The 120,476-nt window shown below is 54.6% G+C and overlaps 3 protein-coding genes and 1 long non-coding RNA gene across 6 annotated transcripts; 3 read left to right on the forward strand and 1 right to left on the reverse strand.

Annotated features, from left to right (window-relative positions):
- The first annotated feature begins 28,186 nt into the window (after positions 1-28,186).
- ATP2A3 (ATPase sarcoplasmic/endoplasmic reticulum Ca2+ transporting 3) lies at positions 28,187-62,602 on the forward strand. 3 transcript variants are annotated; one of them, XM_043477711.1, is made up of 22 exons: positions 28,187-28,469; positions 38,388-38,405; positions 38,650-38,732; positions 40,504-40,608; positions 40,792-40,930; positions 41,188-41,268; positions 41,523-41,608; positions 43,359-43,823; positions 44,655-44,743; positions 44,916-45,018; positions 46,085-46,216; positions 46,593-46,718; positions 48,147-48,365; positions 48,532-48,867; positions 50,475-50,695; positions 51,663-51,865; positions 52,461-52,546; positions 56,957-57,090; positions 57,523-57,640; positions 58,165-58,282; positions 58,535-58,625; positions 61,185-62,602. In XM_043477711.1, exons 1-22 carry the CDS (start codon positions 28,352-28,354, stop codon positions 61,246-61,248), a joined length of 3,135 nt encoding a protein of 1,044 aa, XP_043333646.1. In that variant the 5' UTR covers positions 28,187-28,351; the 3' UTR covers positions 61,249-62,602. The 3 variants fall into 3 exon arrangements, with proteins under 3 accessions (XP_043333646.1, XP_043333631.1, XP_043333638.1); XM_043477696.1 differs by lacking the exon at positions 58,535-58,625; XM_043477703.1 differs by lacking the exon at positions 58,535-58,625 and having other exon boundaries at positions 61,188-61,397.
- Positions 62,603-65,579: 2,977 nt separating this feature from the next.
- LOC122447312 lies at positions 65,580-70,100 on the reverse strand. Its single transcript, XR_006271179.1, has 3 exons — positions 69,995-70,100; positions 66,527-66,952; positions 65,580-66,098 (listed from the first exon to the last, which is right to left on the reverse strand). It is a non-coding gene; the product is annotated as an uncharacterized LOC122447312 (long non-coding RNA).
- Positions 66,991-88,075, forward strand: P2RX1 (purinergic receptor P2X 1). Its single transcript, XM_043477784.1, has 13 exons — positions 66,991-67,219; positions 67,948-68,321; positions 78,781-78,928; positions 79,211-79,282; positions 79,766-79,835; positions 80,063-80,159; positions 80,472-80,552; positions 80,838-80,979; positions 83,418-83,545; positions 83,974-84,064; positions 84,475-84,540; positions 84,852-84,953; positions 85,066-88,075. Exons 2-13 carry the CDS (start codon positions 68,185-68,187, stop codon positions 85,129-85,131), a joined length of 1,200 nt encoding a protein of 399 aa, XP_043333719.1. The 5' UTR covers positions 66,991-67,219; positions 67,948-68,184; the 3' UTR covers positions 85,132-88,075.
- A 2,926-nt stretch (positions 88,076-91,001) lies between these two features.
- On the forward strand, positions 91,002-119,777 carry CAMKK1 (calcium/calmodulin dependent protein kinase kinase 1). The gene is made up of 16 exons (XM_043477794.1): positions 91,002-91,144; positions 98,878-99,279; positions 100,154-100,201; positions 100,962-101,015; positions 101,417-101,468; positions 101,717-101,850; positions 102,274-102,310; positions 103,142-103,163; positions 104,420-104,508; positions 108,244-108,443; positions 110,298-110,351; positions 111,075-111,148; positions 112,987-113,074; positions 113,271-113,399; positions 115,355-115,458; positions 117,742-119,777. The coding sequence occupies exons 2-16, from the start codon at positions 98,920-98,922 to the stop codon at positions 117,812-117,814; spliced, it is 1,518 nt and encodes a 505-aa protein (XP_043333729.1). The 5' UTR covers positions 91,002-91,144; positions 98,878-98,919; the 3' UTR covers positions 117,815-119,777.
- The last annotated feature ends 699 nt before the right edge of the window (positions 119,778-120,476 follow it).

Genomic DNA, 120,476 nt, shown 5'->3' on the forward strand with positions numbered 1-120,476 from the left:
TTAACAGCACAGGGTGTGCGTGCTGCCAGCCGAGGGGAGGACGGCAGAGGTGGCCTGATCACAGGGCTGCTACCTTTCCAGGGCCTGGCTTCCTCCTTGCCTGCTTCTGGACCTGCTTCTGACTCAACACCAGGCCAACGTCTGCCCATCCCGGGGCCTCGAGCTTCTTCCTCCTTCAGGTCACTGGTCTGCCGCTTACTGCTCTGCCCCCTCCTCAGCCACTTTCCTGGTGTTGAGGGCTGTCTCGTGAATTAGAGAAGAGAAACTGGTGGGGGCCGGACTTAACCAACCTTCAAGGCCCATCTGTTTTGGTCTGAAAGCACCTGACACGTCCCCCAAAAGCCCCCACCCTGCCTTCTGAGGAATCCAGGGACAGGACCCAAGACCCAACCTCGACCCTCATCATCCCTGAGGCCAGAGAGAACTGGGTCAGCATGAGGCTCAGCAGAACTGGTGCTCCCAAGGTGTTTGCAGCCCCCGAGTTCCCCCTCTAGGGCCTGCTGGTGACACGTTGGCCCTTTCACATCCTGCAGTGTTGCCTCAGTTCAGTCGCTCAGTCGTGTCCCACTCTTTGTGACCCCGTGAACTGCAGCACCCAGGCCTCCGTCCATCACCAACTCCCAGAGCTTGCTCAAACTCATGTCCATTGAGCTGGTGATGCCACCCAGCCATCTCATCCTCTGTCGTTCCTTTCTCCTCCTGCCTTCAGTCTTTCGCAGCATCAGAGTCTTTTCCAAGGAGTCAGTTCTTCGCGCCAGGTGGCCCTGGAAACACCAGTACTGGAGTTTCATCTTCAGCATCAGTCCTTCCAATGAATATTCAGGCCTGATACTCAGGCAGTGTTGCCTGAGCAACATTTATTCACTGAGTCTTTAAAGTTGGCCCAGAGAGCCTGTGTTGTGCTCTATCTGTCTGAGCCCTAGCTAGGCTAGAAAGGCTGCAGAGATTAACCTATGAGTAAACAACAGGGCTTCCTGGGGAGCTCAACTGGTAAAGAATCTGCCTGCAATGCATGAGACCCTGGTTCAATTCCTGGGTCCGGAAGATCCCCTGGAGAAGGGATAGGCTACCCACTCCAGTATCCTTGGGCTTCCCTGGTGGCTCAGATGGTAAAGAATCCGCCTGCGATGAGGGAGACCTGGGTTCAATCCCTGGGTTGGAAAGATCCCGTGGAGGAGGGCATGGCAACCCACTCCAGTGTTCTTGCCTAGAGAATCCCATGGACAGAGGAGCCTGGCGGGCTACAGTCCATGGGGTTGTAAAGAGTCAGACACGACTGAGTGACCAAGCACACACAATAGAAGGTCACAGAGGTCAAAAGCAATTTGAACTCAAGCCTTTCAGAACGGAAGAGAAACAGTTCAACCAGCCGAGCCTCTTCATTTGAGAAAGAACGAGAAGCTGTGAGAGGTCATCCTGAAATTGCACAGAAGTAGTGGCAGAGCCAGGCCCACCTAGTTCTCCTCAGGTCCAGCTGTCACCACGGCAGGCGCTCGCTCATTCATTCAATAAATAAGTTCACTCAACCAGTCAGAAGCATGCGCGGTATAAGTGCTGTAAATAAACCACTGGTTAAAAACCCAAGTTCCTGCTTTAAATTCTGTTATTTTCAAGAATTTTAAGCCCCCAGTGTTTATTCATATACTAGATTCTCCAGACTACATTTTATTTAAAGTGGTAAATTTCTATTAAAAAATAAATAAATGACCCAGCCTCCAGATTGAGGCCATACGTAAACATGGCCCTGTGCACCCCTTATGGTGATGCCCTGTCACTCACGACCTTGTCTCGCCCACTTCCCTTCCCTGCTAACAGAATCCAGTTTTGTTGCAGGTGATGACTGCTGATGCTTTACTCTCAAGAAAGGTAGGACCTTCCACTCGCTCCTGAGGAAAGTCATGACTGGTTTGCATCCCTCTCGGTAATCTCATTTGAATCTGCTGAATGTTCACTTTCCCAGCCCCTCCTGCAGCCAGGGTAGCTGTGTGACCCAGTCAGGCTGAAGAGAATTCAGCTGAAGCCTGCAGGGAGGGGAGGGGATTTTGCCCCGGCCCCTACTTGTTCCCTTTGTGGAGAGGGGGCACCATGCTTGGCACTCAGGCAGCAGTCTTGCTGCCATGGGCAAAAACAAGCGGCAGAAGGAGAAGCCTGACCCCTTAGTTACACTGAGCATGAGCCCTAGAATCACTAGCCTCCAGACTAGTGTGTATGTGTGAGAGAGAGAATGAGAGAGAGAAAATGTTTGTTTTGGAGTTGAAAAATTCTGACCCAAATTTAGGCAACAATTTGGCTCCAGTAGTTGGAAAAAATGTTGTCGTTCTGTCTCATCACATACCATGTGAACGATATATGGAAAAGCAAATACGTAAAAATTCCTGACATAAAATCAGAGAGACTCCTGACAGCAGCCAGTCAAGCCACAGATGGCATCAAGCTGCAAACACTGACAGGTTATTCTCCTTGCTAGGGATTCTTGGTGCTGAACGGAGCCTTGCTCCTTCTCAGTGAGGTTCCGAACTCAGTTTGGAGGCACTGCCCTGGACTTACTGGGATTTCTTCAGTTGCAAGTTAAACCCACTCCAAACTAACTTAATTTTAAAAAGAGAATTTATTGACTTAACAAATCTGAAAAAGTCCAAGAGTTGCACCTGGCTCCGGGCAAAGCTAGATCCCAGGTCGGTCTGTCTGTCTGTCTCTCCCTCCCCTCCCCCGTTCTGCTTCCCTCTTGGGCTCTCACGAAGGTGAAGATAACGAACCAAGTGATGGTTCTCGTCTCCTTTCCAACCTGACCGCTGCCTGCCCCTGACTGCCCAGTGCTGAGAGCCTGTCACTGTCTCTTCCTGGGACTCTCCCCTGTGTTGTTAACTGATGTTTTCTAGCCGTGATCTAACTTCATGTTTACAAAGCTACCTGGGAGACCCTGAATTCGCAGGCTGTGGGCCCAGCACAGTGTCCATGACACCTGGGCAGGCGATGTGCTGGGAGAAGCCCACACAGGCGCCCTGGGGATCGCACCAGCAACCTGCTCGGGCACTCAGCTACCCGGTCAGGCAACGTGCCCCTCATCCATTTTTGAGTGTAGACATCTCCCACGCAGAAGTGAAGAGAAACGTCCCCAAACAACTGATCTGAAAACAAAAAGGCTACATGGAAAAGAATGAGGACAAGTATATCAAACAGATGCAAACAGAAAATCAGGGTCACTTAGTATCAGGCAATGCAACTCAAGACAAAAAAAGAAAAATTAAACTGGACCAAATGTCACTTTATGGATCAATATTTTCTGTGTATAAAGTGTGTAATTTGCAATTAAAACAGGTTTCTGTACCAAATCCCACCAGAAATTACATAAGGCAAACATGGATAGAAAGGTATGGAAAGCTGAGCAAACTCAGTTGTAATGGGAGGTGGGTGACATCTTTCTAATTTACCAGCAAGTTATTTGAAAAAATGAGTTGTAAGGAAGTTTCATGACAAAGTTCTCCCTCGCCGAGACTGGCCTTGGAGAGAGAGCCTCCTGAGAGAGTGGCCCGTTGACCTTCCCAAGCCTGCCTCCTGACCCTGAGAGCCCCCTTCCGGGTGGACCCTGTCGTGCTGGCCTGGGGGCCTTGTGCTGGCTGTGGACATAGGCCTTCCCCTGCCTCCCCATGTCAGCCAAGGCCGGGCTGGCCGGCTCATCAAGGCTTGTCAGCTGGACGCGGCAGAACAGGCAGAAGCCGGAGCACAGCCAAGTCTCCCACAGGTGACTGATCAGCTCTTGTCACCAGTCAGAGGGGCTCCCCGCTGGGAGGAAGTGCCCTTTGGGATTCAGAAGGGACAGGAACTACCTTTCCCCCGTCTAAAAAACCTCACACCAGGATGGATGGCGGTTTGGAGTTAGCAGATGCAAACGATTACACGTAGAATGGATCAACAGCAAGGTCCTGCTGCATAGCCTGGGGGACTATATTCAATATACTGTTCATCGATAAACCATGATGGAAAAATATGAAAAAGAATGTATATGTGTGTGTATATGTGTGTCTGCGTGCTCAATCACATCTGACTCTGTGACCCCATGGATGGTAGACCACCAGACTCCTCTGTTCATAAGATTTTCCAGGCAAGAATACTGGAGTGGGTTGCCCTTTTCTTCTCCAGGGGATCTTCCCAACCCAGAGATTGAACCCAAGTCTCCTGCGTCCTCTGTATTGGCAGGTGGATTCTTTACCACTGAGCTGCCTGGGAAGCCTATATATATATGTGTGTGTATATATATGTATATATATATGTATATATATATACACACACACATATAGGCTTATAATATATATCTGCCATATAGTAGAAATAAACACAATATTTTAAATCAACTATACTTCAGTACAGTAAGTTTTAAAATAAAAAAAGCACCTTGCCCCAGCCCCTGCTCCAAGTCCTCACTGTCTCTCCCAGGTCCAGTTCTTCCCACACTGATAGGCAGTGGTGATGTCCAGTTCCGACAGGGACACTGCCACCCAACCTCACTACATGGCGCTTACAGGCTGGCTAGACCACAACGCAGTCACCCACCATCTCTCCACTCAGGAGGGTCTTACAGCAGTTAATAGCGCAGGTCTGTTCTTCAGTAAGTGCAGGTGTGCTCCCGTGTTCATATGCAGATCATGCCCATAGAGCTCATGGATGATTCCTAAAAAATGGGCCCTCTTTCCGGCCACTGTATTAGATAGGCCGGACTTTGCATCTCTCACCCTAGAATCTTTCTGTGTCAGTGGTCCCTTTTCTCACGCCGCAGGATCGTAGTTCCTCTTGCTTCTGGTGTCTGCCCCCTGGTTGGATTAATTTGATCCAGGGGCTTGTGTAGGCTTCCTGGTGGGAGGGACTGGTGTCTGGTGGATGGAGCTGAGTCTTCTGGGCCGCGGTTCCGGCACAGATGGTGGATCTGAAAAGCCTGTTTTTGTTTTTGTTTTTTTTAATTTTTTGGCCATACCACATGGCCTCTGGGATCCCAGTTCTCCGACCAGTGATCGAACCCATGCCACCTGCATAGTAAAGTTTGATTCCTACTTCACATCAACATAAATTCCAGAGAAAGAAATATAATTGACCAAAAAACACTTGAAAAAATGTGCAGGCTCATTTATAATTGAAATGTAATTCAAAACAATTGTTTTATCCAGGAGGTCCACGAAAGCTAGAAAATTCTACCTTATACAGATCTCTCACACATTGCTGGTGGGTGTGCAAACTGATGCAACATTTCTGCAAGATCTAAGCAAATGCTGAATACATTTACCCTTAGCCCAGCACTTTCACACCCAGGAATGTATCCTTAGAACATGTACACAAATTTCTCTCTCTTTTTTTTTCGGCACCAAGTGGGACGCAGGATTTTAGTTCCCGGACCAAGGATCAAACCTGCACCCTTTGCAGTAGAATCACGAGTCTTAACCATTGGACCATCAAGGAAATCCCACAAATGTGTCTCTTGGTTATTCTGTTGAAAGAAATTTGGGAAACTCATAAATATATGAAAATACTCCTAAATAATCAATGGGTCAAAGAAGAAATCAAAAGGAAAATTAGAAAATGAATTGAATAAAAATGAAGGTAATGAAACACCAAAGAGCATACTTACAAGAAATTTTAAGCCTGTATTTTTAAAAGAAGAATGATTTCAAATCCATAACCTAACTTCTCCCTTAAGACAATGGTAAAATAAGAGCAAACTAAGCCTAAAGAAAGCAGAATGAAGACTGGAGTGGAAATAAATGAAATAGAGAAAAAAATCAAGGAAATCAAACCCTAGGTCTTTGAAAAGATCAACAAAATTGACAAACTCTAGCTGAACTGACCATGAAAATAAAAAAAAACCCTCAAATTACTAGAATCAGAAATGAAAGAAGGAGCATTATTACCAACTTTACAGAAATAAAATGGATTATAAAGGAAGACTGAACAATTGTACACCAATCAATTAGATAACTTGGAAGAAACAAATAAATTCCTATAAAGATATAGACTACCTTTAGGAAGAAATAGAAAAACAATTTTTTCGGTACCGCTGTGGCTTACATGACCCTAGTTCCCCAAACAAGGATTGAACCTGGGCCCATGGCAATGAGAGTGCCAAGTCTTAACCACTGGAATGCCAGGGTATTTCCAGAAATAGAAAGTATTTAACAAAACATTGAATTAGTAATCAAAACACTACTTACAAAGAAAAGCCCAGGGCCAGATGGCTTCACTGCGGAATTTTACCAAAATTTAAAGAAGAATTAAAACCAAAGAATTCTTCATAAACTATTCCAAAAATGGAAGAGGAAGGAATACTTCCCAACTCACTCTATGAGGCCAGTACCACCAGCACCCAAATTGTGATGATAGCACCGGAGAAGGAAAATATAGGCTAACAAAAGAGAAAACTATAGGCTAATATTGCTTATGAATATAGATTCAGAAGCCCTCAACAAAATACTAGCAGACCAAATCCATAGCATATAAAAGAATTATACACTATGAGCAAGTGGAGTCCATCCCAGGAACACATGGTTGTTTTAACATCTGAAAATCAGTTAATGCTATACATCATATCAATAGAATGGGGCTTCCCAGGTGGTGAGAGTGGTAAAGACCCTACCTGCCAAGGTGGGAGACATAAGAGATGTGGATTTGATCCCTCAGTTGGGAAGATCCGTTGGAGGAGGGCATGGCAATCCACTCCATTATTCTTGCCTGGAGAGTCCCATGGACAGAGGAGCCTGCTGGGCTTCAGTCCATGGGGTCACAGAGTCGGACACGACTGAAGGGACTTAGCGTGGCACATATCAATAGAATAAAAACGAAAACCACAGGATCATCAAAAGACACAGAAAAAGTATTTGACAAAATCCAACACTCTTTCTTTTGAACTGTGGTGTTGGAAAAAACTCTTGAGAGTCCATTGGACTGCAAGGAGATCAAACCAGTCCATCCTAAAGGAAATCAGTCCTGAATATTCATTGGAAGGACTGATGCTGAAGCTGAAACTCCAATACTTTGGCCACCTGATGCGAAGAACTGACTCCTTGGAAAAGACCTGATGCTGGGAAAGATTGAAGGCAGGAGGAGAAGGGGACGACAGAGGATGAGATGGTTGGATGGCATCACCCGACTCGATGGACATGAGTTTGAGTAGGCTCTGGGAGTTGGTGATGGACAGGGAGGCCTGGCGTGCTGCAGTCCATGGGGTCGCAAAGAGTTGGAAACAATCGAGTGACTCAACTGAACTGAACACTCTTTCATTAAAACACTCAACATAGGAATAGAAGAAATCTTCTAAGGGCATCTATGAAAAACCTACTAACATCATACTTACTGGTGGAAGACTGGATGGGTTCATCTCGGTATCAGGAAGAACACAAGGATGTCCACTCTTACCACTTCTACTCAACACTGGACTGGAGGTTCTAGAAAAGGCAATTAAGCCAAGAAAAAAAACACTGCAGATTGAAAAGGAAGAAGTAAAACTATCTCTATTTGCAGATGACATGATCTTATATATGGAAAATCCTAAACAATTCACTAAAAAATTGCTAACACTAACAAATGACTTCAGGAAGGTTGCAGAATATAAGATCAGTATAGATATAAATTAAATAATACTTATATGAAAATGAATCAGTTTGGGGACTATTGCCATCTTAATAGCAATATCTTCTGATCTATGAATATGCAATGTTTTAAAGTCTGTTTAGATCTTTAATTTCCTTCAACATTTCATGGTTTTCACATGATAAGTTTTGCACTCCTTTTGTTAGATTTACTATTATGTTATTCTTGATTCTGTGGACTTTTTTTTATTGGTTTCTTAATTTCATTTTCAGATTTTTCTTGACAAATATGTAGTAATATAATTGATTATATTGATTATATATATTGAATATTATCAAGTACATATATATTAATCACACTCTCAATTTCAAAATTTACTGCAAAGCAACAGAATTTCAAGATAATGGGATACTGGCATAAAGACAGACATATTACTGAATGAAAAAAATGACTTATAAATAATGTCAACAATCCCATTTATATAAGAAAAATATGTTTTACCCTTAAGGAAAAGTCTCACAACATTAACACTGTGTGAGTAGCAGATCATGCAGATAAGGGTAAAATCAAATATAGAATCTTGAGGCCTGGCGGTTGGGATTCAGCATCCAGCGTGGCATGGTGACCCAGGTGTAGGCACTGCTCAGAGTCACAGCTCCATGAGAAATGGGCAACTCCTGTTTATTCCAAACTCCCAGTGCCTCTCAGGCAACCTGGAAAAACACAATTCCCCAAGCAGGAAACCCGCTGCATATTCCAGCTTGGAGCCCAGAAAGCCAAACCCTGTGACAAATTTAAAAACAAAACTTGAAAAAGCAAGCTCTCACAATAGACAGGGTTTTTTTTATGTTTGTTTAAAAAAAAAAAAAAAAAACTTTATTTTCCTTTCTTATTAATAAGTGCTACACATTTATTGTAAAAAAATTTTTTCAAAATACAGATAAGCAAAAAGATAAAATTTCCCATAATCTCACCACCAAAGATGACCAATGTTTTTTACTGCAAATGTGAGATTTTCCCTATAGGCAAAAACATTGTTGACACTCTAATTTGTTTTCTCATTAATACGTTGTGAACGTTTTCACATCAGTAGGTATACATGTATCGATATAATACTATGTAAAACACCTGTTCTTGCTATTTTTCCTCCTCTTGCAGTTTTTCTAAGCATTCTTTTTTTTAAAAAAATTATTTATTTAAGGCTGTGCCGGGTCTTTGCTGCTGTGCGCGGGCTTCTCATCGCGGCGGCTTCTCTTGCAGAGCACAGGCTCTAGGCACGCAGGCTCAGTAGTGGTTGCACACCGGCCTAGTTGCCCTGTGGCATGTGGGATCTTTCCAGACCAGGGATCGAACCTGTGTCCCCTGCATTGGCAGGTGGATTCTTTACCTCTGAACCACCAGGGAAGTCCTCACAGAAGTTTTTCTCTCCCTGTGACTCAGCCAGCAGGATGCCTGCTCCTGGCCTGGACCCAGACCCGGCCAATCAGAGCCATGTAGTCCAAAAGTCTGTTCTATACATCTGTGTCTCTTTTTCTGTTTTGCATGTAGGGTTATCGTCACCATCTTTCTAAATTCCATATATATGCGTTAGTATACTGTATTGGTGTTTATCTTTCTGGCTTACTTTGCTCTGTATAATGGGCTCCAGTTTTATCCATCTCATTAGAACTGATTCAAATGCATTCTTTTTAATGGCTGAGTAACATTCCATTGTGTGTATGTACCACAGCTTCCTTATTCATTCATCTGCTGATGGGCATCTAGGTTGCTTCCATGTCCTGGCTATTATAAACAGTGCTGCGATGAACACTGGGGTGCATGTGTCTCTTTCAGATCTGGTTTCCTCGGTGTGTATGCCCAGGAGTTGCCACATCTTCTTTGTCCATTCATCTGCTGATGGACACTTAGGTTGTTTCTATATCTTGGCTATTAAAAATGTGCTTCTGTGAACATTGTGGTACATCTATCTTTTTGAATTAGACTTTTCATCTTTTCTGGAGGTGGGATTGCTGGATCATATGATAACTCTATTTTTAGTTCTTTTAAGGACACTCCATACTATTTTCCATAGTGATTGCACCAACTGACATTGCCACCAACAGTGTGTAAGTGTTCCCTCTCTCCACATGCTCTCCAGCATTTGTTATTTGTAGATTTTTTTTAGCCTCGTCACACAGCTTGCATTATCTTAGTTTCCCAACCAAGGACTGACCTCAGGACCTCAGCAGTGAAAGCATCAAGTCCTAACCACTGGACGACCAGGTAATTCCCATTTATAGACTTTTTGATGATGTCCATTCTGACTTGTATGAGATAATACCTCATTGTAATTTTGATTTTCATTTCTCTAATAGTGATGTTGAGCATTTTTTCGTGTGTCTGCTGGTCATCTGTATGTCTTTGGAGAAATGTCTATTTAGGTCTTCTGCCTTTTTTTTTGTTTGGGTTGTTTTGTTGTTTTTTACATTGGGTTGTATGAACTTTTGAATATTTTGGAAATTAAGCCTTTGTCAGTCACGTCATTTGCAAATATTTTCTCCCATTCCATAGGTTGTCTTTTTGTTTTGTTTATGGTTTCCTTTGCTGTGCAAAAGCTGATAGGTTTGATTAGGTCCCATTTGCTTACTTGTGCTTTTATTTCTTTTGCCTGGGAGCCTGACCTGGGACCATAGCAAACATTGCTATGATTTATGTCAGAGGATATTTTGCCTATGTTCTCTCCTAGGAGTTCTAGGTGTCAAGTCTCAAAGTCTTTAAGCCATTTTGAGTTTCCTTTTGGGCGAGGTGTGAGGGTGTGTTCTGATTTCGTTGTTTCACACGCAGCTGCCTGCTTTCCCAGCACCACTTGCTGAAGACACCGTCTTTTCTCCACTACATATTCTTGTCTCCCGTGTAAAAGCTTTTAATGTTGATGAAATAAAATTTATCTATTTGACTTTTGTTGCTTGTGCTTTTAGTGTCACATCTAAGAAATCATTACAAACTTCAAGGTTATGAAGATTTACTCCTGCGTTTGCATTTGATCCTGGCATTGGGAAGGTCCCCTGGAGTAGGATACGGCAACCCACTCCAACATACTTGCTGGGAAAATCCCATGGATAGAGGAGCCTGGCGGGCTATAGTCCATGGGGTCGTAAAGATTCGGACACGACTGAGCACGAACGCATAGTTTCTTTTAGGAATTTATACTTTTAGCTGTTTGATTCATTTTGAGTTAACTTTTGTATATGGGGTGACATAAGGGTCCAATTTCAGTCTATTGCATGTGAATATCCAGTTGTCCCAACCACACAGACCCCTGGGCTGGGTGTCTCCCAGGCCCTCTGAGAACCTTGAAAAAAAGGGCACAGTCACACCATTTCGGAAGGGACAATTCTGCTAAATGCCAGACCCTGTTCAGGCCAAGATAGTCTGAGTCTGAGAAGATGAAGAAAGACAGACTAAGAGAAACGACTATGATGAGTAAAGGCAGGACAAGAAGACAAAGCAGGCGAGGAAATGAGCTGGGGGAGGTGGGAGGGCATTGAAATGGGGGGACCAGAGGCAGGCTGGCTGGAGGGATGGGGAGCCCAACAATGACCAAGAGTCTGGGGTTGGGGTGAGACTGAGGCTGAAGACAGGAGGAGACATGGAGCCAAGGGTCCCTCACCCACCCAGCCTGGCAGGCCCTGAGGATAAGGACCCTTAGATGATGCTAGGCTAAGAGTGCCTGGCAGACTCTTCTCAGCTCCTGGGAAAATAACTGGTCCCTCCCCCACACCTCAAAACAATAGATGTCATCATTTCCAGGCAACCACACCGGTTGGGCTCCTGAACCATCATCAGGGTTCAACTCCTGAGCCTACCATAAACAAGTATGTGCCCTTGGGCAAGTCACTTAGCCTCTGTGAGCCCAGATAAACAGTCGAAGGGGGAAAACCTCAGTGGAGATAAAGGGAGTCAAGTCAGGCAAAAAGTGCTCAGATTATACCAGCACAGGCTGCCTGCCAAGTGTCACTCACTCTCTTATGCCAGGAACTCAAGATGTTTAAGGATACTTGTTTTCTGATTATTTCCATATTTAGGTTTTTTACAGTGATGGTATTTACACTTATGAGCACCAAACCCAGTGATGCTTAGGATCTGTGTCTTGGCATTTTAACCTGGGTCTGCTCCCGGCCGGGGATAGGAGGCCGAGGGCGAGGGTCAGCCTATTGCTTTGACCCGAGCGAGCGCAGCCAGGCTGCACTTGGCTGGGAGCCAGCTGCAGCAGGAAGCGTTTGCTGCCAGGAATCCCCGACCCTTCATGCCTGGGGACGCCGGCAAGGGCTGCCCGCTGGGAGGAGCTGAGGCAGACCCTCCGCGGAGGGGTGTGAGGGGTGGGCTCATGGGGCCTCACAGAGGCCACCAGGCTGGCACGTGACCCACACTACAGCTTGGGAGTCATCTCAGAGGGTGGGCGACCTGCTGCGGATTTCATGCAGGCTTCTGGGGATGGAGCCCCAGTCTAACCGGACTCTCTGCACCCCTCTCAGAAAGCTGAGGTCCAGGCCTGGGGGCCGTGGGAGTCTGAGAGCATCTCCCCAGTGGGGACTCACATCCGCTGCCTGGCTGCGGGCGTGGGCTCTCAGCACCTCCTTGGGGGGAAGCTGGCATTGTGTTCTCAACGCCGGTTGTGGAAAAATCGCACACGCAGAGCAGAGTAAACAGAACGCTGGAGCTGCCGCCATGGGAACCGCCAGGCGGAGGCGGCAGCTGGAGGCCAGAGGAGGGAGGCTGCGGCTTGGCCCAGGCTCACCTTGGAGCCAGGAATCTGCCAGCACAGATCCAGAGGGCCTGAAGGTGGCTTGAGGGGGTCTGACTCAAGGAGTTCCCCAAGGTCACCCGTGAGCCAGGGCAAGAGCAGCACCCAGGCTCTGGCCCTTCTGCTCCCTGCTCTCCCAGCCAGAAAGGCTGGCAGAGGGATAGCAGGAATTTCTTTCCGAGCTCTCAAGTTGAGGAGACTTTGGGGACAGCCCTCATCCTTGGTCTTCTAGACTCTGACCTTGACGGCTGCAGAGAAGCAGGGAGTCATCAATACTGAGTGTCGTTCCAAGTGTTGCTTTGTGTACTTTCATCAAAGCCTTTTGCAAACCCCAGAAAGATGCTACTACCTGGAAGACATTGGCACACAGAACGTGTGAGCCCATGGAAATATTAGCACATGGTGGTGTTAGCATAAGGAGGTAATTAGCACATGGCAGTATTAGCCCTTGGGAAACAGTCCCACTTGGATGGTATTAGAAACAGAAGTATTCAGTGGGATGGGTCAAACTCATAACACACCACCTGTGCTCCCTTAATAAGGACCTGATCAGGGATCCCTTTATTTAAGTGGATGATGAATCAGTTGGAGGCTTAGAAGCAGCTCTATTAATTAGGCTTCCTTGTGTGACTTGCAACACATGCCTTTGGAAGTGGCTGGACCCCTGAGCCATCTTGGGACCTCGGGATAAGGTTGGTTTGCTCCTAGGAAGCTATCACTTCCTGTTTCTAAAAATAAGGGTGAAACAGCATGTCCCTCAAGAGTCTCACAGGAGAGAGACTTGTCCGCCGAGGCCACCAGCCCTCCTCAACCCTCTGTCATCCATGAGGCTTCGTCTCTGGACTGCTCTGAGCTCAGCACTCACTCGGTGTCTTTATGCTTCCTCCCCAAGGAGTGTGCAGCTGCTGAGGCTCTGCAGAGCCTGGGGCCGGCCAGGAGCCCCCTCCTCTTCTCTCTGAGACCATCACAGTGGCTGCCCCAGAGCCGGCCCCTCTAGTGTCCATGGAGGACGTCCCTGACCTGGCCTGCTCCCACAGCTGTGGTGGCCTTGCATGTTCCTGTCTGCTCAGCATCTCTTCCTCCAGCTTCAGTATCTCAACTGTCCTTTGGGGACCCCCCTTCAGCCCTTGTGTTGACCTTGTTGCCCTTCCCACTCCCCCCATCTCCCTGATTCGTAGCATATGACTCCGTATAGCCAACTGGAGCATGACAAGGATTGATTCAGGAGTGGATACAGGATCCATGACCCGTGGGAGCACAGGATATGAGGCTCAAATCAGGGCTTTTGGTGAAACTGTTGGCAGAGAGAATCTCCTTCCTCTGGCGTGGCCACACAAGAGAGATGTGTAGAGCTCCTGGCAGCCACTTTACCACCAAGAGGAGAGAACCCCCTTGAAAATGGAGCCACCACAGAGAAAACAGCCCAGAGGCAGAGACAGACAAATTCTCTGATTCATAATTTGAGAACCCTCAATGCAGCCATTTCTGAAGCCATCTCATCCCCTAAACTTTTCAGAGAAACAAGCCAAAAAATTTCCTATTTGTGCTTTGGCCCATTGAAATCGGGCTGGTGTCCCTTGAAATTGAAAGGGACAGGACTTGTCCACCACATCCAATCCAGACTGCTGGACTTGTGGGGAGCTTCCCGATGCCCCTTCCTTTCCTCTGGAAGATCCCAGGCATGTGACTGGCTTCCTGGTGGCCTACTTCACTCACTCTTCACTTAGACTAAGAGGGCTGGGGCGACCCAGAAGGCCGGGCCAGAGGGGTAAGAGGTGAACCAGGAGACACCCTGCTGGGCGATAGTTGGTGCAGGTGTCGGGGGGCAAGGGCAGGGCAGGTGCCTGGTCCCAAGGCATGAGTAGGTCCAAGGTGCAGCTGGAGAGGTTTCTCCAGGCCATGAAGTGAGTGGTTGGTGAAGGACTGGTGAGGGACTTCCCTGGAGAGCCAGTGGTTAAGAATCCACCTTCCAATGCTGGTTTGATCTCTGGTCAGGAAACTGATTCCATATGTCACATGGCACCGCCAAAAATAAATGAATAAGTAACCAAAATTTTTTTTAAAAATTAGAAAAAAACAAAAGACTGGGGAAACCATCCTGTCCAGGTCCCATTGTGCCAGCAAGGTGACTGCAGCCAGAGGGGCAGGGACTGCCCAGGACCCAGCCTCTGGGCAGGGCTCTGTCCACTCCGGGACTGTAGGGGAGCAAGTGAGGCTCCACGGCCACCCGGCCCCATCCCCACCCCCACCCCTATTCCTCCTACTGACTCTCTGTGCAAGGTCTCCTTTGAGCACATGTGTCTGCCCCAGACAGTGTAAAACATCACAGCCTGGAACTGAAGGGGGACAGCCTTAGAGACCACCCGATGCCTCCTATACATCCCCACCCCCCAGCCACTGTGCAAGGGGGAGAACTGGGGTCCAGGGAGGGGCTGGGATCTGCCAGAATTTGCATGGCAAGTGCGGAGTGGAATGAGGATCTCCCGGCTCCCAGGCCAGGTGCATCCAGGCACATCCACTCTCTAAGTCTCAGGAGGGAGCAGGCAATGGGGGAAGTGAAGAGGGCAGGCCAGGGCCGCTGTCTGATCATGTGTCTGCGTTTCTGTCCCTGAGGCCGGGTGGAGGTATGAACATGCTGTAGCCAGTGTCCCCAGTTCCCTTGGAGAAGGGAAGGCCTCAAAATAGTCCAAAAGGCTGAAGACAGGCAAGATTTGCCAAAGGTCCCCCAACAAATGGGAAGCTGGCTGAGACCTGAGCCTGATGGCCTGCAGCTGTGTTCAGGGAGCCCCGGCTTCCGCTTCCGCTTCCACCCCCCTCCTTCCCCCACATCTCCTCCTCTCATCTGGTCTCTGAAGGGGGCGGGAGGGACCTTGTTTAACCTCTCCTCCCATGGGGTGCACTCTTAGAGAGGAAGCCCCAGTGGTGGATTCACGGTCATTGGCAGGCTCCACACTTTCAGCTTGGGGCAAGGTCACCACTGCTCCTGTTCACAGCCACAGTAGAATTTGCTCCTGAGAAGGCCCGGTTTCTTCTCCTGCAGCTGGCAGAAGCTTCTGCAACCACTTACCTGCTGGTCCAAGCCCTGCCGAGTTCTGGAGAAGCCACATAGCTTCCCTGCAGCCTGCAGGGGGCTCCCTTCCAGAGGGCAGAGCAGCCCTTCTCTCCCAGGAGGGGTGGGCAGTGCAAGTTCCCAGGTAGGGATGCTCTGTGATGGTCTAGTTCACCAAAGAGGCAGCTGAAGCACCTGGTGGTATCCCAGGCACCTGGGGTCCTCCCATTCCCCAGGAACCCTGTGTCCAGGCTGGTTGGGGGATGACTGGACGTGTAGTTCCTCAGGCTGGGCCCATGGGTTGAGCTGGCTGGCAGGGTCCATGGTGTCGGGTCGGCATCTTACTGGTCAACCCTGGGGCTGACATCAGGACATCACAATGAGAATCTCCTGAGACCTGGGCTGAGCCCTGGGTCAGAGGGAAAGATCCAGAGCCAACTCAGCTCAGGAAGACAAAGGAGGGCACATAAAGCACACATGCACATGCACACACACACACACACACACACACACACACACAGCCTGGCACTGGGGCTGGGAAACCGTTTCAATGTCCTCCTGGGCAGTGGACAGGGGACTGGTGGGCAGGGGGAGAGGCAGGGAGAGTTTACATTCTCAGGTTAGAAAGACAAGATCAAAGACTACCGACCAGTCTGCATGGGACTAGCTTGCCTTCCATAAAGACAAGATCATGTTGTTGTTATTTTTTTTAGTTAATTTATTTATTTTACTTTTGGCAGCACTGGGTCTTTGTTGCTGCATGTGAGCTTTCTCTAGTTGCGGTGAGCAGGGGTTACTCTCTGTTGTGATGCATGGGCTTCTCATTGCAGTGGCTTCTCTTATGGAGCGTGGGTTCTAGGGTGCCCAGGCTTCAGTAGCTGCAGTATTCAGGCTTAGCTGCCAGGCAGCACGTGGAATCTTCCCGGACCAGGGATCGAACCCGTGTCCCCTGCACTGGCAGGTGGATTCTTAACCACTTGACCATCAGGGAAGTCCAAGACCCTGTTTTAAGGAGCACATCCTAGAACCTATCAGAGCCCCTGTTTTCTCTGGTCCCTGACAGCACTGGGCTTTAGTCTTCTAATTTATGTTAGTTTAATAGGCATGTGAATTACTTTGGGCTGCATAATTTACATTTCTTTCATTGGAAGGGAGAGTCTATGCCTTCCCCAGCCACAGCCGGTCGTGTGTGCATCTGGGGGGACGGGTTTTCCCTCCATTGTGGGCACAGGTCCAGCTGGTGCCAGCTCTCAGCATTGCCATCCGTTGAGTAAGAATGTGCGGTCACTGCCACCAGCATCGCCATCCCACGGAGTTCCCGTTCTGTGGCTGTTCTGTGGTTCCCATTCTGTGGCTGTTCTCTTGACATTTATAGTAGCAAATGTCATCACACAAACGTGTACTGTTTTCATCGGCCACCATGAATCTTCTTGCTGACAACAGGCCCTGTTTCTTCAGGACTCTGACCCCTTTTCCCCCTATGTGGCCTTGCTGTTTCTCCCTGGGACAGTCCCTGGCCTCTCTGGGCTTCAAGTCTCACCTGTATGAGGAGAGAAGATGTGAGAAGAGGACTCAGAGGCCTTTCCAAGTCAGATGTCCCGGGTTCTACTATTTTGTCATTTTCCAGGTGAGGGACGGAGCCACAGCCTCCCTGCCCACAGCTCCCCGAGGCTGAGCACTGGGTCCATTAACCCCTTAGTCTGCGCTCTGAACACCGTCCTCTGCCTGCTGGTGCAGCCGCACTGCAGACTGCTTCAGGGCAGGCCCCACACTCAGTGCTGCCGCCTCCCCGATGAGGTGGGTTCTAGCAATTCTCATTTCTCAGACAGTGACACAGAGAGCAGGTCTGCGCTCTTAACCTCCACGCCACACTGCTTCCTGTTTAAAAAAAAAAATGCAGCCCCCAAAACCCAATTCAGAATATTTACAACCCAGGAAGCTAAACGCTTGAAAGCCTTGGTGACTGAGACATGGGATTCACCTTGGTTGGGTGTCCCTTGTATCGCAAGTTCCAGACCCTTTCTGTCTTCGCTGATACAATGTAAAATGGGGTCAGCTTTTGAGATGTCAAGTTGTTCACCCCAGAGCCTGGGCTAAGTCCAGGCTAGGACCTGCATGAGGTCACAGGCAGATTGTGGTAAGGAACAGCCTTGGTTCATGAATTCAGACTGTATTCAATCCCTTAGGTTCTAAATGAACTGTATTTCTCCCATTTCCTCTCTTTGTTCTCCCTGGGAAACCTCTAGCAGAGGGTCAGCCCCTCGTTTGCTGGTTCCACCTCAGCTGTTCCATCCAGGTGGGTACTAGGCTCCTCCAGCAGTTCTGATTCAAATGCACAGAGGGCAGAGGTGCATAAGGCAAAAACTGAGGCTGAGTGAAATTACCCTTGAAACCCTCCAGGAAGGGGTGGGGAGCCAGATCCCAGTGCTTGTCGGTGGCTTTAGCCAGCTGGCTTTCCTGCCAGTGAAGCCCAAACACAAAGCTATCTTTGCACCCTGAGGTCCTAAGAGCTGCTCGACCGAGAAGATTCACAGCTCTCTCCCACCGACCCACTGAGTGGAAAAGCAATTGGAGTGACCTACACCATTTAACATTTACATAACTCATCTCCTACTTGCTCTGAATAAAGGCTTTTAAAATCACCTCTCAGAACAAGAAATCTGGCTGTGGGCAATCTCAGGCTGTTGTGAAGCTCAGCAATGCCTCCCTATCCCAACCTCCTTTCACATGGCCAGGCTCAAAGTGGGTTTCTCATCCTTAAGCGGGATGCCTCACGGCCACAAAATAGCTGCTGCAGCTCCAGGCATCCAAACTCTTCAAAGGGAGGAAGCAGGGAAAGCAATGGTTTCATCATCTGCATTTTATTCAGGAAGCCCTCAGCAGGCTTCTGCTTAGATTTCTCTGGCCATAAAAGGATCATATGGCTGTCCTCAGCAGTCAGGAAACTGAGAAAGCGGTTACCTGGCAAAGATGATTTAAGCTTGCAATTGGCTTAAATCATTAATGATTCATGCACCAGGTTGGGGCAAAATCTGTGCTACTGGGAGTGAATTATCCAGGACTCTGTTTGCAAAAAGGGAGTACCTTCGTTGGGTTAGCTAACAACGCCATATATTTTATCAGTTAAACTCACAACAGTTCACTGAAGTGGGTCTTATTATCATTCACATTCTACAAATGATGAAATTGAGACTCATTTAGTAACTTGACTGGTAATTAGCAGCAGTTTCATCCCAGGTCCATCTCTTGTGAGCGTACTCTTAAACTACCACATAGGCTTCAGTACCTGCTACTTGAGAATGTAACAGCCAGGCAGTGACCCTCTTAAAGGAAGGGACCACATCTTTCCCATCTTTGTATTTTAGCAGTGTCTGAAAATTGACAGAAACCCAATTGAATTGATTTAAACACAAAATCATTTGGTTTTGATACTTGCTGCTTTGTAATATGCTTTATAACCAAGAATGCAAACTTGGCAACACTACATTAAAAAAACAAAAACCACCTCTCTCTCTCTCTTTTTTTTTATTGTTTTCCTCTTGCCTATGCTGGGTTCCTGAAGTCCTGGGAGGCATTCCAATGTAAATATCACCAACGATGGAAATCCGAGGGAAGGAGAGGAGGATGAAAGACTAATTGAGGCCCCAAAGAGTGTCAGTTCCTCATTAACTGCGGAGCCATGGAAAATTCTTTGTTCCCGCCTATTGGCATCTTGCCTCCAGGATCTGGGTGGGTATTGCCCTTGGCCAGCTTCCTGGTCAGGTCACAGACAGTTTGATCAGAGGTGCGGACTGTCCTGGGGAACAGAGGGTAGAACCAGGCTGGGTCCTTGCAAGTGGACATGAGAAAAAGATGGGCCCTGAGCATCTACAGCCTGGAAGACCCATGCTGGCCACTGTACATACACCAGCTCGCGCCTCACCCAGAAAGCCTGTGGGATGAGAACTGCAATGTTACCCATTCAATAGCTGAGAAAACTGGGGCTCAGAGAGGTGAAGTCACTTGTCCCAGGTCACGCAGCAGAGCTAAGATTAAAAACTAAAGCCTATGGGCTTCTTGGGTGGGGTTCTTTCCCCAGTCAAGGGTGACTGCCATCGCAAGGACCTTGAAGAGGATGCTGACAGCATGTTGGGGGCACTGGCCCCTTCCCAGAGCTATCACCAGGCTGTATAACTCAGCGGTCATGAGCAGGGGCTTTGAGTCAGAACCAGGTTAGGAAACTATCCCTGCACTGCCCAGGGAGCCAGCACAAGCAGAATAGCACAGTGGTTAGAAGCCTGGGCTCTGAGACCAGAGGGCCTGGGTTCAAAGCTCTGCTCTCCTAGGTACCAAGTATGTGGCCCTTACCTCATTGTGCAGCTCTATGAAGGTAAGAACCTGCTGTAAAGTGTAAGGAAGGGGTAGAAGAAGCTGATGCTAAAGATTAAATAAGACACTCAGCCCTGTGGCTGGCTTTGTTACTTTATACCCTCAGAGCAGATAGTGCTGTGAGGTGCCCAGGGAAGCTCCCACACCCCGGTCCCATCCTTGCCTCCACCCCAGCAGCTGATTGTGAATGACCCACCCAGGAGGGCCAGGGCTGATTTGAGTATGCAAATAAGGTGGGTGTGACTCCAGGGAATTAAAGGCAAATGGAAGCCAGCTTGCAAATTGGGCATTTTCCATGGAGTGTGGTTGTTGGAGGTGGGGGCCTGGGCTGGCTCCTCTGTAAGTCATGGCCTCAGGGAGGGAGTCCGGAGAAGTAGAGGACGTGCCAAGGTCACCCAAAGGGCCGGCGGTGGGGCAGGGAGCCCCGCCTGTGTGTCTGTCCGGAGGCTGGCCACGGCCCAGGCGTCAGGTGTCTTGGGCAGAGTTCCCGGTCTGCCGCACTGAGGATCTGGGTGTCTTTGCCAACTTCCCTGAACTCTCTGGGCTCCTGGGCCCCACCTGGGGACCTGGAAGGGACCCAGACTGCGGGGGCTGACCTGGCAAGAGGCAGTGCTTGGGCTCTGGGCCACGGTGACAGGATATCCCCAGGGAGCTGGGCTGGCCGCCACGCAGGGAACACCGGGGTGGAGACCTGGCACCGCCAAGAAGAGGCCCGAGAGAGCACTGGGGAGGGCACGTCAGGACATCTGGGCCCCGCGAGGGTGGAGGGCAGGCCGGGGTGACCTGGGGCCTGTGGCTATAGGCTGAGGGACCCAGAGAGTGAGACAGGGTTTTCCTCTGCCTGCAGCCTGGGAGCCAAGCGCAGACCTGGGGCTCCTGCCACTTTGTCCTGATTTTGCTCCTGGCTGGGCCACATGAGCAAGTTCCCATCACAGAGCCTATGAGCTCCAGACACTGTTCTGTCCTACCCCCATTGCACAGAAACTCTGGGTCCAGAGGGGAGGGTGCTTTTTCAGACCACCATGGCCTGGGTTGAGCCTGGAAGGACCCAGCCTTGCTTGAGGACTTGACCAGCCCCACTAGCCCAGCCTCAGGCCTATGGGCACCCTCTGGGCCAGGCTGAACCAGTAGCCCCTGCTCTCAGCACACAGGAGGCAGGGAGGGTGGTTCTCCAGGTTGAGGGGCTGACCAAGACAAGCCTTGCCCTCAGGTACCCCCAGGCCAAAGGCCCTTCTCCATACCAGGAAGCAAGTCCCAGGTCTCAAATTCCTTTCTGAGCTGTACCTCCATCTTAGAAGCCTAGTCAGGTGTAACCATTTACAAGGCAAATAGGAGTTTTCTGTTTTATTGTCTTACAACCAGCTGATGCTTCATAGGCAGACTGGTCAGGCATGGCCTGGAAACTGGAATGAACCTCCTCCCTGCCATGCAGGACTTCTCACCTCACCGGCTAAGGTGATGATAGGCATAGCCCAAGACTAGTTGAGACAATATATGCTTGTCCCAGACATTGTAGCAGAAAAAGTAACAGAGCTAGGAGGGAACCCAAGAGGCTGTGTGACCGCCAGCAAATTCCAGCCTCTCTCTGGGCCTTAAACCCCTTTCCGTACAATGGGAGTGCTGACTCAGATGTACCCACAGTGAGAATGTCACAGCGCCTGGATGTGATTATACTCACTCAGTCTTTCACTTTCCAGTATTTGTGCCCCATTTTCTTCTCTTACTCCACTGGCTAAAAACTTGTTCATTCAACCAGTATCTTTGAGAGTCTAGTAAGTGCCAGACCAGGTTCCAGGCACTGAGATACAACGATGAGTATCTCGATGATGAGTAACAACAAACAGTATAAACACAGTTTCAGCCTCAGGAGATTCCCAGCCTGGAGGTCAATTTTATAATGACCTTCAAGCACTGCACCTCCTTGCAGGGACCTTGTGATGATTCAGATGCAGCTCCTTCCTGTTCTGGAGGGATGCACCACCTGGATGCTGCAGATGAAAATTCAGGCAAATAGGGAGGAGCACACAGATGCCGGACCACTCGGGAAGCAGAAGGTCACTGGCTCCTGGGAGGGGTCAAAGAGGACTTCTTGGAGAAGGCAGCATTTGAGCCTGGCTTTAAAGAGTGAGGAGGATTTAGACAGGTAAAGATAAGAAGAACTAGTTTCCTACAGTAGGTAGCAGCATGAGCAGAGGCAGGCAGGGGGAAGACAGGTCAAGGTGACTGAGGTCTACGGTGCTGAGGAGTCGATGTTAACTGGGGAGACCATGGGGAGCCATGGAAGGTACTTGAGCAGGAGAGTCGCTGCATGGCCGTGCAGGAAGAGGAATCTAGTAGCAGCAGCAAGAGGAGACAGGCTGGGAAGAAGCAGGCACACCCTCACGTGATAAGGTCCCCTCCCCCTCCTGAGGTCCAGAGGGTGTCTCTGTCCACCATCTGGAGGGAGATGACAACTTCCTCTCCCCAGCCTGGCCGAGGAGATAAGGGGGCAAAGACAGGAAGTTGCCTCAAGAAGCTGAGGGGTGAGCAGCCCAAGCCAAGGCCCCAGCCCCTACGCTGTGCAGGGCAGGCCCACAGAGGAGAATGCAGGAAGAGGAGGCCAGGCTCCTCAGGCCAAAACACAGTGGCCTGGGGGTCCAGTGTGGCAGACAAAGCCCCTCGCCCCAGGTACCTGAAGCCCAGCTGTGGCCCCTTCCCAGGAAGAGGCTTCAGAGTTTTCCTGCCTTAACTTAGTCATTCAAACACCCTCTCTGACCCCTGTGGGAACTGAGGTGAGTCTGTGCTCAAGGGGGCGCAGCATGGACAGTGAATGCCCAGGTGCTGGGAGCCTGATGGGATCATGCAGGGCTGAGAGTCTTACTGACCTCAGGGATGCTCCGTGGCTTCCTGGCCTTAAGGTCTAATAGGAATGAGCCCCAGAGGACTGCAGGGTGTTCCCAGCAGAGGGAACAGAGTGAGCAAAAGATCCAGAGACAAGGCACTTCTTACTGGGTACAGAGAACTAGATGTGGCCCCAGGGGGACAACATGGGCGGCTAGAAGTGATGATGAGTTGGGGCTGAGGAAGCTGGACACCCCTGAGGGGCAGGGCCGAGGGGAGGGGAGAGGGTGGGTTGCCTGTCCCAGGGCACAGGAGAGGCCGGAGGTGCAGGGTGGGAGGGCGTTCCTGGTCAGGTGGAGCCCTGGGCCCAGGAGGACTCAGGGCATGGAGGGGAAGGGGTACATCCAGAAGTTGCACAGGGGTCCCCTAGCCCCAAAGACCAAAATAACAGAACTTGGGGTTAGGGAAGGGAGCCGACAAGAGAATCTCCCACTCTGTATAGCTGGGGCTCAGTCTTCCTGGCCCACCTGTAAGGGGTCTGTCCAAGTGGGTGGGATGGGGCTGAGACCGTGGACTTGAAATCCGTGCTCAGCAGCAGCATCTTAGGGAGCCTGGGACACCTGCCTGCTGGACCCCGGTGACCCCGGAAGAAGAAGTGAGGTTCCCAGGTCTCTAGGGCTATTTGCATTCAAGTCAAACACATTTACAAATCAAAGTGGGGCAGCTACAGGGCAACCCCAGTCCCTCTGTCTTCACTGCCCCTGCCCTAGCCGCTCCACTGCTGGCGATAATGGGACAGACTAGAGGACTCAGGCCCTGAGACGGGCAGGCACCTCCAAGGCCTCATGGCCAAGTCAGCTTTGCATGGCATTTCCTAGGACTTCTCTGGTGGTTCAGATGGTAAAGAACCTGCTTGCGATGCAGGAGACCTGAGTGTGATCCCTGGTCAGGAAGATCCCCTGCAGGAGGAAATGGCAGCCCATTCCACTATTCTTGCCTGGAGAGTTCCACGGACAGAGGAGCCTGGTGGGCTACAGTCCCAGAGCTAGACACTTTCACTTTTTCCTTTGGCTTGGAACACCTTTCCCTCCTCTGTTCCTTCAGATTTCAGCAGAAGCATCCCGTCCTCCCGGGAGACCTCCTCTGATCTCCCTGTCCTCCCCACCATATCCTCAAGGCATCCCTGGAACCCACGGCCTGTCTCTGTGTGTGGTTATTTGGGATGAATGACTTGTTCCCTTCTCCAGGTGAACTTAGGGGAACAGGGACCCTCTCCCCAGGGTCTGGCACTGTTCCTGGTGCATGCTGGGTCCTTGATAAATATTTGGGAAGGAAGGAAGGGAAGAAGGAAAAAAACAGAAGGGAAGAAGGGAGGGAGGGAGAGAATGAGAGCGAGGAGGGGAAGCTGGGACAACAACAGGGTGGGAATCCAGTCCTCCTGCCTCCAACCCTCCCAAACTCTGGCCTAGCACCTGTCCCCTGAACTAGGGCTCGAGACCCTCCCCCAGCTTCAGCGTGGAGCCCCCATTGGCCAGGCTGTCTCATGCTCACTCCTGGGGCCTCGGAGGAGCTCTTCCCAGCTTAGCAGCTGAACGCAGCTGACGAAAGCCATCCACACAGGAGGAACAGGACTCATGGCCTGGGAGTTTCAGCCAAAGCTCCGCCTTGGCCTCCCTGGCTCATGTGCCTGTTTGTGTCCCATCCTCTGCCTGGGCCTCAGTTTCCCCTTGTGCACAATGGGGAGATAAACCTTGATCTACGGGGCCTCCTTCAGAGTCAGAGCATGCAGGGAAAAGCATACATGCACAGGGGTGGGGCAGCCAAGGAACTGAGTTTCCAAAGCGGGGAAACACTTGAGGGAGCGGAGCTGGAGAGCACGTGAGGCCGGAGAACAGCCTGGACAAAGGGCTAAAGCTAGAATGTGAAAGGCCGGTTTGCAGAGTTGTGGGGAGACCGGTCTGCTGGGATATGTGTGGGACCCAGATGGGAAAGAAAGGGCTGTGACGCCTGGGTTGAAGGGTCTGGGTTTTATCCTGCTGGTCATGGGTCATGGGGAGCGAAGGAAGGTTCTTGAGCAGAGGGATGAAGTCAGGAAATCACCAGCTCAGGCAGGTAATCCTGATAAACAGAGATAAGTGCGAAGGCAGGGAGGCCAGGAAGGAGGCTGTTGCAAAGCCTGAGAGAGAAGGTGGGGCCTGAGCAGGGGCAGAGTCGCAGGGACGGGGAAGCTGCTGGAGAAAGCCTACTCCACTTTCACCTGCAGGCCCGCAGGAACCTCATACTCCTGTGGCCCCAGATGCACTCCTAGCCTCGTCTCCCCACCCCCTCCTCCCCGACTTCAGGGCTAAACCTCTCACCCACCCGGAGTTAGCTGTCATTCCTAACTTTCTCTCATCCCGGAATCTAATCCACAACCAGGTCCTTTCCATCGCAGCCCACTCTGACGTTTGGTCTGACTTTTGACTTTGGAGGTGGAACGGTCAGTCGCTCAGTCTTGTCTGACTCTTTTTGACCCCATGGACTGTAGCCCGCCAGGCTCCTCTGTCCGGGCAAGAATCCTGGAGTGGGTTGCCATTTCCTTCTCCAGGAGATCTTCCCGACCCAGGGATCGAACCCATGTCTCCTGCATGGCAGGCAGATTCTTTACCACTGAGCCACCTGGGAATTCCATACCTCCTCCTTTTTCTTCAGAATATGTGTGGGGTCCTTTCAGCCTCTGTGCTCCCCTTTAGTCCTGCCATCTTAGCAGCTTCTGGGAGGGAAGCTATTCTTAAAGGCAAATGTGACCTGGGATCCTCACTGCTTAAAAAGTCAGGCCATTAAATGATCCATCAAGGTTCTCGGTGTCCTAGCCCTCCCTCTCTGATCTACTCTCCTGATCCTCCTGCTCGTGTTCCTTATGATCCCTCCAGGCAGAGGGACTGTCTCCAGCACACGACTGAGGTGTCCTATCTTCTACACAGGTTGTTTTTTCTGTCTGCAACAGCCTCTTCTTCCTGTGTCCAGATCCGGCGGCAAAGACTTATCTTTCCCCCATGCTCCACCTTCCCCTGCTTCAGGTGAGCTTGGCAGGCACACCTCCTACCACAGAGGTGGTAAGCTCTGCCATCGTCTGTCCTGTGGGGGATTTAGACAGCGCTGGGATGGGGTGCCAGGCTGGGAGCTCTCAGTATCTGGCAGCTGGGAGGTGGGGAGGACAGACCAGCCCTTTGGACAGTGTACCTGTGCCCACGTCCCCCCTGGCCACCAGCTGGTGGTCTAGGTGAAGACAGAGGGTATAATGGGGCACACAGCAACTGGGCAAGGAGCTGGGGTGTGAGATGACGGTGTGTGAGTCTGTGGCGGATTCTGCGGAGGGGTGCCCAGAAGTTGTCATGGGGGCAGCAGAGCAGGTGGGCATGCTGACAGGTGTGTGAACCTGCCAGGTGGGGGGCCAGAGTTGCTGGCAGCTGCCGGCCCTGCCTGGGGTGGCTTCAGAGGCAGGGCGGGGTGGGCTGGGCTGGAGAAAGGGAACATGGGCCAGGCTGCCAGAGCAAACAGGCAAGCCTTCTGGCGCTTTCTTCCAGCAAACACCAGCTGAGAGCTGAGGGTGGGGTGGAGTGGGAGAGGCTCCGTGTTAAGGTCCCTGCAGTTGACAAAGGGGAGTCAGACCCTAGGATGTGTAAGTGTGGGAGGGGAGGGACTGCCAGCTGCTTTTGTGACCAGGGCTTCAAGTCCCTGGGAGTGGTCTCTAGTGAAGAGCTGTAGGGCTCTGTCCCCACGGAGTCCTGGCTAACATTTTCCCTGACAACTTAGAGATACAGGTAGGGCTGTCTCTATGGACTGCAGAGGTGGAGGAAGAAAGGGAGAAACACAGGGAATACTAGACTTGGGATGTAAACTGTCAAGCTGTGGGACTTTCCTGGCAGTCCAGTGGCTAAGATTCTGCACTCCCGATGTAGAGGAGTTCGACCCCTGGTTGGGGAACTAGATCCCATATGCTGAAGCTAAGAATTCAAATGTTGCAAATAAAGATTCCATGAGCAACAAATAAGACGCAGCGCAGCCAAAAAAGTAAATAAAAATATCACAAATAAATAAATAAAATGCTGCAAGGAGCCACGGCCAGAAAACTAGCATTGCCCTACCTTAATGGCAGCAGGCTGAGCCCCAGCGGATGCCCCTGGAGACAGTCTGGGTGACCCGTCAAAAGCAGCCAAGGGCTGGACCTTGCTGCCAGCTAGTCCTTACTGATTGTCTCTATATTTGAGGAGGCGAGGCAAAGGGGAGACAGAGGAGGAGCACCGTGGCCCCATTCTGGGAGAAAGAGATCAGGAACAGGGGGGACACTGAGTAGGGGGCAGCAACGCAGGGGTTGGGCAGGCTGGACACTGGGGATTGTATGTTCGGGAAAGCGTGGACAGCTGCAGCAGCCCGGAAGGGTTTCTGGCTGCAGAGACATGAGGGGTCTGGAGTCTGAACAACCGGCCAAGTGGGCTCAGTCCGGAAATCTCTGACCTTGTACGGCCAAGGTGGATCCCAGAAATCTGGGCAGCACAGGCCAGCGTGGTGGGGGTATGTGGTTAGGGGGGGGGCGCTGTGGTGGTGGTCGGGGCTGGGTCTCTCAAGCGGATGGTGGGAGCAGATTGCTCTCTTCTCCTCCTCCTTTTGGCGCTGTGAGGGATTTCTGCCTTCCTGCATTTGCTTCCCTGACCTGTAGCCCCTCCTCCTGGTCCCCTGGACAGACTGGAGCTCAGAGAGCACTGGAATGGGGGTCCCCCAAACCCTCCCCTGCCCTGGGCCACAGTCACTCTCCCTTGGGGTCTTGGTCAGAGGCCTACACCCCACACACCGTCAGACTTTTGGAGGGAGACCTCGGGCAGTTACGTTTCCTACTGGGGTGAGGGTGTGAGTCAAAGGTAACAAGATTGGTTTACTTTATCTATCCTGGTTGTCTGAGGGATAACCTCATCGCTGGACTTTAGAACAACAATAAAGCAAGCACAAACATCAAAAGTCTGAATAAGCTCTGGGAGTTGGTGATGGGCAGCGAAGCCGGGCGTGCAGCAGTCCATGGGGTCGCAAAGTCAGACACGACTGAGAGACTGAACTGAACTGAACTGCAACATCAAAAGAAGGAAACATCGTCAGCTCCGGAGGAGACTTGCTTATTCACAGGCTTTTAGGTTCCCTCTGGACCCACGGTCACACTTGGCAGAGTTCGAGAAAGGGGGTAGGAAACTCCTCTATGGACGTCTCCCATCTTGCAACCCCCCAGGACCCAAGAAGGCTCAAGAGAAGGCAGCTCAGAGACAGCTCAGCTCAGCAGCCCTCCCCAGTTCCCTGCCCCGTTCCCCACCCCCACCCCGGAGCTCTGTGGCCAGTGGCCGAGGCCTTTCCGGACCTCGAGCCCTCGGCTCCCCCAAGTTCTGCGCGTTCCGCGTGGGCGGCCTCAGTTCCCCCTTCTGCAGAATGGGCGGGTGGCCCAGCCTCCGCGCCCCGGGGCGCTGCGGGGGCGGGGCGGAGGGCTCCGAGGGCGGCCGGAAGGGGTGTGAGTGCGGGGGCGGGCCCCGCGCCGCCCCGCCCCGGGGAGTGAGCCCGGCGCGCAGCATCCTGGCGGGGGCCCCGGCCGCCGCCGCCACTGCCGTCGGGGAAGGTCCCAGCGCGGTCATGGCCTGGCGCGGCGCCCGTCGGGGACCGAGCCCCCCGCGCCCCGCGCAGTAGCCCCTCGGAGAGGCGGCCCCCACTGTGCCGACGGCGCAGACGGCCGGGCGGGCGGCATGGAGGAGGCGCACCTGCTCCCGGCCGCCGACGTGCTGCGCCGCTTCTCGGTGACGGCCGAGGGCGGCCTGAGCGCGGAGCAGGTGACCTGCGCGCGGGAGCGCTACGGCCCTAACGGTGAGAGCGCGGACCAGGCGGGGACAGCGGGGGCCTCGCGCGCTGCGGTCTCGGCCCTCCCCCAGAACCCACCCCGGCACGGTGGCCGAGGAGCGGTCCTCGCCCCTCCCAGCCATCGGCCCCCGCGGGCGGGCGGGCAGGAAGCGAGGGCTCCGGAAACCTCTGCAGACGCTTTTGGGGCTCCCGGCGGGGCCGCGCTGCACCTTCGCCGGGGAAGGAGGTGCGGGTTCCGGGTTCGGAGACCGGACGCCTGGCTCCCCCACCCCGATCTCCTCCCTCGGGGCCCAGGGACCTGTGCGGCCCTTCGGGGCTTCCCACCTCCATCCCGGTCGCGGTCCACTCCCGCAGGTCCTCGCCCACCTCCGTCGCCGCTCCGCGCTGCATCCCCGCGCCGCCGCAGCCCGCCGGAGTCCGGCAGGTGCGCACACCGAGGTCAGCTGGAGGGGGACCAGCCGGAGACCCTGAGGTCCCGCCTCCCAGCTGACCCCGAGGGTCTCCCTCGAGGGCTCAATAAAACGCCCGGAAGGTGCAGCTTGTCAGCTGGCAGCTTGGGTGCCCCCACCCCCATCCCCAGGTCTTCCTCTTTCTGCCACCGGGCGGATGTGGCTGGCGGGAGTCGGTGGTGGGGGCTTTGAACTGCTGAGGCGGGAGACCCACCTCCCTGCAGGGTGGCAGGTTCGAGGCCACGCAGTGGGAGTTGCTTGGGGAGGCCTTTCCTTCCTGGGTGACCTGGAGCCACGCCTGCCCTGTCTCTGATCTGGAGGGAGCCTTGGGCGCTGTTGCTGTTTGGGAGAGCAAGGTGTCATCCTTTCTCGTGTTCAATGGCATGTGGAATTCTCCCCCGGCCCGAAGGCGCTGGCCAGTGCCTGTACTGTCCAGACGTGGCCCTGGGAAGGTGGAATATGCAGAGGTCCCTCCCCAAGTCACTTCCAGGCAGGATTTTACCCCCTTCGTCCACCCCTAGGGCTCGGGGTCCCTAGGGGTCCAGAGAGAAATGTCATCTCCATCCCCAGCGTGCAGATCTTTCAGATCTTGGGGACTCACCCTGGCAGGGCTCCCCTCCAGCCAGAGGGGAGGTTCTCTGGCCGGTGTGTCTCACTGCCCAGGGCTGGCTTGAAAATTGCAAAGAGCTGTCAGAAAGGGAGCTTTGGGTTTTGTATTGGTTTATGACAACCACCTCTTATATAAATATTATCTTTCTGGAGCAGAAATCCTTTTTCAAAAAAATTAGCTGCTATATTTAGTTGAGCTGTGGGAGGAACTAGGGAGATAAATATTATTTAATATCCCCCATTAGTGACTTGGCAGGCAGGGTGTCCTTGCCGGAGGAGTGCAGGGCAAGCTGAGCTGGTCCCCCAGCTCATGGGTTGAGGGGGGCGGTCAGGGCAGCAGAGCTGGGGTTCCACCGCCTCCTCTGTGTGGCCTCCCGCTCGGGGAGTCCTGATTCCCAAAGGAAACTGGAGGCCCAGCCCTTCTCCAGAACCGTACAGAGGTTGCCCTGCCTTACCCTGGCCAACACCCTTCTCCTTTCTGGCCCTTTCTGGCCCCCATGTCTCCCTGAAGAGGGGAAGCTGACTGAGATGAGGGAGCCTTAGTTCTCACCCATGTTGTCTGGTTTAGGTGAGAGGATTTTAGGGTGCCCTGGCCGGTGATGGATAAGGATGTCGGGGCAGTGTGTAGGTCCAGAGAGGTGGATGTGCGTTTTGGGGAGGGCGGTAGGAAAAGTTGGGGAGCGGCTATTCCTGGGCTCCTCCAGTTCCACTGTGCTTTGATGGTAGTAAAAATAAAAGCTAATGTTCACTGAGTATTTACTCTGTGCCAGGCACTGGTCTTAGCACTTTTCATCTCTTGTCTTCTTTCCTTTCTAAAAACAACTGCTGTCATCCCCATTTTACAGAGGGGGTAACTGAGGCACCAGGAGGTTAGACAGGTTACCTAAGGTCACCTAGTAAATGGAGCTAATCCTGGGTGCCTGCCCCTCTCTGGGTCTCGCTTTCCCTGTCAGTTCAAGGGGGTCACAGTTTCTGCAGACTCTGGGACCCTGGGGGCCTGTGCTCGGAGCTGGGGTCAGCTAGACAGGAGCTAGTGGAACCTTCTGCTCACCTTTTCCCTGCACCAACCCCCCCCCCCACCCCCTGCTCCTCCAAGGGCTTTTTCCTCAGGAAGCATTCCAGGGCTCTGGAAGTCCTCAGATGAGGAGAAGGGAGCTCTTCCTGCCTCAGGGTCTCCTCCCCTCCCAGCCCTGGCCTGAGGAGGAGGCCTGGGCGCCCCACACGGCCTATGGAGTGAGGCTGACAGGGTTTCAGGCCCTAGCTCTGCCCCTTCATAGCTGTGCAATCCTGGACCAACTGCTTTGCCTCTCTGTGCCTCTATTTGCTCATTGTCAGTGAGGCTACGATAGGACCTGTGCCACAGAGTTATTTGTGAGTGTTTGCGTACACCGAGCCCTCCCTTATTGTGGCAGGGGAGGAGCCTGGCGTGGCTCTGGGCCAGAAGCCCGGGGCGGGGGGGGTGCGGGGCGGGGCAGGACCTGCCGGTGGAGGGGACACCCCAGGGACTAGTGTCCCCCCCACCCCAGGAGTCTATGCACCTGCAAAGTCGTTAGTGCTAGAAACCACAAGGAAGTCATTTGCTTAAGTCCTAAAGTTCGCAAGTTCTGCCGGCAGAGGAGGGTGTGGGGTCCTTCTCCCCGTCCTCTGAGTGGGGAGGGGGCGTCCGTCAGTGAGTGTGCCTGGAGTTGTTCCCCCACACCCTCACTGTCCCCCCATCTGTCTGCACCCCGGCATGTAGCCATGCCCTCTGAGGCCTCGACCAGGCAGTAAGTGGGAGGCTCCTGGCCTCTTGCGAGCCCATCTTTCTCGGCAGGTCCCAGAGGTACCCAGGGTGGGGTGTGCAGGGGGGATTTCTACAAGCTTTCAACTGATTTTTTTGTTTTGTTTGTTTTTGACCATGGCTTGTGGGATCTTAATTCCCTGACCAAGGATTGAACCCAGGCCTTGGGCAGTGAGAGTGTGGAGTCCTAACCACTGGACCGTCAGGGAATTCCCTCAACTTATTTTTTGAATAAAAATGGGCACACAGTGCCACATGCAAAAAGTCCCCAAGGTGTAGGGTAAATGCTCCCCAGCCCTGTCCCCACAAACCCCTCCCGGCAGCCCTAGTGTCTCCTTCCCAAGATATCCTTTGCGCACACACCTCTGGGTCTGTGATCGATGGTCTTTTTTTACGTGAAAGGGAGTGGATTTTGAGGGCCTTTTGCCCCTCTTCTCCTTGTGACAGTCACTCTTGTGGATGGTTCCATGTGGAGCATCCTTGGGCTTTCTAGTGGCTTCGCAGAGTTTCTTCACATGGCCGTTCCAGCATTTCTTCCCTTTGGCTTCTCATGGGTTTAGGGTTTGTGTGAAGCCTCTGTTATCACACACATAAGGCGTATCCTTGTCCTCATGTCATTTCACACTCTGAAAATCACCAAAGGACAGATTCCTAGAAGTGGAATTGCTGGGTCCAAGGAAGTGTGTATTTTCCATGTTGACAGCTGTTGCCACACTGTTCTTCATAAAGTTGCACTGGTTGGCCTACCTGTTTCCCCACCACCCCACCAACACACTACCTTATCAGATGCCAATCTGAGAGAAGGTGGCCTCTCACAGTCTTCCTTTGCATTTTTCTTCTTGCAAATCCTATTGGGCATTTTACTGTATATATTTAGGAGCCCTTGACCCTCTTTGTGTCCATGGATGGGCTGCCTATCATTCCTGCTGGACGTGAGCCTCGGCAGGAGGCAGGACTGGGTTGGGCCATCACCCCCCAAAGCGCCCTTATCCCAGAGCCCAGAGATGTAGGGGTCAGGTGAGGTCCCTGGAGGTCTCTGCCGGGAAGGGGCAGTGTTTTGGTTTAAGGGGGCTGGTGGAGGGGCTGTGACGGGGGCAGGTGCCTGCCTTCCTGGGCCTCAGCCTGCCCATCTGTGCAGTGGGTCCTGGAGCTCCAGGGCCGCCACGTGGGAGGGATGGTCTTGATTTAGATTCCTGCGGGTGGTGACTTGGCTGTGACCTTATCTCCTGCCCTCAGCTGAGGCACCCACTTCCTTGGCCCCACTGTTGTCTGTAGGGCAGAGACACGACCCTGAGATCCCCTATAGGGGCTTCACAGGTGTGAAGAGCCTTCAGGCTTCACCCTAGTTCTCACACCTTTGTTGGGCAGCCTTGGCACACACCCCCCCCCCCGCCCCTCTGCACCAGCCCTGCCCCTGTAGAACCCCAAGCCCGTGTACCAGCAGCTCTCTGAGGCATGGCCAGGTGTGCCCACAGTACCGTGGGTACACAGTTGCCTTGCCAACACTTCGCCTCTGGGGCCTGGTCAGCCAGGTAGGACTGACCACTCCAGGTGGGGCCTGGAGACCAGGGACAGGCCAGGCGGGTGGGGTGGGGTCTGCCCAGGCAAGGCCTCTCCCTGACTTTGCAAATGAGAGTTTAATTGCTCTGCAAATTTACCTTTAAGGAAGACCTTGGTGAGCACTCACCTCACCCGGCTGGAACCTGGCTAGAACCAACATTTAGAAGCCGAAATACCAGTTTCCAATGGAGTAAGGAGTAGAGGGGGGAATTAAGGGAGCAGGTGGTGAGTGGAGCTTGGGGGCAGTCTTGGCCTTGCACCTCCCTTCTCCTGGACTCTGGGCTGTGCCCCAAGGGCTGAACCGTGGGGCAAGTGAATAAACAATTCTGTGAGGCTCTGGGTGGACTTAGGGATGACTCAGCCTCTGCCTGAGTACCTAGAGGTATGCCGGTGCTGGAGCAGGAGGCAACATTGATGACCAGCGAGAGAAGGACTCTTCCAGGAAGCCCTCCTGGAAGTTCCGATGAGGAAATGGGGAGGTACCCTGCACAGAAGGGACTCTGAAAGCAAAATCTTGGAGCGGGGCAAAACCAGGGGCAGCCCTGAGGCATCTTGCTTGGCGGGTGGAGGGAGGGCTGGCCATCTAAGATACGAGAGTGATTCTGGACAGGTGAGTCCAGGAAGGTCTTGAAGGTTGGTCTTTATCTTATAGGCCCAGGAGAGCCATGGAAGATCAGTGAGCAGGGTAGGGTCATTCATTCATTCTATTTTATTGAGTGCCCACTGTGTGCCAAGTGCTGTCCCAGGTGCTAGGGATACAGGAACTTCTGTTCACTTGTCATGGCTAAGGTTTGCTGAGCATTCACCATGCGCTGTGCTTCATACATGTTATGCAACCTCATGAGGTGGTTGCTGTTATTATCCTCATTTTCCAGACAGGGAAACTGAGGCACAGTCAGGCTTAAAGTGACTTGCCCATGGTCACAGAACTACCGAGATAATAGGATTTGAACTCCAGTCCTTGGACCGGATTCTCTGCTCTAAGCCGCCAAGTTTCTCTGATCACATTCCAGGACCCTACAGGCCAGCCCCGCATCGGGTATCTGTGGACAGGGAATGATTCAGTCTGGCAAGAGTTCCGCAGAGTAGGGTTTGGTCAGGAGAGGTCACCATATGAACGATTCAGGCAATACTGGGGGGAGTCATATACCCCCGGATTGGCCCAGCGGGAGTCTGGGAGGGGTGGCACCTCTTGTTATGGTCCTGGCCCATGAGGCTTGGTGGATGGCATCAAGAGATGGGGCATTCTCCTTGGAAGGGCCAGCTGATGATGGCTTCCAGCCCAACAGTCAGGACATGGGAGATTATGATCCTTCCGGTGATCTTGACCGGGGGAGGCTCAGGGACCACTGGGGTGGGAAGTCAGGACAGTCTAGGAGTGAGTGCAAGAGGTCCAGAGCACGGGTTCGAGAGCCAGACTGCCCGAGCTCAAAACCCTTCCCTGACACTCCCAGCTGTGTGACCGTGAGGTAGGCACTCAGCCTCTCTGCGCTTCTGCTCTGTAAAATGGGAGTAATAATCACATCCTCTTTCCTGGCTTGTTTGAGAATCGCACCAGAGCAGTGCACACGAGGAGGCGATCATCCTGTCTGTGGAGCACCTCCTCACGTGTTAGGTGCACACCGCGCTGCCGTTCCTCTCTGGAGATGAAGTAGGCATGGGGCACACTGCTTGGCATAGGAGTGCTCAGTCGCTCGGCGGTGTCTGATTCTTTGTGGCCCCGTGGACTGTAGGCCGCCAGACTCCTCTGTCCATGGAATTTCCCAGGCAGGAATACTGGAGTGGGGTGCCATTGCCTTCTTTAGGGGATCTTCCCGACCCAGAGATCGAACCCACCTCTCTTGCCTCTCAGGCATTAGCAAGTGGATTCTTTATCACTAGTGCCATCTCGGAAGTTCTTTGGTATATATAGTAGGTGCTTAATAACTGTGACTCAGTAATGATAATAATGCTTATTCACACAGCAGCCTGCAGGGAGGGGGTGGTACTCCATCTTCCAAATGAGGCCCAGGGGCCCCCGGGGAGCCAGCTGCTCAGACAGGACTGGAAGCCCGTGCATTTCAGGAGCAGGGACGGGCCCTCCTGCACGGATGGGTGGGGCATCTGCAGTGACCTCATGGCTTACTGAGCCTGCCGATGCCTTGCTCTACCCCTGTAGAGGCCAGATCTGGGGAGAAGAGGGTATCGGTCAGGATCGGCCAGGTTATCCTGCATTACAACCCCCAGATTTCAGTGGCTTGAAACAATCCAGGTCATCTCTTGCTCACAGTGTGCACACACACCTCCGTGCAGCCGAGTGTCTCCTGACTCTGACTCAGGTTCACAGAGCAGATACCGTCACACAGGTGCTGGTTGCTAGAGCAGAGGGTCAGAGAGCTCCAGACTGTGCTGTCCAGTGGGGCAGCCACTAGCCTTGTGTGGCTGTTTGAGTTTCAATGAATGAAAATTAATTTAAAATATACCTACTGGGACTTTCCTGGCTGTCCAATGGCTTAAGACTCGGCTGCCAACGCAGGGGGCCCAAGTTTGATCCCTTGTCAAGGAACTAGATTCCACATGCCACAGTGAAGATGGAAGATCCCACACGCTGCCACCAAGGCCTGGCACAGCGAAATGATTAAATATTTTAAAATAATAATAAAGGAAAAAAATGTCGCTACTTAGTCACAGGAGCTACATTCCCAGTGCTCAATAGCCCCATGTGGCTGGTGGCTACCGTATCAGACAGCATGGCTGTAGGACTCTTCCATCACCGCAGGAAGTTCCACTGGATGGTGCCATTCGCCAACAGTTCTACATTCCAGCCCAAACTAACACACATCCTTCTTTTTGCAACTCGAATGGGAAGATGGGACGTGCAGTCCTACTGTGTGTCCACACGGTGGGGAGAATGAGAAGCCCCGGGGGGATAGCGTGATAACGACCACCAAGTGTGGACTTTGGATCGGGCTGCGGGTCAGCAGAAGGGGACAGTCAGGTGGCAGGGGAGAGGGAGGAGACCCGGTGAGACCAGCAGGTGGAGGGCAGTTTGCAGTGGGGAGCAGAGCTGGTGGCTGCTTCCCAGGTGTTCAGATGGTAAACTGTCTGCCTGCAATGTGGGAGACCCAGGTTCGATCCCTGGGTTGGGAAGATCCCCTGGAGAAGGAAATGGCAACCCACTCCAATTTTCCACTCTTGCCTGGAAAATTCCATGGATGGAGGAGCCTGGTAAGCTATAGTCCATGGGGTCGCCAAGAGTCGGACACGACTGAGCAACTTCACTCGCTAGAGCTGTTATGTTCCTGAACAGGTCTCCCAACCCTAGGCCTCACCCCTATCCAGAAAAAATGCCCTGAGGTGGCCTCGAGGCTACACGCCAGCAGAGGGAGGGGCTATGTAGACGGAGGGAGGGGTTCAGGTGAGACTTGCAGATAAACTCTTCCTTAAGTCAGGAATCCTAAAGACACCTGCAGAGGTTGAGGGGTTGAGGAACTCCAAGCAGACATGTGCTCTGAGGCTGGGGCATGGCTGAGATGACCTCTAAAGGACCCTGCTCCATTGGAGAATTGGCCCAGAAGCCAGGGCTGGCCCTCCTCCTGCCTTTCCTGTTCGCTTTAGCTAAATAGATCAGAAGGAAAAAGTCTGTTTGATTTTAATCTCAACGCAGGACACTGGAGATTACATTTTCCACGGAAAATGTCAGCTGTTGCCTAAAATAGGACTTTGGAGAAAATGCTAGAAAGTGTATTTTTAGGTTATATGTTTTCCTCCTGGATTCCTGCGGCCCAGTGGGCTGCTCAGTACTCCCCATGGTTCAGCTGCCAGGTGCAGACCCCAGACCTTCCAAACAGGTGGTCAGGGTAGGGGCCGCCCGTGGGAAGAAGTGCTAGCTGGTGCTTAAGCTAGAAGCAGGTGGGCAGAGGCAAGGACCCATGTCAGTGAGGAGGAGGAAGAGCCAGCCTGGGGTGGGGCCTCAGGGTCTGCGTTGCTAACAAGCTCCCGGGTGACCCTGAAGCTGCTGGCCTAGGGACTGTCCTGGGAATAGCACAGGACAAAAGGAGACAGGGTCAGTTAGGCTCGATCTGAGAGAGCCCTCTGACAGCCCTGGGCAGGTCCTGAGATCAGCAGAAGGAGGGAGAAACCCGTCCAGGGCCCCTTCCCACAGACCCACTGTTCTGCCTGTAGTCCGAGTCCCCGGTCGGGAAAGAAGACTCCTCGAAACAATGCAACTTGCAATAGGGGAATTTATTACTGACTCGAGCCAGGGCCTCCCGCCCTCACCAAGTGTGTGAGGACGAAAAGGCCCCGAGCCCCAGTTCTCTCGGGTATTTATTAGGTCAAAAAAGCAGCAGGTAGTTGGCGCAAGTGGATTGGTTACACAGTTGCAAGGTAATTTTTGTTGGCCCAACGTGGGGCTTTCAGCTTTCCCCTGATAGGTTCCCTTTTTCTTGCTAGGCATATGTTGATTGGCTCCAGGAGGCCTGATAATTATGTTACCCCGGGAAACCAGGCCTACTCCTAATCTAGGCTGCCTGTCATGGCGTTAGCCGTGACAGCCTCACACCACAAACACCCTTGCTTGCTGTGGACCTTGTTCAAGCCACGCATCCACTCTGGACCTCAGTTCTTGCACCTGCAAGACAGGATCGGCATCCCCACCCACCTCCCCTTTAGGCTGTTGGGAAGATTCCCAGACTCAGCTACTGGGGCAGCCAGCTCTACCTGTAACATGGCTTCAGGTGGAGGACCTGGAGGTCCAGGAGGACCTGGACCATGACTCCAGGCTTCAGGACCTGGAGGAGATGAAAGTGGAGCCTGTAAGGGGACAGTAGGTCCTTGTGGTGTTTGGAGACATGGTTCTTCAAAATATCCTGTGGGTCTGGGCCTCGGCAGGCTGGCTGGGTCCTCTCTGAGCCTGCTGGAGCGGAGGGCCTGGGAGGGGACAAGCTGACAGTCAGCCTCCCGGAACTGAATCCCGGGGCGCTGGCTGCTGAGGTCGTGCCCAGGGAGCCCCGGGTGGGGTGGGCAGTGCTGCGGGCCTTGTCCCCTTGGTCCTGGAGAAGCAGGTGTGTCAGAGGTGGCCTGAGCCAGTTTTCTCAATTTGAACGAAGGGGCCACCCTACCGTGGGTAGGGGGACATTGAACAGGACTGGGTGGGCATCTGAGAAAGGGCAGTGCAGGGAGCCCTGAGAACTATCAACTCCCTGTGTGACCTCAGGGTTCCCATCTTCTCCAGGTCTCAATTTCCCCTCTGTGCAATGGAGGAGGAACTGGCATGGATGGTCTGGAGGGCCCTGGCTCAGTTCTTGCCCCAGGATGAGTCAGGTCACAGCAGGCCATCTTCAACCAGAGTCAGGTGGGGGAGGGATGTGAAAGTATCCGGGCTCAAACCACGTGTTCTGTGACCTCAGAAACCTGGGGGGAATGTGTCCTGCCCATCGTGGGGGTTCTGGTGGGCACCGCAGGGAAGGGACTGCTCAGACTCCGTTCGGTAACCCAGTCATTTCTTGTCTCCTCATGGCTCCTGTGGCTGCCTGGATCCTGCAGAACTCCCGACTGAGGAAGGTGAGGCTGGGGGCCAGGGCGGCCTGCAAGGGCACCAGATGACACCCCGGGCCAGTCACCGTCAGGCGGTGTCCTCCCCTCCCAGGCGGGTGGGGCCTGGCTGAGTCCCCAGCGTTGCCCCTCTGTGCCTCTCAGGGCCTCGGATTCTCCCCATTCAAATGGGAGGGAGGGAGTGGGCCACCGCAGCTCCGCATGGACGTGGTCGGTCAGGAGCCCAGCCCTCATGCGGTGCTCCCGTTCGCAGGGAAGTCCCTGTGGGAGCTCGTGCTGGAACAGTTCGAGGACCTCCTGGTTCGAATCCTGCTGCTGGCCGCCCTGGTCTCCTTCGTAAGTAGCCCTTTCCCACGGCATCAGGCAGCCTGGGCCGGGGAGCAGGTCCAGGCAGTGCTCAGAGGCCCAGGCTCTGAGCCACAGGCTGTCCTCTCGGCGGTGGGCATCCCTGGGCCCCTGTGAATCCCCTTTGTTGTTCAGTTGCTCAGTTGTGTCTGACTCTTTGTGACCCCATGAACTGCAGCATGCCAGGCTTCCCTGTCCTTCAATAATATCTCCCAGAGTTTGCTCAAATTTATGTCCATTGGGTTGGTGATACCATCTAACCATCTCATCCTCTGTGACCCCATTCTCCTGTCCTCAATTTTTCCCAGCATCAGGGTCTTTTCCAATGAGTTGGCTCTTCCAATCAGGTGGCCAAAGTATTGGAACTTCAGCTTCAGCATTTCCTTTAGGATTGACTGGTTTGATCTCCTTGCAGTCCAAAGGACTCTCAAGAGTCTTCTCTAGCACCACAGTTTGAAAGCATCAGTTCTTTGCCCAGCCCCTGCCCTTGCCCAAATTCTAGCAGCCCCCACAGTGGACTCCCGGCTCTCATCTGTCCCCTCCAGCCCCTCTTCCACCCTGGCTTTCAGAGTGAGCTTGCAAAAGCACACCTGACCCCACCCCTCCCTGCCTTAGTGCAGGGTTTCTCAGCAACAACACCATTGGCTTCTTGGACCAGACAATTCTCTGTGTCAGGGGCCGTCCTGTGTACTGTAGAGTGTTTACCAGCATCGCTGGCCTCTGCCCACCAGGTGCCATTAGCACCCCATGGTTGTGATAGTCATGTCTACGGATATTGCCGATTGTGGGGGGTGAATCCCCCGGGGTGAGAGCGTATGCAATACCTTCCATCGCTCCTCAGAGAGACGTTGGACCTCAACCTCCCGCAGCTGCCTCCTGGCTGCTGCTCCCCATTGCTGCCCCCCATGCGCCATGCCTAGGCTCCTTCTGGACCCGCAGGGCCATGGGCCCACGGTGGAGTGGTGGGGAGGGGGGCACTGGTGGCTGAGCAGCAGAGACCCAAGGGTCATGCAGGGAATGGAGTCCAGAGGGTGGTGTGACTCCTGCTCCCAGCCCTGCCCTCCAGCCGGCAGGGGCCCAGCCCACAAAGTCTGACCATCCTGGACACTCACTGTCCTTTGGAAATTGAGGACTCCTACTAGAAAAGTCTATCCAGGCCGGTGCCCAATACAGCCAAGCCAAAAGGGTTCTGGTACCGCCTCCTTAGAACAGATGGACACATGGAGGCCTGGAGAAGATGACAAGTACCCACTTGGGCCATGAGGTGGGAACAGACTGGAACCAGGTCTCCTGCCTCCAGGCCTGGGCTCTGGCTGGTCCTCTGACCGTGGTCCTCTGACCAAAGGGCCATGAACCTGAATTTGCAGCAGGATCACCTGGGCTGCTTCAAACAGACTGCTGCAGTCCACCCCAGAGTTTCTGACTCAGTAGGTCTGGGATGGACCCCAGGAATTTGCATTTCTAACAGGTTCCCAGGTGATGCTGCTGCTGGTCTGGGCCCCACACTTGGAGAACCACAGTCAGGCCAACTGTGGCCCCACAACCCTGAGAGTGGGTGGCGTGGGACGTGGGCTGTGGTGGTCACTACCTGGAGGGAGTAGTGACCAAGCCAAGGCCTTCTGAGAGCAGACCTCTCCAAGTCCAGGGCTCCCCAGGGGTACTTCCTCCCAAACGGGAGCAGACAGACCCAGTGTACACAGGAAATGGCAGGCAGACCCTGGCCCATGGCATAGCTGCCACTCACCAGCTCTGATCCCAACAGGTCCTGGCCTGGTTTGAGGAGGGCGAGGAGACCACGACAGCCTTCGTGGAGCCCCTGGTCATCATGCTGATCCTTGTGGCCAATGCGATCGTGGGCGTGTGGCAGGTGGGAGACTCAGGGGTGGGGCTGCGTCCTGGGGTCTCCCAGCTGCTCGGTGTCACCTTCACCTGGTCCTGGAACCCTGCAGGTCCTTCTGCTTCCAGATCCATCCCAGGCCCCAAGGGGTGTTCTTCCAAGGGGGTGGCCTGCTAGGGCCAGCAGGGATAGACAGCCTTCCTGCCTCTGCAGGAACGCAACGCAGAGAGTGCCATCGAGGCCCTCAAGGAGTATGAACCTGAGATGGGCAAGGTGATACGCGCGGACCGCAAGGGTGTGCAACGCATCCGTGCCCGGGACATCGTCCCTGGAGACATCGTGGAAGTGGCAGGTGCTTCGGGGGTATTCTTGCATTATGAGATGCTAATGAGCCCACCCTTCTCTTTCTGACTGTATGTTGTAGAGGGGGGCTGTTGGATCCCTCTACAGCTCTTTAGCCAGAACCCCATCGGATGGATAAGGGGACTGTAAGCCAGGGGACAGCTCACCCTGCCTCCCAGCCCGGGCCTTGGCTTCCGGGAGCCCTGCTGGCTTTCCTGGGAAGGGGTACCCAGAGCCACACTCAGCCAAGCCATTCTCCCTCCACAGTGGGAGACAAAGTGCCTGCCGACCTCCGTCTCATCGACATCAAGTCCACCACGCTGAGAGTGGACCAGTCCATCCTGACCGGTGAGGCCCAGAGGCCAGGGGATGGGAGGACTTCACACGGGGCTTCTTGTTTCTTTTTTAAAATATTTATTTATGTATGTGTGTATTTGTCTACACCAGGTCTTAGTTGTGATTTTGATCTTTAGTTGCGGCATGTGGGATCTAGTACCCCGACCAGGGACTGAACCCAGGCACCCGGCAAAGGGGAGTGTGGAGTCTCAGTCACTGGACCACCAGGGAAGTCCCAGGCTACTCATTTCTGATTCCATATCCAGGTGAATCTGTGTCTGTGACCAAGCACACGGACGCCATCCCGGACCCCAGAGCTGTCAACCAGGACAAGAAGAACATGCTGTTTTCTGTAAGTGCCTTATAATAAAAATAATAACATTTAGATGAATCAGTTAAAGCCCTGTGGGAAAGAACCTCACGATCATTGAGAATACATGGACATTTCTAGTCATAATAATAGCTGTGTTTACTGGAGGCTGTGTGCTTGGCCCTGTTCTAAGACCTTTACCTGTATTAATTTATTTTATACTCACATCATCTTTGAATTGAGTACACTTGTCTGCATTTTCCAGCAAGGAAACAGGCACAGAGAGGTTAAGTAAGTTTCCCAAGGTCACACAGCCAGTGAGCGGCAGAGCTGGGATGTGGACTCAGCCATCTGACCCCAGAGTTTTTCTCCTGCCTGCTAGGCTTATCCTGCTTTAAGGTGGAGAGGGGCAGAGCTTGTGTATAGTCACTCAACGGAGTCCTCGAGAGAGAGGCCCATTGCCAAAATGGTGGAGGATGTCAGGAACCATTCGTTTCTCAGATAAGAAAACTGATCCCTAAGACAAGACACCAGGGAGAGTGTCTGCTCAGGGAGAGTGATGGGGTTCAGCTCTGGGGGAAAGGATCAGCCCCTGTGGCCCCAGGGAGACCTAACCAGTGATGCTCATGGGCTGCCTAGCAACAGCCTGAAGCCGAGCACAGAGGCCACAAAGAGGGGTCAAGCCAACTGGCAGTGGCCCTGGGCGCTAAGTTATAAGGTGTCCCCAGAAGTGAACAGAAAGGGAGAAAGTAATATTCACCCGCAGCTCTGCTTGAGGGGAGCGCCCTGCCAAGGTGCCCGGAAGCTTTGGATAAGCTGCTTTGGGTGGGGAGGGGACACCAAGGGGCACACTCAGGCATCAGCACCCATCACAGGAGACTTCCTAAGGAGGGTGCTCTGGCTAACTGCAGGCCGTTTCCTTGGCAGTGCATGCGTGTTTAGTCGCTCAGTCGTGTCTGACTCTTTGTGACCCCCTGGACTGTAGCCCGCCAGGCTCCTCTGTCCATGGGATCTCCCAGGCAAGAATACTGGAGTGGGGTGCCATTTTCTCATCCAGGAGTCAAACCTGGGCCTTCTGCATTGCAAGCAGATTCTTTACCACTAGTGCCTGGGAAGCCCTTCCTTAGCAGAGGGGCCGGTATGTGGGGGCAGGAGTTGCATGGCTCAGGGCAGAAGAAATACCAAGGCTGCCAGCACCTACCTCTCCAGCCTTGGCACGGGGCACCCATCTGAAGGGGATGAGTTATGAGCCTCCCCTTAATAGCTGTGTCTCTCACCTCTGCTGGACCATTTTACAGCAAGGGACACAGAGGCTCATGCTGGCCAGCCCTTGCATCAGGGCTTGGGGATCTTACTGGGGCCTTCAGGATGGATGGGCTTAAGCACAGATTTTCTGGATTCTTCAGTAAATACTGTTTAAAACTGTTTACCTGAGATCACAGCAGCACCCCTGTGTGGCTGTCTTGGTTGGGTATGAACCTCATTTTAATGGGTTGGTGCTGTGCTGTTCTGTCAGTATCAGCTGTTGCTGCCTCTGTGCCAGACCCCATCCTGGCACTGGGAATGTGGCACCAGACCAAGTCCCTGCCTTCATAGAGCTGACACTATCAAGGCGAAGACAGTCATAACTCCAGATGACATAGCTGCATATGTCTGGGAGCACTAAGTGACTTGGAGAAAGAGAAAGCCAAGGAGCGGGAAGAGAGCCCAAATCCCAGCCTGAAGGGGCCAGGGGTCCTGGGCCCCTGCTGAGGTGCCAACCAGCCCCTTTGCTCATCCCTCTCTCGGCCAGGGCACCAACATTGCATCGGGCAAGGCGGTGGGTGTGGCAGTGGCCACGGGCCTGCACACGGAGCTGGGTAAGATCCGCAGTCAGATGGCCGCCGTGGAGCCAGAGCGGACGCCCCTGCAGCAGAAGCTGGACGAGTTTGGGCGGCAGCTGTCTCGCGCCATCTCCGTGATCTGCATGGCCGTGTGGGTCATTAACATCGGTCACTTTGCCGATCCCGCCCACGGCGGCTCCTGGCTTCGAGGTGCTGTCTACTACTTCAAAATCGCTGTGGCCCTGGCTGTGGCTGCCATTCCCGAGGGGCTCCCGGCTGTCATCACTACTTGCCTAGCACTGGGCACGCGGCGCATGGCCCGTAAGAACGCCATTGTGCGGAGTCTGCCCTCTGTGGAGACCCTGGGCTGCACCTCGGTGATCTGCTCAGACAAGACGGGCACGCTCACCACCAATCAGATGTCGGTCTGCCGGGTGAGTGGCTGCAGCCAGCTTGGGTGTTGCTGTGTGATGCTTGGCAGGCTGGGCTACCTCTCTGGGCCACTCCCCAACTCCAGAGATGGAGGAGAGAACATGTGCGCTGCCCCATGGTGGGAAGCAGATCCAGGTTTTCCTGGGGCAGAGCAGCAAAGCCTGGCTGGACATGCATCATTTGGACACATGTGTCACTCTGTAGGGTCCTGGCAGGCCTCGCAGGCCATCTGCGAACCTCAGTTTCCTCATCTGAAGTTTGGGTGTGCAAGCCCTGCCAGGTGACCATAAAGGACATAGGGGAGGGTCAAGCACAGCCTGGGCATCCGAGCCAAGCCGGGCCTGGACCCAGGTTTTATCCTGCTCCACCGTGACGCTCTGTGGTCAGTGCCTGTCACCCGATACACCAGCTCCGGTGACCTGGGAAGGACCCAGGCAGGAATTATTCATTCCCTGGCGCTCGATCCTAGATCCTGGGCTGCTGCCCACATGCTCCAGGGAGTCTGGCTGAGACTCCAGCAGGTCTCTGGGGGTAGAGGAGTGGGTGGGGTGATGCTGAAGGCTGTGGGTTTGCCATTCTCCCAGGCCCCCTGATCACTCCTCTCCCACCCCTGCTCCCATAAAACCCTGGAAACCCACGCTCTGTGTCTGAGACCTTAGTCCCCCACAAAAGCGCACCAGAGGCTGCCGCAGGGACCAGGGCACCAGCTCACTTTGCTGCCCAGCAGCTCCTGATCTGCTAGAATCCCTAGTAGGACTTCATTTGATCAGTACTACCAGGGATTCTGAAACAAGGGTTTGAAAAACACATGAGCACACCCTTGTGCCCCCCAGATGTTCGTGGTAGCTGAGGCCGGAGCGGGTACCTGCCGTTTGCACGAGTTCACCATCTCAGGCACCACGTATGCCCCGGAGGGCGAAGTGTGAGTGCTCGGCGAAGGGGCACAGGTGGGCGGGGTTTACGGGTGGGCGGGGCTACGTAGGACAACTGTTGAGAGTTGTCATTGGTGAGGCCTCCTGGGGGCGGGGCCAACATACTGGGCATCGCCCAGGGGCGGGGCCAAGAACCCAGTTCTGACCGCTCTGGCTCCACAGGCGTCAGGGAGAGCGGCGAGTGCGCTGCGGGCAGTTTGATGGGCTGGTGGAGCTGGCGACCATCTGTGCCCTGTGCAATGATTCAGCGCTGGACTACAACGAGGTGGGCCCCTACCCACTTTCAGTGACTTCCCTAGTATCCAGGCACTCAGAACAGACCTTTCTCCCAGAGTATCCAAGCTCCCAGGACTGGAGGTCCCTGCCCCTTGGGAGTGCCACACCCCAGGAACACTGCCATTCTCTTCCACTCCACACTGCCCCCCCTCCTCCTTCCTCAGTTTGGCTTCAGAACCTGCTCTGGGGCTCTTGGGCTGTGGGGGACTGTAATGTAAAAGGTAGAAAGGCCAGGGATGCCTGGGAGAAGAGGTTTGGGGGACAAACAATAGGAAGTGTTTAAAGCAAAAGGCACAGCCCAGAAACGGCCCACAGGCCACTGTAACCTGATGTGATCTAGGCAGTGAACGCTCTTCCTTGTGGCTGGAGCAGAAGCACGGTGCACGTGGGAGGCTCTTCGCCCCTGAGTGGGGGCACTTGGCCAGACCAAGTCAGTCTGATGCCCAGCTGAGGGCAGCAAACAGACAGCAAAGGGTTTAGAGCAGGAGGGTGATATGGTCAGATCTACATTCACAGACGATCGCCTAGGTCTCAGTGTGGAGGACAGAACAGACTGGGCAAGACCGGGTCCAGGGAGCCCTGTGTGGTCACCCAGGCCCGAGAAATGTCAGCTGAGTCCTGGCTGGGGCTTCAGGAAGAGGGGAGAAGGCATGGGTTGGAGAGAGTTTGGAGCCAAGATCCTGGGACTTGGTGACCGGTTAGGTGAAAGAGGGAGAGGAGCTCAGGTAGCTTCTAGCTGCATTTTGGCTGGAACAGTCACTGGAGTGCACGTATAGAGAGATGGAAAGGTAGACTGAGGGTCCGAAGGGAACCAAGTCCCAACAGGCAGCAACTGTGTGAGTGGGCATGGAGCTCAAGAGGGAGGGAGCAGTGACCTGGGCAGGCCCTGGCCGTGGTAAGCCTGTGAAGAGTGGTGGAGGCAGGGGCATATGAGGCCTCAAGGAGAGAACGGGGAAGGAAGGAGCAGGGCCTGGGAGCTCCAAGGGTCAGGGAGTGAGTGGGAGGTGAGGCCAGGGGTCGCCCCGGCCCTCACTCCCTGTACCTGGGCTCCCCAGACCAAGGGTGTGTATGAAAAGGTGGGAGAAGCCACGGAGACAGCCCTGACCTGCCTGGTGGAGAAGATGAATGTTTTTGACACGGACCTGCAGGCTCTCTCCCGGGTGGAGCGAGCTGGCGCCTGCAATGCGGTGAGCAATGTGGCTGGGGCTTCTGGGGCATCAGGAGAAGGGAGAGAGGGGAAGGGAGTCCTGGGAGGGTTCTGGGAGGAGGAAGGACCTCAGATGCCTACCTAGTAAGACTGGTCTAGGGAGAAAAGAGAAGAACAGCTGAGTGTGGGCAAGGACTTGGAGTCAGAAATTACCCAGCCTGGTCAGGAAATGGCAACTCTGGGGCATTTCTGGGGCTGGAGAGGGAGACGGAGGCCTTGAATGTCAGGGTTAGAGGAGGATAGATTCACCACCGTGCAGGGAGCAAGAGGCTCTTCACGGGGCCGAGCAGCTGGTGAGGAAGCAGCCAGAATCCCTGGCCCTGCCCCTCAAGCCTTGACCCGCCCGGGCCCCGCAGGTCATCAAGCAGCTGATGCAGAAGGAGTTCACCCTGGAGTTCTCCCGAGACCGGAAGTCCATGTCAGTGTACTGCACGCCCACCCGCCCTGGCCTGGCGGCCCAGGGCAGCAAAATGTTTGTGAAGGTGGGCCTGCCCGACCGGCCTGGGGCCTCTGCACACCTGGGGTCCCCGGGGGCCTGCTCTCCAGTCCTCTGACGAGCCAGAGCCTGCAGTCACGGGACACTGGGGGAGGTGGGAGACCCTCGGCAAAGTGATAACTCCAGAATGAGGGTGGTCAGCCTGCCACGGGGAACTGGGAAGGGGGCCCAGGTGTGGGGCAGGTACAACCCGGGCCAGATGCTGAGGCCTGCCTGTGGTCCCAGGTCTGATCTGAGAGGCACTGCCTTGCCACATGACCTCGGGGTCACCGTGCTGCCACGTGGGCCTTGGGTCCCCGTCTGAATAGTGGGTCAGGCTGGACTGTGTCAGGAGCCCTTTTGCTCCTGATGGGGACTGTTGAAGTGGTTGGTGTCCAGACTTGGTGCTTTGTGTCTTGGAAGCAGTCCTAAGGAGAAAAGGAACCAGCTCCATCCAGACTCTTGTCCATAGTCCTTCCTGTCACTGATATTGAATCTGAAGTAGGAGTCAGATTAAAGCAAAATCTTTAAAATCTGCTTTAAAACCTGCAGTGGGGGATTTTAACCTTTTTTAAAACAAAAAGCTTCTGTATTGGGAGTTTGGGCTTCTTAAAATACCTAGTGTTTGACCATATATATATATATATATGTATATGTGTGTGTGTGTGTGTGTATGCATGCATGTATGTATATATATCAAGGGACTTCCGTGACATTCCAGTGGTTGAGACTCTGCACTTTCACTGCAGGAGGTTCAGATTCCATTCCTGGTCGAGGAGCTAGGATCCCGCATGCCCTGTGACTTGGCCACAAAAAACAAACAAAACCCCCTAGTGTTTGGGACACCTTTTGGGGAGAGGGTGGAGGCACTGATGGAGGATTCAGAGGTTCTTTCCAGGCCTGGGACGAGGTCCAGGGTGAGACCCCAAGGCCAGTGAGAAGCGTGGCACCCCACGACCACCCGCCAGAGCCACATCCCCCACACCCTCAGCCGGGCTCTGTTTCCGGTCCCCGAGCAGGGCTCAGCCCACTTCCTGATGCAGAGCACCCTACAGAATTGGAATCATGGGAGCACCAGCCTGGCAAGGCAGTGGGGTCTGCAGGAGGGTGCCATTCCCACCCCGTCCTTCAAAATGCTGTGTCAGGCCTTCTTAGCTTCAAGCTAATTGCCAGGGTGGGGGGATGTTCTGCTGGGGGCTTCACATGGCATCACACTCTATGTGAGCGCCCCCTACCCTCTGGCCTCTCTCACTGTGGGGCCCACTTGGTTCCTGCTCCAACCTTCTTAAAGATGGATTCTGTCATGTCCCTTATTGTGTGTCTCCTTGGGTGACCTTACTTACCTGTGATTTAGGCCTCAACTCACAGTTAAGCAGGAGGGAGGGGAGGGTTCCCGACTGACCCAGTTGTCTCCTCCCCTGTCCCGCTGCTGCAGGGGGCTCCTGAGAGTGTGATTGAGCGCTGCAGCTCGGTCCGTGTGGGGAGCCGCACAGTACCCCTGGACACCACCTCCAGGGAGCAGATCCTGGCCACGGTCAAGGATTGGGGCTCAGGTTTGGACACGCTGCGCTGCTTGGCACTGGCCACCCGGGACATGCCCCCGAGGAAGGAGGACATGCAACTGGATGACTGCAGCAAGTTTGTGCAGTACGAGGTGGGTGCTGGGACCCCAGGGCTGTGTGTCCACCTGCAGCACGAGGTGGGTGTGCAGTAGGAGGTGGGTGTTGGGGCCCCAGGCCCATGTGTCCGCCTGCGGCGCTGGGCAGATGGCAGGTTGAGGATGGGTCCAGGCCCCGCTGGCATCTCCCCCCTCCCTACAGACGGACCTGACCTTCGTGGGCTGCGTGGGCATGCTGGACCCTCCGAGGCCCGAGGTGGCTGCCTGCATCGCACGCTGCCACCAGGCAGGCATCCGTGTGGTCATGATCACAGGGGACAACAAAGCCACAGCCGTGGCCATCTGCCGCCGGCTTGGCATCTTCGAGGACACAGAGGACGTGGGGGGCAAGGCCTACACGGGCCGCGAATTCGATGACCTCAGCCCCGAGCAGCAGCGCCACTCCTGCCGCACGGCCCGCTGCTTTGCCCGGGTGGAGCCCGCCCACAAGTCCCGCATTGTGGAGAACCTGCAGTCCTTTAATGAGATCACTGCCATGGTGAGGCCACAAGCTGGAAGCCTGGAGGAGGTGACGGGCTGGGATATGGTGGGAAGCACTGACCACAGGGCTTAGAAAGAGCAACTGGCCAACCCCTGCCTCTGCTTCATTCTTATTTTTCCCAACATCTTATTTCAAAAAACTTCAAGCCCAGAGAGAAATTGAAATGATTTTTATAGTGAATGCCTGTAAATATCTGCCATCTAGAGTCTATAAATAGTATAGGTTTATTTGCTTTATCACATACCTGTCTACCCATCTTTAATCCATCTTTTCTTAATGCTTCAGACTCAGTTGTAGACATCAGTACACTTTGCCCTTGCACAGGAGAGGGAACTTTACCATCAACCCATGAGGTCCCTTTATGAACCCTCTCCATCCGGCCCCCAGCCACAACTCGCAATCTCTGCTCTGATTTTTTTTTTTTCATCTTGGATTATTTTGCCTCTCGTGGATTTTCACATGAGTGGGATCATACAGCATTTGCTGTTTGTGTCTGGCTTTTTTGCTTTGCGGTTTATCCATGTTGCTGAGGGATTCAGTACCATGCTTTTTCGCTTCTTTTTCAGTGGCATTACACTGTGTAATACCAGTCTCTTCACCCCTTCACCTCTGGATGAACACTTGGTTTGGTCTCAGTTTTTGTTCTGTCTCATTCTTGATTGCTGACCTTTTCATCAACACTGATCTTATTCTTAACCTTGATCTCACTCCCCCCTGTCTTGACCTCAGTTTATAATCTTGACCTCCAGCCTGTCCCAGTCCTTTACATTGACCTCAATCCTTATATATGGCTCAGTCTTGACCTGATAATGATCTGGGCACCAATCTTGACTTGACTACAACTGTAAACTTGTTCTTGGCCCTTATTTTTGACTTTCACACTGACTTGGTCCCTGATCTCAACCTTAAACATCTTGAACTGATCCTTTACTCAATTCAACCTTGATACGGGTTCCAGTCTTGACCTGGACCCTGATCTGATCCCTGACGTTGACCCCCCCCCAATCTATTACTTTATGTGGGCCTCAATTTTGATCTGGCCTTCAATCTTGACCTTGACATCAACTCTAACTTCTGCCATGACATCATTCCTGAGAGGAACCATAGACTTGACTTATCTCTCCCTTAATCTAGTTTTTTTATCTTGAACATGAGTCCATTCTTGACCCTGTCTTTCACCTTGGCTCCAACCTTCACCTTAACTACAACCCCTCACTGACCCTTGATCTGGGCCATGACCTTCACCTCATTCCTGACTTGACCTTAACTTTGTCCTTCACCTCAGTTTCATTTTCTACCCCACATCCCACCTTGATTTCATCCTTGCCCTCAGTGTGACTCGCCTTCTTCCCGTCCTCACCTCACCATCTTCTCTGACCTTAAACTTGACCTTCTTCTCAATTTCGTCCTTGTCCGCACTTCCTGCCCTGTCCTTAGCCTCAGCCCCAGATCAGTTTCTAGGCTCATGACCTCACCATTGGTTCCGTTCAGCTGTCTGCTTCCCCAGGGACAAGCCCTAAACTTGGCGACAGGCTGAGTGGAGGGGAGTCAAGCGGGTGGCAGGGAAGTTTCTCAGGCGTGAACCCCCCTAACCTGGCCCTCAGACAGGAGACGGAGTGAATGATGCCCCAGCCCTGAAGAAAGCAGAGATCGGCATTGCCATGGGCTCTGGCACGGCCGTGGCCAAGTCAGCGGCGGAGATGGTACTCTCAGACGACAACTTTGCCTCCATCGTGGCTGCAGTAGAGGAGGGCCGGGCCATCTACAGCAACATGAAGCAATTCATCCGCTACCTCATCTCCTCCAACGTTGGCGAGGTTGTCTGGTGAGGCCCTGTGTTCCATCCTCCCAGCCCTCTGGACCAGCTGTGGATCCCCAGGACAGGGAATATACCTGGTCTGGGATGAGGCGACAGGAAGAATGCCTGGTCCTGGGATGGGGCTGCAGGAATGACGGGACCCATGTCCTGCCCTGGAAGACTGGGGCCTTCCAGAGTCCCACCTCAGGGTGGGCAGGAACGGGGACACCCCATCATTCTCCAGAACCCCTGATGTACCTTAGTCCCCAGGGTGGTGCTGGAGAAATCCCCTGGCATCCCTCCAGCCATGACCTTCTTCCCACTTTCAGAGTCCTGCAAGATGGGAGAACTCACCTCACCTTTGGGCAGTAATATGTCCGTGTGTGTGTGTGTGCACATAGGGTGTGTGCCTGAGTGAGAGGCGTGTGTACACGTGTGCATGTGACTTCCTGTTCATCTTTGGGCATGAGTAGAAGCACTGAGGATTTGTGCCCGCATGTAATCGTGTACGCACTTCGGTTCACATGTGAGTGATGCCTGTGGCGAATGGTGAGCGCACGTTTTCCTGGCCATGTAAGAATTATGCTTCTGTGCACGTCGGGGCAAGCGTGTCGATGTTTGCTTGTGTTTTGTGGGATTGTGTGTCCTGCACTAGGTTTTTTTGCACACATCTGTGAACAAATGTGTATCTGCTCAGGCACGCACTGTCCACATGTGTGTGTCTGTGTGTGTGTCTTAAAGAGAACTTGTGCCCTGTCCTCAATGGGAGAGGCCTAAAGGGCGGGTCTATCCAGGCCCCAGAGCTGGGACTGGGGGTTCAGGCCCAGCGTGAACAGAGTGTATGCACCCACTTCTCACTCATGTGCACACATCAGAGCTAGCAAAGGGAGGTGGGGCTGCTACAGAGACAGTGGGTGGCACTCTGGGCCTAGGGTGTGAGTAGCAGCTGGACCTTCCATTTGCTGGGGGCTCAAGCCCATGACTCTGGTTCCAGCATCTTCCTCACAGCCATTCTGGGCCTGCCCGAAGCCCTGATCCCTGTGCAGCTCCTCTGGGTGAACCTGGTGACCGATGGCCTACCTGCCACAGCCCTGGGCTTCAACCCACCAGACCTGGACATTATGGAGAAACGGCCCCGAAACCCTCGAGAGGCCCTCATCAGTGGCTGGCTACTCTTCCGATATCTGGCTATTGGAGGTGAGTGGGGCCCCAGCTTTCATAGGGATTCCTGGAGTTTCCTAAAACCCTTGTATTAGTTATACTTACAAACTCCAGACCAGTAGGACTCAGCCTGGCTTATGTTAAGAGAAACTGTATGTGGACTCATGTAACTGAAAAGACTAGGTATGCTTCAGACATGGCTGGATCCAGCCCTCAGACTATCATTGGCATATTTTAGCTCTGCCTGAGCTTCATTCTCAAGCAGGTGCCCCTTGGGGTGGCAGGATGGTTGCCAGAGCTCCGGCCCTCGGACTTGCCCCATTATAATCCCGAATAAAGCAGAAGAAAGAGTCTTATCCTATTACTCCTGTAGAAATAGCATAAAATTCTCAGGCCTGTTCTCCACTCATGTTGGGTCACCTGCTTATCTCCTTGCCAATCACTGTGGCCAGGGATGGAGCAGATGCTGACTGCCCATCAGGGCCACTGCTGACCCCGAGGGTAGGTGCTACGCACTCAAGGGAGAGAGTGGTTCCCTGACAGAGATTCAGCGAATTATTGGGAAAGGGAAACAGATGCCAGAAAACCACAGGCGTCCGCTATAGCCGGTTTCTTCCCGCCCTCCCCACAGTGTATGTCGGCCTGGCCACAGTGGCTGCCGCCACCTGGTGGTTCCTGTATGATGCCGAGGGACCGCAGGTCACCTTCTACCAGCTGGTAAGCAAGGGATGGCCAGGGAGCCCACTGGGGTCATCTGAGAGGTAGAACTTGCAGCCCATGTTGTTGTTGGAGTTCCAGGAGAGAGGGAATCCAGAACCCCACGGGTGGCCAGTGGCTGTCCCTCCCCACCCCTGCACACCTATAGACACCCACCACTTAAGGAAACAAGCTCAGAAGCCTTGAGACAGCAGCACAGCCCCTGAGCCAGAGAAGATGCTGCTCACTCCCCGTTTCATTCAGTTACAGGGGGCCTCAGGGCTTCACTGCCTGGAAGCCTCACCTTTATTGGGAAACTTCCCAAACATTGAGGGCTCAGTGATAGGAGCACCTGAATGGTGGAACTTTTGGCAGAGGGTCAGACTGAAGTGATCAATCGTGGAGGGAAGGAATCTGCCAGGCTTTTATAGCCAACCTGTCTCTTGGGGAAAGGACCCATTGACCTCTTGAAGTCCCCTGGCTGGCAGTTGCACACCACAGGCCTGGCTTAGTTCAGCCTAGCTCTGAAAACAAGCAAGGAGACGCCACCTCCATCCTGACCTCAACTGCTGTCTGTCCGTCTGTCCCTCTGTCTGAGCAGCCAACGCATCTCCTTTGCTTGAAAGAAACTTCGCAGCAATTCTGGCCAGGCCAGTTATGGGTTGCCGGTTTAAAGGAGAGAGCTGCCTGGATGTAGACTTTCCTTCCTCTGGTGTGCTTGCCTTTCTGTTTTCCTGTAGACAGAAGAGCTCAAGAGAGGGACCCTGACTTCCTGCCCCCGTCCTGGGTGTGTCAGGGAAATGCAGTCTTTCCCACCCCCCGGGGGCAGTGTGAGGGCTCTTTCCGGGGTTCACAGCTCGGTGGAGGCAGCTGGGGGTGCTTTCTTTCTCCCACCAGCCCTCAAGCACACAGGTCTCCCCTCCTGGCAGCAGTGCAGAGCCTGGGCCCAGACCCCATCCCAAAGGCTGGTGGCCCTCAGCCCTCGGCAGATGGATCAGACACCTGCCCCTGCAGCTCCTTTGGGGGCGGCAGGTGGAGAGTGGGGGTGTGCTGACCATCCTGCTACAGCCTTTCTCCTGTCCCATCACTATCACCATCCTTTGTGCTATGAACCCCAAATTTCCAGGGACCTCCCCCCATATCAACCTTCTGAGCAGTCCCATATAGCCAGCTGCATACCTCCTATGGGATATCCCACAGTCCCAGTGCACTCACCAAGGCCACAGTCAAAATCAGTTGCCTTTTTGCAAACAATTCCCTCTTCTGCCATCTGCATCTCAGTTCCACCTCCTCCCTGGTCACCCCAGCCAGACCCTTGGAGTCCTGCTAGACACACATCCCATACCCACCACCAGTCAGTCCTCGGTCCCCCTGGGGCCCCCTTCACAACTGTCCTCAGGTCATTCCATTTCTCATTTATCCACTTGGTCAAGAAGCAGCTGTTAGGCCTGACTGGGCCAGGAACAAATTGCTAGAGCAATGGTGGTGACTGAGTGGCAGAGTGTCTGCAGAGAGTGTCCCGTCTGGTGGGGGAGAGAGCCAGGGAAATGGGCGGTCACGTTTTAGGGTGAGCAGTGCTTCCGCAGAGAAAAGGCAGGAGGCTGTGGAACTTGGAGGTGGTCAAGAGTTAGACCTAAAGTAGAACTCTCAGCTGCAGGTGTTGGAATTTCAGGAGAGGTGCCTGGAGCCTCGCTAGCATTCCTGGAGGAATGCTGAATAAAGGCAAGAGAGTAGATCCTGGATCCCAGTTGCCCAGGTTCACACCCTGGTTCTATGACACACGAGCTGTGTGATTTGGAATAGGCGACTTAACCTCTCTGTTCATTTCTCCACCCATATAAAATGGGTAATAGACCCTGCCTCATAGGGCTATCCAGACGATTACCTGAGTCAGTATGTATAACGTGCCTAACCCAACACCTGGCACGTGGTAAGAGCTATGTAAATGTTAATGAAACCCAGAGGGAGGCTCGCAGGTGAAGGTGAATGGCGAATAGGAAATAGCCAGGGAGGCCAAGGGAAGGAGTAGGGAGAACAGTAGCTTCACCCAAAGAAACAGGCCTGCCACCCCCCAGGGGAGGGGTGCTCACGATGAAACTGTGAGGCAGAAGTTCCAGCCCCTGAGCACCTTCTAATGAACAATGCTGGAGGCCACACTGCGGCCCCTGATCCAGGCACAATGCAGGTGCTCACTGCTGAAACCCAGAAGGTCGGAACTGGGCAGGGTGTTTTTGTTTTTGTATGGCTGTGATGGGGCTTTGTTGGTGTGTGTGGGCTTTCCCTAGTTGCGGTGAGCAGGGGTTACTCTTCATTGCAACGCATGGGCTTCTCATTGCCTTGGCTTCTCTTTTTGTGGAGCACAGGCTCTAGGGCACATGGAATTCAGTTGTTCAGGACTTAGTTGCTCTGTGGCAGTTGGAATCTTCCAGGGATTGAACCTGTGTCCCCCTTCATTGGCAGGCGGATTCTTACCCACTCTGCCAGCAGGGAAGTTCTGGGATGTTTATCTATTGAAACACCTCCATGTGATCCTATTCTCAGTGTCTTCCCTGGGCATGGGCATGGGGATGCAAGCACACATGGGCCCAAATGGGAGGTGTGTGCATGGCATTTGCGTGTACACGTTTGAGCAAAGTCCTTACCGTTAAGATCTGGAGGTGAGGCCTGACGGTGGTGACACAGCCCGAAAGAACATTTGTCCTCTTGGTCACTTGGGTGGTTTCAAAGTTTAGGACATTTTCTCTGCCCTGTGATCAGTGCCAAATAAAACTGTGCACTTGTCCCAAATACTGGAGCTTGGTTTTTTTTTTTTTTGGAGAAATTCCCTCTGTTGATTTAAATAAGACTCTCCCTCTCTTTGTCAAGAGAGAAGTCTAGCCAAGCCATGGTCTTTTATCATTTTGCATCGTGCATGAGAGAGGAAAGAACCAGCAGTCTCTTCGGGCTGACGAAGTCGCTCTATCCACTTTTATGCCATGTGGGGAATGAGGGATGGGTTTCCTGGGCAGGAGGTCAGGCCGCCGATCATTTTACAGATTTCTCTTTGAGGCTTATTTTCGCAACACGTGGCCCCCATTTCTAAACTTTAATCTTAAAAGGATCACTGTTTCAGAGGAGATTCCAGGGGCCAGATGTTGGAGAACAGAGCTGTGTAATGGTTGTGAATGTTCATGTGAATTCCCATGGTGCGGAAGAGAACGAGACGGAATTCTCACGAGTGGCCTCAGTTCAGTATCTTGTTACAGCAGCTTCTGAGAGCAAGGTTCATGGGCAGGAAGAAGACTCCCCTGGGGCCGCAGGGGCAAGCGCCACCTCCCTTATCGAGTCCTGGGAGCTGCTTGTTCATTGTGGAGAAGCTGTGTAGCAAGCTTGCACCTGACCATGCATGTGTTAGGCCTTGTTATGAGCGAAGGGCAGGTCTGGTAGAGCTCGATTTCAGTGGCAGAAATGAAGAGAGGTGTGAATGGAATCTTATTTAATAAGGTGTGAATGGAATCTTATTTAATAATCATGACTAGGGCCCCAGTAGCCTCATCTTCTGGGCTTCCGAGGTGGCACTCGTGATCAAGAACCTGCCTGCCAATATAGCAGACATGAGACTTGCGTTTGATCCCTGGGTCAGGAAGATACCCTGAAGGAGGGCATGGCAACCCATTCCAGTATCCTTGCCTGGAAAACCCCATGGACAGAGGAGCCTGGCTCCTACAGTCCACAGAGTCGCGTCGCAAAGAGTTGGACATGACTGAATCGACTTAGCACGCACGCTCACAGCCTCATCTTCTATCAGCCAAAGGTGGATTCTATTCAAGTATAATTCTGCTGATCGATTTTCATATGCATTTACTTATTTGGTGTTAGTCACTCAGTCGTGTCCAACTCTTTGCGACCCCATGGACTGTAGCCCGCCAGGCTTCTCTGTCCATGGGGTTTTCCAGGCAAGAATACTGGAGTAGGTTGTCATTTCCTTCTCCAGGGGATCTTCCCAACCCAGGAATCGAACCCGGGTCTCCTGCATTGCAGGCAGATTCTTTACTCTCTGAGCCACTGGGGAAGCCCAACTTATTTGGTGACTTCAGTTAATCACTGCCTCCCCCAACCCCTGCACCTCTGATACTCAGGCCCTCACCCTCTGAGTCCAGGGCCCCCTGCCATCCTCCCCAGCCTAATACCAGCTGCTCTCCCCTTTTCTGACCACAGCCCCACCCCAGAACATCTTGCCCTTCTCCCTGGCACAGTGCAGCCTCGGTCCCCATCCTGGGTGAGCGAGCACCCCTCCCTGGGTCCTCTCCACAGCAGCACTGGCTGTACTGTGTCCCCAGATGTGAGCTGAGGGTGAGCGGGGGAAGGGAGGCTTCCCTCTTCCCATGCCCTGGTCCCGCCTCTGACCACTCTTCTTTCTGCCTGCACCCCATCTCACCTGGGCGCCCCCAGAGGAACTTCCTGAAGTGCTCCGAGGACAACCCGCTCTTTGACGGCATTGACTGCGAGGTCTTTGAGTCACGCTTCCCCACGACCATGGCTTTGTCTGTGCTGGTGACCATTGAGATGTGCAATGCCCTGAACAGGTGCGCTGGCAGAGGGGCCTGGAGCGGGGGCTGAGGGTCAGTAGGGGCCCAGGAGTGGCATTGGAGGTGTCCATAGTTACAGTTTGAGGGTCAGAAGGGTCCAGAGGAGGATTCTGAGAGCCAGTGGGGGCTAGAATTGGGATCCAGAGGATCAAGGGAGACATGGTTGATGTCTGAGGAAATAGAAGGGCCAGGATTAGGTCTGAGGGTCAGAGAAAGGGGGTCCGAGCCCCAGGACTGGCCCCTGGGGGCTGAGTGGGCAATAGCCACACACCACTTCTGGCTGCATTCCCAGAAGCACTCCGGATTTTGAAGGACAACGCTAAAACAGACCAGCTCCTCCCTGCACCTCACTTGGGGGATGGGTGGGGGACCAGAGCGGGGCCTGCCCACATCCTGGTCTGAGGTGAGTGCCCCGTGTGCCCTCAACAGCGTCTCGGAGAACCAGTCACTGCTGCGGATGCCACCCTGGCTGAACCCCTGGCTGCTGGCGGCCGTGGCCATGTCCATGGCCCTGCACTTCCTCATTCTGCTTGTGCCGCCCCTGCCTGTGAGTCGCTGCCCAGCCCTGCTCCCCTCCTCCAGCTCCTGGGTCACAGGGCCCTAATTCTCCTCTGAGGCTGGGTCTTTCCAGGGCCTCTTTGTGGTGGAGACTGCTGGGGGCTGTAATGGGGGAGAGGTCTGATGGTGCTCAGTGACCGCAGGGACCTGGATCCTGCCCAGCCAGATGTGTCCCCCACTTCAGGACATCCCCGCCCCAGACTTGGGGAACAGAACAGGTGGAGGGGAAGGAAAAAATAGAAAAAAAAAAAAGAGGTCCCCCAAGGCTGGGGCAGGAGGAAAGACGATGCGCTTTCCCGATGCAGAATCCCTCCCACTTCCCACCGGGACAGGACTTGGTCCTGCGGGTGAGGGCCGGGGAGGAGAGGAGACCACGTGGACACAGATCTGGAGGCGGGACGGGGACATCTTAGACGGGCTCGTGAAGAGTCCACTGTAGCCGGGGGGATGTGAAGCGGTGGATCTGGGGGGCTCTGGGCACTCCTTCCTTTAACCGAGACGCCCCCATCCCAGCTCATCTTCCAAGTGACCCCACTGAACGGGCGCCAGTGGGTGGCGGTGCTCCAGATATCGCTGCCTGTCATCCTGCTCGACGAGGCTTTCAAGTACCTCTCCCGGAAGCACGTGGACGGTGAGTGGAGGCCCCAGACCCCCCCACCGGCTCGCCTCCAGCCCACCTCCCCACCTGCCTCCGCCCCCAGTCTGCAGTGGGTGTCAGCAGGGTCTTGCGCTGCCGGGGCCGGGGCCCTGGGCTCAGCGGGTGGCCGACAGGAGCACCGATCAGGACCGGACCACTTCGCTCTCTTCGCTTGCTGCCAGCCGTGCCCAGTCCAGCCTGCTGTGCCCTCCTCTGGGTCTTCCCCTCTGACTTCTCTGAGCTGAGCCTGTCGCAACGCAGGCACTCTCAGGACGGCCTCCCAGACACAGACTGGGCAGCCGCTGACTGCCTCCTCTGGGACCCCAGACCACACTGGGTCGGCCTCCTTGGCATCACCTTGTGGGTGGGTGAAAGGGGCATTTTCTGAGTTCCCACCTCTGGGTCTGTATGATCTCGGGCACAGAGGGCAGAAGGGCAGGGTGGGGGCCAGTGTGTGGAGGGGCGGGCCAGGGCATGCTGTCCGTCTCTGCCCACCTCTGCCAGGGGCCCAGAGAGCAGGCATCTCTGAACCTCCTGAGGGCAGGGAGGCGGGATCGTTCTTACTCTCTGAACTGCCCAGAGAGGGAGGAAGCCGGGGTGAGAAACTCCCTCTTCCTGGGACTTGGAGCCAAGGCCTTGGGTCTGTGGCCAGGCTGCTGGCCCATGTTAGGCCCAGAGATGACCGAGGCCTGCGGTGGAGCAGCTGGGTGGGTCCTTAAGGGCCACCTCTGGCAGGAATGTACCCGGGCCCAGGGAGGGGCTGCAGGGGGTGGGGAAGGGCTATAAATAGATCACTGGTCTGGCATTCCACAGGGGCCAAGGCAATCAATCGGCCCCCATCTCCCATGCTGGCCCGCCCTCCTGGGCACTGCAAATATTTTGTCTTATTGAAAAAGCCAAAACAAGTCAGCTTGCACTCCCTGGGGAAGCTGGCCCACCCCAAGTCTGTCCACAGGGTGACCAGACATGGTGGGGGGAAAGGGGGGCTCAGCCAAGGGGGACAGTGGAGCTGGTGGGAGTGGGAGCCAAAGTGAGGCTCAAACCCACGGGTGCGGGCAGGGGAGCCGGACGCAGCATTGTGCCTGCTGCGGGGTTCTTTCTGGCCCACCCTCTGGACGCTCGAGAATCCCATGGACCGAGGGGCCTGGCGGGCTATAGTCCATAGGGTCGCAAAGAGTCAGACACAACTGAAGCGACTGAGCATGCTGGACGCTCCGGGGGAAGTGAAGAGGGTACTGGCTCTGTCATCTAAAACTCTATCTTCGGGACCCCCAACTCTGACTGGAGCGCGGAGTTGGGGGTGGTCCACCCAGAAGGCTTGACCTTGGCCACACTCACCTCCACAGTCAGGCCTCCTGGGGGTGCGGGCAGCTCAGACAGCTTCATGTCTTCAAGAGCTTTCTTTGGGCAAGAGGGTCCACACATTTTCTCGAGAAAACTCCCAAGTGAGGACATTTCTCAGCCAAGGGGAGAAGCCTCTGTTTCCGGCACTGTTCCAGGGCTGGTTGCTGGATGATGGAGGATTCGGCCCAGGTTGGGGAGGGGAGGCCTCCCTGCAGGCCTCCAGCAGGACGGGACAGGGGAGGGAGCAGTCCCCGCCAGGCCAGGGTTGGGGTGGTTTATAGAAGAGGTGGGGTTTGAGCAAAGGTTTGAAAGGGGAGGATTGAACTTGGCGGAAAAGGAGCTGGGCTCTTTAGTGGGGCTGGGGCTCAGAGTGCAGGGTACAGGGGTGAGGCCAGAGTGGGACAGGGGCCTCGAATATCAAGGTAAGGACCCTGGACATTGTCCTCAGGGAAGTGGAAGCCACAGAAGGGTGGAGGCATAGGAAGAACTGGGATCACCATGGAGGGCAGATGGGAGACGAGGCTAGAGGTAGGGAGGCTGCTGGGGCCTGTAGAGCTGGTCTGGGAGGGGAGACACTGAGGCCCAGGGTGAGCTGGTCCCAGGCAATGCCTCCACCTCCACCAAAAACCTGAGATGTTGACTGTGGTCCTGGTGAGGCTTGGCTTGTGAGTGTGATGCTCTGCTGTCAGGAGTGGCGTGGGGCTGCAGGCTGGGCATCTGTGCCCACTTCAGAGAGATGGGGTGGAGTGTGCCTGCTGGCACCCAGACAGCTCTGCCCCGTGTGGCCGCAGTCCCTTGGGTCTCCTAAAGGCAGCCAGGGCGGGGATGAGACGGGAGACCCTGTTATGTTCCCAAGCCAGCCTGGCGGCCTTTTAGGGAAGTTTTGCAGAAGACTGATGCTCATGACTTCCCCACGATTTACAAGGAGTGTGTCCTGCAGAGGACTATTGGGGTTGCTGGGTCAGCCCCGGGGGGTTGTGGGGTGTCCTCTTGCCCCACTTCCTGGCTCTGCCCAGGTGCAGCTGAGCAGCTGTCAGGTGGAGGCCTGTGGGCTTCGCTGAGGGGGCCGGGAGGCCTGATGAGATTGAGTGTGGACCGATCTGGGAGGGTTCAAGATGCGAGGTGGGCCTAGGGTTTATTCTGATGGCTGTTAGGGAGCCATGGAAGGGCGCAGTGGGCTGGGTCTGTAGCATGATGCCAGGGGCAAGAGGGTGTTGGTGAGAGGCCTTGAGTCAGCAGAGGACGAGAGATGGGCGAGACGTCAGGGTGGCCTTGGTTCCCGGACCTCATCCTGGTGGTTGGTGGTTCACCAAAGTGGAAACCAAGAGGAGAAGGTGCATCAGATGCTCTGGGGGTGTTGATGGAATACCTGGGGTGAAGGAAGCCCCGGGGATGTCCAGAGGGATGTAGCAGGGCTGGGGGCTGACCGAGAGATGCTGTGGGAGAGTGGGGCTCTCCCGGGAGAAGAGGAGGCCGGAACAGGCCCAAAGGAGCCAGCCTGGATGTGTGCTCCCAAACGTACATCTTCACACGCTCTCGGGTTTTCTTCTAGAAGACAAGGACCAGAAGTGAGTGCGGGGAGCAGAGTGGAGTCCCCAGCGTGTACCTCAGAGTGACGGTGCCCAAGCTTTCACCTCCGCCCCCACCCCCACCCGCCTGCACACTCGCCTGCTTGCTCACCGGGCTCACCGCCAGGCCTGGCCTGGGGTCTCCGTTCCCACTCCCGCCTGCCTGGGGGCTCTGTGATTCAGGTCTCTGGGCTCTAGTCCAGGATCTGCAGCCTGCGAGGGGCCTGCCCGGAGGCTGGAGCTGGCCCGGAGCCCTCCTCCCCAGATCCTCAAGCACACACACTCACGCTCCCAGCACTTCCCTGCTTGGAGGCGGGGCATGCCCTTAGCGACCTGCAGGCGTGTCTACACTGATGGAGTTCTGGGAACCACTCTGATCTCACAGTTAGTGAGTGCCTGGTCTGGGGCCTGGTCGGCCCCAGGGTGAAGAGGGGACATCCGGACCCAGCCGTGCACACGAGGACAGACAGCCCCTTCCATTCCACTCCGCTTCCTCGGAACCGACTCACGAGGGCTTGAGCCTGTTTCTGTTTATCCATGCAGGGAGCTGAAGACTCACAGAGAGGGCACGGTGGGGGAGGGGGGCTGAGCAGGGATCCCCCTTTCCTGGGAAATGGCCAGCCTGCCCGCCTCAGCTCCAGACTCAGGGTTCTCTGTTCCGAGCAAACGAAACATGCCATCTCTGCGTTGCCTGCCCTACCAAGCAGAGGATGGAGTTGCCTTCTGTGTTCCTGCCGCCTGAGACCCGAGACCTCCTTGGGATCGCTGAACACTGTGCCCTGCCACCCAGCCCAGGGCTCCGCCATCTCCAACTCTGCATGGCCGGGTGGTCCTTGGCCTTAGTCTTTGCCCCTGCCCCCACCCCCAGCCCCGCACACCCATGAGCCAAAAGGGTGTCTGTCTAAGACACCTTAGACAGGTGTCATAGCTAAGAATGGCTGGTTATCAAGGGCACATTCCCTCCCTCTGTCCTTGCTGGAGGGACCCACGTGCACCTGCATCACCTCCCTGGAGGGAAGAGAGCGTTCGAGGGACACACATGTTTCTCTCCACTCATTTTTTGCCCCTCCGGCAAAGATTAGCTTGATACAGAAGAAGCAGTGAGCAATGACTGCGTCCTCGCCCCTCCTCGAGAGTGTACAGAGTGATTATTTTATATGTAAATCAAGACCCACATCCTGTCCTGGTCCCCAGAATCAAAAGCCCCCTCGGCCTGCCTTACAGACAAATGGGCTCAACATTCAGTGGCCTCTCCCCCTAGCCTTTGCCCTCCCTTCTCTTGAAAGTGAGAGAACCGAGTCTCCCTGTCTTTGTAGGGGAGGAGGGCGGTGCCGGGGGGCAGGGGCCTGTACCCACCTGCTGACCTGCAGTCTGCTACAGAAATAAAGGCCGGGTGTCTGGATCCGTGAGGGTCATCATTGTGTTTCCTGGGGAGGAAAGGCCAGGAGGGGTCCATGGGAAGCAGGACTGGGCCTGGAGCCTGAATATCAGGGGTCCCTTGTTCCCCACAGAGGTCACCCCAGCCCCAGCTGTTCCATGGGTCCTGACTCTCCCGCAGGTACTGTCTGTCTCTGGTCCTTACCAGCCCCACCCGAATGCATCCCCCCCAAGACTTCCTGAGGTTCACGCTGTCCAGGGGCCTCATGAGGCTGCTTGCCATGAACTGACTCGCCCAGACAGCCCTGCCCTCCGGGACCGGGGACTCTGGGAAGGAAAGAGCCAGGGTTCCCTGCCTCCCTCGTTTTCTCCTTTGAAAGGAGGGCTCACTGCCCTGGGATGGGGACTTGGGCCCTGCCCACAGGGCCAGAGGTGGGTCCAGCTCCATAACCAGTGGGCTTCACTGCAGAGTGAAAATGTGGAGCCTCTTGTTCAAAGATGAGGAGCTTCTTTTCTTTCTTTTTTTGATGTGGGCCATATCTAAAGTCTTCATTGAGTTTGCCACATATTGCTTCTGTTTTGCACTTTTTGGTTTTATGGCCCTGAGGCATGTGGATCTTAGCTCCCCGACCAGGGATCGAACCCACACCTCGCTCATTGGAAGGCGAAGTCTTAACCACTGGACTACCAGGAAAGTCTCCAAGAATTTCTTAGCAGTGGCCACAGAGCAAGAAACCACGCACGCAGTTCTTCTCCGAGTAAGAGGGCCCTGTGCAAAGCACGAATGGGGCATCCAGGAAGCTGGCCATGACCAGAGCAGGCAGTACCCAGCTTTAGGAGATGCCAGGTTTTGTCCAGGGGACAGGGTTTGACATACAGCTTGCAGCAGGATCTGGGAATGAACAGGTTTCCCCCTTGTACATGGTCCATCTCAGATCACAGAGCCTTTACATACACCTCATCTCGGGCGTCCTCAACCAGCTCTATGTGGTGGGCCAGGCAGGGCTCTGTCTGGCCTGATCATCTAATTGGCCCTCATCTTGACAGACAGGCAGTGAGTGGCCCTATGATGGGCCTGGGGGTCTGCTCAGGACACAGGCGGGCTCAGGGCTCCTGGCAGCCTCTGGGGCGCGTGGCCAAGCCTGCTGTGCCTCTGCCCCCGCCCCTCAGGCCTGCCCAAGTCCGGCCTTGTCCAGCACACGGCATGGAGCCTGATGGGCCAAGATGGGGCAGCCAAGGTAAACAGAGGTTTCCTACCTCACGGGCGCGGGCCCAGGAGGGAATTCCGGGGAAAGCCCCGGCATCCTTCACTCTGCATCAGGGATGGCAGCCACCAAAATACCCGTTGCTTCCCCCTGCTCCCTCCAGAGGCCAGGATTTTGTGCTTCTGTGCCCCCACACCCACTACACACCACATCTGGGAGGGAGGCCCACTGGGGCTGTGCTGGGAGAAGTGGAAGAGCAAACAGAAAATGAAGACGTGTCCACACAAAGACCTGAATCCAAGGGTCCACAGCAGCTGTATTCACCGTGGCCCCAAACTAAAACAACCCAGACATCCATCGACGGGGAAGGATAAACAAACTGTGGTGTGTCCAGGCAGTGGAACGGCAACACCCACTCCTCCCAGCAATAAAAATCAGCACGCCCATCTCTGCAACAGAATGCATGACGCTGAAAACCCTGGTGCTGAGGAAAAGAAATCAGAACCAAAACAGCCCATACTGAGCGACTCCAGCTCTGTGAAATTCTAGAAAAGGCAAAACAAATCTAGTAACAGAGCCACGGAGCTGGACTGGGAGCCGGGGAAGATTGACAGCAAAGGGGCAGGAGGAAGGTACAAGAGTGATGGACTGCAGGGGGTGGTGCGTTGCAGGCATTTGTCAAAATTCATCAAACTGTGACTAAAATGGGTATGTGTGATTGCATGTAAGGTAGCTCAGACAGTAAAGAATCCACCTGTAATGTAGGAAACCTGGGTTCCATCCCCATCGGGAAGATCCCCTGGAGGAGGGCGTGGCAATCCCCTCCAGTATTCTTGCCTGGAAAATCCCATGGACAGAGGAGCGTCTGGCTGCAGTCCATGGGTCACAAACAGCTGGACACAATCGAGCTACTGAACAACAAGAACAACAAATTTATACCCTAATGCAGTTTGATTTAGAAGAAAGAGAAAAGAGGTGGGGGCCAGAGTGAGTAGTGGGTACGTGGTTGCTGTGGGTGTAGCATCTCCAGCATCAGCTTGACGTGGACCTCTGGGTGTGTGCCTGCAAAGTGGGCAGTGCAGGGGCCCAGGCCAGCCCCAAATTGCCCCACATTCCAGGGGCAGAAAGAGGCTGAAGGCCAAGGGGAAATGACCCCAAAGCATGGAGGAGAACCAGGGGCCAGTGATGCCTCGGACACAGGCAGAGGGGCTCCAGCCGGGTCATGGCCCATAGTTGGGGATAGAAGAGGCTGGAGAAGCCATGTAAGGTCCAGGTGGTGGGGAGAAGCCAGCCTGGGGTCCCCTGCTGTGTCCTCCGCATGGATGCCCGCCCTCCCCACATGTCCCCCAGACAGTCCAGTTAGACCAGCCCAGGGCCGTGTTCCAGCCAGTGTCTGAGAGGCTGAGGCACCAGGTGAGTCCCTGAGACTAGCCCAGATGGTCTGGGGAGCTTGGGCTGAGCTCCTCTTCGGGCGGCAGTGTGGCCTCTGCAACCTTGGGACGCTGAATGGCCAAGAAGACTCTTTGGAGCCTGTGCGACCCCCCTGAGGGCCTGGGCTGGCCTTCAGGACAGGCACACAGGCCCTCTCCATGTTCACAGAGCCGCTAAATTTAGCCAGGCAGGGGAGGCTGTCCTGGGGCCGAGCACTTGGCAGCAATGCCTTGTCTCCCTACAAGGCCCGGCCCAGTGCCCGAGCCGGCCATCCGGCCTTTGGGCTTATAAGGCAGGTCTGGCGGCTCTCAAGGGCTGGAGTCTTGGGGTGGGCTCTGGGCCAAGATCTCAGACTTTGGGGAACCTCCTTCCTGGCCACCGGCAGACATGGGAGCTAGTCGCTGTGTGACGGTGGGCCAGGCACTCAACTTCCAGAGCCTCCGTGGCCTTACCTGTAAAATGCTGATTCTCCAAGCAGGGCTGCTATAAAGAAAAGCCCGCAGCATTCCAGCCTTCCCTCACCCCCCAAGATGTCTAGAACGAACAAAGATATCTGTCCCTGGGGATGCTGAAGCTGGGGCCAAGTGTAGGAAACCACAGCCCTCAATGCAAAGATGCATTTTAGAACCGGTGGAGGGACGTTGACTCTATCAGCTGCCTGTCTTACTCTGCAGTTATCCACAAGAAAAGGAATCTGGGGAAAGAAATAGAACTTCTTTTGTTTCTTCGGGGGTTATGATAACATCCCCAAATGAGACTGTTCTCCAGGGCGTCCTGTTTTCTGAGGGTCAGGGTCAGAACCGAGGCTGTAACAGGAGCTCATGTGTGTGCTCCAGGCAAATCTGTCTGTCCATGGGTCCATCTGTCCATTAGCAAGCCTGGCTCCTTGAGGGAGAGAGAGATGGAGGAGGAAGGGGAGAACATGGTGATGGTGTGAAAGGCACAAACACAGGTTGGAGAAGGTCTGCCTGACTTCCTTCCCTTCCTCCCTCCCTTCCTCCCTCCCCCATCCTTTCCTCCTTCCTTTCTCATCTCCCTCTCTGCTCCCTTCCTTTCCCCCACCATGCCCCCTCATCCAGTCCCAGCAACCCTCCTGAGATGGTTCAGACTCGGTGTCAGCATCCACCACCCCACCTCCAGTTGCAAACAATTCACGTCCAGGGCCTGCTAGTCCAAGGACCATGAGGTCAGCTGGGAAGAGGACAGATCCTTTTGTCTAGGGGTCGAGACCAGGCCAAAGGGATGTGGCTACCACAGCTCTGTCCCCCAGCATCTCTGGATTTTCCTAGAAAAGCCCAGGAAGTGGTACTCACCAGGCCCTCTTGAAGGTAGCATCACTGAGCCTGAGACTGGCGGGCGCTCTGTGCAAGATGAGGGTGGTCTGTTTGATGGGGGGATTGGCCTGGGTGGGCTGGAAGGGGCTGCAGGCCTGCCCTCAGTTGGGGGGCCCCTTGCTGTCCAGAAGGCCGCTCTACCCAGACAAGAGGCTGGGATTCCCAGCCCTGGGGCCTGGCTCCGGGCCCAGAGTGATTTCCCAGTTACAGCCCCGCCAGGAAGAAGACTCCTATCAGACTTCAGGGTGGGGCAGCTTGGACAGGGCTGGGGGCGGGGCTGAGGGAACCCCTGCCTGGGCTGAGGGAGGGCCAGGGAGTCCTTCCTGCTTCTTGCGGCGGCTTCCTGTATCTTGCAGGGTGAGCTTGGGCAATTCATTTCTCCTCTCTGAGCTCCGGTTTCCTCACCTGCAGAATGAGGGGGAGCTGGGGGAGAAGCTTCCAGCTCTGGTGTTCTGAGAGCTTGCACAGGACTTGTCCCCATCCAGCCCAGCCCCCGGGGACCCCTGCGTTCAGAGCCTGGGCTGGGGGCGAGCGTAGGGGCCGCAGAGGAGCTGTACCCCAAGCTCAAGAGCCGCCTGTTTCTCTGTCCTCAGTGTTTTCAGGACCCACCCCCGGGACGTCGACTTAGGAAGAAAGCTCACTCTCGCCCGGTTTCACATAGGAGGAAGGGAGGTGAGGCAAGGCACCAGGCCCCTCAGCAGGCAGCGGAGCTGGGAGTGGGCACCGAGACCATCTCACGTCAGGCTTTCCAAGCTGGGCTCAGGGAGCCCGACCATGACGTGTGATAGATGTGGCCCTTATCCTGTCTGGGTACCTGCGCCCAGGTACCCAGAAATGCTGGTTTCAGGGTTGTGGAGGTGAATCCAGGACAGGATCAGTGGGGGGTCGGAGATGCCAGCCCAGCACTGAAGTTGACTGGGCACAGGCCAGGCTCAGATCCAGAGAGATGGATGGATGGAAGGGGGTCTGGGAGGTCAGGGTGGGGGTCCTGCCTTGGGCTCAGCAAGTGTCAGGGAGCCCGAAGGGAAGCAGCCTTCTTTCCTCTCTGCCCTCCTGGCTGCAGAGCCCCAGGGCCTGCGCGCTCCACCTGGGGGCCGAGGGAGGGCAGGGAAGATGTTTGGATACAGGATGAGTTCCTGGTGTGGGGAGGGCTTCAGCCAGAGGCCACTCCACCCAAGCCCTGGCCTGAGCCCCCAGCTCTCTTCTACCAGGTTTGTGGGGGGCTGACGGCTTTATCTTTTTCTTGTGACGGGTGGCCCGTGGTTTCCTGCCAACAACTCCTGTTTCCGGAGGCCCAGCAGGGCCGCCCAGGCGGAGTCAGGAGGGGCAATGGGGCTGGGCCTGGGTGGCCCCCCTCCAGCCCCGCCCCCATCTATCTTTGGGAATTTATTTGTCCACAGGCACGGCTGGCCCACAGTCCATCGCCTGCCAGGGGCCAAGAGCAGCTCTGACCACCCAAGGACGCTCCCACCCAACTCAAGTGCTGCCAACCGACCTCTGACTCCTGACCTCTGGGCGCACCTGCCCCACCCTGCTCTTTGTGAGGGGCTGGGGAACCCCTAGAAGCTTCGCCACTGTAGACGCTGTGAGTGTTGACGCCTAGCTCACCCCTGGGGTGAGCCCCCAGCCCGGCCACCATGGCGCAGCGGCTCCAGGATGAGCTGGCTGCCTTCTTCTTCGAGTACGACACCCCCCGGATGGTACTCGTGCGCAACAAGAAGGTGGGCATCGTCTTCCGCCTGATCCAGCTCGTGGTCCTGGTCTATGTCGTTGGGTGAGTGTGGACCCCCCTCCCCGCCACCCCCTGCCACCAGCCCCCAGCCCCAGCCTCCAGGCCCTGCGATGCCTCCCATGACCCCCAGAGAGCCCCTCTTTCTCTCCATGGCTGTCATCCCTCCTGACAAACCATTGCGGTGCCTTTCAGAAGGAACGGGAACCTGCTAACTCGCTGCCGAGATGGGGACGCCGGGGCGAGGGGCAGCCCTGCCCCCAATCATATGGGGACAAGAGGTTAAGCCCTTGGGCCCTGAGGAACTGACTCACGGCTAACGGTTCCCTCGGGTGGTGGGAGGCGCTGGAGGCCCCAGCCAGCCCCACAGAGCCCTTCCACCTCTGACCTCCCAATGCGCTGCTGAGGGATGGAGGCAGTGCCACGCCTTACAAGCCAGGGTGGGATAGACCCTGCTCCCATCTGCCTGCCTGAACTAGAGGCGTCCTGGGCTGCTTGAGACTCTGAGCAGAGACACCTGCAGGTTCAGAACACCTGGTGCCTTAAAGGCGCCATGTCCCCCGAAGGTCGGAGGTCGGCTCTGGCCCCGGGGATGACAGCCCCTTTCTGGGCATCACGGGGCCTACCCCACCCTCCCAGGGCTGCAGGGGCAGAAGTAGCTGGGACTCACCTATGGGCAGCTATTCCAGGGACCACGCGAAGGCCACCTTCCTGCTGCCTCAGCAGGTGCCGGTGTGATCACACGTGTGGGGTGTGGCGCGTGTGTGTCACACCCAGAGCTCTGCGTGGTGTATGTGCCTCCACGTGTCTGGGCACCTGCTCATCAGGTGTGGCTGCTGGGTGTGTCTCTGGGACTGAGTGCCCTGGTGTGTGTGTGGTGGGGGGAGCAGGTGCACTTACAGTCACCCCACAGAGGGCTCCCGGAGGCCCCAGGGCCACTGAAGGGGGTTCAGCCCCTGCTGGGGGGTCTGGGGCACCAGTAACCCTGCCCCTCTGGTCTCCACATCCACATTTTTGCCTTGAGACCAAACCAGGGCGGGCCGACCAGGAGGCCAAATGGCGACCACATAGTCCTGGTTCTCCCAAGGCCTTTATCATGCGAAGCAGCCTCCCTTGGCTCCATCCGGCCCCCCAGATCTCAGAACCGGGCAGGTGGAGCACGGCCACAGACCACCCCCCCAAGAGCTTTCGGCCTCGGCCTTCTGTCCACAAACCAATTTGATATCTGCAGTGTCACTGAGCTTGTGAGGGAAACGGACCCAGAGGGGAGCAGTGGGGTTTCCAGGTCACTCAGCAAGTCAGCAGCCAGTCCCAGTTTGAACCGGGGCCTCCTGATCCCCGGCCTCCTCCTCTCCTGCCTCACGAGGGAGAACCCTTCTAATCGGCGACCGATGGGTGTCCACCATTAGCCACACTCCTGACCCCCCAGGGAAGGGAGGGGTTGCCCAGCCTGGCCCAGTCGACCCCTCGCCCCAAGAGGCCGGGAGAATGTTGTCCTCACTGCGGCCCCCGTGGTTCCGTTTCTGCTTCCGGGTCAGCACTGCGAGCAGTGGCATGTGCTGGTCACAGACTGTCAGAGGGAAAGGAGACAGTCCTGCAACCCACCCCCGGCTGCCGCGTATGCCCCAGGGCGCCACCCAGGGACGGGGACCTCCCTCCCCAGTCGGTACACTCAGCTTCCAAATGGACGCGGACTCCTTAGGGTTGCTAGGACTCACACTGACTTAGCCAGGTCCTCACAGCTACAAAGAGGCAGGATCAGGATCTGAATCCAGCCGTGTGGCTCCAAAGTCAGCCTTGATATCCTGGAAAGGAAGCATGCTCAGAGAAGGGCACTGACCTGCCCAAGTCACAAAGCAGAGGAAGGCAGGGTCCCTTTGAAACACCCCCTAACCTGACCCTCAAACTCCGGCTGGGGCTGCGACTCCTGCTGTCTCTGGCGCCCTCATCTGGCCACTTCCCATCACTGCACTGACCGCTCAGCCAGGCGCCCGCAGCCATTGACCAAACCCCGGCTGCACTTGGTCTCACAATCTGAGGTGCCGGTTTCTCAACTGTTCCACGGAGCAGTGGTTGGGGGTACCCTCTAAAGACGTTGCCTGAAGGCTCAATAATTTGCTCTTTCCTGAGGAGGGATGGCCTTTCTTTAATTACTCCCACCTTCCAACCTCCCCTGGTGGTTCAGACAGTAAAGAACCTATTGTAATGCAGGAGACCCGGGTTCAATCCCTGTGTTGGGAAGATCCCCTGGAGGAGAAAATGACAACCCACTCCAGTATCCTTGCCTGGAGAATTCCATGGACAGAGGAGCCTGGTGGGCTGCAAAGAGTCAGACGATTGGGCGATTGAGCATGGTAAGAAGGTTAGGACTTCTCTGGTGGTCCAGTGGTTAAGAATTCACCCGCCAGTGAGGGGAAACAGGTTCAGTCCCTAGTCTGGGAAGATGCCTCGGGGCAACTAAGCTCAGGTGCCGCAATTACTGAGCCTGCACTCTAGAGCCTGTGAGCTGCAACTACTGAAGTCTGCGCGCCTTAGAGGCTGTGCTTCACAACAAGAGAAGCCACAGCAATGAGAAGCCCAGCACCGCAGCTAGAGAGTAGCTCCCGCTCACTGCAACTAGAGAAAGCCTGCACACAGCAACAAAGACCTAGTGCAGACAAAAATAAATAAATACAGGAATAATTTTTAAAAATTCAGGCAGTTAATTTACAGTTAGAGCTGTCTCCTGGGAGGTGATGAGCTCTCCATACTGGAGGTGTGCAGGCAGTGGGCTGTCATTCATGACCTCGCAGGTCCATACATGGGGTATGCTGGGACATGTCCCTGTCTGGCGTGCTCTGGTCAGGGGAGGAGAGAGGTCCAGCTGCACACACAGGTGGATCTCAAGGGGATTTGTGAATGCCACGTGGGAAGGAAAGTCTGGGAAGGCTTCCTGGAGAAGGAGACACAGTGATAGAACCAGGCTTAAGCAAAGGCCAGGAGGCTGTAGTCCAGGCAATCTTGCTCTTGGCTTTCCCATGGGCCTTCTGTGTGCCCCTATATGGAGCACTTGAAGCCACATGCCTCTGATCCTGGAGTGCACCTATCAGAGATAAGGAGAGATACGAATTATTGCTGGGAGAGAGGTATCTGAGGACACTTCTACAGCATCTTCTCTGTATCTAGGGCTGTGTCAAGTTCCCTGGGATAGAGGTGGGGTACAGGGTGGACAAGGGGAGAGAGAGAAGCTGGGGATGGATTAGCTGGAACTTCTTGGTTCCTATTGACAGAAACCCAATCAAAATGAAGAGTTGGGGGTATTGATTGGTTTGTGTAACTGAAAAATCAGTGCAGGCTTCAGGCCTGGCTGGATCCTCCACGATGAGGGTGCAGAAGCAGCACATTCTATGGGACATTGAGGAATTCAGGTTGGTCTCATTGGGTTCTCCAAGAAAGCAAACCAGGCTCTCCTCTTCTCGGCTCTCCTTTCCTCCATGGCGGCCTCATTCTCAAGACCTGTCCGCAGAGTGGAAAAAAGGCTACCAGCAGCCCTGGGGCACAACTCTGATCTCCTCCTCCAGAGTTCCAGTAAAGTCCCAGGTCCAACTCTTATTGACTGGGGTTGGGTCAAGTGCTCATCTCAGAACCAATCATTGTGGCCAAGGAAAGGGAGTATCCTGATTGGTGGAGCCTGGTTGAGTACCCACCTCAGTCTAGGCACTTCTGCAGGAAAGCAGAGTGTGATCAAAGGTCCTGGGGCAGGGAGGGAACAGCAAAAGTGTCACTAGGACTAGGCTGGGGGAGCATGAATGGAGCCAAGGGAGAGGGGAGGGAGGAGCAAGCAGGGCCACTGGCTCAGACCTCTCAATGCTGAACTGAGGAGCATGGGCTTTTTCTGTATGTGGTGGGGGGCCATGGGAGGGTGTCTAACAGCCCGGGACAAGCAGGTGCTGGTGTAGAGTGGGGCAGTCAGAGGCAGGACATCTGAGAAGAAGCAGCAGTGATGACAGGAGAAGGTGAGGCCAAGGAAGAAGCAGTGAGCAAGGAAGACAGGTCATCATCCTGCGGGCCCCGCGCTGGGGCCTCTTCAGCCTCTTCTGCCCACCACTGCAGCTCTGAGCAACATGACCGGCATGGCCAGAGTTCCTGGCTTCTCAAGAGCAGTAAGAAACTGGAATTTATGGGTGAAAGGAACATCTCTTCATTTTTAGAGGCTGGCAACTCGTTCAAAACATTTAAAGACATAAATCATCAGCTTGACTTGTCTGCATGTTGATTAACTCCTGAGCCCCCAGTGTGGGCTGCAGCTCTGAACACAATCCTTCCTGGGCTTGGAGTCTGGTCTGGGCCCTCCCCAAGGATGCTCTGCCTGCTTGATAGTACGTGGCCCAAGGTTACACCCTGTATCACCAACCGCATGACCTGTCCTCCCTGTCCCATGTCAGAGCTGCCCTGGAGTCTGATCCAGCTCCTCTTGTGTCTCAGCCCCTCCCCCTACAAAAAGTTCTCTGGGTCTTTTGGTGAAAGCCAAGGGGAGACAGAGGGATGGAGGGATGCAAAGAATATGAACATGAGGCAGAGGAGGGGGCATGAGCATCACCATGTCCAGGCTGTGAGCCTGGAGGCTGGGGTAGGTACGGTTCTTTCCTGCAGGATGAAGGCACCAGAGAAGCAAGTTCTGTGGGGAGTTGAGGCGTTCAGTTTGGCCCAACTGAACTTTTGTTTTGAGATGGATTTCCCATGTCATAACATTCATCCTTTCAAAATATGCAAGTTGGTGGTTTTCAGTATAATCTCAAAGTTGTGTAACCATTGTGCTCAATCGTGTCCAACTCTTTGCGACTCCATGGCCTATAGCCCGCCAGGCTCCTCTGTCCATGGAATTTTCCAGGCAAGAATACTGGAGTGTGTTGCCATGCCCTCGTCCAGAGGACCTTCCCAACTCAGGGATTGAATCCATGTCTCCTGCGTCTCCTAAATTGGCAGGCAGATTCTTTACCACTGAGCCACCATCACCACTATCTAATTCCAGAATATTTGCACTACCCCCAAATGAACTTCATTGGAAGGACTGATGTTGAAGCTGAAAACTCCAATACTTTGGCCACCTGATGCGAAGAATTGACTCATTGGAAAAGACTCTGATGCTGGGAAAGATTGAGGGCAGGAGGAGAAGGGGACGACAGAGGATGAGATGGTTGGATGGCAGCACCAACTCGATGGACATGGGTTTGGGTGGACTCCGGGAGTTGGTGATGGACAGGGAGGCCTAGCGTGCTGCGGTTCATGGGGTTGCAAAGAGTCGGACACGACTGAGCAACTGAACTAAACTGAAAATGAACTTCACACCGTTAGCAATCATTCCTCATGGCTCCTTACCTCTTACTTTGCCTATTCTGGATATTTCATGTAGATAAAATCATACAACATGTGGCCTTTTTGTGTCTGGTTTCTTTTACTTAGCATCATGTTTTCAAGGTTCATCCATGTTAGTTATAACACGTTTCAGTTCTTCAGTCCTTTTCAGGGCTGGATAATATGCCATTGTATGGAAATTCACACTTTACTGGACATCTGAGTTGTTTCCACTTTCTGCTTGTGAATAATGTTGTGAACATTTGTGTATGAGTTTCTGTGAGGATATGTTTTCAATTTTATTGGGTATTCAGTTCCTGGTAATAGCTTATGGTGAAAGGTGTCAGATTCTTGATCTCCAAAGAAGATTTAGCTTTGGGACCAGGGACCAAGCTTACTCACTCAAGAGTTTTTGTGTAGCAGAGTTTTATTAAAGTATGAAAATGGACAGAAAGAGCTTCTGACATAGGCATCAGAAGGGGGACGGAGAGTGTCCCCCTCGCTATTCTAAGCAAGGGAGTTATATACTTTTTAAATTAGTTATTACAATAAATCACAAGAATGTCTTAAGGTTGTAAAGATCTTACTAGACCCACTCCCATATTTTACATTTTAAGATAAGAGGATTAGCCAGAAGGTTTTCAGGAAGGAGAAACTGTCCTCAAGCAGGATACATTGTTGTTATACAATCTTTAGTACAGAGTTTAAACTGAGTTGTTTGTTGTGTAATCATCAGTTCCAGGCTTAAAGAAAAAAAATGATTTATGTGACTAAAACTAAGGAATGTAGAGAAAAAAAAGATGTTTGTCCTTTCTTCTTCCTTGAGAATTCCAGGTCCCTATCACCTCCTCAAGAACCCCAGAGCTCTCCTTCTCAGGGACCCTGGACTTCTTGTCAACCTGCCTAGGAATTGACTCTCTCACTAGGTGTGGAGTTGCTGAGTCAATGGTAATTTCATGTTTAACTTCTTTTTTTAATATTTATCTATTTATTTATGGGGCTGCCTCAGGTCTTAGCTGCCACACGTGAGATCTTCACTGTAGACTCTCTGGTTGTGGTGCCTGGACTCAGCTATTGCAGCACACAGGCTTAGCTGCTCTGCGGCATGTGAGATCTTAGTCCCAGACCGGGGATTGAACCTGTGTCCCCTGCATTGCCAGGCAGATTCGTAACCACTGGTCTACCAGGGAAGTTCCTCCACGCTTAACTTTTCGAGGACCTTCCAGACTGTTTTCCAAAGGGTCAAGTTAAGTTGGAGGTAACTGTGAGATGTTTGGAGGCGGGGTGGGCCCGGGGCAAGGGGAAGGAATGCGTGTCACCAGACATTCACAGTTGGAGCTTCAACATTTGGATAAGCTCTTCGAGAGCAGAATTTGGGTTTATTTGGTTCTTTTCTGTATTTTTCATGCTGAGAGCGGTCCTTGGCACATAATAGGGGCCTGATAAATAGATACTTGTTGAATGACTAAATGAATGTGTGGGATTGAATCCCGGAGGAGAGCGCAGAAGCGGAGATAGAAAATCAGGGACAAAGTGTGCCTGCAGCGGTGCACACAGGGTTCCGCCTGGGCTGAGAATAGAAGCCAGGGGATGGGGGCAGACTGACATTTAAGGAGGAATTGGTGAAGGAGCACCAGAAACCGTAAATAAATAGGATTTTTTTTTTTATGGGCTAACTGCATGCCAAGCACTGTGTTGATTTCCTTAAAGCGAACTCACAGGGACATCCTCCAGTCACCTCGACCCTTTCTCTTCTTGAGGCCCAGGCTCAATGAGGGGCTGCATTTGCTGAGTGAGCAGCATCTTTGAAGCAAGTGCCTTCACTTCCTTTTTAACTGAGAAATCCAGGGCTCAAGAGGTTTAGTCTTTAGCCTGAAGCCACACAGCTGGTGAGTGGCACTCCTGGTACTTGAACCTTGACCTCTGCGGCTCCAGAGGCTGCACTCAGCCGCTCCACCATGTGACCTCTCCCACAAGGGGCTGTTGGAGAAGAGAGACCAGGTCAGGGTGTTGCGGAGGGTGAGGAGGAAAGAATGGGAAAGAGAATTTCTGCAAGAGGAGGGGCTTCTGAAGATGCTAGTGTCTTTGGCATCAGGCCCCCTCGGTGGCCTTCCTGGGCTGGTGACTACGATACCCAGTCAAGGTGAGCTGGCTTTGGAGGAGCGGGCCTGTTATTATCAGAACTAAGGTCACCGAGGCCAGATTTGCGCCTCCCGGGACTGACAGCCCCTGGGGGCAGACACAGCGGGAATGGCGACATTGGCTCCAGGGCACAGCCTCTGTGTGGCTCCCGGTAGACATGTTGATTCCAGGCTATTCTGGGCTGGGGGCTTTGAGCCTGGGGTCTGTCTCAGACACAGAAGGGACACTCCCTTCAGTTCAGTTCAGTTGCTCAATTGTGTCCTACTCTTTGCAACCCCACGGACTGCAGCATGTCATGCCCCCTGTCCATCACCAACTCCCAGAGCTTGCTCAAACTCATGTCCATCAAGTCGGTGATGCCATCCAACCGTCTCATCCTCTGTCGTTCCCTTCTTCTCCTGCCTTCAAACTTTCCCAGCATCAGGGTCTTTTCCAATGAGTCAATTCTTTGCATCAGGTGGCCAAAGTATTGGCGTTTCAGCTTCAGCATCAGTCCTTCCAATGAACATTCAGGAGTAATTTTACACTCCCTTAGGCCTCTCTTTTTCCATCTCTACATGAGGAGATGGGTATGGGCAAAGAGAGAAATGCTGCTAGGATGTCAGGGATGGGAGCTGCCAAGAGGCAGGCCAGTGACCTCTCCTGCAGCGGGTTCAGAATACGGGGCAGCTCCCCATCTTCCCTGACAACAGTGACTTCAGATAGCCTACCTTCCCTGGTGGGGCTGGAGACAGGGAGGCAGGCTCGGGATGCTGAGCTTTAGGAGCCTCCGTTGGGCCTCACCTGTTGCCATCTGAGACCTGCAGGGGGCAGCAGTGACCATGCTTCAGCTTGGGAGGAGGGGTCTGGGGGCCAGCACCAAGCTGGGGTGGGGGATGGGGGTGGCAGGGAAGGGTCTTAGAGGAGAGGAGTGGACTCTAGGAGGGGAGAGGAGGACATGGTGGGCTGCCTTCCTGGGGCCTGGAGCAGGGACACACCCCCAGAGAGCCAGCAGTGGCTCTGAGAATAAGAGGCCAGGAGAATTCTGTCTTGGGGCCTGAGTTCTGGGGGACAGAAGAGGGACTTTGAGCTCTGCATTGGACAGGTGGGTTAAAGGTAGTGTGAGCAGTGATAGAGGCAGAAACACACCTCCCGACACTCAGTCGCAGCCACAGTTGTGCTCACAGATTTGCCCTGGAGATACACAACTACGCTCTCTGATGGGTTCCATGGACACACACACACACACACACACACACACACACACACACACACACACTCTGACAGGGAATCGCCAAGATTCTTTCCTGAAGGAAGGGGACCACACCCTGGAGAGGAGTATTCTCCAGAACTCTCATTTGTAAGCAGCGGAAACCAAACCCAAACTGGCTTAAATAAAGGAAAAGAATTTATGAGCTCATGTAACTGGAAAATCCAGAAGTAGATTTTTCAACATGCTTCAGGTATGGCAGGATCCAGGTGCTCAAGCAGCATTGTCAGCAGTCCAGTCCTCTCCATCTCCTGGCCTGGCTTTTCCCTTAAGTTGGTTTCATTTTCAGGCTGGCTCTCTCCGTGAGATAACAAAGATGACTCACCATAGTTTTGGTCTGGTAACCACCTGGCTTAGCCACTCAGCCGAAACATTGTCTCTTTCCCAGTAATTCCCAGAAAAATTCTGGCCTCACTGCTGAAACTCCTCAGGATTCTGTGCCCATGCTTAGACCCATTGTCGTTGCAAGGGCGGTGGAGCATTGCTTAGCAAGCCGTGGTCATGTGCCCCCACCATGGAGCTAGAAGGGAGGTTGGCCCCACAAAACCTCCCAGATTAAAAGTAAAGAACCTAGAGGAACAGGGGTTCTTTTTTTGAAAATATTTATGTGGCTGAGTTGGGTGTTCGTTGCAGCATGCAGGATCTTTAGTTGTGTCATGAGAACTCTTAGTTGTGGCTTGTGGGATCTAGTTCCCTGACTAGGGATGGAACCCAGGCACCTAGCATTGGGAGCATGGAGTCTTAGCCACTCGACCACCAGGGAAGTCCCAAGAGCAGGGGTTCTCGATGCTGGGAGGAGAAGGCCAGAATTTCCCAGGAAAGCTGGGAGGCCTCCAGACTGAGCCACTCCCACCAGGGCCTCATCTGGGGCCTGATGCTATAAGTCCCTCAAAAGCCCCCTCTGGCTTCCCTTCCAGTCAGTCCCCCTCCCCAGAAGCTCCCAGCAGAGCTGAGATAATAGTAGCTAATGTCTGTCTGTATGGCGCTTACCCCACCTCAGTTTCCATTCTAAGTGCTTTTCCAGGCATTGACTCACAGCACAAGTACTGTTGCTACTCTTGTTGTTTACATTTTACAAGGAAACTGAAACAGAGAGGAACTGAATAGCTTCCCCAAATCATACAGCCTGAGATGCAAGCCGGGACTTGGACACCAAAGGTCAGGCTTTCAGGCATCACCACGCTCTGCTGTTTCTCAGTGGGAGGGACTCAGGAAGGAAGGAGATAGGGATGAAGACCGGGGTCCAAGAAGCTTGAAAAGTGAAAGTGTTAGTTGCTCAATCGTGTCCGACTCTTTGCGACCCCATGGACTATGGCCTGCCAGGCACCTCTGTCCAAGGGGATCCTCCAGGCAAGAATACAGGAGTGGGTATTCCCTTTTCCAGGGAATCTTCCTGACCCAGGGATCAAACCCAGGTCTGTGCATTGCAGGCAGACTCTTTACCATGTAAGTCCCCAAGATGCTTGGCCTCCACCAAACCCTACTCTTGGAAAAGAAGCCAAAAGAGACCTGCAGGGGCTCTTCTCCCTGGGAATTAGTATTTTCCTAGTGAAAAGAAGGATGGAGCTCCCACATGGGGAGGCAGGTGAAGATTTCCCGCCTCCAGCCCCACACGAAGCTTTAGGAGTAGAGTGGCCCCAGAGATTCACTTGGGGACGGGAAGGGAAAGGACTTCCCCTTCCCAGGGGAGGGAGGAAGAGGCAGTGGCCCACAGCCTCGTGCCATCCCCGAGTGGCTCTGCCCAGCTCTGGCCCCTCTGCCCTCCTCATCCCCCTCCAGGTGGGTGTTTGTCTACGAGAAGGGCTACCAGACCTCAAGCGGCCTCATCAGCAGTGTGTCTGTTAAACTCAAAGGTCTGGCTGTGACACAGCTCCCAAGCCTGGGCCCCCAGGTCTGGGATGTGGCCGACTACGTCTTCCCAGCACAGGTGAGCTGACTGTGGGGAGGCACCTCCCACCCACAGGGTGTGCAGGCTCAGAGCTGGGTTAGGGACCCAGCCTCGCTCCTGTCTCTCCCTCTGGGCTTCAGTTTCCCCGTGAACGAGGGACAGATGCAGCCTCGTAACATCACCCCACTCTGATGTCATGAATGTAGAGGCTGCTGGGGGTCCTGTGGGTTCTGGGGGCTGGCTGGGACCGTGCTGGCGTTCTCCAGGCTCTTCTCCCAGCTCAGAACCCTGTCTTGCCCTCCCCCTGCCTCTCACTTCCAGGGGGACAGCTCCTTCGTGGTCATGACCAATTTTATTGCCACCCCCCGGCAGGCTCAAGGTCACTGTGCAGAGGTGAGGACTGTTGCCCATTCCCTGTTTCTTGAACCTTCAGGAAAAAGTAATGTGGAAGAGGAGGTGCGCTTAAGTATTGGAGGGAAATCCTGATTAAGGCTCCCCGCGGGGCCATAATGATGGAATTTCAGGCGTAGATTCACACAGCGTGATGGCCCACTGTTGGCAGAGCTGAGGCTTCCCTCCCAGCTGTGTGTCAAGCAGGATGCTGAGCCTCAGTGCCTGCCCAGTCCCCAACACCTTCCCCCCCAATCCCTGCCGGCTGACATCAGCCCTGGGGCAGCTGGGCACAAGCCCAGAGGGGTCTAGGCAGTGGGGGGACTGGGGAAAGGAGGCTGTGAGCAAGGGTCATCCTGAAGGGATCTCAGATCATGCCCCACACCCTCCCTAGGGCCCTGGGGGTGGGGGTGGGGTAGGGTGTGTGTGTATCTACTCAGGACCCAACCCAGGGGGCTTGTGGCCAGCAGCTCTCTTCTCCCCCAGAACCCAGAAGGGGGCACATGCATGAATAATAGCGGCTGCACCCCGGGAAAGGCAGAAAGGAAGGCTCAAGGTAAGGCCGTTCCCCTCGGTAGCTCCAGGCTTCCTCCACCAGGAAGTCCTTCCTGCCCCCTCTCCTCCTGCCACCCCGACCTTGGCCTCCCCCATCCCAGAAGGTGTGTCCTCAGGCTTCTGCTCTTGGGTGCCCCATCACTGGGGGCTCCCAGGAGCAGGGCCTGGGGAGTCTCCTCTGCAGCGCCAGCTTGGGGTGGGTACCCAGGGCTTCCACCCTCACTGCAGGCATCCGCACGGGCAAGTGTGTGGCCTTCAACGACACCATGCAGACCTGTGAGATCTTCGGCTGGTGCCCTGTGGAGGTGGACGACAACATCCCATGGTAACGCCCTGTCCTTCCCGGGAGCAGGGAGCAGGGTCCCCAGCCCAGACAGAGGGGTGTCTGGATCTGTGCTCTGGGAAGGGTCTGTCCCCACTTCTTCCAACCCCACCCACACCCCATATGTGCCGCCCAGGCCAAAGATGCCCCAGCCCCTGATCGAGGGGCCTGGGAGTCCACATTACAGCCCGCTCACCCCTCCAACGACACAGGAAGATCCCATGGGCTCTCACAGTCCCACCCCCCAGCCCATCTCCCGTGGGCTCGCAAGAGATTCCTGGGGAGAGGGTGGTGAGTGAGTGTGGTCTCCTCCAGTCCTGCCCTTCTCCAAGAGGCCGAGAACTTCACTCTCTTCATCAAGAACAGCATCAGCTTTCCACGCTTCAAGGTCACCAGGTTCGTGGGAAAAGCAGGCAGAAATGCAGGCAGCCCTCGGAGGCCACAACCTGTCACCTCTGTCACCCTGCACTCATGCTGACTTCCTTCTGGAGGCAGAAGCTCGGCTGGGCCCCTGTGTGTGGGGGCGGGGGGAGCTGCCTTCAGCTCCAAGGGCTGTGGGAGGGGCGTCTCTGGGGCCTGGGAGGGAGGGGGCCCCCGAGCTCCTGGGCAGGGTGGGTACCCTCCCATGAGTACCCTCCCAGCTGGCATGCTGCCGCCACCAATGCCTTCTTGCCCACGCAGGCGCAACCTGGTGGAGGAGGTGGACGCCCGCTACATGAAGACCTGCCTCTATCACAAGACCTTGCACCCTCTGTGTCCCGTCTTCAAGCTCGGCTATGTGGTTCAGGAGTCAGGCCAGAATTTCAGCACCTTGGCCGAGAAGGTATGGTGCCGGGTGCGTGGGGAGGCCTGGACCCCAAATCATCAGGCCTTATTTTTTGACCTGGGTTAACAGGCCCAGTTAACCACCCCATCCCCCCAAGTCCCTGGTTCTGGCTGACCATATATACAGACCTATCCCTTAATAGTGGGGGCCCCTGAGATGCAGGCCTATGTCTTCGCCAGGCCCTGGCATGGACCTGGCACTGAGGAGGTGTCCAGAATGAATGGCCATAGGAAGATATGACCTGGATGTCTTCTGAGGGCTCACTGTTTCTCTTTTTCATTCATTAGTTAATTTTTGGATGCGTTGAGTCTTCATTGCTGCATGCAAATTTAGGCTACTCTCTGGTTGTGGCGAGTGGTGGCTACACTCTAGTTGCAGTGAGCAGGCTTCTCGCTGCGGTGGCATCTCTTGTTGGGGAGTACGGGCTCTAGGGCATAAAGGCTTCAGAAGCTGCAGCACATAGGCGTAGTTGTCCCACAGCAAGTGGGATCTTCCCAGACTGGGGATCAAACCCATGTCCCCTGCATTGGCAGGTGGATTCTTAACCACTGGACTACCAGGGGAGTCCTGCCTTTTAAATATTAGATAAAAGCAACTTAAATCCCATGGTCCACGCCCTTGAGAAGTCCTGTGCCTGCCTGGGGTTCCTGGGAATTCTGGAGGAATTCTCAGCTGTGCAGTCGTGTGGGGTTCCGAGAGGAGGGGAACCTTATAAAGAGCACAGACCAGCCTGACTGGGTTCAGATCCTGGCTCTGGCCTGAACGAGCCACATGACCTCAGACAAACTCCCTACCTTCAGTGTTTCTGAGCTTGTACTCCTGTGAAGTGGGAGAAATAACAGTACAAGTCTTGCAGGGTTGTCCTGACGTCACACGCAGGATGGCACTTCAGTGCTGCCTGGCCTGAGGCATCCAAGGTACATGTTTCCCCGTGGTTCTTTTCATCAGGCTCCCGAGGGACTCAGAGATGGAAATCAGTCCCTTTCTGTGACATCACCCACCGAAACAACTCGCTCACCATTTGCTGTTGTTTAGTCGCTCAGTCTTGTCCAACTCTCCTGCAACCCCATGGACTGTAGCCCGCCAGGCTCTTCTGTCCATGGGTTTCCCCAGGCAAGAATACTGGAGTGGGTTGCCGTTTCCTTCTCCAGGGGAATCTTCCTGACCCAGGGATCGAACGCACATCTCCTGCTTGGCAGAAGGATTCTTTACCACTGAGCTACCTGGCAAGCCCTCATTCACTATACCTTTATCTAGTATGGGGGTCAACAAAGTTTTTCTTTAAAGGGCCAGAGAATAAGCATGAGCCACAGATCACATGGTCTCCATTCCAACGACCCAGGGCAAAGGCAACCACAGACAATAGGTAAACAAATTTGGCCCTTAAGCCTCAGTTTGCCACCCCCTGGAGGGGGTTTACTCTGTAGCAACACACAGGACCAGAAAGCTGAAGGTTATAGTTTTCCCCTTTCGTAAAAATCTCCCTACCACTCCGACTGGGAACTTCTCACCCATCACCATTGTCTACAAGCATCTAGCCTCCGGCTTACCTGCCTAGCTCCCCTGCTCTGACCTGACCCCCAGCTCTCCTGGTGCTCAGCCCACCCCCACCTGTTCCTGATTCTTGCGTCGCCCAGAGGAGCCTCACTTTCTCAGGTCCTTTCTTCCCAGCCCATGTCTTTACAGGCTTACTGTTAAAAATATGTATTTTTCACCTGACTGCACCAGGTCTTATTGAGTCACACGGGATCTCCGATCTTCCTTGTGGCGTTCAGGTTCTTCAGTTGCAGCATGAAAACTCTCATTTTCGGCATGTGGGATCTAGTTTCCTGATCAGGGATTGAACCTGGGCCCCCTGCATAGGGAGCAGAGAGTCTTAGCCACCAGGGACGTCCCTACAGACTCACTCTTTAATTCAACAGTGATTTCCTTGCCTCCCATGCTAGGACTCAGGAATCAGTGCAAATGAGTCAGTCCCACCCTTGTGGAGTTTATGGTCATGGGTGAATAATCAAACAAAAATAAATATATGGATACAAAGAAGCACATGTTTTAGAAGAAAATGCTTTAGAAGGAATCACAGGGGCATATTTGAGACTGAGGGTAGTGGTTAGGGGAGGCCTCTCAGGAGAAGTGACCAAAGGATGAGAAAGAGGCAGCCTTCTGGGAATGTGGGGTAGGGGAAGGGGTAACTGCATGTGCAAAGGCCCTGCGGTAGGAAGAATTTGGTGTATTCTAGAAACTGGAGTGTGATGGGCAGGAACTGGGGCCAGAGATGGTCATAGGGCCTCAACCCTCAAGCAGCTCCTCAGAGTCTCTTCTGAAACAAACAGCTAAACAAAAATGTTCCCTCTTCAAGAGACTGCTGGCACCAGTTATCAGGCAGGAGTTCTTGATCCTATACCCTGGATCTTGAGCTCCTGTGTCCCTGGCAGGGTGGGGTGGTGGGCATCACCATCGACTGGCACTGTGACCTGGACTGGCACGTGCGGCACTGCAAACCCGTCTACGAGTTCCATGGGCTGTACGAGGAGAAAAAGCTGTCTCAAGGCTTCAACTTCAGGTGCCTGCCGGGCCCCCACCAGTGCATCCTTCCTTGGGGCCCTGCGGGTTTTTCTACTCCCATCATCCCTTGAGATCAAGCCAGAAGGGGAGCAGAGGAGCCTGGGAAACTCCCATCCTCCTGGGATTGGCCAAGCAGGGAGCACAAGCTTAGAGGCCTGAGCCCCACCCCTGGCTCTCCACTCCCTTGAGGCCCACCTGGCCAGGACTGGCTGGGGAAATTGCCAACGTCAGGAGTTAGGGTGACGGTTGAATACAGCATTCCTGGAATGAGGCTTGGATTCCTGCCTACAGTTCCCCTTCTATATAATATTGGGGGGCATGGGACTTCCTTATGGACCTCTAAGGGCTCCTGCATCCATGATGCTCTGGGAACTCTCGACCCGAGACATTTCTCCATCATTCCTGTGACCTCTCCCCTTCCCCAAGGTTTGCCAGGCACTTCGTGGAGAATGGGACCAACTACCGGCACCTCTTCAAGGTGTTTGGGATTCGCTTTGACATCCTGGTGGACGGCAAGGTGAGTGTCTGGTGTGAAGGGCAGCCCGAGACACATTCTTGGTTCCTGCTGGCATCTCTGGGGTGTCTATGGTTATAGGCGACGGGAAGTTGGATGGGCCTCATTCAGTACTTCTATATCTGATAACAGAGGTGCCGTTGCGGGCAGGGCTTTCCAATCTATGACTACACTGCCCCTCTACCTCCCCATGTCCAGGGTGGCATAGCCAAGGTCAAAACCCAGGGCTCCTGACCAGCAACTGCGTCCCTGTGCAGAGCCAGAACTGTGGGTAGTGGGCTGTGGGGCCAGCAAACACTGGAGGGTGGGGAAGTCCCCCTGCCCCTGGCCTAGTCTTAGGGCTTCTGAGGAAGGCCTTGTCCACCAGACCTTTCTGACCATTAACCCTTCCTTCCCCTGGGCCCTGCCACCAGGCTGGGAAGTTTGACATCATTCCCACAATGACCACCATTGGCTCTGGGATCGGCATCTTCGGGGTGGTAAGTGCTGAGGCCGTGCGGTCATTGTGCTGGGGTCAGTCCCTCTCCTTCTACACCTCAGCAACAAGTCTCCCACCCCAAAACCTGACCGAAATTGTTCACTCTTTCTGAGCCCACCCCACCTCTCTAGACCCACAGCCTGTCTGAGGAAACCGAGGCCCAGAGCTGGGGCAGGACAGAGGTGGGAGGGGACCTGAGTCCAGACAGGACTCAGCCTGGGCCCCGAGGTCAGCAGGGGTGGAGGTGGGGTGTGCAGGGTCCTGCCCCTGTCCCCCGACCCCTGTGCTCTCCCCTTCACCTGCCCCCCTCAGGCCACGGTTCTCTGTGACCTCCTTCTGCTTCACATCCTGCCCAAGAGGCACTACTACAAGCAGAAGAAGTTCAAGTACGCGGAGGACATGGGGCCAGGGCCGGTAAGAGAACTCCCCCAGTCAGCCCTTCGGAGGCTTCAGGCCCGCACGTCTGTGCCGGGGAACCAGCTGCTTCCGGGGGGCTGACCCACCCCCCTCCCCGATTCTCACACAGGGAGAGCGTGACCCCGCGGCCACCGGCTCCACCCTGGTTCTGCAGGAGAACATGAAGACATCCTGACCTCCGTCCTCGGCTCCTACTGGACGCAGCAGGAGGGGAGCCCTGCTCCCTGGGGAGCTGGTGGGGTCCCAGCCAGGGCAGAGGGGTCCCCCTGCCAGGGCGGAAGGGTCTCCCCAGGAGCTCTCCCACCCTCTCAGCCAGGCAGACACCAAGTTGCCGGAAGCTCACAATTCTGGGCTCCAGCTCCAACTCTGCAACCCTCCCAAGGAAGCCTTCCCCAGCCTCAGCCACTCCTGGCCCCAAGCTTTGTGCCTGTCCCTCTGGGCCTTCATCCATCCGCCCTGCTCCCTTGGGTCTCCAGACCTCTGCTCTCCCCAGTGGCAGCCACTAGCTGCGGGTGATTATTTAAATTTAAATTAATTAAGATTGAATAAAATTAAAACTTCAGTTCCTCCAACTAGCCACATTACAACTGGTAAATACACATGTGGCTAGCAGTTGCCCTACTGAACCACAAGAAATGTTTGCAGCATCGCAGAGAGTTCTGTTGGATGGCTAACCTTAAACCCTGTTTCCTACTGGCCCTAGATCTCCCTGGGATGCTTGTCAACAGTGCTGGCACTTGGGAATTCCCTGGTGGTCCCGTGGTTAGGATTTTCACCTCCAATGGCCAGGGCATGATCCCCTGGTTAGGGAGCTAGGATCCCACAAGCCATGAGGCCAAAAACAAACAAAGAAATCCAAAAACAGTGCCGGCACCTGGGCACACCCCAGATCTCCTGAACCAGAATTGCCCGGGCTGGTCACATGGTCTCCGAGGATAGCATAACCCTTCAGGACCTAAGTTTTAGAACTGCTCCTGATGGGGTATCAGACTTCATTGCAGCCAGCATCACCTGGCAGGTGATCACCTGACAGGCCTTTAGCAGGTGTGTAGTGTGCTCACAAGCCACACAGTGTCTCATGCACACACACACACATGCACTTACCCACATGCACACCCTCCTCCCATCCACACTGTGTGTTTGAACAGCTTGGGCCCTGCAAACACAACCATCTGAACACACCTACACCCCCAGGCACAGACTCATGGTCCACGCCTCGTCGCCTCCAGGGGGATGTGTTATCCTGAAGTGTGTGAGGCCAGGAAGGCCCTTCTTAGTGATGGATCCTTACTCAGCTACCTCTGGTCAGGGTGGGAGCCTCAGCCAAATCCTGGGCTCTCTGCCTGTGACCCAGCCGCGGCTCCCGAGGCCTGCCCAGCTCTGTTAACACAAGGTCTGAGAAATCAAGGGGTGGAGGATAATAAAAGGAATGGTAAATGAGCTCAAACCTCTGCCTTCTGCCTTTTCTTTCCTGCCTTCTCTAAAACTCAGCGTTCCCAGCTGTGAAACTCAGGGCCGAGCTGAGTGATCATTGAGGTCCTTCTGGATCTCTCCGTGGAGGTGGTGAGCTGACCCTTAAGTCCTGAGCCCCACAGAGGCAGTGCTGGGGATCGGTTCACCTTTATCCATGGGCCACTGTCTTGGCACAGCCCCAAACATTGGCGCTCTTCCCAATCTTCCACACCCCCCTCTCCCGGTTTATAAAGGCCTAGCACTGGGACAAGCAGAGACCCCAGGTGTGGCCTCATGAAAGCTGGGCTGAAGAAGGGGCTGGCTGTCCTAGCAGAGAGTTGTGCTGGAGTCCCAAAGAGGAGAGGTAGGTCTTGAATGCAGACAGTATGGAAGGGGTCTCCAGGCACCTGGGCGGAGGGCATGACGTGAGGTCATGCACAGAGGGCATGACCCTCCGGCCACATGGGGTCTCTGGGCACCCCCATCACCATGCTCTGTCTAGACTAGCGTTGTCCAACACTAGTGACAGAACGTTTTCTATCTGTGCTGCCCAATGTAGTATTCACATGTGGCCATTAAGTATTTAAAATGTGGCTCACGCAACCAAGGAACTGGATTTTTAATTTTATTTGTGTTAATTTAAATCGCCATATGTGGCTACTGGCTACCATATTGGACAGTATAGGCTAGTCCCACCCCTTGCCCTCAGGCCCTTGGCCTTCTGCCCTCTTCCCTAGCCAAGAGCCCTGTCTCAGATTTTACAAAACAGGAACTTTCCCTCTTCTTCCCTCCCTTCCTTCTCTGAATCTACCCGGTTTTGCACCTCCTGTCTCCTTCCCTCCTGAGCGAGCAGAGGATTCCTTCTTGATTTCCAAACCTCACCCAGCCTGGAGACCTTCCACTGAAGGCTGTCTCTCCTTTCTCTCCCACTCCTGCGTCTGCTCCCCTCTTCCACCTCCTTCTTGCCCGTGTTTCCCTGCTACTTGGCCCTCCCTTCACTGCCAACACCATTCCGGAAAGACCAGTCTACACGTATTCCCTCTGCATCCCCCCCTCTACGATTGGCCTCCAGCCCCTACCACCTTTCTAGATGCCCTTGCCAAGGTTACCAGCAGTGCCCTTGTTGCCACATCCAAGCGGACACTTCAGCCCATATCCTGCTTGGCCTGTCGGTCTCTGACACTGTTGGCCAAGCCCTCCTTTGTTGAAAGATTTCCTTTCAGCAACTCCTAGGTCCCACCCTCCCCTGATTTTCCTAGCCAGCCTGGTATATAGGGAAAAGATAGTTTTGAATTGCAGCTCTGCCACTATTGTCCTTGGGCAAGTTGTTTAACTCTCCAAGCCTCCTCTCTGAGTCAGGGATAATAATAGCCTCTACTCAGGTTGGGCTAAGATAAGATATGTAAAGTACCTAGCCTGGTACACAGCAGTGCTCTGCCCCTCCATCTATCCTCTCTGTCAATGGTGGAGTCAGCAAGCCATCCCCAGATATGTAGTCTCTACAGTGATACCGCCTTTGGTTCTTGGTTGGGTATGAGTCTGCCTAGAAGCTGCATTTCTCAGACACCTCTTGCAGCTGGCTCTGGTCATGTGACTAAGTTACAGCTAATTGGATGTTTGTAGAAGTGTCATGTGACACCTTCTGGGACCTTTCATTAAAAGAAAGCTGGTAGATCCTTTGTCCTCTTCTTTATCTTTGTCTCCATCTCACTGCCTGGGATGCATATGTGATGGTTGGAACTCTAGCCATCACCTTGAATCATGAGGACAAGAGTCAAATCCAGAGGTTGCTGGAGCAGTGAGTGGAAACAGTCACATCTGGGGGGGCTTCGTGGAGCAAAACTGGAGCAGAATTGTTGCCCCCAAACTAGGTTTACCTTGTAGTGGGTGTCCAGAGAAAAGACACAACCAAGCCAAAGAGTGGGAGAAGGAAGGATTTATTACTTGTAGCAAGTAAGGAGAACACTGGGGATTTTTCTCTGTAACAGTGTCTCTTGGGAACAGCAAAACTGGGGAAGTTTCAAGCTTAGGGCACATGCTTATTATTCATGAAGAGGCTTGGGGAGTTTACACGTCATAGAACTGGGGCAAAGGTTGACAGGAGGGTCAGAAAAGCTCAGCATCATCCCTTAGGTTCCGGTGGATCTTGTGGTTGAATGGGGTTTCAATTCTGCAAAACAACTCAAGAAAGTGCTTCAGGCTAAACTTTACCATTGAAACGGAGCTGGGGGGTCTTTACAACTGATGTATCATCTTTGCTGCTGCTACTTCTTTGCCTGACAACAGTTGTTTGATCCTGAATTCTTTTGTTCCTTTACAATCATTAATTACTGGGACCTGTTCATTCATTACTGAGACCTGTTCAAAGACACGGAGAAGGCAATGATAGCCCACTCCAGTACTCTTCCCTGGAAAATCCCACGGACGGAGGAGCTTGGTAGGCTGCAGTCCATGGGGTCGCGAAGAGTCGGACATGACTGAGCAACTTCACTTTCACTTTTCACTTTTATGCATTGGAGAAGGAAATGGCAATCCACTCCAGTGTTCTTGCCTGGAGAATCCCAGGGATGGGGTCGCACAGAGTCGGACATGACTGAAGTGACTTAGCAGTAGCGGCAGCAGTTCAAAGACAAGCATTGTGGCCAGGCTTGGATCACAAAAGCGGCTTAGGGCACAAATGACTTCTCTTATGCCAAAATGCTACATTTGGTTCTTTTTCTCTGGGACTCCTTACTTTATCTGCTTACAATACCAACTCAAGACTGTTTTCCCTGAGGCTCTTAGGTGGAATTTCTGTTAGGTAAGTCAGAACTGCTTCTGCCTACTACAGAGATTTTGGGGCTTCCCTGATGGATCAAATGGTAAAGAATCTGCCTGCAGTGCAGGAGACCTGGGTTTGATCCCTGGGTTGGGAAGATCCCCTCCAGAAGGAAATGGCAACCTACTCCAGTATTCTTGCCTGGAGAATTCCATGGACAGAGAAACCTGGTGGGCTCTAGTCCATGGGGTCACAAAGGGTCAGACATGACTGAATGTCTAACACTATACTACTACAGAGATTTTTTTCCCCCTAAAACAGTCTGTGTATTTGCTCTGAGTTATCTCACCCTTTCCCATGGCTCTACTGGAGGTCCTTCCTGACAGCTCCTCAAAACTTCTCATTGGCCCAGCTCTCTTCCCTGAATTCCAGCCCCACACATCTGGTCCCCCAATTGCCATATAAAATTAATTATTCACTCAACAAACATCTTTCATGCAATGTGTCAAGCTGTGTGCTGGATGAGTCAGGCACAGTCCTGCCCTCAAGGAGCTCACAGTTCAGAGAGGGGAACAGGCAAGTAAACAGATGCCGTAAACTTCCAAGGAGGTCCCTAAGGAGGGTTGCTAACCCATGCTGTGCAGTGAGGTCATAGGGAAGGGTTTCTGGTAGGAGGAGCATTGAATCAATCCCTGAAAGGAGTAGAGCTGGTGGTTAGGACTGATGTCATGGAGGGCCTGATTAGATCTATTCCCAAGGTATTGGTGAGCCATGGGAGATTCCTAAGCAGGAGCTGACTGGTTGGATTTGTGTTTCTGAAATATTGCTCTGGACACCAGGTGGAGAAAAGCCACGTGGGTGAGGATGGTGGGGGAGGACGATGAGGTTACTTGGGGCTGGGAGTCCCAAGAGGAGGTGGCTGTAGCAATTCAGGTGCAAGAAGACAGTGATCTGAGATAAGGGAGGGACAGAGAAGTAGAAACAAGTGGCTGGATTCCAGGAATATTTAAGAAGTAAATTGGGCAGGGCCTGGTGATCTACTGGTTGGAACAGGAAAGGGGTTGGCTATCAAGACTCCCAGGTTTCTGGCTCCAGATTGAGACAGGGACGCAAGAGGCTAGGTTTGCGGGTGTGATATGGGGCTCTGTCTTGGATAAGTGGTGAAGTGAGGTGCCAGAGGGTATACAAGTGCAGAACATAATTGAACTAATAATTGATGAACTCGCCAGGGAAGAGGTGGGCTACCTCGAAGGTCAAGACCTCCCGCCCCAGCTAGGCTATTCCTGTTGCCTGCTCATAGGTCCCTTCTCCAAGTGAGAACCCGACTCTGACCCGAGCATTCTGTTAGGACCGCTTCCCGTTTCCCCTACACCCCACGCAGCAGAAGGCTAAACTCCTGAGTCTACCATTCAAGGCCTTTCTCCCTGGCCCTAGGCCTGGGCCCCATCCAGTGGCTGATCTCGCTTCGTCCCTCCCCTAATACACACTGCGCCTCATTCCCGCCCCCGGGGGCGGGGGGTGCGCTCTTGCCCCTGCCAGGCCGAGTTGGCTGGGGGACAAAGGGTAGTGACGCACTCGTACCCTCCAGGCCCCGCTAAGGGGCGCAGGCCGCGGCCTGGAAGGATTTCGGAGGACCCCAGGTAGCCTAGAGCAGGGCGATGGGGGCGTGACGAGGCCGGTCCCGCCGCAGGGGGAGGTGCCCCTTTGGAGCCACCGCCCGCCGCGGCCCCTCCCCTCCGGAGCCGGGCAAGAGTCCTGGGCTCTGATTGGGCGGCGCCGGAGGGGGGCCGCGCGGCTCCACCAATGACCGCGCGCCGGGCGCGGCAGCTGGCTGAGGAGCGAGCGCAGCCTGGAGCCGCGGCGCCGCGGGTCTGAGCTCGGTGATCTCGGCCCTGGGAAGGCGGGCGGGGCGGGGTGCGCGCCGCGGGAGCGAGCGTGGCAGCCCGCAGGGCCACGGAGACTGTCGTTGGGTGCTGAGGTAGGGGTCGGCTTGTGGGGGTGGGGGGGGGGGCAGTCAAGGGCGGGGGAGCGGGAGGGGACGAACGCCTGATCGTCTGCCCGGAGCCTGTAGGGGAGACGGATGGTCTGGGAGGTTGCGTCTACGAAGACAGCCCAGACCTAGTCCTTGCGGGGATCCTCCCCCTTCGGTCTGCGGGGCCCAGTCTTTGGGGTGCCTCCCGGAGCCTGCATCTGTCTGCGCCGGCACCCAGGACCGCATCTCCGAGGGCGCTCCGCCGTCTGCGTCCCTTGCCTAGCTCCGATCTGCGGGACCGCGTCCATACCCGGCGCACTACCCCCTCCCCTGCTCTTGGTGGGAGGCCGTGCCTATGGGGAGTGGGCCCAGACCCGGGCACCCACGTGTGGATCTGCGCGGAGCGCTCCGCCCACACGGCCCTCCCCCGACTCTTCCTGCAGGAGCTGGGGCTGGAGGATGAATGGGACAGATGCAACGCTCTCGTGGCTTCGGCTGCGCTGCGCAGTCCTCCTGGCTGGGGCGGGGGCGGAGGGGGGCGGCGGAGGTGGAGGCTGCGGTGGCTGCGGCCTGACAGGCGCAGAACTGGTAGCTCGGAGGGTGCACACGTGCTCGGGGACCTGTGTGTGGTGTTTGGAGGCGGGTGTGCGTGTGTCACGTGGGCATAGGAGTGTGCCTGTGTGTGTGAGGGGGGTGCATTTACTGGATGGAGTGGTGTGTGAAGGCGGGTCACGCGGACATGGGCGTGCGCCTGCTCCGGGAGTGATGTGTGTATGTGTGTCTTCGGGGTACAGGAGTGTGTAGAGAAGGTTATGTCCCAGGTCACAGGACTATGTCTCGGTGGGCACATATGGGGTTCATATCCGCCACGGGGCCGGGGAGTCTGCAGGAGCAAACAGCTTGTGTCCTTGAGGATGCACTGGTCGCCCCCACATCCCTCACTCTTCCCTCTAAAGCATACAGATGGAGCACCCACCGAGTGCCAGACTGTATCCTAGGCCCACAGACCGGGGACCCCTGCCTCCTCCTTGGCCTCTTTAGTCCCCACAGAGGGCAGAGGGATCTTTTTTTAAAATCGCATCCAACGCAGTCACTACCCTACTCAGACCCTTCCTCTGGCTTTCGAGATTTCCTGGTTTCTGTCCATAAAGACCCCCAGGGCCAAGCCCTGAATCCCAGCCAGGAAGTGGCTCTCTGTCATGCACTGTGTGACCTTTCATCACCTCCTCTGAAACTCTTACTCAGCGATCAGGAGCTTAAATGCCACCTCCTCCAGGAAGCCATCCCTGAGACCAGGCACAGTGAATGACTGTGCTTTCTCTTCGAGGTTGGAACTATGCTTGCCATCAGGTACCTCTCACACATGGACACCCCACTCCAAGGACATTGGCCTCCTTGCTCTTCCTCAGACAGCGTGATCACTGTCTTATCTGGCTGCATTGGGTCTTAGTTGTGGCACACGGAATCTTTGTTTGAGTCATGTGGGATCTTTCATTGCAGGATCTTCAGCTCATGGACTCTACTTGTGGCACGTGGTCTTATTTGCTCAGCAGTATGTGGGATCTTGGTTCCCTGACCAGGGATGGAACCCATGTCCCCTGCATAGCCAGGTGGTTCCTTAACCACTGGACCACCAGGGAAGTCCCTGGGCTTCACTCTTGATTCCTCTTAGACAACTGTAATTTTTTTCTCCACTGCATGTACCACTTGACATGCCATCTGTTAATTCCCAGCTATCTTGTTTGTTGCTTCTGTCCCACTTGAAGTTAAACTTCACTGAAGCAGGGACTTTGTCTTTTTGGTTTGCTGCTTTGTCTCCTGTCACCTAGCACCATGCCTGGGCATATACAGCAAGTGCTCAATTGAGCTTTTTGTCGCGTGAATGAATGGCTCTGGGTTCCCTGGCTACTTCCCAGCCTCTGAGCCCCAGTCTCCTTGCTGCTCAGAGCATGGTCTCCTGCTCTTATGTCCTTCAGATTCTAAGATCCTGGAAGGCCAGGTCTGGAAGAACTGAGACCAAAGTAACTTGCATGTTAGCAATATTCCCTCTAGGAAGTGGTATGGAGGATGGGGTGGGGTGGGATTGAGGTGTGAGCCTGGGGGTGTGTGGCAGGTATGGAGGAAATAGTGGGGAAGGAAAGTGGAGGGCTGGATCTGGACTTTTTAAGGATTTAGGTTTGGTGACCTCACTCAGCTGTGGGGAGATCAGGGAGGAGATGTCTGAATTGTCCTCTAGCAGCCAAGGAGAGGGAGGTGTGTTCCTGGCAGAAGGCACAGCCGGTCTGAAGGGCTGGCAGCACAAGAGAGTCTGCAGTTTGGGACTTGCGGCCAGAATGGAGAGTAAGTGGGGTTAGGTTCGGGGGTTAAGGATGTGCAAAAGGGAAACGATGGGTGATAAGGAGGGCTGCTGGGCTTCTGGCCTGGGAGAACTGGGAGGATGGTGGCACTCGTCTCTGTGATGGGGACAAAGGAAGAAGAGCAGACTTGAGGGAAATGCTGAGCTGAATTGGAACCGAGTTGCCGGGGAGCACCAAGGGGAGGAGGCAGCTGGCTGGAAGGAGTTGGGCTGGAGGCGTGGACCTGGTACGGAGGATGAGGAGGGGCAGGGGGAGGAGAGAGGGCCTGGAGGACCTCAGCAGGAGGCGCTGAGGATGTGCCGAGGGCTGCTGGGCTGAATTAGGCGCAGAGCCCACCTCAGTGGCTGGGGCCTCCCTGGGGATGGTGGGAGGGGGCGTTGTCACAGCAGGCATCCTCCAGCATGACTTGGCACCAGACGCCTGGGCCTCCCCCAAGGGGACTGAGTCATCCTAGGCGGAGGCGGGAGCCGTGGAGGCCACCCGTTGCCAGGGCCATCCAGACACTTGTCAGGAACATAAACACAGCTCCTGTGAGGCAGCCCAGGGATACCAAGGCCATCTTCTATGTCTGGTCCCAGGGGACCAGACCACCTCCTTAGAGCTTTCCCTTCTGGCCTGTCCCCTGGCAACCAGGGCCATGACTTGTCTTGCCTAGATGGTAGCTGGGCCCCTGCTCAACCTGGCTCTGAGGTTCCTAGCGGCCTTCCAGAATTCAGGGTGAGGTCTGAAGACATTCATCCCAGGCGAGGTTGCTTGAATCAGTGTGGATGAGAACAAGATATGCCTGCTGTGTCCTCTTCTGGGCCTCCTCTGAGGGACCCATGTGATGAGGTTCATCTTGAAGAGATTTGGTCTTGTGGGGTCTGGAGCCAGGGTCTGCATCCCCTGTGTGCTGTGGGCTAAGTCCCTTCAGTTATGTCCGACTCTGCAACCCCATGGACTGTAGCCTGCCAGGGTCCTCTGTCATGGCATTTTCCAGGGAAGAATACTGGAGTGCATTGCCATGCCCTCCTCCCGGGCATCTTCCTGACTCAGGGATTGAACCCAAGTCTCTTATGTCTCCTTCATTGGCAGGCCTCCTGGGAAGCCCCCTGCATCCCTTAGGAGCAGCGAGATACCTGGGAATGAGGTGGGGATGAGGGACATAGCCTGGAAGGAGAAGTCTGAGCTGGGTAATGTGCCAGGCCATCTTGGAGCCAGGGGTAGATATGGGGCTGTACTTTGTGGGCTTTTTTGTTTGTCTTTGTTTTTTTAAGAGTAACTTTTTTTTTTTTTCTTTTTTGTCTGCACTGGGTCAGTGCTGCTACATGTGAGCTTTCTCTAGTTGCAGCAAGCAGAGGCTACTCCCTAGTTGTGTGCATGAGCTTCTCTTGTTGCAGAGCACAGGTGCGCGGGCTTCAGTAGTTGTGGTACACAGGACTAGTTGCCTTGAGGCGTGGCATCTTCCCCGACCAGGGCTGGAACCTGTGTCCCTTGCATTGGCAGGCGGATTCTCAACCACTGGACCACCAGGGAAGTCCTTGAGGCTGCACTTTGTATGCACAACAAGGCTCTCTCTCTCGGTGGCTATGATATAAACGTATCCTAGCCCCACATCGCTCAGGCACCATCTGCTCCAATGTCCACAGTCTCATCCACTTCCTCCCATAGCCCTGGGAGGTGACAGGATAGGGGCTATCTATCCTATTCACATGTGAGCATGCTGAGGCTCCAAAAGTTCAATCAAGTGTCCAGGGCAACATAGTCCCAGTCTGGGAGGACAGCTGGGGATCGCTCTTCTCAGTGAGGAAGGGCCTGAGCCTGGCCATTCTCAGCTGCAGGACCAAGCTGGTCCCTAGGAGGCTCCCCATGCCTGTAGAAGTCCTTGCTCTGCCCTGGGCCTGGCTGTCAGCCTGTCTGTCCTTCTTTTTTGCCCATGTGGCTCCTAGCCACAGTTTCTATACAGTGTCAGTTTCTATACAGTGTCTATGGAGGTTTCAGCTTGGGCAGGGCCCTGAGAAACGCCCTGGGTGAGCTCCCAGAGAGGGGTGGGTCCTGCCCAAGACATACAGCCCAGCCCAGCAGGCAGCCCCGGGCTGGGGGACAGGTGACTGCATGGGAATATGGGAAGTTCCAACTTGACTTTCTGAGATCAGGTTCCCATGGTGCCCAGCGGGTGCAGGGCCCACCCCCCTCCCCCATCCTGGGGCACGGGTACACAAAGACCTCAAGACATACAGTGCACATGAACACGCTTAGCCACCGCATGCAGACCACAGCCACAGATTTTTGTTTCCAGGCAGACGGGCTCCTGTGTGCGGAACCCCCTCCACCCCCCACCCCCCGACACATACACACTGTCACCCGAGCTGACAGCCCCGCTCGCACATATTCTCTCACTTGACACACACCCTCACACACAGGGCGCCAGGCCCTGTCGCCTGGACACAGGCAGGAACCTGGGGCCTCCCCGGGGCGCCTCCCGCATAGCTGTGCTTAGTCACCTGAATCTGATCCAGGCGGGAGGGAGTGTGGAGGGCCTGACGTCAGCTCTCACAGCTGCCTCTGCCGCCCGCGCCTCCATCTGGGCCACCGCGTGTCCCAGGCAATTACAACAACAGCAACACAACAACTCAGTTTTACGGGGCTCCGTTAGGGGCGGGCCTGGTTCTGAGCCCGGTAAGGGCGTGCCTTCCTTAACTCCTCCCAGCCACCTGGGCAGTGATACTGCTGCTAACCCCACTCTGCGGATGGGGAAAACCCAGGCACAGAGGTGGGTCACCTGCCCGTGGATGCGCACACCGTCAGGAAGGGGCGTTGGCCTGGCAGCCTGGCTTCAGAGCCTGTGTCCTAAACCAGGGAACAAGGCAAAGTGGAGCAGGAAGGGTCTGCCCTGACCTGAGGTGTGACCCCAGACCCACCCCTGTCCCTTGCTGGGCCCTACTTTCCTCATCTGAGAAAAAAAGGGGAGAGTTGAAGGAAACTGGCCTGTGGCCAGGGTGATAGCTTTGGGGAAAATCATATGCAAATTTGATGGGCTAGGCAGCCTGTGGCCTCTGCCTGTGATGGTTCTCAGTCCCCTGGGTTCCTGCTGGGGACCAGAGGACAAGAGCTCCAGACACTGCCATCTGTTCCCTGCTGTGGGCTGGGGTCTTAAGCTTCTTGGGGTTCCCTCTCTCCTCTCTGCTTTCCCATCTGTGTAATGGGGCCAGGACTATAATGATCACTATGGCAAATATTTATTGAACTCCTACTATGCCTCAGGGACTGCTGCAGAGGCTAGTGGTCTTATGGAGATGAGGCAGACAAGAACCTTAATCTGCGGAGTTTATGTGGGAGAAAAAGAACCTACAGAGTGAGGGGGAAGGATGGCAGGGTGGGCCAGGCTTGGAGGGTTCCTTTTAGCCCTGGCTTCTTCCTTCTTGCAACCATCTGGTTCCTAAAGCCTTTCTGATGCTCTAATCCCATTCCATCTCCTCCAGGGAGGCCTCCATGATGCTCCAGCCCTACTTACTTCCTCACCTACTTCAAAGAAGCCTTCCCAATGTTTTAGTCCATTTGCCACTCTAACCTCCTCCAGGGAGGCCTCCCTGATGCTCACATTCCCCTCACTCCTTTAGGTCCAGTGTCCATATCTTTTCCTGTTGCCAGTCTAGATTCCCTTCCCCCTTCCTTTCTGCATGCCAACATCAGCTCCACCAGGCTACCACTCATTCAATACTTTGGGTGTCAAACACAGGGGTTCTGGACCATGCCCTTACCCACAATCCATTTCCAAGTCTTGTTGTGGCCTTGGGAATCTGGGAAGGTCCTGCATCTATAGTACAGATGGGAAGACTGAGGCTCAGAGTTGGGAAGGAGCTGCCCTGGGTAGGTTGGAGGCAGGACTGGAACCCAGCCCAGGCTCCAGTGGACTCCAGCGAGCCCAGCCTCCTTGACATCTGTCAAAGCAAGGTGATGGGGGGATAAGGAATGAGATAAAGACCATGTTCTCGAAATTGTTCTGTGGTAACGGTGCAAGTTACCACCAGACAGGAAGGGCAGAGGGTCAGGAGTCCACTTGCTTCCTTTTCCGGAGAAGATACTGAGTCTGGTCTAGGAAGGGGGAGGGGCACTGAGTGGGGTGAGGCCTGTGCTCAGCCCTGGGCAGAGATGGAGTCCCAGCCTGAGTGTCCGGGTTCAGCTCGGGGTCAGGGTTCAGCCCAGGGATGTGGTTGAATGTGAGGGCTGGGACTGGACACTGGACATTGGTTTGGGCCTTGCTGGGGGCTCAGACTGCAGTAGGACCAGGAGGCAAGGCCAGGCCAGGGGAGCACCTCAACCTGAACAGATGAGGTGAACATTTTGGCCACATGAATAAACTGGAAGGAAAAACCAGGAGAAATAAGTGCAGTAAAGTCTCTCTTCACTGTCATCAGAGCAGCAGCCACCTCCTCTAATGGACCCTGTCCTGGGCTGCAGGCTCTGCTGGGGCAGGGAAGGGAGCGATGGGAGACTTGCCCTGTGGCCCTGGAGAAGCCTCCCTGGATAAGGTGCCAGGGTGGGAGAGGCTGGAGCCCCAGGGAAATCTTCCTGGAAGCAGCGACAGGGGTGGAGGGGGGGACCTGAAGCATCAGGAGCTCAGCTCGGCTTCAGGCAGCGCAGCGGTGGCGTTGGCAGCCTTGGAATGCTCTGCTGTCAAGGGGTGGAGCTGTGAGTCACTGGGCTGTCTGCTGGATGGGGGCCCGAGCTGACCCTGGGTTCTGTTTCTGCCAGTGCTGCGAGGCCTCCAGTTCTGCCCATGTCTGTCTGTTCTGACTCCAGAATATCAAATTCTCCCTGCTTCCCTGTAAAGCCAGCAAGGCTGATGTGCCTGTTTTACAGATGGGAATACTGAGGTCTAGAGGGCAGGTGTGCAGCAGAGCCAGATGAGTTGCTGGAATTCCTTTTTTTTTTAAAACACTGTATTTTTGGCTGTGCTGGGTCTTCACTGCTGCGCGGGCTATTGTCTAGTGGCAGCGCACAGGCTTCTCAATGCGGTGGCTTCTCCTGTAGAGCATAGGCTCTAGGGCCCCGGGCTTCAGTAGTTGCTGTTCCCAGGTTCTAGAGCGCAGGCTCAACCTCAGTAGTTGTGGCTCATGGGCTTAGTTGCTCCACGGCATGTGGGTCCTCCCAGATCAGGGATCGAACCTGTGTCTCCTGCATTGGCAAGCGGATTCTTTTCCACTGAGCCAGCAGGGAAGCCCCCTGGCATTCCTTTAGTGAAGAGGGAGACCTCAGTTTGGATGCTGGCGACCCAGGCAGAGGGAACAGCAGGGCAAAGGCATGGAGGTGGGACTCACAATTTGTGGCTATGGTGGGGGTGGGGCCTGGGAATCTGACCTTGCTCGGTGGCCGGGACTGGAGCCTTCTCTGCCCTCTTAGGTTCCCCATAAGGCTGCACTGAGGACCCCCTTGACTGTGGCAATGGAGGGGGGCCCGGCGGTCTGCTGCCAGGACCCTCGGGCTGAGCTGGTGGAGAGAGTGGCAGCCATTGATGTGACCCACTTGGAGGAGACGGATGGCAGCCCGGAGCCTCCCAGGAACTGTGTGGACCCTCCGTCACGGGCCAGAGCAGCCTCCATGATCCCCGGCGTTGCTTCAAGACACCCTGCAACCCGGCCCAGCCTCTCGACAAGGAAGTTCTCCCTGCAGGAACGGCCAGCGGGGAGCTGCCTGGAGGCCCAGGCTGGGCCTTATGCCACAGGGCCTGCCAGTCACATCTCCCCCCGGGCCTGGCGCAGGCCCACCATTGAGTCCCACCACGTGGCCATCTCGGACGCAGAGGTTGGTGGAGCAGAGCTAGGGGGTGCCCATGAGCTTCTCAGCAGTCCTCAGTGAAGACCCTTCGTTGTTCTACCCCTGCCACACTGCTGTCCAGACGTTGGTGTGCATACCCCCAGAGCCGAGGAACTCACTATCTCTCTGTGTTGCCTCTTCCCACCCAGGGGAGCTCCATCTGAGCCAGTTGCTTTCCTCCTATTAGTCCCACCATTCCCACTCCCAGTCGAAGCCTAGGAAATAGGTCCCTCCCTTATTCCCCAAGAAGTCCATTTAGAGATTCGAAGATAGACAGTGTGTTCTCCTGTCCCCCAAGTCTTCCCCAGCTTGAGCCCCCAACTTCTAATCCTGCCTCATAGAGTCTGCTGTGACTCACAAACTGCCAGCCTGCTCCCAGCCTCTGGGCTCCCACTGGCTCTGTCTTTGCATCTTAGATCTAAAGTGAACCTAAGTACTGAGCAACCTGCAGATTTTAGAGGCCGAGCCAGGTCCCCTGTCCAAAGGTTGTCCTCATCTTTCTTGTCTATGCAGTCTCCTCATTCAGCTGCTTCCAGAAGTACTTGCTCATGGGTTTCTCACATCAGGATCTCCCAGCCCCCTGTATCCAGGTGGAAATTAGTGCATTTTCCCACCGCTTCTCAGGGAGCAAAGCACAGGCAAATTTCACCATTCACATCTCCAAACATTATCCAAGTCTTGTAGCTTTCGGTATCACTTTTGGTGTTGGCACCACCTCACTTCCCCATCTAAACTTGACATGTTGATGAGGCCCGGGGCCTGAGGGTGAGGGGCCTGGGGCCAGGATTGGGCCCTGCAAGTGCACCTGGAGTGCTGCTTCTGGCTCAAGCTCTACCTGATGGCCCTTCTCTTCCCCCACCAGGACTGCGTACAGCTGAACCAGTATAAGCTGCAGAGTGAGATTGGCAAGGTAGGCCTGGGGGCAGGCCAAGAGCAGGGGGAACTTGTCTTGGGGGTTTGTGGATCCAGCCTGTCTGGATCCTCCACAATCCCTCTCCTCCTCCGGGAATGTGAGGCTGAGCCAAGAAAGTCCTACCCTGGATGTGAGGGAAGTTTTGTCCTTTACAGGGGATGGGAGATAATTCTTGATTCCTGACTCCCTGGAGTTTGATATGTTTATTTACTTATTGACTGTCCTGGGTCTTCCTTGCTACATGGGCTTTCTTTAGTCACGTTGAGCAGGGGCTACTTTTTGTTGCAGTGCATGGGCTTCTAATTGCAGTGGCTTTTCTTGATATCAAGTATGGATCTAGGCTCATGGGCTTCAGTAGTTGCGGCTCACAGGCTCCAGAGTGTGGGCCCAGTAGTTGTGGTACATGGGCTTAGTTGCCCCATGGCATGTGGAATCTTCCTAGACCAAGGATCGAACCCTTGTCCCCTGCATTGGCAGGTGGGTTCTTAACCACTGAACCCCTGGGGAAGTTCTCCTCAGAGTTTTTGATGGAGGGGACTGGGGAAGGCATAGAGCTGTGCTGAGCCCAGCAGGGGCAGTGACCTGGGAATGGAGCCCTCCCTTCCTGCCTGAAATTTATGCCCACAGGTCACTGGGGTTGAGATGGGATGTGGGAGGAGATGGGGGGAATGAGCAGCTCAGGCTCCCCTCCTCCTCTCCCCCTAGTCTTGGGGGAGGCTGCCCTATCCAGCAGGGGCTGACCTGTGCCTCTTTGCAGGGTGCCTACGGTGTGGTGAGGCTGGCCTACAATGAAAGTGAAGATAGACACTATGTAAGTCTGGGGAAAGGAGGGAGGTGTCGCCTACACTGGGCCCTAGAAGATTGGGGGGTGGTCAGAAGCTGTGCCAAGACGGTGGACAAGGCTGCCTGTGAAGGGAGTAATCTCCCTGTCCTTAGTGGAATGCAAAGGGAATGAGCTTCTGGACCCTGGGAATATGCAAGCCAACGCTGGATGCCTCCGAGGGGAGAGCTCCAGAAAGGGTTGTTGTGGGAAACAGGGGTAAGGCCTAAGGTTCAGTCATGGCCACCTCCTAACTCAGTGTGACTGCAGCCGGTCCACATGCTCAGGGCCGTGTGCCCATGAGCCTTTCTGGACTTCAGTTCACATGTAACCAATCTGTTCTAATCTCTGGTGGCATCACGTCAGTGACATCTCTGCCCCTCCCTCCTCAGGCCATGAAAGTTCTTTCCAAGAAGAAGTTACTGAAGCAGTACGGCTTCCCACGTGCGTATCTGTCTGGTCCTGTGCGTGGGAGCTCCTGGCCTGGGGACGAGGGGGAGACCTCAGAGGCTAGCTTTGTTAGGACTAGGGGGTGGACAGGGAGCGAGTGAGCAAAGGCCTGGTGGTGGGACTGTGCTTGGTGGGTTGAGGCCAAGGCCAAGGTCTTGCAAGATTCTTGCTTAAGGCTGGCTGCAGGGCTGCGGTGAGGCCCGGCCTCCTGTGACACGCTGGACTGTCGTTCCTGATCACAGGTCGGCCTCCCCCCAGAGGGTCCCAGGCTGCCCAGGGAGGCCCAGCCAAGCAGCTGCTGCCCCTGGAGCGGGTGTACCAGGAGATTGCCATCCTGAAGAAGCTGGACCACGTGAATGTGGTCAAGCTGATCGAGGTAGGTGGCGAGTCGGTGAGGCCTATGGAGTAGCCCTCGGTGCAGGGGGCACCTGGCATAGACCCAGGGATTTTGCCAAGGGAGGTGTGCCAAGGGCAGGGCCAGAATTGGGATAGGGATGGCCAGGAGGCTTCTGGGGCCAGTTGAGGCTGCTCTGGGATGTTCTCAGGTTCCCATAGTGGGAGACGAGCTGCTCCAGAGGCAAGAAGTGAGCCCCATGGCGAAGGGGAGAGGGGCAGGGGGCTGTGTGGTGGACCAGGGTCAGGGGCCAGTGGTTTCTGAGGCCTCATCAGCCTCGTGGTAGCACAGGTCCTGCTCCATCATCTGGGGTGGTTGCAGAGCACACAGTGGTCCTGGGGCTGGCAAGCACCCCTACCCCATGCCTCCCCAAGTCCCACCGCCGTGTCTGCTCCTTCTCACCAGGTCTTGGATGACCCAGCTGAGGACAATCTCTATTTGGGTGAGTGACCCAGCTCATCCCCAAAGTAGCTTACTTGGGTGGGTCCAAAGGCTCCCCAGGGACACACTTGACCTTCAGATGGGCTTTGTGAAATGAACTGACCTACTAGGGACAAAGAGGAAAGACATGTTCTCAAGTCCCAGATTCTCTCCTCAGCCCTGCTGAGCCAGACTCAGGATATCCAGTTAGAGTCAACCAGTGTTCCCAAACCCCAACGCCACTGGTTGGAGAGACAGTGGATCAGGCAGATACAAGAAGTAGGCTATGTGATGTGGATTCCCAGGCCCTAGCTGATAACTCTGTGCCTCAGTTTCCTCACCTGTAAAATGGGGATGGTAATGGTATCTACATCATAGGGTTGATGTGAGAAGTAAATGAGTTATTACATGCAAGACACATTAGCTATTATTGTTAGTAACAGTAATACTGATGTTGTTACTTAAGTCCCTGGTGCTTGATTCAGGGTTGGGCTTAGAGGCTTTCAGGGAATGGGCCAGAAGGAACACAGGCTTAGGAGTTAGAGACCAAGGCTTTAGCCTCCACTCCCTCTCCTACCTGCCCCTTCTCTAAGACTCAGTTTCCCCTGTTAAAGGCATTCATGCTGATGCTCCTCACTCGGCACCTAAGGTTCCAGTGAGGCAAGTTCATAGTAGACCCACTCTCAGCCATTTATCTCCTCTGATACCCTGGGACCCCTCTCCTGTCTCTCCCTCAAGTATACCTGGATGCCTGCCCCCTCTCCCACCCTCCAGAAGGGGCAGGGATCTTGGCATTGGCTGTGTTTTCAGCCTGGCTGCAACTTACCTACTCTTCTTTTCTCCTTTCTTTCAGTGTTTGACCTCCTGAGAAAGGGGTGAGTTACCCATCGCGTTCAGGCAGGCCAGGTCTTCCTTTCCCTCCCCGTATCCCTAGTCCTAGGGTCAGCTACTCTAGTGAAAGAAAGAGGCCCAGGCTCTGTCCTTAGGGAGCTGTGGTCTGGGTTTGGGGGTGGGGTGGGGGAAATGGATGGGAAATAAGAGACCAAGAAGGTGATTCTTTGAAGGCTGATGGGGTCAGTGAGGCTGGAATAGTCAGGGAGGCCTCAGGAAGAGGGGATGGATTTCCAGCCAGGCCTTGAAGAATTGGAAGAAGATTTTGATGCCGGAGCGAGAGAAGAAAGGAAAAGTAGAAAGATGAAACTCAACTCTCACCTGTATTCAAATCACAAAAGAGTTCTTTCAGTTTTACACATTTTGTGAGTTAGGTAGTTGGGACTTCATTCACTCCCTTTTTACAAGAGGGGAAGCTGAGGTTCAGAGAGGGTAAGTGGCTTGCCCAAAGGCACACAGTGAGTCGCTGATGAAATCTAGGGTTCTAACTCATGTCTGCCTTGTCTAACCTTCTCAGGGTATGTACGGAGCAGCTGACGTGGAGTAGTGGGTGCAGGGCTGGGTGGACTGGGCTCCTTAACCGCTAAGGTCTTGAATATAGGCTGTGACTTGTCTCTCTGTCTGGGAGGCCCTAAGACCGGTTCCGGCAAGAGGCAGGGAATGTGTCCTTTAAGACTCAGGGAAAAAAAAAAAAGACTCAGGGGCTTTCAGCATTTTTTATCTCTGTTCCAAGTAAGAAATAAAGTTTTACATTGCCATTCATATCTGTGATTGAAACCAAAGTTTTCTAAAACAGCATATATCCTTATTACATGTGATATACTCTAGTAAATAGGACTTTATTAGGAAAAAAAAGGAAAAGCAGTAGCCACCCACTACATGGATTTCATGACCTTCTTTGTCCTGGACCTACAGTTTGAGAAACAGAGCTGTAAATGGAATCTTTGCAACTGTCTGATTGTTGATAATTAAGTTCTTAGAAGAAGGCATACCAAGCCAACCAGAAGTAAGATAAAGCTAATTTGAAATTGTAACGATTGAAAAGGGATATGTGCATCTATGTGTATTTTCAAATTTTCTTTATATGAGAGAAAAAGCTACTATCTTGTGTTCCAGGGACCCATTCGAGCTTAGAGGGCTCCTGAAATGTCCCAAGGAGTTTGTAGGGCCCAGTGAAGGGGAACTTGCCATCTGCTTTTGCTCATCCTAATTCCAGCTAAACATCCCGCCCTCCCGACAGGCCGGTCATGGAAGTACCCTGCGACAAGCCCTTCCCCGAGGAGCAAGCTCGCCTCTACCTGAGGGACATCATCCTGGGCCTTGAGTACTGTGAGTGAGGGGCTGCCTGCCTCCCTGGGCTGGGGACCCGAGAGGGGGACACAGGAGGGGCTGGAGCCCAGGGTGGGCCGGCTCTGAGCCGTTCCTGTCAGTCAGTGCTGATCTGCCAATCATCTTTAGCTGGGGGCGGGTCAATTGGCCTGTGGGCGGGGCCGAAACCTCCTGAACAGGTAGGGCAGCGGCAGATTTCACTGGGCATGCGCCAGGTCCTTCGGGGCGGGGCCGGCTTATTACCGCATAGGTGGATGTTCTTCCTCTCACAGGGCATCAAGAGCTGTGGGAAGGCGTTTGTGTCCAGCTGCTCCAGGAAGAGTCAGTCCTGGCATGGGACGGGTGGGTGGTAGCTGGGTGGGTTTACTGTGAGGCACCCTAAGGTGATGGAGAGCTCAGGAGGGAGGATGTTAGCTTAGCCTCTGTCTGCAATTCATTTATTCATTCATTTATCCATTTATGAGCACCTAGTAAGTGCCAGTTGGGGGCATGTGGATGCCAAAGACCCAGAAGAGATCTCAAGGATCTCGCAGCCTGGTGGGAGAGACAGGAACCTGAGCAGCGCCTGCCAAGACTGGGGAGGCACAGGAGCTGTTGGAGCACTAAGGGACCAAGGGAGGCTTCCTGGAGGAGACCACTTATGAACAGGGTTCTGAAGGACGAATAGGAGTTCACTGGCCAGTTTGAGGCATGGTGGGAGGGTGTACCGCATGGCAGCGGCATAGAGGGGAGTAGGCATGTACTATCTGAGGAGGAGGAATTCAGTTTGGTTGAGTCCAACCAGGGAGCCAGGGATGGGGAAAGATGATGCTGGAAGCACTGTCCTGGTCACACCTTGAGGGCTGGGATTGTCAGTGCAGAGGACTTTCATGATTTTATCCTGTCAGCTCTGTGAGACCCAGAGGGCTTCAAGCAGGGGAGGGGAGTGAGCGGATTTGTGTCTTAGAAAGCTCTGTCTGGCAGCTGTGTGGCGGCTGGATGGAGGGCAAGAGGCGGCCAACTGGTTAGGGAGGAGGCTGGTTTTGCAGCCCAAGTGACAGATGGTGAGTCCTGGATTAGGGCTGCGGCAGTGGGGAGCAGATGTGAAGGAGGTGGGGTGGCCGGCACCGGGTGACTCTCTGGTCATGGGGAGAAGGGGGCCTGCACGCACCTAGGGTCCTGGCCTGGTTTGGGGAGTGGGATACATCCCCCCTCTGAATCCTCAGCTTGGTTTATCAGAAGCATCTTCTCTCCCTAGGGGAGCAGGTGAGGGCCAGCTGAGGTTTTACCTGCAGTGAATGTCTATCTCATTTGAGCCACTCCAGTGTCTTCATGTTAATGCTGTCTTTGTACATACGGAGAAACTGAGGCACAGAGAAAGAGGGCTTTGCAGAAAGTCCCTACAAGGGCCTAGAGGTGTGAGAGGAGGGCATTTCAGCTTGGTGTGGTTGCGGCAGATGCAACCCTACACCAGCTTGGCTTCCACCCACTTCCTGTCCTGGGTCTGTTGTCTCTCATCCTCTCTCTGCAAAAAAAAAAAAAAAAAAGCCAAGCTGATCCCATCTGACTCTTGGGTAAAGCCTCATCAAGACCTAGCTAATCACAGTTGACGAAGGGCTTTCTGGAGTGGATAGGACAGCAGCAGGGGCTGGACAGGCAGACAAATGGAGACACTGGGTGCTGAAGGCCCACCTTGTTGTGATCCATGCCTGAGAAGGGGGAGTTGAGGCTCCCTGTGCCCTGGGAGGCTCAGGCCTGACTCTCACAGATGGGGCCAGTGCAGCCATGCAGGTAGGAGAAGCAGTCGGGTCTGGAATATATCTGAGAGGTCCAGCTCATAGGACTTGCTGATGAATTGGATGTGAGATCTGAAGGAAAGAGGGGTTTTTGGCTGAGCAACTGGTAGTATGGCCATTAATCAAATGGGAGGGACTAGACAAGGAACAGGGTTGTTTGTTTGGTGGTGATTGCAGATAGAGAGGTCAAATTCTGCATTAAATATGTGTTTGAGGGACTTCCCTAGGTCCAGTGGTTAAAACTCCAAGCTCCCAATGCAGGGGGCAGGGATTTGATCCCTGGTCTGGGAACTAAGATCCCGCATGCTGCATAGTACGGCCAAAAAACAAAAATGTGATCGAGAAATATTGGGATATATATTGAGATGTCCACAGGATGTCCATTTGGATAAAGAGCTGAGAATTCAAGGGAGAGGCTAGAATTTGAGCCCACTTTCTATGATCAAATACGGAGCCTCCTGGGCCCCGTGCTTGAATGGGTGTGTGTCAAATGATTCACGTGTACCTGACACATGGGAGGAGAGTGCTGTAGGGTCGTGGGTTCTGTTGTTATTTTTTTTTAATGCTTTTTATTTATATATTTGTTTTTGGCTGTGCTGGGTCTTTGTTTCTGCCTGGGCTTTTCTCTAGTTGCCGTGAGCGGAGGCTGCTCTGTAGTTGTGGTGTGCGGGCTTCTCATTGCGGTGGTTTCTCTTGTGGATCGAGGGCCTCCAGGTGCGTGGGCTTCAGTAGCTGTGGCTCTCGGCCTTAGTTGCTCGGTGGCATGTGGGATCTTCCTGGATTAGGAATCGAACCTGTGTCTCCTGCACTGGCAGTCAGATTCTTTACCACTGAGCCACCAGGGAAGCCCCTCTGTTGTTATTATTATATGACCCTCACTCCTTTTGCCCCCCAACCCCCAGCCACCCTCTCCTCCTCCTCTCCCCTCCCTTGCCCTCCTTCCTGTTTCATCTTCCCTTGTCTCCATCATCCCTGGATGTGGTGGTCCAAGGGAAGTTATTTGTTGAGTGGCGAGCTCATAAGTGCAAGGCTGTGGCTGAAGTCGGTGCCTTTTCACTGCTGGGACATCTAGGGCTATCTCAGTCTGAGCTGCTCATCTCTTCCCAGCAATGCTAGACCCAGGAAGCAGGGTGGGCACTTAGCCTACTAGAGCAGGCTGACCATTACCTCAGCCATGTTCATCCTGGAGGTCCCAAGGACTGGCGTTCCCTCCCTCTCTAAAATCCCATTGGCCCAGAGTCCCAGGGCTGAGGACAATACCTCTGCAGGATACCCCACCCTCAGTCCAAGAAGCAGTGGCAGCTGTGACAGGCTGGGTAGGGGATGGAACTGGAGGCAGGTTTGTTTGTTTAATTGATTTATTCAGCTGCGCGAGGTCTTAGTTGCGACACACAGCATCTTCAGTCTTCGTGTGGCATGCAGGACCTTTTAGTTGCAGCATACGAACACTTAATTGTGGCATGTAGGACCTAGTTCCCTGATCAGGGATTGAACCTGGGCTCCTTGCATTGGGAACACGGAGTCTTAGCCACTAGGCCACCAGGGAGTCCCAAAGTATAGAAAGATTTTGATGGGCTTTGAGCCTGCAGACAGCACTCACATGGGGGGGCCAGGGAGGGCCTATGGAGACCCTCTTCCCCAGTTTCCTTTGACGTCCACTCAATGGCAGGGGCCTTGACTGCCATGGAGAGAGCACCGGGCTTGGAATTCCAAGATTCCTGAGAGTCCAGGCTTGGCTCTGTTACTAACAGCCTGAGTTAGTGTCTTCACTGCATAGCTGAGCAGGGGGCCCTGACATCCTCTTCCGAGGTCCTCATGAGACGAGTGTGTGCAGGGGCCAGGAAGTCCCAGCTGCTTCTCTCCTGGAGTTTGAGGGCACCTCCAGGGCCAGGCGAGGGCCAAGGGGGCAGTTTTGGGTGAAGGGGCCCCAGGCCGACGCTTGAGCTGCCTCTCTCTGCAGTGCACTACCAGAAGATCATCCACAGGGACATCAAGCCATCCAACCTGCTTCTGGGAGACGATGGGCACGTGAAGATCGCTGACTTTGGTGTCAGCAACCAGTTCGAGGGGAACGACGCTCGGCTGTCCAGCACAGCTGGGACTCCAGCGTTCATGGCCCCCGAGGCCATTTCTGACTCCGGCCAGAGCTTCAGTGGAAAGGTGGCCCCCAGGGTCCGGTCTGGGTTGGGGTTTAGGTGGAGGGGTGTGGGAGCATGTCATGCCATCCCATGTCTAATCTGGGGGAGCCAAGGTCCTCGTGTCTCAGGAGTGAGCACCAAACAGGGTCCTCCCCCCCTGGGTTTGCCTCTTCCTGGAGTCCAACGAGAACCCCAGCTTGGGTCTCCTCTCATTCTCCAGCACAATGGCCCCCTGCAGAAATTTCCTACTAGCTGCTCTCTGTTGAGTTCTGGGCTGGGATGTGGGACAGTCAGAGCTCGGATGGCCCAGCTCCCTGCCCTTTGATCCTGGTGAAAGGACAGAACTCCTGTCTCGGGGGATGTCGTAGGCTCCCCTGACTTCTGAGGGTATGGCAGTATTTGAACTAGGCCTTCAAGAATGGGGAGAATTTACAGGAGGTGGGGTCCAGAGAACATACCAGAGAACTGAGGGGCGCAGTGGCATTTGGGCAGAGTTTAGAGGGTCTGGAAGTTTGGGCTTGGTCCTAAGTGACGGAGGCAGTGGCAAAGCTTTCCGAGCAGAGGCTGTGATTCTGTGTGTCCCCGGGCACACATCCTGTTATCCCCTGTGGAATGCTGGCTGCCCCTCTGTGGTTCTGCCATGGAGGAAATGGTTGAGGAGGTTGGACATGTGTGTCGATATGAAGGTCAAGAGAGGGATGTAAATAGAGATTTTTTTTCTTTTTCTTTTAATTAATTTTTATTGGAGTAGAATTTATTTACAATGTTGTGTTAGTTTCAAGTGTGCAGCAAAGTGAATCAATTACACATATACACATATTAGGTTATTCCTATATAGGTCATTTTATCCCATTTGCCTTTTCACTGTTTCTCCCTGTATTTGTGGAAGTTGGAGACATTATCTCCCTTTACCGCTAAATACTGCCAGGGATATTTTCTGAGAACAAGGGCATTCTCTTACATAACCTCAGTACAGTTATGAAAGTTAGGACATTTATGATCAATAAAAGACTGTTACCTAATCGACCTTACTCAGATTTCATCGGTTGCCCCCATACTGTGTCCTTTAATGTCTTTTCGTTTTCTGGTTCAGGATCCAATCCTGGGTCAGTCACTGCATTCACTTGTCCTGTCTCTTTGGGGTCCTTTAATCTGGAAGAGTGGCTTGGCCTTGGCATTTTTGAAGCGAACAGGCCTGTTATTTTGTAGAACGACATCAGTTTGCATTCGTCTGGTGTTCCCTGATTGGATTCAGATGAGGCATCTGCGGCAGGAATGTGTAGGTAGAGATTTGAGGATCACTCACATAAGAGAGAAAGCGGATATGAGAAGAGGAAGTGGGGTTCCAGAAGCAGAAACTTGTAGAGACAGGGCACATTCGAATCCAGGGTGCAGGGGAGCCCCGAGGAGTTGTGGAGGTAGCTGAGGGCCAGAGGCTGTTCTGGTGTCAGAAAGAAGGTGGATGATGGCTTCTCCAGGGGATCATCAGCAAGAGGGATGACTTCTCAAAGCAAGAGCTGGTTTAGCAAGTATAAATTCAATATTCTGGTGTGCATCAGTGTTATGGGTACTGCAAATGTGACCTTGTAGACGAAGTGGGTTTTGCACTGTTCTGTTGGAAACACATCTGGTTTGGGCCCATTCCAAGGAGACGTGGAAACCCTGGAGGGCAGGGGCCCTGCTCTGGCCATCCCCATGTCCGCAGTGCTCAGCAGAGGGTCTGGCATAAAACAAGGGACTGGGAGTGTTTGTTGAATGAATGCATGACTGGGGAAGGAGGTCTCCTGCTTGCCTTCTCCCATGGCCCACTGGAGCTGGGTGAGCAAGGGGTGTGTCTATTCCTTTTGGGGGACTGATGTGAACTGTTTCTTTCTAGGCCTTGGATGTGTGGGCCACAGGGGTCACGCTGTACTGCTTTGTCTATGGGAAGGTGAGTGCTGGGTGGGCTGGTAGAGCTGGGGCCGGCCCACACCCCTGGCACCATGGGCTGGGCGAGCTGAGCCAGGAAGCATGATAGATGTAGGCTGTGCCTTTGTGTCCTGAAGTAAAGTGACTTTGAAAGAGCCCACTCAGCTCAGAAATGATGGAAGGAAAAGGGGCGTTTCTATTTTTCTCATGTCCCCTTGTCCTCTTGGAGGGGATGGATTCATGTGCGGGAGTCCTGGGTCAGCAGAGCTCCCACAGAGGTTAGATGGTGGTCTTACCACCACTCCAGCCTGGGTGCTCCTTGTCCTTCTATCCTTCAATGCCATTCATTCATTCACAAATTCACTCACTCCTTCATTCATTCAACAAATTGTCCTTGACACCTGCTCTGAGTCAGGCCGGACATCTGACCTTGGCATGGCCCAGTTCCCTGTCCAGAGGTGTCCCCACTCCAGGGACCGCGCTGAGGCACAGGACGGAATCTCAGGGAGCACGTTCCCAAACCTTAGGCCCTGGCAGTGCGGGCCTTGCTGCAAGTGGCTGTTACCCTGGAAGGTACACAACCCCTGGTTCCCTCCATGACACACTCATTCAGTCCACGTTTGCTGGGCATCTCCTGTGGGCCAGGCCCTGATGAGGCCCCCCCACCCCCATCTCATGAGGAGCCCAGAGCTGCCCCCAGTAGGCTGAGGTGCTGGGCCCTCATCCCTTGTCTCTTCCCCCGCAGTGCCCGTTCATCGACGATTACATCCTGGCCCTGCACCGCAAGATCAAGAACGAGGCCGTCGTGTTCCCCGAGGAGTGAGTTGTCCAGTTGTCCACCACGGGCCCCGCCCACCCCCGGGGAGGCATGTCTGAGTCTGGGCAGAGCTTTTGTCCTTCCAGGGCCCTGCCCCAGCCTGCAGACCTGGAGGTGGGGGAGCTGCTCCCTGGGAGCAGATGGAGGGAGATGTGAGAGGGTCCCAGACACCTGGGTCGGATGTCCTTGTACAGACGGGAACTCTGAGCCCAGGAGCGGGGCAGGGATGACCCCAGGTTACATGCTCATCTGCTCCTTCACTGAAGGCCTCCATGAGATCAGTGACATCACCCCCATGTAGACCCTGCACCCACGGGGAACTTCCACCTTCTCCACACGGGGTGGGGGGGCTTCAGATGGAAAAGTGGAGGCTCAGTGGGCCTCAGACTTGAAGCCACTCCTTCCGCCCTCCCCCTTCCTTTGCGACTGAGGTCTCTGAGCCCAGAGGGACTGTTTGGAGAGGCCTCTGTGCTCATTCATGCTTCTGATCAAAATGCTGGTTACGGCAGCCAGCCTGTGGCCCCTGGTGCTTCACATTTCAGAGCCCTTTTGCCTTTTGCTGAGTGCCCCGGGCAGGTCAGAAACCGACCTGGGAGTGGTCCTCTGTGCTTCTGCTCCCTCTCGCCCACTTCCTGTCTGGCTCCGAGCCTTGTTGAGTCCGCCTCTTACATTTCTTTCGGCTCCGTTGCCAAGTGCACTTCCTACCTGTCCTCTGCCTCGTCCAACCACCACGGGCAGGCAGAGTGACCCTATAAAGCACAACAAATCTCACCCTATCTCCTGCTTCAAGAATAGGCACGCCCTAGCCCGGGCATTCAGTGACCCCTGGGTCCCACCCCTTGTTCACCCACCACATGGCTCCCCGCCCCCCAGCTGCCACCCCCCGCAGCACTGACTTCAGTCCCTTTCCTCTGACTGCCCTCTCCTCGCCCTTCCTCCTGCTATGCATCCTCCCCAGCCCAGGAGTTTTAAAAGGGATTAGGAATCTAGGCCGGCAGAGGGAGCCAAGGTCATAGTCCTAAGAGTAGGTTCCTTCTGCCAAGAATTTAAGTAGCAATGAAGCGTGAAGCCTGGGCAGAGCCGGCCGAAGCTGATGTGGGCTGAGCCCTGCGCCCTTCCCGACGAGCCTTGGCCCTGCCCTCACTCTTGGTGTGGGGGTCGGGGTGGGGGGTGAGGTGGGGTGATGCGGGCCTTCGTTTCCTCCTCTGTCCAGTGAGTACTCTCCCTGGCCGCCTTCCCGGTGGAGGAAAGAAGATGGGGGTGGGGTGAGTGGGGCTGAAGTCCCCCTGGAGTCCCTTAAAGTGACTCTTCTCAACTTATCCTCATCATCTCTGTCCCCTGCAGGTGGGTGTCCAACACCCATGGGAGCCTCTTTGGGTCTGTGACCTCTGCCCCCTGAGGGTGACTGCTTTATGTCGTACTCAGGGGAGAAGGCTATCCGTACCCTTGTTCTGAAACTCTCTCCTTCCACCTTGGTGCCTCAGGGGCGTCCCTCCCATCCTGCTCTCTGAGACCTGAGGGTCAGCAGTGTTTCTGGCCCGTGTGTGTATGCTCAGTCATGTCTGACTCTTTGTGACCCCAAGGACTATAGCCCACCAGGCTCCTCTGTCCATGGAATCTTCCCGGAATACTGGAGTGGGTTGCCATTTCTTACTCCTGGGGATCTTCCTGACTCAGGGATCGAACCCGCGTCTCTGGCATCTCCTGCATCGGCAGGCGGGTTCTTTACCACTGTGCCATGTGTCAATTCAGGGAAGCCCGGACCATGGTAGGGTGGAGAGTTGGGAAGGAAAGGACCATCAGCTATCTCTCCCTTGTCTCCTTCCTTCCTTTTCTTTAGGCCAAAGGTCAGCGAAGAGCTCAAAGACTTAATCCTGAAGATGCTAGACAAGAACCCCGAAACGAGAATTGGGGTGCCAGACATCAAGGTGCTGGGCTGGGCTGGGCCGCAGAATACAGGCCTTGGTTTTCCCGTTTGGGGAGCCTTACCCTGGAGGCATGTGGGTGCTGGGTTGGGGCTTGTGGCCTTTGGACCCTCAAGGGGACTGCTGGTGGAATGCCCAGGTCCTTTGCTGGCCGGTGTCTGTCACCGGGCCCTGACCCTCCCCGTCCTCTCCTCCACAGTTGCACCCCTGGGTGACCAAGAATGGGGAGGAGCCCCTTCCCTCGGAGGAGGAGCACTGCAGCATGGTGGAGGTGACGGAGGAGGAGGTGAAGAACTCGGTCAGGCTCATACCCAGCTGGACCACGGTGGTAAGTGGATGGGGGCAGAAGTCGCCAACTCCTGGGAGGGCCTGGCGGTGGGCGTGGGCACCACCTGAGACTTGCTGTGTGCTGGGCCCTATGATGGGACCGACGGCTTCCTGGTTGGCCAGCCCCATTGCTGGGCCCGAGGCCACTGCAGACCCACAGGAACAAGGTCACGCTATTCAGTCTCATGGTAGGGAGACCAGGAGGCGTGGTGAAGAGAGTGAATGATTTAAATATACTGGCCCTTGCTGAGTGTCAACATTCACCACGATTGGAGAAACATTTCCTTCCTTCCTTCCTAAGGTTTATTGAACTTCTGCTATTTTCCAGACATTGGACTAGGTGCCAAGGACATGACAGGGGAAAGGCCTCGGATGCCTTTGATTTGGAGAAGTGACCCTGGGGCCCCCACACATCAGGCGGACACCACCTGTGTGCTCCCCCTGCTCTCCTGTCAAGTTTTAGATTTTCTCATCCTCCTCTGGACATCTTCCACCTTAATGGTTGGAAGTTATTAACATAGCCCCTGATGGCCAGCTGTTGTTTTTTTTTTTTTGAGGTGGGGGGCAGGGGACACTGAGAGTCATGGCCTGCCCTGTGCTGAGGTTTCGTGGTGAGTCAGGGTGAGCACAATGCCAGGAGAGCGTGCTGGGGCCTGTGCCGGGGGTGCGGTCTGGTCTGTGCACTTCATGCCTCCCTCCTGGGTCCAGGCCCAGCTAGGGCCAGCGGGCTAAAGGTCCCTGCACTCTCAGAGCTCTGGGGCTATATGGAGTCCCTGGAATGATCAGCTCCCATAGGGTCCATACTGCCACATCCCTCATCTTAGCTACCATTGTCTCTCTCCTGAACCACTGGAATTGCCTCCCAGCTTGTCCCCCTGATTCCACCCTTGCCCCCCACCTACAGTAAATGCTCAGCTCAGCAGCCAGGGTGGTCTGGTGACCTGGTCATGTCACCTCTCAGCTCAGACCCTGCACAGCCTTCCTGTCCCCCCTTTCCCTGCCAACCTCCTCTCTTCCCTCCATTCTCTTGCTTCCAACCATGCACCACGGAAGCTGCTGCCCCAGTGCCTTTGAACGTCCTTTCCCTCTGACTGGGACTCTCCCGCCCCCATGTCCACAGAGCCACTTCCTCACTCTCTCCAGGTCTTCACTCCAGAGTCACCTTGTCGTGAGACATGACCCTTCCCGGCCCCCTTATCAAAAATTCCATCCTCCTCTTTGTCTTACCTTATCCCCATTCCTTGTTTTATTCTTTCCACCTGAGCCCTTACCACTAATGAACATATGCTCTACTCATCTGTCTTAATTACTGCCTGTCTCCGCAACTGGAATATAAGCTCCATGAGGGCAAGAATATTTGACTCAGTGTGGTCCCTGTGCCTAGAATCGTGTCTGGCATATGTAGGTGGTCAATATAACACTTGTTGATGGAAAGAAGGAAGGAAGAGATGAAGGCACCCTTGGCGCTATGCACATGTGTGAGAGTTGGTGTGCACGTGGGCAGGGGCGATGGAGCTGTCCTTATAGCAGGAGGAGGGACAAAGTCACGGAGCTGGGGGTAGGGGCCTGTCCCCTGTCGACACCCCCCCACACCACTGCCCAGCCCAGGACAGCCTCCCCTCCACTCCATCCTTCCTGCGTAGCCAGAAGGCATTTCCTCACTGCACTCCCTGTGCCCTCCGCCTGGTGTTCCAGACCCTTCCTGGTCTGCTTCTGGCCTCAGTGTCCCTCCCCCACGCACCAGGCTCCTCACCATTTCCAGAATCCACCCTCAACCACCTTCCCTCCATGCTCCCACCGTTTCCTCTGCTTGGGATGCTTCTCCTTGTCCTGCCCCAGGAAAGGGAACCTCAGCAGGGCCACCCAGCTGCCTCCCCGTCTGGAAGTCAGGGTGGAGGCTGCCCATGTGTCTGGGAACCTGGGGGCCTGTTCCTCATGCTGATATGTCTTCCCTAGATCCTGGTTAAGTCCATGCTGAGAAAGCGTTCCTTTGGCAACCCATTCGAGCCCCAGGCACGGAGGGAAGAGCGATCCATGTCCGCCCCAGGAAGCTTACTGTCGTAAGTACTGGTGGGCTGAGGCCTGCTGGGTGCTCCCTGGGGTGGGGTGGGGGCTGTGGCACATCCCCTCACTCTGAGCATCACCAGGCTGAGCCCTGAGCCTGGGGACTCAGCCAGGCCTCACAGCAGGGCCCCGTCTGCACCTGCATTCTCAGTCCCTGGAAGCCTAGTTGAGGCTTCCAGACGGGCCTCGGGTCTGCTCTTTGTAGAAGGCTGGCTTGTCTTGGAGGCAGGGACTGCCTCCTCCTGGTCTGGGGGAGTGTTCGCTGCTTTTCGGAGTGGCCTGTGCAATCTCCGGTCATTGCCGAGGCTGTGTGCCCAGTCAGCACTTTGGAAACGCTTATCCAGCAAGTAAGGACAGGCTGACCAATGACGACGGAGCAGGAAGGAGGAACCCCCATGGCTGCAGGCTCCCTCCAGACAGCCAGGCCTGTGCATTCACCACCTCCTGGGAGAGGGCCGGAAAGCAGTTCCCCAAACCTCCGTGAGCCCTGTCCTCAGCACTTAGGCCTTCTTCCACTGAAATAAAAGTCAGCTTGGGGTGCCGGTGAGCCCTGCTGGAGTTTATGCAGAGGCCCGCAGGGAGAAGGCAGTGAGGGGTCCTGGGCCTTGGGGAGCACGCCTTCTCTGAAGATCATGTGGGGAGGCACAGACCCTCTTCCCCGCAGCCCCTTCACAGGCTGCAGGAAGGCGTGCTCCCCGGGGAGATGAGCAGCAGCCACCGTCCAGGTACCTCAGCCTCTCAGGAAGGGGCAGTTTCGCTTGTGCCATCCAGGGGCACAGATGTGGGTTTTGTTCGTGTAAGACCACCCTTTTGTTAAGTGGGCTCTTCAGACTAGTGAGTCCCATCATTGTGGACGAGCTGGTGTCTGCTTCCTGACAGAGGTTGCTCACACTCAGGGAGGTCTCCATACCAACCTCGTGTCCTCCTCTTGACAAAGGAGGGTTGGGGGTGGGGGGTGCCTGGGAGAGGCCTTGGCTGTCCTGAGCTTACTGCCTGTTCCCTGTGAAGTGGCCAGGCCTGGGAGACGGAGTCCTTGGCCTCCTCTGGATCTGCAGGCCATAATGTTGGCATTGGGTTTCGTGTAGGGGACCACATATCTACCATCCAAATGGAGCCACTTGTGAGAGTGAAAGAGAAAGCTATTACTAATTACGGCTGGACAGCAGGCAGAACCAAGACCAGAGGAACAAACCTTGACATCTGGTCTCTAGCTCAGTGCCTATGACTCAGCGCCCCCTGGTGGTAGAACAGGCCAGTCACAGGCTAAGGTCAATGACATCCAGCCCAGGTCAATGACAGGCACAGGGCTGAATGCCAAGGGTACAATCGAGCAAGGCAGTCATTATTCTTTTATGGACATGTTAATGGGGAGACAGGTTGGTTCCTTCATCTGGACTGTGAGAAGATGGGGCTTAACACTTCCTAGCTATAAAATTCAATAATTCTGTGACACTGGCTTCCCCAGTGGCTCAGTGGTAAAGAATCTGCCTGCAATGCAGGAGCTGCAGGAGACACAGGTTCAATCCCTGGGCAGGGAAGATCCCCTGGAGAAGGACATGGCAACCTACTCCAGTATTCTTGCCTGGAGAAGCCCATGGACAGAGGAGCCTGGTGGGCTATGGTCCATGGGGTTGCAAAGAGTTGGACATGACTGAAACAGCTTAGCATGCACACATGTCACAGGTTTAGTTTTGAAAAGGTTTTACCTCATCAGAGTCCCAACATTTATCCTTGACTGACTCTGTTCTTTATGCTTTGGGATAACTCTATAGTAGAATAAAATGGGATGGATCCTTTTTAAAGACATCAAAACCCACTTATTAATCTTTTTTTTTTTTAAAGGCCCTGGCATGGGGCTGGGGAGAGGATGATATCAGGATGATAACAGGAATCTATTGACTATGGGACAGAATCCCAAGACTGATGAGTAGAATCTGTCCTGTGAACAAAGAAAAAAAAAAAGCAAACCCAAAGCCCTTCTGCCCTGGTCCATGGGGCCTGAGCCAGGCCATAGCTGGTCAGATCTGGCAAGGCTCCAGAAGTCAGGGTGGGAAGTCCAGACTTCCTTTCCAAGCAATAGGGAGCCATGGAGGGTTGTGGGCTGAGACTATGGGTGGGGGAACCAGCAAGGGACCACAATGCAGGGGCAGCGAGACTGAGATGAGCTTGGGGGATTTGAGAGATGTGGATAAAAATGCCTATGAGTGTGTATGAGACTGTCCTCCTGCATGCATGTTCTGACCTCTGAGGTCCCTCTGTCCCTGGTGTCCCCTGAACAGGAAAGATGGGTTTGGCGAAGGAGGCAAAAGCCCAGAGCTGCCCGGCGTCCAAGAAGACGAGGCTGCGTCCTGAGCCCCCCGCATGCGCCCAGGGCCGCCCGGCAGCACGCTCATCCCGCGCCTCCAAAGGCCCACCGCCCTCATGCCAACAGCCGCCCCTGCCGGCAGGGGGCTGAGGACTGTGGCCCCTCTCCCGGCCCTCCTCCCCCGTCTGCATGACCTCCGCGCGCACTTGTCCAGGGACAGGATCGGAATGTGTGTCACCTGGGGTGTAGGGGGTGGGTGGGGCTCCCACAAGGCCTTTCTCTTCGTCCTGGCTCTCCCTGGCGGGACTCATCCTTTGGGGAAGCTCGGTGCCCGTGGTGCCTTAGAAACCCCGCCGGGCCGGTCGGCAAGGCCCAGGGGCAGGAGGCAGGAAACCGAGAAGATGAGCGGGGAGCCTGAAGAGGCCAGGTGGGCGTGGCTCCGCGGCCGCGCGCGGGAGGAGGGGCTCCGGCTGCCCACCTTGGGGCGGGGCGGGGCGGGGGGCTCTGTCGGAGCCCGTGTCTGCGGAGAACACTGGCGTGGCGGCTCTGAGTCCTTGGTGGGTAGTCCTGGGCCTCGCTGGGGTTGGGGCCATTGTTGGAGAATCCAGATTCCTTTCTCGTTATCTTTTGTCCTTTGGTGGGGGAGGCAGGTACACAGCCCTGCTTGGGAACACCTAATGAGCTGTGGGTGGTCCCCAGCGTGCCCACCATTCCTTGGCCACCAAGTGGATTGGACTGACCGTCCTGGATCGTGTTTCAGCCCTCTCCGCAGAAGGGGCCAAGTTGAGGCTTGGAGCAGAGAGGCCTGAACCAAGAGCACCACTCTTCCCTGCCCGCCTCCCTCTCTCCCACGGTGGCTCCCCCGAGCTGCGGCTGCAGAAAGACACCAGGGCTGACACTGACCGAGGGCCCTGGGCTCACAGGCCTGTGGCCTTGCAGATGGTGAAGTCACAGAAATCAGACCATCAGTCCCGCACCGGCCTCCCCATTTGGCCCCAGAAGCTGCCCTCACATTCCAGTGGCCGAAGGACCAACTGCCCAGCTTGGAGGCTGCGCTAGAGGCCTAACCCTGGTGGGGTGTGCACGCGGGCAGCTGCTCATGGAGAGGTGGGCGTTTCGTTACTGCCTCACCCCGACAGTGGTCATCCTGCCTGCTCAGAGCTGGAGCTGACTTCTCTCTGGCTGGGATCAGTGCCTGGCTGGCGGCTTGGCCTTGGACTGACCAAATGCTCAAGAGACTGACCCCCGGAAGGAAAGGAAAGCAGGACTCGGATGCCTGCCCCGAATACATGAGCCAAACAAGGGGTTTTAGGTGCCTGCACTGGGTCCGTGTGGCAGGAGCGCTCTGTTGAGAGGCAAGAAGGCGGGGCTGGAGGAACGGTGCCTCCCGTGTGTTCTCTCTGCCTGTGGGTGTACCTCGCTCCTCCGCACACGCGCCCGTGTGCGCCCATCTGCTGCACACAGCATGTCTTGCACTGGCACATGCATCTGTAATATACTTTCTCTGTTTATTTAAGGCTCTGAGCAGAATGCGGCCCATTGTCTCTGGGTCCATGTTTCTCCCTGCTCCTTTGCACTAAGTCATTGTAACCCAGGGCTTAAATGATGATTTGGTACTGTTCTTCAGAACACTTTTATGGAGTTCATGGGAGGCCATTCACAGAGCAGCATGTTTTCCTTCAGCATCTGTGTGCTGGGACCTGGAGGGTAGGGGTTTCAAGGGTACCCCACCACCACCTTGCAGGCTCACAATGGGCTTAGCTTCACTGGGGCCCAGCTTCATTGGGGTGGGTCCAGTTTCATTGGGGTGGACCCAGCTTCATTGGGGGTGGATGCAGCTTCTTCGGGGTGGGCCCATATTCACCCCATTGCTGAGGGTTTAGGTTGGCATCATTGTTTCTGAATGTAGCACAAGGGATGGATAAACTCCATAAGAGTGTTTTAAAAATTAACTTCCCAGGAAGTGAGTTAAAATCAGTAAAAGCCCTTTCTTGAGTTAAAAAAAAAAGACTTGTATGTACATTTTCTGCATCTGGATGTGTTCTTTCTCATCAGCTGACTTTGCTACCTTTTCTGTAGGGGTCTGAGTAGGAAAATAGGAGGAGGAACTCTGAGTGTGGAGGAGGGCTGGAGGGCAGGAGGGAGGGTTGATTGGGAAGGCAGCTATGCTCACCACGATACCACCAATGCTCCACTGAGAGGGTTGATTTGAAGAGTGAGGGGCTACAGTTCAGGATGTGGGTCAGTCTCCTTGGTGGGTCCTATGGCTCCCGCTTGGAAAGAACAGGGTGTTTGGGAGCCGATCAGCAGCCCCTAAGGACATCCTGCCTGTTTCACGGGGCCCAGGGAGGCCAAAGTCTGGTCCTGGGGGCCGGTGCTACTCCTCATGGGGCTCAAGTCCCAGGTGGGCACTCACAGGAATCCCTGTGACACGGGCCAGTGTCCTGGTGCCCCTTAGCCTTGGGCACTGGTACCAGCTTTTTGGCTTCCTTTCTGGCTCAGGTGGTAAAGAATCCATCTGCAACGCGGGTGACCTGGGTTCGATCCCTGGATTGGGAAGATCGCCTGGAGAAGGGAAAGGCTACCCACTCCAGTATTCTGGCCTGGAGAATTCCATGGACTCTACAGTCCATGGGGTCGAAAAGAGTCGGACTTGACTGAGCAACTTTTACTTTCACCAGCGTTTTGGACCCCGTAGCTCCCCTCTTG

This window comes from Cervus canadensis, chromosome 1 (assembly GCF_019320065.1).
Source record: "Cervus canadensis isolate Bull #8, Minnesota chromosome 1, ASM1932006v1, whole genome shotgun sequence".
Lineage (NCBI taxonomy): Eukaryota > Metazoa > Chordata > Mammalia > Artiodactyla > Cervidae > Cervus > Cervus canadensis.

Excerpts from the sequence above, each read along its gene's own strand:
- P2RX1 (XM_043477784.1), top strand. The coding sequence starts at position 68,185 with ATGGCGCAGCGGCTCCAGGATGAGCTGGCTGCCTTCTTCTTCGAGTAC. Across the intron at positions 83,546-83,973 it reads TCTCAAGGCTTCAACTTCAG|GTTTGCCAGGCACTTCGTGG; the intron begins GTGCCTGCCGGG and ends CCCTTCCCCAAG. Across the intron at positions 84,065-84,474 it reads ACATCCTGGTGGACGGCAAG|GCTGGGAAGTTTGACATCAT; the intron begins GTGAGTGTCTGG and ends CCCTGCCACCAG.
- ATP2A3 (XM_043477711.1), top strand. The coding sequence starts at position 28,352 with ATGGAGGAGGCGCACCTGCTCCCGGCCGCCGACGTGCTGCGCCGCTTC. Across the intron at positions 41,269-41,522 it reads GGACCAGTCCATCCTGACCG|GTGAATCTGTGTCTGTGACC; the intron begins GTGAGGCCCAGA and ends TTCCATATCCAG. Across the intron at positions 51,866-52,460 it reads CCGATATCTGGCTATTGGAG|TGTATGTCGGCCTGGCCACA; the intron begins GTGAGTGGGGCC and ends CCCTCCCCACAG.
- CAMKK1 (XM_043477794.1), top strand. The coding sequence starts at position 98,920 with ATGGAGGGGGGCCCGGCGGTCTGCTGCCAGGACCCTCGGGCTGAGCTG. Across the intron at positions 102,311-103,141 it reads TGAGGACAATCTCTATTTGG|TGTTTGACCTCCTGAGAAAG; the intron begins GTGAGTGACCCA and ends CCTTTCTTTCAG. Across the intron at positions 111,149-112,986 it reads GCCGTCGTGTTCCCCGAGGA|GCCAAAGGTCAGCGAAGAGC; the intron begins GTGAGTTGTCCA and ends CCTTTTCTTTAG.